This window comes from Fundulus heteroclitus, chromosome 12 (genome assembly GCF_011125445.2).
Source record: "Fundulus heteroclitus isolate FHET01 chromosome 12, MU-UCD_Fhet_4.1, whole genome shotgun sequence".
NCBI lineage: Eukaryota > Metazoa > Chordata > Actinopteri > Cyprinodontiformes > Fundulidae > Fundulus > Fundulus heteroclitus.
Window position 1 is genome coordinate 15,920,174 of NC_046372.1, and position 144,179 is coordinate 16,064,352.

The 144,179-nt window shown below is 40.4% G+C and overlaps 6 protein-coding genes across 8 annotated transcripts; 2 read left to right on the forward strand and 4 right to left on the reverse strand.

The window, feature by feature from the left end:
- Positions 1-3,657: 3,657 nt before the first annotated feature.
- On the reverse strand, positions 3,658-16,774 carry si:ch211-236k19.2 (LIM/homeobox protein Lhx6). 2 transcript variants are annotated; one of them, XM_021324521.2, is made up of 9 exons: positions 16,477-16,774; positions 15,758-15,892; positions 14,181-14,312; positions 13,831-13,952; positions 11,946-12,163; positions 10,067-10,167; positions 9,864-9,959; positions 8,341-8,512; positions 3,658-4,763 (listed from the first exon to the last, which is right to left on the reverse strand). In XM_021324521.2, exons 2-9 carry the CDS (start codon positions 15,758-15,760, stop codon positions 4,681-4,683), a joined length of 927 nt encoding a protein of 308 aa, XP_021180196.1. In that variant the 5' UTR covers positions 15,761-15,892; positions 16,477-16,774; the 3' UTR covers positions 3,658-4,680. The 2 variants fall into 2 exon arrangements, with proteins under 2 accessions (XP_021180196.1, XP_021180195.1); XM_021324520.2 differs by having other exon boundaries at positions 11,946-12,166; positions 16,477-16,773.
- An 11,013-nt stretch (positions 16,775-27,787) lies between these two features.
- On the forward strand, positions 27,788-50,578 carry ptgs1 (prostaglandin-endoperoxide synthase 1). Of its 2 annotated transcripts, none has more exons than XM_036144062.1 (11): positions 27,788-28,056; positions 28,150-28,233; positions 33,497-33,613; positions 33,780-33,920; positions 41,011-41,154; positions 41,230-41,411; positions 41,776-41,859; positions 44,116-44,362; positions 46,660-46,946; positions 48,841-48,988; positions 50,059-50,578. In XM_036144062.1, exons 1-11 carry the CDS (start codon positions 28,050-28,052, stop codon positions 50,397-50,399), a joined length of 1,782 nt encoding a protein of 593 aa, XP_035999955.1. In that variant the 5' UTR covers positions 27,788-28,049; the 3' UTR covers positions 50,400-50,578. The 2 variants fall into 2 exon arrangements, with proteins under 2 accessions (XP_035999955.1, XP_012733889.2); XM_012878435.3 differs by having other exon boundaries at positions 27,790-28,056; positions 28,156-28,233.
- A 7,444-nt stretch (positions 50,579-58,022) lies between these two features.
- LOC105937246 lies at positions 58,023-62,896 on the reverse strand. The gene is made up of 5 exons (XM_021324527.2): positions 62,385-62,896; positions 61,555-61,709; positions 60,463-60,532; positions 60,183-60,384; positions 58,023-58,955 (listed from the first exon to the last, which is right to left on the reverse strand). Exons 1-5 carry the CDS (start codon positions 62,894-62,896, stop codon positions 58,455-58,457), a joined length of 1,440 nt encoding a protein of 479 aa, XP_021180202.2. The 3' UTR covers positions 58,023-58,454.
- Positions 62,858-82,098, reverse strand: LOC118556111 (protein sax-3-like). Its single transcript, XM_036144063.1, has 16 exons — positions 81,802-82,098; positions 81,655-81,714; positions 80,912-81,570; positions 72,997-73,154; positions 71,732-71,883; positions 71,093-71,246; positions 70,813-71,005; positions 69,424-69,518; positions 69,114-69,300; positions 68,928-69,025; positions 68,675-68,828; positions 66,468-66,586; positions 66,152-66,313; positions 65,950-66,063; positions 65,070-65,148; positions 62,858-63,270 (listed from the first exon to the last, which is right to left on the reverse strand). Exons 4-15 carry the CDS (start codon positions 73,139-73,141, stop codon positions 65,129-65,131), a joined length of 1,593 nt encoding a protein of 530 aa, XP_035999956.1. The 5' UTR covers positions 73,142-73,154; positions 80,912-81,570; positions 81,655-81,714; positions 81,802-82,098; the 3' UTR covers positions 62,858-63,270; positions 65,070-65,128.
- Positions 82,099-86,987: 4,889 nt separating this feature from the next.
- pmpca (peptidase, mitochondrial processing subunit alpha) lies at positions 86,988-92,620 on the forward strand. The gene is made up of 11 exons (XM_012878493.3): positions 86,988-87,025; positions 87,115-87,197; positions 87,310-87,404; positions 87,478-87,578; positions 89,231-89,494; positions 89,566-89,658; positions 89,726-89,844; positions 89,924-90,014; positions 91,399-91,461; positions 91,547-91,691; positions 91,782-92,620. The coding sequence occupies exons 3-11, from the start codon at positions 87,320-87,322 to the stop codon at positions 91,949-91,951; spliced, it is 1,131 nt and encodes a 376-aa protein (XP_012733947.2). The 5' UTR covers positions 86,988-87,025; positions 87,115-87,197; positions 87,310-87,319; the 3' UTR covers positions 91,952-92,620.
- A 3,613-nt stretch (positions 92,621-96,233) lies between these two features.
- On the reverse strand, positions 96,234-106,759 carry inpp5e (inositol polyphosphate-5-phosphatase E). Its single transcript, XM_012878503.3, has 11 exons — positions 106,661-106,759; positions 104,324-105,138; positions 102,860-102,983; positions 102,671-102,768; positions 102,446-102,570; positions 100,332-100,451; positions 99,460-99,567; positions 99,161-99,322; positions 98,971-99,086; positions 98,762-98,898; positions 96,234-96,942 (listed from the first exon to the last, which is right to left on the reverse strand). The coding sequence occupies exons 2-11, from the start codon at positions 105,070-105,072 to the stop codon at positions 96,807-96,809; spliced, it is 1,875 nt and encodes a 624-aa protein (XP_012733957.2). The 5' UTR covers positions 105,073-105,138; positions 106,661-106,759; the 3' UTR covers positions 96,234-96,806.
- Positions 106,760-144,179: the final 37,420 nt, after the last annotated feature.

The window sequence follows — 144,179 nt, forward strand, 5'->3', positions numbered from 1 at the left end:
AGAGGGGCTAAGAAGCTTCTTAAAAAAGATTAACAGCCCAGCTGAGAGCAGATCACGTATAAATTTAGGTTTCATGATCTGTAGCAATTCATTAATGCGTCACATCCTTGTCCTTCGCTTCTTCACATTCTCAACCTACAGCAGATTACTACCAATTAAAAACAGTTAAATACACAACTAATGGGCTCTCAGTGACTTAAAAGAAGCGGGGAAATGGAAAAACAAAATCAAATTCAAACTAGACGTCTTTTCTTTTTTCTTTTTTTTACCTCTTATCTATAGCTCTGAAAGTGACGAGTCAGATAAATGTGCTGGGCCACATTGCCACAGGCTACTTTTTTTTTCCCGATCGTTCGTCCAATCTTTAAAAAAAAAAATGGGACTGGTGCAATGATATTGTCTCATTTAAGATGGAAACATTATACGACTGGAATCTGGCCCTTTGGATGCGATGTGATGTAGGAAAGAGCCGGTGAGATTCTCTCAGCCCTGAGGTAAAGACTATCCAAACAATTCACTTATATTGCTTTATTTACGCAGACGTAGACACAGGACAAGAGTGCATTTAAATGTTTTTGTTTTTTGGCGTCCATCTTTTGGAACTTTGATTGCAGCGGAGCGGTTTCCATCCGAGGCTTGTAGTCACACTCTCCGAGCATCTCGCTGGTCTTTACTTGTGTTATAAACTCTTTTGAAGTTCATCATCAGCAGTGAGGTATCATCCACTGCTGTGAAATGTCAGAGACAACTCATGATTCTTTTCCGTTCAGAGCTTGTCTGGAGTCTGAAAGGCAGAACTGACGTTGCTGTTGTTGTTGAGCGTTTTAACCTCACAGGCCCGTGAGCAATCAACCATCTAAAATAGAAAACCCCAGGTCTGAAGACAGCGTCGCCCTTGGGCCTGTGGATCTCCTGCAGAGGATGTTACGTTCTCTCTGATCAGTAAAACCAAACGATGGTCATCTCGTTCTACCGTCACGCTCTGAGGTGATTTTCCTGACCCACGCACGGAACCATGCGCAGAACGTAAAAAGCCGTTGGACGGCCGTGATGTGGATGAGCTGTGGAGATCTGCCACGGGGAGGCCTGCAGGAGGAATCCTGAGCTGGAGCGGTAACCCAACATCAAACAGGGCTGACCATCAGACGCGGCATAATTGTCCTGCAGCTCCTTAAGTCTCCAGCAGCCTGATGAGGGAAATTGCAGACAGGTGTGCGGTGTGCAGCAGGCCTGCGACGACGGCCTCCAGCAGGGATTCCACTGTGCAGGGAGAAAAAGACTCACACAGGATGGTAACGTCTCTTTTATCCGCGACAGACGCCGCGCCTCAGACTGGTTTCACTTCAGGTTCACAGACCAACATCACAAACCAGGAAGCAAACTTTTTAACAGAAGTGTCACGGATCACCATCGCTCCACTCTACCGAACTGGATGTTTAGTGCCGGGAGGGAAGGGTGCGGCCGCTCTGACCCAGGACAACCTGGCTGCAGGGGCCGATGGCAGCAGCTGATGACAACACCTCCCAGCTTTGGGGGAAATTCTGAGGGAAAGCCAGGAAGTTACACATTTTACACAGGAGGATCTTGCAGACTGGAAGCTCGGCCTTTCACTCGACCTCATGGCCCCCAACAGAAGACAGCTCTGAGTTGCCTTGCCTTCCTTTTGGAGGCAAACCTTTCCAGCCAAGTCCTCAACGTAACCGCCAGACCTCTGATCCGGGTTGGCCAAGGGCCGAAGATTCCCAGCATCACTGTCAGGCTCGACACCGGCTTTTTTTTTTTTAATGTCCCATTTTAGTTTTTCCATCGAGGCCACATGGCTTTCTTTGTTCCCAACTTCTCCCTGGATTTTATACTCAGAAAAGAACTTTACAAAGCAAAATTGCCTCTCAAGAAAAAAAGTCAAAGTGTCCACGAGCTTCCTCCTTGTTCCTTTCAGTCTCCACTCAGTTCACTTCTAACATTTATCTCCCTGCTTCTATTATTTAATCGTTTAAATTGAGCCATTATCACCCTCATCATCCTTTCAGACACGTTGCACGGCGCGTCTTCAGTTCGGTTAAATAATATATTCACGACATGCAAGCAGGGAGAAAAAAAAAAAAAACGCTGTAAAAGTAGAATATCCCTCATTTATATACGAGAGGATCTGAAATAAACTTGCATGTGGGGGGGAGGATGAGGAGGGGGGGGGGGTGATGAAGATGGCTCATACTGCAATCTTCCACAGAGGTTTTGTTGACTGTTGTGTGGGGAAGAGCTCATCAGCTTGAAGGAGAAAAATGTTAATACAGGGAGACGAGGAGCACTGTAGCGTATCTGCTCATTAGTCAGCCGACGCTGTAATCCTGCAATCAGGGGCCTATTCATTAGCATGGTGGGGTGTGTGTGTGTGTGTGTGTGTGTGGGGGGGGGGGGGGGTACGTTTCATCTGCAACCACTTGAAGCTGCCAGTCACAGACGCATGTTGGGATCACGAAACGGGGGCGGCTTAAAGGCTGAGGGATGCACACGCCTGGAGCGAGATGTGCCTGAATGCTCCCCCAGGCTCTCCTATCTGAGGTGGGGGTACATTTTTTACAGTGTGGTGCTGGCAGGTGGCCCAAAGCGTGTCAGCCTGATAATCATCTCTGCTCAGCAGGAAGACTTCTTTTGTTTCAGGGTTTTTACGAGGAGAGGAGCCGCTCCCCAGCGCAGGTTTCCTCCTGGATTGAACTGATTGAAAAGGGACTGATTTGAAGACGGTTCATTCAGCGCTGAAGCTCCAGCAATAATGGGAGCTCTTTTCATTTTCCTAATAGCATCCAGGCACTCTCACGCACCTGGTCCTGAGACGATTCGGGTGTCTTACCTCTCTGCGCATGAAGGAATCTCTGCAAATTAAGCTCTGACTTTCACAATATTCTATAAAAGAAACAGGAGCTGTTGACAACATTTGATCATATTTGTCATCTTAATTTTAGGGGAAATTTTTTTTTGAGCAAAACACAAAAAAAAGACAGAGATTCAACCATTTACAATGTTTCTAGTGTCTAAATTTGACTTTTTATCCTATTTTATGTTCCAGCTCAGAGTTTATTGAGGAGAGACAATCCAGCCTGCAGCCGACCGTATCGGAGAATTAGCAGAATGTGCATTTTTGGAGAGGGCTGGAGATCATAAAATATCCTCTTTTTCATCCTAAAGTTTGTGTCTAACAAAGGTTTTATAATAAGCAGATGAGTTAATTAGAAAAAATTGACATTACAAGTGGAAAAAGTTATCTGCCACACAATGCACCAAAAATCTTTGTTCTTTAAAAAAAAATAACCTTGAACAATTATTCCAGATAAATGTGGGAAAGCTAAGGATTGCTCCAGATTTCGGCTATCCCATTTGAACTTTGACATTTTACTTTATTTTATTTTTATTAACATTCTAAATGTCAAGGAACACAAGTTTTGTTTCGTGCTATTACCATTAATCTATAAAAAACATAAATAGATTTGAAAACCTCACTTGTTGCTACAGTGGTAATACCCTTGAGGACCCTGGGGGACCAAAGCAGCTATTAAGTTCACTTAAACCTTGCCCTGACTCTTAATTTCTAACCTTTCATTTCCCATGTCATTAATTTACCAAATAAATGATACTTAAACAAATCATAAGCTGATATAGTTATTTAAATAGGGCGCATTTATTGAAATTGCTCCCGTCTTTGCCCTTTTTTTCCCCAGGCTTTCAGAGGTAAAAGAGACATATTGCTTCATCTTGGAAAATAACAAACCAAATAATATCCTTTAACTCTTTACTTCTTCACATCCCAGCCTCTTAAGTGCTCTAGATCAATGCAACAGCGGTAGATAATACATCCTAAAGGAGCTCACGAAGGCCTGAAAGAAACCCAAATCGATGGACACACTTTAACTGAATTGTACTTCATCATTTTCACAGCAGGAATGGTCGTATTTCCCGTAAGTGGAGGGTTATAAAATTGGATAGTGAGGTTATTGCTCTCAATGACAGGTTTCTGCAGGAACTTGGCCTTTAGATTTATTCCCAGCAGGTTTTAAAAGGGGGTCCCTGGTACAATCTGACTCTATATTCCCCATGCTTTCTACATTACCTGCATCGCACATGATGCACAGGGAAAAAAAAAAAAAAACGCTCTCCTTATGTGGCTCCTCAAATAAAGCTGATGACAGATCTGATGTCATTTATTTACAATGTACAAACACTGAATTTTTTCCATGTAAAGACACGTTTAAAAGTGCTTCGAAAAAACAAGATGTTTAGGTCTGAATAAATAAGAGTTCCCATTTTCTGACAACGACACAACAACAAACAACATTAAAGCTGCAAAAAATGTGCTCGATGGGAAATAAAAAGCTGAGGTCTCTCTGCCGTACTGCTACAACGCTCCTCTGCTCTTGCCACAGCAAACCACGAATACGAACAGGAAGAAAGTGAATGTTTATGTCCTGGGGGGAAAAAAAGTCTTCTGTGCTTCATTTGGAATAAAGATAAAAAATAAAAAATAACTCCAATGTTTGCTTGAAGGCGTCGCCACAGTTCGGCTCAACAGTCTGACAACGAAATTAGAGGGTCCCCCCCTGCGCGCTCTGCCTGAGGATTTGCCGGCAGGAATAACATTTCACAACATCATCAGAGTGGCGACGGCGGACGAGTGGCTGCTGCAGGTCAGCGGCTGATGGGGAGCTGCGGCAGAGAGATGGACGGGTGAGTCAAGTGGCCCGGCGTGGCGAGGACTGAGAAGGGGTGAGCTGCAAAACGCAAGAAGAAACAAGATGAAGCGGTGCCTCTCAGCTGCCGTTTAGTCTGAAGGACGGTGCTCCTGGTGAGGCCCGAGGAGCACCTCCAGCGTCTAAAATCCACTTCAGAGACGCAGATACTCAGAGGCCATTTGTTGTTTTTTTTTTGTTTTTTTTCCCCCAGTGTCCTGTCTAGCAATGTGGCAATAAGAATTGATATCTTAATGCCAAATAGAGCTTGACAGATTTTGCTTTCACAAGTGGAGCAAACAGCTTTTGCCATAATGCTCCGCTTGATTTGTGCATGTAAATAGTTTTATTGTGATTCCTGCAGGGGGAATTTCAAATTATATGGACACTACAATGGGAAAGTAGGAGAGTAAAGGAAGAACAAGAAGAGAAAAAGAAAGAAAGAGAAGAGGTGAAAGAAGGAAGAGATAAAAGGGAGAGAATGATAAAACGTCCTCTGTCTGCTCCATTACCTGGAAAGAGACGCAAAAAGAACAGCACAACCAACAGACATAAAGCAACAGATACAATCGAGTAACACCTTGATACCATTGCTAAATTATATGTATTATTATTTAAGCTGACATGTGTAATGTGATACCTGAAAAAAGAAAGTGACTCAGAGGCCATTTGAAACTGAAGGTCTGTGACCCAGACGCAAAAAAAATAAAAAAATCACATATTTTCAACACACAACAGAATCACACCCTTTGTTATGATCAAAATGTGAACATAATATACCACTTCACAACAGAGCCTCTGTCTAGATCAGATAAATAATAAAAAATTATTTTCTAACATGTAGAAAGGATGGAAAGCTTCTCATTCGAGACAAAATCAAATTCATTCCAGTTAAGTCTCCAAAAACACAGATTTTTCCCAGATGTAATGTATGAAATCAGTAAATTAAAGATGATGCCTGTACAAATTCTCAGTCATCCTGATAATCACAACAGCAAACAGGCTTAAATCAGCCACCAGAATTGACAGAATTCTCCTGGATTGGTGTCGAAATGTTTTTAAAAAAAGAACTGAGCCAAGGTCCATTTGCCTCCGATTCAAACCTGTTTGCAATTTAAGATGATCTTATTGTCCTTATTCTGCTTAGGGCTCCTTAGAGCTTAAAAGACCACTCCTTAGTTGCTGAGACCCATCTCTTGCTTAGATAATATAATTTTTTTTAAATAAACTTTGATCTTCAATCAACTATGCATGCATCACTTGTTAAACTTTGTTTTTAAATTATGTCATTTAGGTTTAACCCCGTTTTCTTCTTCTCTTAAAAAAAAAACCTTGCTTTCACTTTACTGGCACCCCTGATAAAAAGCCTTAAAATAGATCTTTTTTTTTCTTATTTAATTTCAGCATCACAGTGTCTCACAGTCACTATAGATTTTGATGACTATTTAGTGAGCGAAAAAAATCCCTCATTTAGAAAAAAAATTGAGTTTTTTTTTTTGCAAAATCATCAGTATCGCAATTATTGGCACCAAGAACAATTCCTATTAAACAAAAGTAAGTGAAGCATTTTTGTGATTCACACTTTGCTTTGGGAGCAGAAAATGTAAACGTGTGGTCAACCACAAAGTGATGTTTAGGTCTGCGGGTTGAGCCGATGCGGCGTGCCGAGGAGGCCGAACTACCCGGTCAACACAGCCGTGAAGGCGAAGGAGAGGAACGACTTCAGGACTCTTCAGTCAGAATGAACAACGCAAGCTGAGGGATACGGGATCGAACCATTTAACGTTATCTACGTGGAATCCCAGCTTCTCCTGCAGATAGTTCACAGTTCTACACTGAAAACCAAGCCACTACAAAGACTACTGTGTGTCTTCCTCCGTAAAACCTTTAAACTGTGCCATGTGAGGCAAACAGCTTGCACATTTGAACATGTTATAGTGAGGTTTTATTGCAATATGGGTTCTTTTTCCTACTTTCCTCTCTGAAGCAGAGGGCAATGCTGGCTGTGTGCGATCTGTGGTACTGTGGGTATTCCACTGTGAGGACAAAAATGTTCCCAAGGGGACAATAAATGAGGCACGGAAGCCCATTTCTCTCAGCCACTATTCAAGATGGGAAAGACAAGTTAACAAGCCTTTCGAGATAGGCATGTGTGTATTTTCCGTTTGTCCATCTCTACAGATCAAAACGAGCGGAAATGGGTCAAACAAGGTTGGACAAGGCGCCAAGTTTGTGTTGCCACCACGCAGTGAGGAGGAGAGTAAGCGAGCTTAAAAAACATGATGATGACTTTTAGCATTTTTGGAAATGTCAGTTGTGTGCAGTGTGAGCATCTGCTGACATGAGATTCTGTCCAACTGGCTCGATATTACATTAGCAAGTAAAATACAAGTACATCACACATGTGAGTACAATTATCCTATTCCAAACAGTCCTAGGCAATATAAATGCACACAATAATGCTATAATGACAAAGTATTTGTTATGGCTCGGTGGAATATCTCCAAAGCTCACTATTAGAGCATTGCATTAGAAAAAGAGGCTTTAGGATCTCCACGTCTCTGCAGCAACAGTTTATTTTAATATACAGACATTTACCAGTGCTACCATTAACTGTGGAGGCCGCTGTATATTTTCCCCTTCAAATGAGAAGAAAGAATAAAAAGCCAGTTTTGGGATTATTGGGTACAAACATGCATCCTGGGCAACAGACTTTAAGATGATATATCATAAATGTTCATATATTAACAGATACTGTACACTATCAAATTTGAGTAATTTCAAAGCTTGTTGTTTTTCTCATCGGGCAAGTAATCACAATTTAATGCAAATGTAGAATTTAAATAAAATAGCAGGAGCTATCGGTTCACTAGGGCCATGCTTTCATAATTAAACTAAAGAGAAATTAAAATTTCATTAAAATAGACATTTAAAAAAGAAAATATCCACAATACATTTTAATTGTTGTTTCATCTATGCTCATCTTTCGATGTTTAAAGATGTTTTTATATCCCAATTATTGCAATCGATTTCGCAAGGATAATAGGCAAGTCAATAGAGGTATAAAAGTCTTAGATTTTAACCTAATTTGAAAAGAGAAATTATTTATGATTAGACAGTAACAAATCTTTAGTAAATACGCCATCATTTTTTTAAAAATAGCCTCATACATGTGTTTATATATATATATATATATATATATATATATATATATATATATATATATATATATATATATATATATATATATATATATAATATGTGTGTGTGTGTGTGTGTGTTTGTGATTAATGTGTTGTTCTACAGTTAATGTGCCACTATTTTTATTACAGGTTTGTTGTTAAAGCTGTATAATCCCACTATAACCAGGTTTCAAAGATGCAAAACATTCACTGACCATTTTTCTATAAACTGAAATAAATTTCAATTTATAGAAAAATCTAATAAATTATAAGGTAAGCTGTCATAATTGTAAAACCCACATAAACAAATATGAGCATTTCCCAGAAGAGCAGCACTTGCAAAGAATTTCTTATTAGGTTCAGGTTAAGAAATGATACAATTCTATCTGATTATAACGTAAAAATCCTTCTGATAACAATGAAAGTGTGACACCGACCGTCCAGGTATCCGTGCAGAGCGAGGAGGTGAGGTCGGTCTGGGCTGCTGAACGAGGAATAGTGGAGATCCTCTGGAAGTGACGGCGGCATCCTGGACAGCGGAGCGCTCTGAGGGAAGCTGCTCTGAGGCGGCTGCTTTTTGTGCCGGGCACGGCAGTTCTGAAACCAAACCTGGAGGAGGAAGCGGACAAAGTAAACACGGAGCAAACGTGACGGGAGCACAGCATCAAACTCTTTAAGCCAGGAACCAGGTTGGATTCTGGAGGTCATCTAAAGACTCGCTGGATTTAAAAGTTTTAAACTCATTCCACACTTCTCTAAAGGCTGCAGAAGTTCATTTTTTTATCATATTTGGATACTTCCTATCTAACATCTTAAGTGCTTATGAAAAATAAACATCTTTAAATACAATGAATGCAAAGGCAGAGAAAACAGTACAAGGATCTTTCTTGTTGGTGTAAAAAAAATGGCTTCAACTTCTACAGAAATAAAGCAGTAGAGCCATAAGTACATTGTTAAAAAAAAAATAAAGGAACACTTTAAAATCAAGCCAATTAAACTTGTGGAGTATTGATCTGGTCAGTTCAGTCATGGAGGAGGATGTTAATCAGTGTCGGCTGTCTGGATGTTAGAGACATTAACAACAGGGAGGCTAAAGCAGAGACAATTAGAAAAAAAAACAGGAAAGGTTTTGCCGTTGGAGCCCGCAGACATTTCTTATGTCTTTTTTTTTTTATACTGCTTTTTTTTTGCAGTTTTGCTTTTGATCAGGATCAAACCTGAGTCACTACTGGCACCATGAGGCGATACCTGGACCCTACCAGGGTTGCACAGGCAGTCCAACTCTATCAGGATAACACATTAATGTTTACCATAGCCAGAAGGTTTTCTGTGCCCCCCAGGTCAGTCCCAAGAGCACAGAAGGGTTTCCAAGAGACAAGCCAGTAAGTCTAGGAGAGCTGGACAAGGTCGTCGGAAGTCCTTAACCCTTCAGCAGAAGAACCTGCTTCTTTGTGCAAGAAGGATCAGGATGAGAACTACCAGAGTCCTACAAAGTGACCTCCAGCAGGATTGAATGTCTCCGACCAAACCGTTAGAAAGAGACTTCATGAGGGTGACCTGAGGACCCGACGTCCTCTAGTTGGCCCTGTGCTCAGTGCTCAGCACCGTGGAGCTCGGCTCTGGCGCCTTGTTGTTTCCACATGAGCTCAGGATCACCCCGGGCTCATGTGGCAGACGTCAAAAGGGTTCTGGTGAAGCTGCGGTGAACGTTAAGCTGCCTGCAACATTTTTCAGCACGACTGGTTTGGTGGTGGGTCGGCGTTAGGCTGGAGAGGCGTATCGATTTAAACAAATCACACAAAAACAGAAGACATGGCTAAATTATTGTATTACTCTAATTAAAACTGTCTTGCTTACTTAAAATCTTGTTATATATATATATATATATATATATAATTGTTACCACACAGTGTCTTTTGCTAATAAAGAAGATTCTCAGAGAAGTGATTTCAAAACCTGCCTGTATGACTCTTCTGCTCAGTCCCGTCATTTCTGCCAGTTTCTGCAGCGTCTGAGCATCGGGGTTGTTGTCCTGAGCAAACTGAGTCTGCATAACCTGCAGGGAAACCATCCGGCGACCATGAAATCCCCAAACTCCCTTAGCTGAGCAAATTGCGGCGATTAAAAACACGGTTTGGCACACCCGGGCGGCCGGGGACGCACCTGCAGCTGCTCGGCCGTGAACGAGGTCCGTGCCCTCTTGGCTGGTTTGGGTTGGCAGTCCTGATCCGAGGGCAGCGCTCCCTCCAGAGTCAGACCTGTGCCTGAAAAAACAAACCAGACTGCATGCTGGTCATCAAGCTATGTGACGGTTAGCAAACAGAAAGGAGAGGATGTTAAAGCAATGCGACAGCTGAATGTAAAAAAAGCTGTAAATTTGAAGGTTTGTCCAAACAATTTGGAGCACAGTTAAAGCATGGTGCTGCAAACAGTTTAAAGCATTAAGATCAGACTTCTTCCAGATACCAACAGAGTGGGTGGTGTGAAAAAATGCAGGAAAACAGCAGCTGGGCGCGTTCTTTAGATTCAGGTTTTGCTAAAAACCTCCCTTGATCCCTACGTTATGAAAGTACTGAAATGAGGCGCCAATAACAGAGAAGACGAATCGTTTGTGTGATTAATTGAATTTTGGTGTGAATTTGGACCAAGCCATGAATGCAAATGAAGCGGACTTGCTTGTGAAGGGGATTGAGACGGGATTTGTTGTAAATTTGACGCATTATGAATAAACGTACTTGGAATATTAGAGTGAAAAAGAACAGCTAAACAAAAAAAGAGCCTGAAAGAGCTCACAGAGAATAAAGCATGAAGCTGTTTCCTCAGGAAAATTCACCTGAGGTTGAACTCTAAAATACCTCTTTACTTTGGTTTAAATTATTCTTTTTTTTACCTCTGATGGCTAAATGTTCCGACCCTCACATGTGGTCATGAGTTATGCATCAAGACCCAAAGAATGACATCCAGGATACAAAGTGTTGAGGTTAGCTTCCGCCTTGGAGATAGAGGAGCTCGGTTATGCAGGGGGAGCTCAAAGCAGATGTTTCTCCACATTGAAAGGAGCCAATTTAGGTGGTTTGGACATCGGATCAGGACGCCTCCCTGAGCACGTCCAGAACTCGCTGGATAGACTATATATATCCCGTCTGTCCTGGGATGGCCATCCCCCAGAATAAACTGGAGGACGGGATGTCCGGGGTTCCCCTCTTGGACCTGTTGCCCCTGCGACCGGATATCGGATGAGCAGAAGACAACGGATGGATGGACAGAGGGTTTAATTGTTTTTGTTTTTAACCAAACAGGTAACGCAAAAAGGGTGATTAAAACTGATAAATTCCCTTATAGTCTGAGTAACTCAGTCAGAAATCCTGTTGTCTTTCTGTGTGTTACGCGTGAACTCTGAGCCGGTGTCTCACCAAGCGTTCATTATGACTACAGAATGACAATAGAGACGCTTCATTCTTGAATCTTTTGAAATCTATCCCAGTACAAGTTGACACATCCACGAGTCCATGTGCCTCTGTGGCCTAATTATCCACCGTAACAGTACCAACACTGGAAAAACAGAACTAGAAATACGTAAAATGTTCCTAAAATGAGTGTATTTGTCCATGATTTGAGCAGGTAAATAAGACTATTTGCCAATGGAATAAGATTTTTGCACTTAAAATAGGAACAATTCATCTCCATCATCTTATTTCAAGTGTAGAATGTCTAATTATCGTATTTTAGGGGTCAAAATACTCATTCCATTGGCAAATAATCCATTTTACCTACTCGAATCAAGGATAAATACACTAACTTTAAGAACATTTTACTTATTTTTAGATCCATATTTGTAGTGAATGAAAGATTATACTTTAAGCCTTAAGTTTATTTTAATCAATATGTAACATGTGAAGCTCTAAAGGACTACAAAAAAGGTTCTGTTTATCACAAAAGCTGCACAAACCTAACAGAGTTCGCATGTCTCATGTGCGCATCTAGATTCCCACCGTTTAGCATTTCGGCCTCCTCTGAGGCTCGTGTTCGGCCGTGACCTTACCGTTCTCTGCAGCCCTGCGGAGGTTCTCCAGCATGATGTCGTAGTGGCTGCGGCAGAGCACCCGGCCCTCCACCAGGCCGAACTCCTCCCCGGTCGACAGCTGCCTCTTGCAGGAGAAGCAGGCGAAGCAGGCCAGGTGATACACGCTGCCCCGGGCCCGCCGCACCCAGTCGCTGGCGTACACCTGCCGGCCACACTGGGCGCACTTGGTGCCGAACCTACTGTGAGTGAGGAGGACAAGAGTCAACACAGGGTTAAGCGATGTTGTTGTAGTGTTTGTTAAGGTGTTTGTAAAATGTTGCAGAGAGAGAGAGATATCTGGCTAGATGTAAGACAGAAAACCAAACTTAGACTTTGAACGTGTAGAAAGAGACATTCCCCTGAGGATTTCAGCCTTTGACTTGAGAATTTTTGGGTGTCTGCTTCTTTGTTGTAACATTATGGAGAAAAAAAACAAACATGAAAAGAATAAACCTTTCTCAAAGAAATAAGCAATATAAGTGGGTACGTCTATTTATATTGTATATTGTAGAGTTAAAGGAGCTAAAACACAGACAATATCACATTGTGTCAAATGAATAAAACACCAAAAGACAGACAGAGTTGAGCTCAGTAAGTTTGCTAAATCTGGGCAGATCCTTAAGCCGGCTAAAGGTTTGATGAATTTACTGCTTTATTATCGAGATTGGACTAAATAAGTAAATCTTTAATTTGTGTTTAGAGGGCCAAGATCAATTAGAATTGAAAACAGTCTGAAAAATTAACAAAGTCATGTTCAGTAATTTAGTTTGCTCAATTAATATTAAGTAATTATATTACTCTAAGCCAGGGGATCAAAACTCCAGAGACAAAATTAAAGATTAAATCTAACAGAAATGTTCACATGGCCTTCTTAATTTAGGATTGTTTTTAGAATAAAAAAAAATGTTGCCTTCATCAGTTTCATTTAAAAAAAATCCCATAAACTTTGTAAAGAACTTTGTTTTTTCAAAGCAGTTGTGGAACATTCGATTTTTTAATCAACTGTAGTTGGGTGGTGGGGGGGGGGTGCCTTTCTTTAAATATTTTAGGATAAAACAATTACTTTATGACAACTGTAATCAGTCTACATAAAATAGCCAGACCAAAACAAAAATAATTTCAGTAAATTAAAGACAATTTTCATTTTGTATTTTAACACTGTGCACAATTGATTAAAAAAAGTTTCAAAAGAAATTCAATTATTCATATTTCTGTGAGGTATTTTGTTTAAATTAACTTACATTTTAACATCGTGTTCCTTCTGATTTGTAGTACTATTGACTTTCTAATCTAGAACATGATGGAAGGAGCTACAGATTAGGGTGATGGCAAGGAGGTACTACAACCTCAAAGACTTGGAGCTCATCACAAACGTCACAAAATCATCAAAATACCAGTGGAAACTGGAAAAAAAGCCGGTCTGGAATTTTAAAGAGGTTTTAATAATTGTAACGTAATAATATGAAGACAAAAACAGACTTAAAATGTATACTCGTTTTACGTTGTTTCAATTTTTTAAGTTCGTATAGAAAACAAATTTCCCGGCTGAATAAGAATACTTTTATGCCATGAACAGGTTTGTGTTTAGCTGTGTCTCAGCCATTGTTAGTTTAATTAGTATGGCAAATCTTTATGGCATTGTAACCTTCGATAATTTAAAATGCATTTAATTTTTTTTTATTAAAATTTAAAAATATTTCAAAAAAATCACTGAAAACTACAGAACTTTTTAAATAAAATCAAACCAACTTAATTATATAAAAAAAGCACATTGAAAATAACTAAGGTTGGCCAAAGAGCTGTACATTAAACCCCAAAAGCGATAAACAATGAATTTGAGTATTAAGAACAACACCGCTCCTACCTGAAATAATCCAGTTTGCAGAAGATCTCTTTGTTTTTAACGTAGCAGCTGCTGTGTTGGCGCAGAGACGCTCTGCACACCGAGCACTCCAAACAGCCTAAATGCCAGTTCAGGTTGTTCACCTGCGGCATTAAAAACACACGGCGCATGCGCCAATTAACAAACCAGTCAAAACAAACGTCACAAATTCACATGACACTTTTATGTGAAAAGTTCTTACAGAGCGGAATAAAAAAAAAAACACATTGCAAAATGAATTAAAATCATCCAAATCAAGTTTAAGGGGAATGCCACAGCTGCAAATTAAAACAATATTTGGGGTTAAAAGGCTCTCTGAGGTGTTTCGTTACCTTCAGCAGGTAGCGGTCATGGATCTCCATCCCGCAGCTGGCGCACTGGTTCTTGGCCGCAGGAGGAGAGCAGAGGCAGGCGGCTTCCAACGGGCTGGAATCCCCGGACTCCTTCTTCACCTCCGGCTTAGACTGAGCCACAAAAAAAAAAAAAAAAAAAAAAAACATATTAAAAGAGCCGGCCAGACCGAATAGAGAGGGGAAGGAAAACGTGCATGGCTTAACAAAATACATTTATTTCTTAATAGCGAATGAGTGCCTGCATCCTTTCCGTGCGTGGACCGCGGATCTGGCCGACGTGCGTCCTCCACGCTGTTCCTTTCACATTAAACGGCCTCTCCGCCTTTCCTGCCTGCCGACTTACATCATTTTAAAAGCTGTGTGACACCGAACCAACTTTGTCCTCGTAAACTTATATTTAAATCTGTAGAAACCTTACAGCTGCACTATCACAATCGTTTAGTCTTTTCGTGCTATTTATTGTTGATTGTTTATTACATCGAGATTATCTTTTGATTTGCGTTGTTGGAAATGTCTGTTCCCGTTCCTTCCTGTGAATAAATGTGTTGATGCAGATAAAAACCTAATGACCATTTATTTAAAACGTATAAACCCGAGAGCTTTGCACATCTGTACATATATATATATATATATATATATATATATATATATATATATATATATATATATATATATATATATATATATATATATATACATACATACGGTAAATTGTTAATTGTCAATAACAGTAATCCACTTGCACTTTAATTTTAAAATTGAGCTTAAAGGCGCAGACGGAAACTTTTCAATTAACACCTAAATCATTTTTCAGAATTAAACTTGATTAAAATACCTACTACTGCTATACGGAATTGCTGTGATTTGTGTGCCAGTCCTGTTGTGCATCCGAGTACATTTATAAGCCTACAATAAAACAGTTTTATGACAGCTGAATAACAAGCAGATACAAATATTCCACCCAACCTAACACCCGCAACCTGTTTCATTAGTCGTTTTTCAGTCAATTAATATTTTTGTAAACTAAATTTCGTTTCATGAATTCATAAGATGATAAAAAAAAAACTGCTGAGAATATCGTAACTTTGCTGTGAAATCCCCTAACATTTAAGGGACGTTCTGTGCAACAACAAAGCTTTATGATATAAGATATCTGCACAAAATAGAAATTATTTATAGATAGAATAGATACTCAACTAAAATAGATAGGATTTTAGTAGAGTACACATCGTTCCGATATTTTTAAAAACATTTTCCCCCCAATTAGGCTGTTTTAAATGTCAGTTTTATGGTGCGAATCAGAAATGAATAATTCCTTTATAATTACATACAAATCATTATCATAACAAAATAAACTAAATGAAAGCACTTAGGTGATGAATGAACCAGTAATATTATTTTTCGCCTTCAACTGTTGGGTGTTCTGGGAACAGTTTGGGCGTTTTTACTCCATCTCTGATCACAGACGCTCGGACACTCGACCTCCTTTATATAAAGTTCGTTTAAATAGTGGCGACGGAAAGCAGCGGGAGCAGTCCCAGCTCTTTGTGACTCACCATTCTCGGGTCCTGCGCGCTGCCTATTCGGAGTGGAGACCCAGTTCGCTCTGCGCGTTACGCATCTCTGCTCCAAGTCGCGCTACAGCCAGCCGCTCCAAAACAACGCCTTACAGTATCTCCTGCATTTAAACCCTGGCAACAAAAGACATTTCGATGCAATTAGATATAAAAAAAAGGAGGAGGAGGAAAAAAAAGAAGAAAAACACTACATATGATCGATCGTTCCTCTTGTGCGTAACGGAAGGTTGCGTGTTGCAATCACATGCGGTGAAAAGAAAGGATGGCACTATATCTGCAATTAGCGGCGGATTGAAACGCTGCGCTTGATAAGAGGCAACCCGAGTGTCAATTTCATCTGTCAATCAGGAGGAGGCAGCCGCGCCACCAAGCTGAGGAAGGGGGGGAAAAAACGCGGAGCGTCCTAATTTCAATAGCTGTATAATCGAAAATCGAAAAATCTCCAAAGTGAAGAGGCTCAATTGGAGATCGCTCTATTCATAACAGACAATGTGCAGAAACGGGTGCTGATCTTGAGACATAAAGGAGCCTGATTGTCTCTTTTCTCGTGATGGACCCATTTAGGCACTCCATGGCTCCCCTCAGTGATTACAGCTGCATTCATAAAGTGCCAAAAATCTGCGTTTGGGGGGCAATCTGGACTCCGTGTTGTCCTTCACTTCTCGAAATTAACAGGAATGCAAGATTATGTTAATTACCGGCTTGGATGTAAACACTGGAGGCAGTGAAACAAGACGAGATGGTCTGCAAAAACTTCAGAGACAGAAAACCTCCGAAATGCGGCGTCAACATCATTCATGGGTGTAAAACAGTTTGTCCCAAAACAAACAACAAAAAACATGTCCAAATAAATCCGAAACGACGTGCTGTGCCGGTCCTTTCTGCTCTGAAGGAGCGCTGATCCAAGCAGAAGAACTTTGTGGGACTCCAGCTTTGGCTCCCAAACACACTCTGAGCTGATCTGATCTCCCGCCTGGATTCAGAGTTTACACCCAGTTACCAGAGGCAGGATGTGATGCTGCAGCCTCTTCCTCAGAGCTGAACTTATAACAAGCTGCACTCACTGGGCAACCTGGGCTGTTTCTAAACATCTGAAGCTCATTTACTGAGAACTAGGTGTAGGAGCTAGCTGAAGATTTTTTAGTTCTCCTTAAATGTGACCCCCGATCCACTTTTAATTAATCTGATACCTTGCTATAGCAATAAAAATACCAAATAATTTACCTTTAGGAGCTGATTCACATCGCAGAAAAATCCTGAAAATATTTTTGTCATGTGAGGGTTCAGGATCTAATAAAACAAAATACCAATTATGGTCATAGGTACTTAAATAGATGCTTTAGAGTTTTATCCATTTAGATTTGATCCTGTTCAGACATTACTCGTCTTATCTTGGTAAAAAGAAACTGCTCCCTCTCTCAGTTCTAGAGTTTTGTATTTCAGATCAGGAGATAATGATAATCTAAGTCTAATGCTGAATGTACAAAAAGGCAACAGATTCTTGGCATTATTTGCGAAACAAATGTGCCTGCAAAATGAAAACTCACTTTAAAAAGTAGACCTACTTAAAAAAAAAAAAGCAGACCTCATTGTTCAGTTTCTTGACAGTACCGGTATTAACTTTTTTTGTCTGACTTTGGAGAGATGCTGACCAACTCTTTTTTTTGCAGCTCTGCATTCTGTTGTTGATTTGCTGCTGTGATTTGGGTCATTTTCCTGCTGAGGATCCAGTTTTTTCCAAGATCAAGCTGTTTCACATTCGACCCAAGAATACTTTTGTTTCTCTTTTGTTTCCAGAGCAGTTCATGATTATAAAGAACTCAAAGACCTTTATCAAGCTTAACTGCTTTTCTCCAGGTTACTTTGAAGTATCCCCTAACTGACTTTGGGTTAAATGAACAGTATAAACCTTAAGGTTGTGGATTTCTGCATTTTCCAGACTTTTCAGGTTTTCTTGGTATGAAATGGTTGATGATTTACCTGCAAACGTTTCCCCCACATCGAGTGGTCAATAAAATCGACGGACGGACGGACTTTAATTATCATCGATCACCTAAAAAGCATCAGAAACAGCAGCATTACATCTTCTCACTCTCCTTGTATTGTACCTGTGATTCACTTCAGCAGCTTTGTGCACTGACTGTAATTACCCGACAGTGGAAGTGAACTGGTCCTGATGAAGGAGGACTCAGAGTGGAACGTGGCTATTTCGGCTCCATTACTGACGCACTTTAGTGGTATTACGAACACACCAATTTGCACCATTGTTGACTGGTTTTGACTATTTTCTGACTGTTGCAATGTGGATTCAGAGAGTGATATCTGAGGAACCCTTTAAGCCAGAAGCAACAATGAAATATTATTAAATATATGCCGTAAAGAGGAAGTAACTTGTTCTGTTAGCTCTTCATTTCTATTTCCCTTGCCTTATCTTCCTCCTTGAAGAGCATGGACTGCGGACCAACTATCTTTGGGTGAAGTTAAAATCTGTTAAAATCTGCAGATCTATAGCATCCTGCTGCTTATGTGTCAATGCCAGATAACCTGTCTCCTAACCAGTAGCTAAGTAAACTGCTTTAGGCCATCCATCCAATTCAATTTCAATTAAATTTAATTCACATAGCGCCCATTCACCACACTTCATCTCAAAGCACTTTACAAAGTCAAATACAATCATATCATAGAGACAGATTGGTCAAAAAGTTTCCTCTCTAAGGAAACCCAGCAGCTTGCACAGTCTTTGACAAGCAGCATTCACTCCTCCTGAAAGAGCGTAGAGCCACAAGAGACAGTCGTCTGCATTGTCGACAGCTTTGCAGCAATCCCTCATACTGAGCATGCATGAAGTGACAGTGGAGAGGAAAACTCCCCCTTTAACAGGGAGAAAAACCTCCAGCAGAACCAGAAACAGGCTCAGTGCAAACGCTCATCTGCCTCGACTGACTGCGGGTAAGAGAAGACAGAACAGAGACAGAAAAAACACAGAAGCACACATTGATCCAGGAGTACTTTCTATGTTATACGGTAATAAAGGATTATCTGCCTCCCCTGGATGATGTCACAGATAACAGAATGGCAGACCAGGTGAACCTATGATATTAAAAGAAAAAAAGACTAGGAGAAGATCAAGTAACATCAAGTTGGGGAGTGGTGACCTAGTGGGTAGAGCATTGTGCTTGTGTCCCAGAAGTTCTCGGTTCAGCTCCCACAGACTGCCACTCTGGGTCCTTGAGCAAGACCCTCAACCCCAGATTGCTCCCCTGGTGCCACACATGGCAGCCCCCCTGCTCCCCAAGGGGATGGGTTTAATGCAGAGAACAAATTTCATTGGAATGTATGTTGCAATGATAATAAAAAGATTATTAGTATGAAAAGTTGACATAACAACAATTCATTCAAAATTGGAGAACACCAGGTGAACTCAACAGAGTGAGAGAGATAGATCCATCCGTCCATGATCTTTTGATCCAGCAATGAGAATTTCTGTCTTGTCTGACTTTAAAAGCAGAAAAGTTACAGTCATCCAGTTTTTGTCAATTTAATTTATTTATATGGCCAGTTCACTACACGTCATCTAAAGCCACTTTACAAAGTCAATGCAATCAAACCATACAGACAGATCGGTTGAAAAAGTTATCCAAGGAAAACCAGCAGATTGCATCGAGTCATTGGCTCGCAGCATTCACTCCTACTGAAAGAGTTTGGTAGCGAGCGTGAACAGTCACCTGCATTGTGTTGTAGACTTTGCAACAATCTCCAATACTGAGCATGCATGTAACAACAGTGGAAGAGAAACCTCCCCTTTAACAGGGTTACAGGGGAGGTTTTTATGATCAAGGTTTGTATGTCTTTGCGACATGGTTGTTGTCTGCCTAACTAATTGGATTCATCAGGATTTACGGATAAATATAGCTGAGTATCATCAGCATAATGTGGAAAGGCCCCACATTAAGACTTTTAGTCTTCAAAGCATCTAACCGAGTTTTGGATCTCGACCTAAGGACCTTTACAGCAATTATTCCCGCTTTTCTCTTTCTGCCCCAACTCCCAAGAAATCTTTAAAAAAAAACGATGAGACTTGGAGGTCCTCAAACCAGGCACCCTCCTGTCCATCGACTCACCTTGATAGTCTGTCCATGAACATCACAAACAAATTAGTGACAAGGGGAATGTGAATTAACCTGGCCAGCCAGATTGATAATGTGTGGCATTCTAGTTCTGCATGTTATCAATCTGGGACTGCTCCATTTTATTCCTTTTGGGGAAAGGAGGAACCTTCAGCAGAACTCTCCAAGCTGATTGGGCGAACCAACAACTACTGCCCGCCTACTAACCGTTGGTTTTAGACAATCACAGTATCAAATTAAAACATAAGTAGCAGACATCACCAGAAACCATAAGAAGGAAATTAGGTAAAGGCACTTCTTGCTGTTCTACTATCAAAGATGAAATCGTGGATGTGGTAGCAGTAGCAGCTACGAGTGCGTCACCCTGCTCTGCCATGTTTATGTTGGTTCGGCTGTATTTTTGACCGATCTGTCTGTATGCTTTGATTGACTTGACTTTGTAAAGTGCCTTAAGATGACATTTGTGGTGAACTGTTGCTATATAAATAACATTTTATTTAAACTGAAAGGAGGCTGTACACCAATGTGTGTGTAATATTTGATTGGAAACAAATTGTCAGAGGTTACAGAATTTGTATGGAAAGGCTTTATTAGTTCATTCCTTTAGGTTTAGTTTATAATTTATTTCCTGTATTCTGTTCCCTGTGTATTATAGTTAATTATGTCAGATCTCCATTTGGTTTTAGTTTTCCTTGTGTCTTAGTTCCGCTCCTCCTTGTTAATTATTCTCCTTCCCTCAGCCTCCTTGTTTATTTCTGCCTCAGATACACTTTGTAACAGTCAGATCATTCACACCAGCCTCCAGTGTCATTCTCCCCACCCCCCTCAGTATTTAAGTTCCCAGTTAGCTAGTATTCCCTGCTGGATTCTTTCATTCTACTTCCATCTTCTCTGCTACCTTTTATCTCTGCCTGTGCCCTGTTTCCTGTGTCTCACTGTAAGTCTGTCATTTGTTATAATTAAATCTTTACCTTCAACATCCTGCTCCCGAGTTCCTGTCCTGCAAACAACCCACCAAACATGACACTCACCTTTCCTATAATATTTACAGTGTTCTGTTGACAGCATGACATGAGCTTGAATTTAATTCTTCGTGCATTATGTCGCAACAACAGGAATCGGGTAATTTTCTACTTGGCATGTTGGTTGAAGGAACATATTTGGAGAAAGCTGGAGTCCATGTTATTTTAGTTAGAGGTGAAAGTCAAAGAGCAGAATCTGAATTATTTTACAACTCAAGCAAAAGCTGATCCAAGCATGCAATTTTAAGATCTTCCAACCTTCTGTTTATAATAAATAAAAAATACAGTCAATGAAACATGGTGTATTTAAGGTGCATGTTATGTATGTTATAGATAAAAAGATTTTCCAAGAGCAATCACAGAGGAAACACAGAAAACTAAGAGCCTGTGAATGTTTGCCTGTGGGTGCATATCGGAGATGAATTTGAGATCTCAAGCCCCAACATCCAGCAGCGTCCAACATTCAACAGGCTGCAACCACCGAGATCAAACCCGTTTAGATTTACAGTCCTGCAGCCAAGCTTTCAACAAACAAAGGAAATGGCACATTACCCCATCGCTCTCTCTAAAAAGTTGTACTGAAAGGATAAAAAAAAAAAACCTCTCTCAAGTTATTCAACAAATGCAAGTTTATTTGAAGTACAGACAAGGAAAAATGAAGAGCTTTTTTTTTCTGGGCTTGCTCTCCATATGACAGCAATTTGGGAGTATTGTGTGTTTTGGCCCAGGCGTGTGGTCTATGATAGATGACAAGGGAGAAAATCACGAGCCGCTGGCTCAAACACAGACATGCAAATTGCTTTCAGCTGATTGCTGAATTCTGCTTGATATTTATCAAGTGTATTACAGCATGTCTTCGTTTGCAGACGGGAAGCAGCTGATCGATCCCCCCACAAGAGGGTGAACTGGGAGCTGAAGGTTTTCCTCCACCGGGTGAAAGTGTAAACCCCTCAAGTGGCCGGAGAACATTGAGAGATCTAATGTTTCCTTGAGCTAATTTGGCTTTAGCACAACAAAAGAGATGCAATCCAGATATCCAGGCACCCGACGATCCCACCGAACCAATCTTGTTTTTTTAATGTGTTCAGGCGTTTGTGGAGATTTTGCAAACTCTTTCATCGGACCTGGTTACAGGAAATATGTAGCAATGTTTGTAATTTGTCTCTGTCCACCTTGGGAATTGAGCACGCTTTTTCTTTTTTTTTTTTTGCAAACTACAGGAAGGTATCAGCCTCTACAGTGGCTAAATGCCACAACAGCTTATTGTGATCGGAGTGGAAAATGAATTACAGAACGTTAAATTCCACAGAAAAAAAAAAAAACTTTCTTTCTGAGATCAAAGGAGAAAAAATATACAAGAAAAAACAGATTTGCAGGAAACGTGTTTTGGCATCAGTTCACATAAGTGGGTTGGATCCGCTTCCACACAGCACACATGTGGCTGCTTGCCCTGTAGATGGCCCAATCGACTTACTGTGTTAAATCCAGCCAAGAGAGCAGAATAACATGCATTTTTGTTTTGTATTTTCCTGCTGAGTTATTACAGAAGTCATGTAAAGGAAATGAAAAATAAAAGCCAGAAAAAAAAACATCTGAACACATTTCCTCCTTTTTTTATGATTTTAAGAAAGAAAATGTTCCTCTTATATTTAAAGCTACTCTATTGGTCTGTGCATGCCTGTATGTAGCCAAGGTGGTTTTTGTCCTATAGCACCATGAAACCCAGATTTTATGAGGCTTGTGTCAGACTGATCCGACATCATTTTCTGATACTACTTCTTCTAAGGAGCAGGATTATTCCTCAAGGGTTGAGCGTCAAAGATTTATTTTAATTATCAAAGCCTATAAATGATCTAAAAGTAGCTCAGACATCCGAATACTTAATACACAAAGCTGACTGTAGTGTTTGTCGATCTTTTATGTTTGGATTCAGTTTAAGTGTCAAGCATGTAAACATTAACTATAAAACAGTTAAGTAGACCTTATCTAAAACAAGAACTTCTATAACTCCTCATACAATGCCTTAAGCTTTCTTCTTATCACAAATGCTGTATTGCCTAAAAACAACCCTTAGATATAAAATATAGACTATAGGTAGACTGCACAAATAGGAAAAAATAAAGAATTTTTCCCCTGCAGAAATTTACCTTATGTTCAAACTTGACAAAACGATTTTAAATAAAAATTAACACCATGTGTACACACACAAAAAAGAATACATACACATGCTGTTAAAACCCATTAAGTTTTACTTTTCTGTAAACCAAATCAGAAATAGGATAATAATAATAATAATAATAATAATAATAATAATAATAATAATAATAATAATAATAATAATAATAATAATAATAATAAAGGCTTATCTGTAGACATGAGACCATCTTTATCTCTACCTTTCTCAGTCTTCCTGGTTTTGTTCCTGGTTCATGTCAGTGAATCATATTAGTTTTGTTGTAAAGTTATTTTTTTAATTATTATTATTATTATAAGTATTTTCTATCATAATATTATTATATTATGATAGAAAATATTATTATTGTATTATTATTATAAGTATTGTCAGCTTTCACCTGGCTTCCGCTGTGGTTCTATAAGGTGTTAAAAGTCACTTGTTTCATTCATCTTGTGCCTGAAACAAGACGTTTTCCTTCGCAAACACCTCCTGTTGTGTGGTGACAGTCGTGGTTTTTGGTTTTGCATCATATTGCTCACAGTTTAGGGTGTCATTTCCTTAATATTAGAAATACACTTGAATTGTATTGTTTTGAAAACGAAATAGTAAAAAAAAACATCCAGAATAGGTGAGAATTTTATTAATATGAGCTGTACCACAATGGTTAAATGACTTAGATTATAAATCATCTTCTTGGCATTTGGAAAAAGATTCTTGCTTCACTAAATATTTTTGCATGATCAGTGGATCCAGTCTTCGAAAACGACCCAGCTCTTTTCTTCAGCCCTAGATTTGTTTGGATTCTCCGGCCAGAGTCAGAGATCAGCTTCTTACCTAATCTGGTAACAAGCTCCAGAAGGAAAATTACTTCCTTCCAACTCACCTGCAGTGACCCACAGCAATCAGGGCTAAACGGGTTCCTAATCATAAAAAAAAGAAAAAAAAAAAAATCCTGTAGGTCAGCAGACGCATAGGCCGACCCGGCCTCCTCCAACACCTCCTCCCTCGACAGCGCAGCTTTGAGAGCAAGTGTTTAAAGCTGTCACTTTAAATAGGCTCAGCGTTTGGATTATTTAAGCAGGACCCATGGTGTGTTTAGTTTGATGCCGGCTGCAATATCCTGCGGCTCGGTTGATCCCCACGACTCCAAATTTGGGGCAGCAGTCGGGTATGGTGTCAGGGAAAGGTGAATGGTGCTGGGAATCCACTCTGAGTGGGTTGGAAGGTGGGACAGGACATGGGAGTAGTGGAAAGCCTCCAAGGTTCTTTTAAAGTTTATTCTAAGACTGCACCAAAAAAAAAAAAAAAAAAAAAAAGATGAGAGCATTATTCAGCTGCTGAAGATGTTTGTTCTGTGGTGCATGCTTACAACCGTTGACATCTAGAGAAGCCACTCTAAAATCAAGGTGCTTGGGGGGGTTTCTTGTGTCAAGTCCTTCAGAGCTGATGGATATCTCCACATCTGCATCCAAAGCTTGTCAGCAACAGCTTCAGCAGTAGGACCACCTCAGCTGTCCATGCAACAGAACATTTCACGGCATCAACGTGCGTTTTTCTAACCATCGGTCCACTTGGTAGCAGCAGAACAAGGAGGAAAACACAAGAGACAAACATGTTTGTTGTATATGTGTTGCCGATAAAGTCCTGTGCACAACAATCTAGTTGTTTGTGGGGGCTTGGGGATCACAGGGTGTTTAAAGAAGACGCACTGCAAAAAGAGAACTAAAAATTAGAACAATTCTCTTGAAATGAATGTATTTGTCCTTGATTTGAACTGGTAAATAAGATTATTTGCCAATGGAATTTGTGTTTTTACCCCTAAAATAAGATAATTAGATATACTTCACTTGAAATAAGATGATGGAGATGAATTGTGCCTATTTTAAGTGCAAAAATCTTATTCCATTGGCAAATAATCTTATTTACCTGCTCAAATCAAGGAAAAAATATTTAATTTCAACAAATAATTTCTTATTTTGAGTTCTATTTTTGCAGTGCGTATGCCTGGATCTGACATGATTCATGTACGGAAACGAAGGACGCCTGGCGCACCTGCACGCCAGTAAATTATACTTACAGGTGTTTCTGGCTGCTGCAGGGAAGATCCGAAACATGCAGCCATCGTGTCCATGTCTAAGTTTGAAAATTCGGTCTTCGTTGTGAAGTTGTTTAATCTGTTGATTAGGTGGTTGACGTTGGTCGTGCAGCTTTGAGAACATTCTGAGTGCTCGGGTTGGACCGCCAGCTGACTCCAGAGGAGGTCTGGTCTCTCTCACCATCACCTGCAGCTTCAACCAGGTTTAACAAATGATGCTGGAGGGACTCGCCGCTGTGTAGCTCTGTCAGAAACTCCACCTGAGATAACACACGATGCCCGTACGTCTGTCCCAGCTCTGTCAGTCTGATTGGAGGGCTTTACAACTGAACAGGAAGTCTGCTAATCTGTAACCCGAGCCAGGGGAAGGAAGAAACCAGGAACCAGCCTCCAGTGCTTTCACCCGTCGTATTAATCACCAGAGCCGGGCCTAGCCTCATTTACAGAGGGGAGCATGGCTTAACTAAACATCTTCTCCATAAAATAAATGCTTCCAGGCCACTCCTGGGGTAGTTTTTTTTTCTTCTTCTTCTTTTCAGAGGCGCATCTGATTTCAATTACCAGGAATGCTGTAGGAGGCAGCGGGCCTGCGCCAACAACCCCATGGCAACGGGAAGAGGAGCCCCGAACCAAAAAGGAGGAGCTGGTGAGGCAGGATACTCTGATTTAATAATTAGTTCCTGATGCGTCTCATTCTGTTTCATATCTAAGAATGAGAGTAAAAATAAAGTCGGGTCTTTGAAAGTCTGCAAACTGCTTTTGTTTTCAAAAGTCAAAGTCCAAATCCTACAGTTCTGAAAAAGGCAAAAAAAAAAAACATTTCTGATATTGGATTTAACAGAAAACCAACCAGGTTGGTCTGGGGGCAGAACAGGGTTTACTGTGGGTCTGAAACATGCTTACAGCTCTCTAAGCACCACGTTAGAAGGATGCAAATTCTTCATAAATTCTCCTTCGTGTACTTTGGGGTCATTTTGAGGCAAAAGGACAAAAGGTGTTTGGCAATTGGGAAAACATTACAAGAGTTAAAGGTAGAGCAGACAATCATTCCTGGAAATGTAGTTAATACAAGTCCCTTTTTTAATAACTGCACATGTGCAAGACCATCCTATCCTACCCAAATACAATCTGGTCTTGTTTCATTCTACTGAGGCCTTTCTCTCCTTTTCATAAAAGAGAGACAGTTCACTTTTTGTGACTCTCACCCCTTTTCAAAGCACACAGTGAGAGCAGCGCAGCTACAATGAATGGCTAACGCCGAAGCTAACCGCTACGCTATCCGGATACATAAACACGAGAAGTGTGCATGCACAGCCAGCATGTGGAAGCTAACAAGGAGCGTGTAACGCACAATGGTGCATCATGAGGGCGTCACAATGATTGGTACGTGGGACAACCAATGGATAATGTGATCCTCCGGGAACTGGAGGGAGAGAGGGGGGCGTGGGCAGGACCAATTCATTTCATTGGGTCCGGATGGCAGGGATTGGTCGGACGTTTTACAGGCCTGCTGCTCTCACAGAGGTCTGATTTGTTTAGTTCCTTTTTCTGAATACATAATGTATTGATTACTCTCACAATGGAAAGACCATTTCGCCCAGAATAAGAAAAAGTGTTTCTGAACAGGATTACCAACTGTAGCTTTAAAGTCCCGCTTTAGTTTAGCTCTTCCTGAATCTGGTATTTAGCCATGGATAATTTGTCAAACTGATGATTTCCTGGTAAAAAGAAACAACCAGTTTTAGAAATCTATCAAAAGACCTGTGTTGTAAATAGGAATGTTATTGTTAAAAAAAATGTGAGTTTTTTAAAATTCAGCTCCACATCTTGCCTTTGAAATTGTTTTTTAACATCTACGAAATAGTTTATTTTTAAGGTTTTCACACAAGTTTTAACAGTTGTAGGAAGAAAGCTGCTTTTCTAACGTATTCTGCATTTTTGGGGGATTAAGAAGAGGCCACAACTCTCTGTATAGAGGATGGGAACCATTTTTCTAAAATGGAAGAAGCTTTCTACTGTATCTGGCTAGTGGGAGAGATTGTTGCAGCACACCAATTACTCTAAATAACCGTTAAACTATTTGATTTAAAGCATTTAATGACACCAATGAAGAAGATCAAACAGATTGAGTAAAAGCGTGATAAAACATGCCCATGGTCCGGTCAATATAAAAGGCTGAACAGAACAGAACAGAACAGAAGCTGATAAACTTTTTTACATACAGCCTCAGTTGGCTTCAAACTTCAATTTGCCTTTATGATAGCCCCCAGGCATTTATGATAATATACACCGTCAATGGTCTCAGCTTTGATTAAAATTACTTTGTGCATGAAGGTGTTAAATTACAATTTCTGAATAAAAATAAATAAATAAAATACGTATCCTGCATAAGCAGCCTCAGTTAGCCTCAACGTTTACAACACAAACTTCTGAAAGCTCACTTTGATGAGAGATGTTATGTAAATGCGCCAGTAGGGGGAGACAATGTTCTTTCATTTAGGCCTCCTGCTTCCAGCCAATGTTGCATGCTTGAATTAATAAATAAAAATACGTTGTGTTTTTTAACTTGCAAGCACTTTGGGTTTCGTCTGATTAAAGTGGATGCCAATTAGTTTTGATTCTCGGCCTCGTAGTAAAAGCATAAACTACTGAAACAGCAAAAAAAAAAAAAAAAAAGAAACAGCAAAATCTATAGAGGAAGTGGGAGGCGCAGTGTTACTGCGCAAAGTTGATATCTTAAAAACCAATAAGACTCTAATAGTCAGATGGAGGAAAGCAGTCTTCAGCTCTCTCTAAAAGCACCGGCTGTGACACATTTTCTTCAGACGACTCTAATTTCACCCAAACAACCATGAAAGGTGAGTGCTAAAGCTATAAAGTACATTATCTGGAAGAACTGTTACAGTTACATCAGAGAACCGTGTATTCATTAATACTTTCTCTGTAAATAGGTGCAGGGTTCAGCCTCTTCTCCATCTGGCTGGCTGTGATGCTGCCGAGGAGCTCTTCCTCAGGTGCTTCTGACTCAAGTCCTGGTGAGCGGTTTCTATTGCGAAAGTATTCACACCCCTCAACTTTTCTGATCTGAACAAAATAGTCTAAATTGGTAAAAAAAAAAAAAAAAAAAAAAAAAAAAAAAAAATTATATTATAATAAAAACCCTTCCATGTGTATCAAGCTTCTAAAAAGTTCTGGTCCAACCATTTATCTTCAGAAGTCACATAATTAGTGAAATAATGTTTCTTTGCCTCTCTCTTTCCCATTGAAGAAGATAAAAATCGATCCAGCAAAAGCAGGATATAGCGTCGCCATTATAGTTTGGTCAATATGAAAGTACGGTATGAGTGTTTCCTTAAACAGAACAGACACTGATGAGAACCTCTCACACACAGCTTTACGCTCATCTCCAGTGTGTCATAAATGGCAGTCCCCAGATATTTTTAAGAATGACCAAATCCAGGCGTCGGACCTTTGATTGAAACGACTTTGTGTATGCGTGGTGTCCACTGGGCAGACCACATCTTTGGTCTGCCCAGTGTTGAATTGGAGGTAAGAGTCTTCACACCCATGAATGAAGTCATCGATCACTGGGCCGTGGCTGCTTTCATTCTTTCGACGCAGACTGACCACAGAATCGTTAGCGTACGTTAAAGTAAATCTGCTGTCATGTCTGCTTTGACGCATATCTGCGTAAAGAACGAAGGGTGGCAGTGGCAGCACGACACCTGGAGGTGACCCAGTGTTGGACGCGTGTATTAGGTCCGAGAGGGTTGGATTGTGTGAAAATTTACAGATAACCATCCAAACAATCCAAATGTAAAAAAAATAATAAAATAAATAACAACCTAAATTAATGAGAATAAGGCCTGGATGTGAACTCATTGATCAGTTTTTTAAAACAGATTTATTAAAACTAAGGTCAGCAGTTGTCTTATTCTCCTGCAGCAAAGGCCTTGTGATATTATTGCTTTGTCTTCTTCTTGTTGTCTGACTCTTCTATTTGCATCGTGTGAGAAACAGCCGTGTCTCTCACACGGGTGACAGTGGTGTGACTTTGTTTGACGGGTGTCATGAGTTAATATAATTGGATGATGAATGACACGAGAAGGTCAAAGACCATGTGTTTTACTGTATGTCGTGAGGTGATGACAGGAATATTATCCTTCAAGATTTAGTGATAAACAGCAGAGTTCATTTAATCACTTACTGCTGGAAGATTAACATTGACCTGAAATGATGCTGTGGGACCCGCAGTGTTTTAAATGCAGTTCCTGTTTTATTAATCATTTCCTGGATGAGTCGCAGAGAAAGCTCCTGACCCCCACATGTCTTCTCCTTTTGCGTCTAATGGCTGTAACTGTGGTTGACTGGAGTCCAAAAGCCTTAGGAAGGATGTAACCCTTCCCAAAGTCAGATGTCAATGACTTTGTTTCTCATCTGTTCTCAGATTTTTTTAGGACAGGTTATTATATGGTGATTTTTGAGATTATTTAGCCTACTTCAAAATGCTTTTTTTTCTGTCATTTCTTGACATCTTGGTCTGATATCAAAATTTGTTAGATCTGAAACCTTTAAGAGAGGGGAAATAAAGAGCAAAATCAGACGAATATATAAGGATTCACACCCTTTAACTTTTTACCTATTTTGTTACATTCCGATGTGAAGTGTACAGGTTTTTTTTTTTATCTTATATTATCTCAGACCAGGATGTCAAGATGGATGGATGGATCAATTTGTAAGGTGTGTAGTTTGGCTCATCGCTATCCAATGTGTAAGATCGCTGACCTGCCTCAAGTTTTAAGACTAATTTTTAAACGGTTAGTCTCTGCAGCTTCCCCAGGGGTGATGGGTGCTTTTTGGCTGCTTGTCTGGTCTGCTGGTTCAGGTAGACCAGTGTTGTCCAAACCTTTTTGCTCCACAGGTCAAACTCACGCAGGTGAAGGTACTCATGGAAAACGATTTTTATTTTTTGTTTCCAATTACTAATGAACATTTTTTTTTACTATGAATTTCTTTATTTTCATTCGTGTTAAACGTAATCAAATGGGCAATATTTACATGAAGCAAAGTAGAAAGCCCCAATTAATTTATGTCCGAAAAAGGGTCTCAGACGTTTACCTTAGTAAAAGGAAGGTGTGCAGTTTCCCCCAAGTACTTTGGTCAAATGTTTTCTAATTTTTTTGGTCCAGAAACTAGTTTTGGTCTATTTCCAGTAACAAAAACATCAACTTCCTTGCTCTAAACTTTTGATTTATTCAGCCAGGTTTGAGTTATTGGTGTGCCCGAGTCTGTTTTTGAGTAAAAAGTAATTTTGTGTCCCTACTTACGATAGAAAATGAACGCAAAATACATGGCCAACACGAGGAACAAAACTTTGTGTTGTACCTTACATATTTCATTTAAGAAGATGTCAATTTCTCAGTTAAAATCTCATTCTGCTTCAGTTCTATTTGTTAATTTTGTACATATTTTTTTGTACTTATCTATTTTCCAAAGACTCGGTAATGGATTTTATTCTGCAGTATCAGATGAAACATGCTAAATACAAGCAGTGTGCAGGCCTCATTTTTCTGATTTTTAGTTGGAGAATATTCTGAGACCATGTGTAGTTTTTTCCGGTAAAAGATGAAGGGTTTGTCGTTGTAATGCGACAGAATGTGAAAAGGAGTGTGCCTTCTTTTGAAAGGAACAGTGGGGAGCTTAAGAGTAGCTTCTTATTTAAAACATTGCCACACATTTTATGATTTAAATGACATAAGAGCCGTAGCGTTTCTTTCATTCTAAAACTCTGTTTCATTAATGAGTTTAAAAATAAAGCAGACATGAAAAAGAAGAAGTCTGAAAGGCACAAATAATGCGTGACTAAAATCATTTGTCATGCAATCTGTAAGGCTCACCATTGTATAGTTCTGCAATATCGTTTTGCAAGTAACAATTGCCTCAAACCAGGCCCGTATTAAGACAATGTGGTGCCCCTGGGCACTATACCTCAAAGCCCCCCCCCCCCTTACCCGTGCTGTCCTCCGGTCAAAAACATCAGACATAATCAAGGGGATTTCTGTAATGTAATTTACTATTTACTAACTTACACAACTACATGTAGGCATATGAGCAGTGAGCAATATTCAAACATCAAAATTAACAGACAGCTTTTGATGTCTGTTAATTTTGGATTAATTTTCTGTAGCGTTAAAAAAGACGATACATTTGCACATACTTGTGGACCAGCTCAACTATGACAGATTGGGGAGGGGGAGTGATAGATCATGTAGCCTAATCTTGATTTATTTATCATTTATTATTATTGTGACATCAGTGTTCACAAAACGAATAATGCATGGTCTTTCAACAATTTCAAGTAAATAATATTACAATTTATGAAAAATATACTTTTAAAGCATGTGTCATGTGGTGCCCCCCCCATGGTTGGTGCCCCTGGGCACTGGCCCACTGGCCCTTATGGATAATCCGGCCCTGCCTCAAACCTTACAGAGCTTTGACGTTTTTAGGAGTAGGAATAGATGTACTGTCATTAAAATCCACACAACTGTAGAGTGCAACCAGAGTAGGACTGCAGCCAGACAGATTCATAGGTTACAGAAAGTGACACTCAACAAAGTATACCAAAGAAATGCTGTTAATGAGGTTATGTGACTGTATAATAGAAAGGTTTGGGCTGAGTGTGCAACAGCAGGAAAATGCATGACCTGCATAAATGACTGTAAAGTGAATTTTAAAGGCAAAACGTTGCGTATTTGTTTGCGTTCTGCTATTAGAAAATGACACTTTCTTGTTCACTGGGCTATCTAAGCAGCTAATAAGGAAAAAGAAACACCGAAGCAAAGTCACTTTATCGCACTTAACGTCTATTAACGAGGCCGGGCAGGAAGCCCCTGCACAGCAAGTGTTAAAGATATGTGGAAGTGGTGGGACTGTGGGAACATGAACCAAGTAGCATTTCAGGATAAGAACCTCAGAGACATTGCCAGCTGTGCACATACAGTGAGTTCCTGTAAAAATGACTGTGTTCTACCGAGAGGCGACAGCTTGAAGTTAAAATGTTTTAGTGGTTTTTGCCACGTGTGTTTAAAATTTTCAGCTACGATGGTGATAGAGCAGAACGATGCTGTGGTTTTGGCTGTAATTTGTATGTGTGTGTGTGCGTGTGTGTGTGTGTGTGTGTGTGTGTGTGTGTGTGTTTCTGTACTGTCAGAACTCGCTATCACTATCTCACTGAGTCACTGGACGGTCTGAAAGTCATGTCATGCAAGAAAGAGTAACTTGAAGCTTCTGAATGCAGAAGGGGAGGGCACTAGAGTAAAGAGGTGTGAATTTCGCCTTTTAGCAGCGTTGCATTGAGCAAATTCTAATAAAACTTTGACTTCTCTGCAAAAAAGTACTTCTAAATACCAAATTACTCTTTGTGACTTTATATATGAGAGCCCGACATGTCTCATTTTAGCATGGTTTGAGCTCTCAGATAGTTGGTTCAGGTGTCCTCATCTCTGTTTTATGTTTTTGGTCACTCTGCACACCTGATGAGACGTTTGCAGCACTGTTGCAAACAGCAGGAAGGTCCTGGGTTCGAATCCCAGCTGAAGGGTGTTTCTGCATGGAGCGACGTTCTCCTTGTGCAAGCACGGATTTTCTCTGGGGCATTTCTCCCACAGTCTATGGTTACTCTAATGTCCCCATAGGTATTAGTAGTGTGTGTGTGCATGTAGGTTTGTTTGTCTTGTGTTGCCCCGTGTAGGACTGCTGGTTTGTCCTGCGTGTACCCTGCCTCTCACCCAGTGACTTCTGGACATACGTAGGCACCAGCCTCCTTGTGATCCTGCAAGGTTAAGCGGGTATAGATAATGGATGGATGATGAAGTAGCTGTTATGTGCCCTTAAGTGGGCCTTTTGAGCCTTTTAGCCATCTATAAGATGTTAAAATGCATAAAAGGCCCTCTAAGATGATGCAAAACCATCTGCAAGGTGTTTCGCATCATGTATTCTTTCAGGTTTTGGGGCTAATATAACGTTCAGGAGAAATTTCTATTCTTGTTTCTGTTCTCCTCTCTTGCTACTGGATGTTCTTTGTGTTTTCTGTTGCGGATGCTGTGTTGACAGTGCTGTTTAGAAGTTTTGGTTTAGCGCCTTATGAGGTGTAAAAGCTAAAAGAGCCAAATACTGACTCAGTGACGATGTTGAAACTCAAATTGATCTGTTTGGTTTACATTGACAGGACATACCTTAGCATAATCAGTCAAAACTTTGCAAACTGTGCCTTGTTTTTTGTTGGTTTTTTTCCAGTGAATCCATGTTGCTACTACCCTTGTCAGAATAGAGGTGTGTGTGTGCGATTCGGTACCGACAACTACAACTGTGACTGCACACACACAGGTTTCTACGGAGAAAACTGCACCGTTCGTGAGTACATAACAGTTTGTGCATCTAAGAGCAGTTTGTGGTTTGGATGCTTCTGCTGAAACAGGTCTTAAGTTGTATCGTCTGCACATTACTTCTATTTCTGACGGTGCTTCTCTGAGTAAAAAGAGATGGTTTGCTCTTTGTTTGTTTGTTTTTTGCTGTACAGCGGAGTTCTGGACCCGGATCCGTTTGATGCTGAAGCCCAGTCCCTCTGTGATTCATTTTCTCCTGACTCACTTCCAGTGGTTCTGGAGCATTATAAACAACTCTTTTCTGCGAGACACCTTCATGAGAATAGTGCTGACTGGTAAGTTTAGCCATTTAAACCATTCCGTCTTTCAGCACACCTAAACTGGGACAGATAATGCACCTTTTTCCCGTCCTCTAATTCAGTTTATTTCCATTATGCTGACTAAGGACGATTATCTGGCAGAGACTAAAACTTGTCTTCTTCATTTGGGTTTCAAAAACGTGTTCTCCGTCCACAAAGTTTCAGACGTCATTATTTTTGGTTTGTTTTTTTAATGAGGGCTTTATTCAGCTTTAACTAAACACAACTCGTGTTATGTCTCTTGAGATTTTAAAGGAGATATGTCTTGTAAAACATAAGCTCAACAACACTCGAACTCACTCAAGCAACCTATGCAACAGATCTAAAGACCAAAACGGAAATTACTCAAAGGCCTGATTGGCAACAGGTTGCAGTTTTTCAGTTTGTCTTATGCAAACACAAACCTGTAAAATATTAGCTGTAAAAAAATACCTGCAAAAAATGTTAAATATTTTTTAACAATTTAACTATGTTGCTGCTGAGTTTATTCCGTTTGCATTTGCATGTTTTTTTACAAGTAGTTTCCTGTTTTACTTTGCTTAGTCTTTTGGATTGTCTTGTTACTGAAAAGTGCTATATAAACAAACTTGCCTTGCCTAGTCTGGCCCTTTTCTGCTCTTTGTTCTCTCTACTTCCTGCTTTCTTGCCGTTATCAAGCCTCCTGTTGGTTTTGAGCGTATCTCATGTCTTATTGTGGTTTTGCTATCAGAGGGGAGGGTATTCATGATTATGTGGCAGTGAGCTGTTTCAGTCCTGCTGCATGTTACAGTAAAGCCTCAACTATCCATGAAACTTCCTGCCTCATGTGTTACAGGTCGAATGAAGTTCTTATATCCTGAAATGCTACTTGGTTCATGCCAAACATGTCCTTAGTTTTGGTGTCCGAATAATATATAACACATCTTTTTTATGTTCATCCATTCAAAGAACGTTATCCTGGTCTTTGTCTGGGTTCTCTGGTAAACTCTAGTCTAGCCTTAATGTTTTCTCTTAGAGCGAAAAGGGTTCCACCGTGCACATCTCCAATGAATGTTAAACTTCTGCAACCACAGTAGCAACAGCATGATTTAGGTCCCCTGACAACAAATTAGGACAATCGGAGATGTCTTTTAGCATTTTACAGTCTGCTTTCGGAGTGAAGTTGCTCGGGTGACTAAACCGGGCATATAGGCAGTTGTTTTAATTAAATTTTCAATTCAATTTTATTTATATAGCACCAATTCATGAAACACGTCATCTCAAGGCACTTTACAAAGTCAAATCCAATCATATTATACAGATTGGTCAAAAATGTCCTACATAAGGGAACCCAGTTGATTGCTTCAAAGTCCTGACAAGCAGCATTCACTTCTGGAGAAGCGTAGAGCCACAGGGAGAGTCGTCTGCATTGTCCATGGCTTTGCAGAAATCCCTCATACTGAGCAAGCATGGAGCAACAGTGGAAAGAAAAACTCCCCATTAACGGGAAGGAAAACCTCCAGCAGAACCGGGCTCAGCATGAAAGGTCATCTGCCTCGACCGACTGGGAGTTACAGAAGACAGAGCAGAGACACAACAAGACAGACAAAAAGCACAGAAGCACACATTGATCCAGTAATCTGTTCTACATTAGATTGTAATAGCGGGTGATGTGTCTTCCCTGGATGATGTCACAGTTAACAGAACGTCAGACCAGGTGTACCTACTATGAACAAAAAAGAGAGAGCAACAGTAATTTCAATGCAATGCAATGCAAAACTAGCAAACAATAGACTGGAGAACAGTAAAAAGTGAGAAAAATAGGCCCAGATATCCTCCAGTAGCCTAAGCCTATAGCAGCATAACTATAGAGGTAGCTCAGGGTAACATGAGCCACTCTAACTATAAGCTTTGTCAAAAAGGAAAGTTTTAAGATTAGTCTTAAAAGTAGACAGGGTGTCTGCCCCATGGACCAAAACTGGAAGTTGGTTCCACAGGAGAGGAACCTGATAGCTAGAGGATCTGCCTTCCATTCTACTTTTAGAGACTCTAGGAACCACCAGCAGACCTGCAGTCTGAGAGCGAAGTGCTCTGTTAGGAACATACGGGGTAGCCAGAGCTCTGATATATGATGGAGCTTGATTATTAAGGGCTTTATACGTTAGAAGAAGAATTTTAAATTGTATTCTTGAATTAACAGAAAGCCAATGAAGGGAAGCTAAAATTGGAGAAATATGATCCCCTTTGTTGATTTTCATCAGAACTCTTGCTGCAGCATTTTGGATCAGCTGAAGACTTTGAACTGCATTTTGTGGACTTCCTGATAGTAAAGAATTACAATAGTCCAGCCTTGAAGTAACAAATGCATGGACCAGTTTTTCAGCATCACTCCTGGACAGAATGTTTCTAATTTTGGCGATATTCCTGAGTTGAAAAAAGGAAACTCTGGAAACCTGTTTAATATGGGATTTAAATGACATGTCTTGGTCAAAAATAACACCAAGATTTTTAACTTTATTACCAGAGGCCAAGTTAATGCCATCCAGATTAAGTGATTGATTAAGAAGTTTATTTTTTGAGGACTCTGGTCAAAAGATTACAACTTCTGTCTCGTCAGAATTTAAGTGCAGGAAATTTAAAGTCATTCAGCTTTTGATGTCATCAAGACATGACTGCAGTCGAAGTAATTGATTGGAATTATCAGGATTTATGGATAAATATAGCTGAGTGTTATCAGCATAACAGTGGAAATTAATCCCATGCTGTCATGGACTGAACCCTGTGGTACTCCACAGGTGACCCTAGAGTTTGAGGAAGATTTATTATTAACTTGAACAAACTGGAATCTGTCCGACAGATAAGATTTAAACCAGCCTAATGTTTTCCCCTTAATCCCTACAGTATGCTCAAGTCTTTCTAAGAGAATATTGTGATCAACTGTATCAAATGCAGCACTGAGATCTAACAGGACAAGTATAGACACAGGTCCATTATCTGAGGCCATGAGAATATCATTAGTGACCTTCACCAGAGCTGTTTCAATGCTATGATGAGCTCTGAAGCCTAACTGAAACTTCTCAAGTAGTTCATTACTTTGTAAATGTTCACAAAGTTGATTAGCAACTACTTGTTAAGATAAGAAAAGAAGATTATATATATAGGTCTGTAATTTACTAACTCATCTTGATTAAGAGATGGTTTCTTAAGTAAAGGTTTAATAACAGCTACTTTAAAAGCCTGTGGTACATATCCATTTACTAAGGATAGATTATTCATGTCTAAAATAGTGCCACTGATCAAAGGGAATACCTCCTTAAACAACTTGGTTGGGATTGGGTCTAACATACAGGTAGAAGGTTTAGATGAAGCTAGAATTTTAGATAGCTCAGAAAGCTCTACTGCTTCCAAACAGTTCAGACACTGTGCAGATTCTAAAGATTCCTCCAACGCTGCCTCATTTACTGAGGACGAGGTAATCATGTTTGGGAGGATGCCAATTATTTTGTTTTTAATGGAATCAATTTTATTTATGAAGAATCCTATAAAATCATTACTGCTAAGAGCTAAGGGAATGGATGGATCAATGGAGCTATGACTCTGTGTAAGTTTGGCAACTGTATCGAAGAGAAATCTAGGATTATTTTTGTTCTCCTAAATTAATGATGAAAAATATGCTGCTCTAACTCTGCAAAGGGTCTTGTTATACAACAATAGACTGTCCCTCCAGATTAGGTAGGATTCCTCTTGGTGTGTAGAGCAACATTTTTTTCTCCAATTTCCTAACATTGTGCTTCAAGGAACACAGCTCTGTATTAAACCAGGGAGTCAGCTTCCTGTGAATAATCACCTTCTTTTTCAAGGGAGCTACATTGTCTAATGCAGAACGCAATGACAAAGTCACACCGTTAACAAAGACATCTATTTATGAATGGAAAGAAACAACATTGCTGCTATCTGCTGGGTATTTCTGCAATACTGACGATATTAAGAGGGGGACAGACTCTTTAAAGTTTGATACAGCATTTTACGATAAAGATCTACTATAATGGAACCCTCTTTTGGGGTGGAGAACTCAGTTAGATTAAACTTAAATGTTATTAAAAAATGATCAGATAGGACAGGGTTGTGAGAGAATACTGTTAATTCTTCACAATCAATGCCTTAAGTCAGCACAAGGTCTAAAGTGTGGAGCCAAGAGTGGGTCGGTTTATGAACATTTTGAGCAAAACCAATTGAATCTAGGATAGTTTTAAAGGCTACACTAAGGTTATCACATTCTGTGTCAACATGAATGTTAAAATCACCCACTATAATAACCTTGTCAGTGTTTATCACCAAATCCGATAAGAAGTCTGACAACTGATCCAAAAACAGAGTAAGGGCCCGGTGGATGATACAAAACAACAAAGAGAAGAGGTTTTATTGCTTTGCAATTTGGATGAGGGAAACTGAAGGTTTAAATGTTCAAAAGAACTGTAGTTATTAATTGGCCTGGGACTAATTAATAAATCAGACTGAAAGATGGTTGCCACTCCTCCTCCTCTTCCCACAGATCTGGGAATGTGGAAATTTGAATAATTGGAGGGAGTTGACTGATTTATACTAACGTTGTCCTCTTGTAGGCAGGTTTCTGCGAGACAAAATAAATCAATCTGTTTATCAGAAATCAATTCATTAACTAACAAAGTCTTTGGAGGGAGAGACCTTATATTTAATAGACCACATTTAATTGTTTTATTTTTTGGTTCAAGGTGAGCCGTATTGATTTTCATTAGATTTTTATGATTTGTTCCTTTTAGATCAGTTTTTGATCTGTTAAGTTTTGGCCGTGGGAAAGACACCGTCTCAATAGGATAATGGATGGGTAACAGTACAGAAGCTGCAGAGAGGTGTGTTAAACTACGGCCCTCCAAAGCTGCAAAAACACTACATTTATTACAAGTACCATTATCACTAAAAATCTGACACAGAGATAGGGGGAGATAGGGGGAGACTTAGACAGAGACGGAGAAGCGGAGGAGAGAGTAAGGGGGGAAGCCATTGTGGAGCTAAAGCTAGGCTAACGCCCTTTTACCACGCTAAAAAAGCAAACCGTGTGAAACACGAGGAGTTCCCAAGGGCGATGTGCAGCTACAGAGAATATTTTTAAAAGTGCTTATGTGTTAGAAACAGATGTTACAGCAAAGAGATAAAAGATAAAAGCGAGAGAGTCTGGAGCAACAGACCGTAGTTCACACCGTGAAAACAGGAAGTGACACAATACGCCTTACCACAAACAGGAAGTTTTAAATGTGTTTAATATAGCAAACCTCGTTGAAAAGGCTGAGAAACAAAATCCTATAAATAGCCGGGCAAGTGTCCAGGTTTATTCTTTGCCAGAAATGGATTTTTAATAACATTAAGCAGAACGGTTTTAAAGATCTTTTTTTTCAGTTTTTAGCCTTTATTTATAACTCTGATTTTTCAGTATTGTTAAAATTTATATCAAATACCCAGATGTCCAAATATGTGGAAAAAAAACGTTTTTTTTTTGTTTTCAACCGAATGCAACTTTGGAGATCAAAGTCATCATTGAGGTGCGTGTTTTACCTGCCTAACCGCTGATGAAAGCGTGCTGACCTCTATATCGGCATCAACCTATATTCCTTCAGTGTTGATAAAACCATCTTAACCGTGAAAAGACTGAAGCAGAGAAGATGAATTTTTTTTTTTAAAAGAGCACGAGCTAAAATATTCAGAGCCAACTTTTGCAGCTGCATCATGCAGAGCATCCAGCTGAATCGTTGTGTAGTGCTGAGGTAGCACGTGTGGCACTGCAAGCATTTGCATCCTGACCATATAGCGACTCTACTGGAAAGTCAACACCACCATTAAACTGGTGTAATATAGAAGTAACTAATTCTAAAAAGCAACTGCCAGATAAGGAGAGATTGCTTATTAAACGCAGGGTACTCGTGGAGTCAGCAAACGTGTTTATTAGACATTTTGACTACTCACTGAACCTTTACACTGATAAGGTTGGCGTTTCAACAGGGCACCGATGTCTAATGCCCGTGGGGCTTTTTCTTTCTCTCCGCTTTACTGTGTTTTGAAAGTTGATGCTAAATGGGGATGTTATCCTCTGAAATCCGCTGCAAAACAGATCCATTTATTGACACAAAAAAATGCATTTTGATTCTTTACTTTAGGGCAGTAGGGCAGAAGGTTGGTTCAAATCCTGGCTTTGGTCTTTCTTTTTACAGTTTTCCTGTTCTCCCTCTGCATGCTTGTGTTCTCTCTGGGTACTCCCATCTTCCCCCTAATCCCCAAACTGGGGTCTGTAACTTCATTTCTCAACAGCCATTGTCCTGCAGCTTTTAGATGCATTCCTGGTCAAACACCCATTAATAAAAACAAATGTCTCTGTGTCAGCCACATGCAGAACTTGAACACACGCAAAAAAAGGTAATAAAAGAGATTTAGGTGTGTCGGACCAGGGACAAATTTAACTGTTGTAGGACGGTGGCTCTCAAGAACTGACCACTGTTCCAAAAACATGCATATAAGGATGATCAGTGAATTTCATGCCTGGTTGCTTTTTTGTGTTGTCCTGTGATCATGGAAAGCATGATGTACCTTGTTTTTCACACACTGAATGCAGTCGCTACCAACCGTGCAAGAATTAAGCAGGTGGCTGTAATGGCTTGATGGAAAAAAGGACACCAGTCTGATTAAAAGCCACGGCTCAGTGCCTACCTCACACTTAAAAAACGATAACAGGGGAGCTTAGCTAGCCTAACACTAGTCTGGTGTTCTTCAATACACAGTCTTTTGGTTTTGAAATTGTAAGACAGCTTTTTTTTTATAGTAATCTCAGTAATCTTACGAGGAACAGAGTAATGTTTCATCCTGTAAATCATCATGTTCTTGTCTTTACAACAAATTGCTTTCTTTCTTTTTATTCTGCTTTATTGGCCCGTTTTTTTTTTTTTTTCAGATGGCACAGTTGTCAATAATCTAAAGTATCAGCTCAGTTAATTTTCTCCTTCATGTTTTCAGAGTTTGTGTGACACGAATAAGGTCTGAAAACTCATATAAACTATAAACTGACCCCCTTTTCTTGTTACAGTCAGGAATGAACTCATTCCAAGCCCTCCAACCTACAACACGAAGTACGGCTACATCAACTGGGAGTCGTACAACAACCTCTCTTACTACACCCGTCTCCTCCCTCCTGTACCCGAAGACTGCCCTTTGCCAATGGGAACCAAAGGTGAGGCCTTAAAACAACTTCAGACCACTTAATTTCCTTGCTGGGAGATCTTAAACTTGAGTGTTTTTTCCTCAGGAAAACCCGTTCTTCCTGACATCAAAGAGATTAGTGAGAGGTATTTTAAAAGGACGGAGTTCAGGCCGGATCCTCAGGGAACCAATCTGATGTTTGCCTTCATGGCTCAACACTTCACCCACCAGTTCTTCAAGACAAGTCACAAAGTCGACGCAGGCTTCACCAAGGCTTTGGGACATGGGGTGAGATATAGCTGGTTAACCTTCTAGAGTTATCAGAAATTATATTATTCAGTGAGTACAATATGCAATTTAAGAATGGTAAAGATCAACCGTTTAAGGGGAGTTTGTCTTTCCACTGTGGCTTCATCCTTGCTGAGTATGAGGAATTGCTGCAAAGCCATCAGCAATGCAGATGACTGTCCACTGTGGCTCCGCGCTCCTTCAGGAGGAGTGAATGCTGCTTGTCAAGAATTTGACTTGGGAAAGTGCCTTGAAATGACATGTTACATGAATTGGCGCTATATAAATAACATTGAATTGATTTGAATTATGATCCACTTTTATTAAATTTTAAGGCCGGATCGATATGCTTTTACTTAACTAGGTGGATGCAAGCAACATATACGGAGAAGAACTTGAAAGACAGCACCAGCTTCGGCTTCATAAAGACGGAAAGCTAAAATATCAGGTAAGAATGGATAATGTCGGACAAGCTGTTGGTCCTGCATCTCTGATGGGAGTTTCTGTGTCATGATGGATGACTTTACATTTGCTCCTGCTACCGTCCCAGGAGGGGGGAGGGGGTACCTCAGGGCTCTATCCTTGCTCCTCTCCTGTTCTCTCTTTTAGAAAGTGTTGCATGTGCCATTTCACTCATATGCTGATGACTGTGAGGTCTATTTCCCTGTAAATCATTATGATGGTTCTGTTTAGCCTCTTTTTGATTGTCTCTGAGTCATCAGGGGATGAGTGGCATCGGATTTCCTTCGTTTTGATTTGAAAAAAAAAAGACAAAAGTCGTCCTTTCTAATTCCAGTGATTCCAACTGTATCCCTTCCTTTTACCGTTCCTCCAGCATCACTAATTTAGGTGGAAAAACGGACCTTAGCCTAAACCTGACTTACATGTCTTTTATCTGATGATGTCAAAAATCTAGTTCCTAGACTGTCTAGACTTCACCAAGAAACAGAGATCCATGCTTTCATCATCTCCTGAATCATAGTAACTCTCAGGCTTCCCTCTCATGCCACCAACTAGTACAAAATGTTGCTACGTGATTTTTTTAACCGGTACAAGGAGATGAGAGCTCATAACTCCGGTTCAAGCATTCCTTCACTGCCTTCCCCTTCAGCTTAGAAGGGATTTTAATAGTCTTGCCCCTCACTTGTCCAAACTGCTTTACACCTACAGGCCATCTCATGCTTTTAGATCAACTGTCCAGATACTTTTCATTGTCCCAAAGACATTTTCTAAATTCAGATAAGAGACAGAGCCTTTCAGGTTTAGCTCCTAAAACGTGGAATGAGCTGCCACCACATGTCAGGCAGCCCTTTGCTCAGTTGGTACGTTGATGTTGAAGGGCTTTAGAAATAAAGTGGTATGGTATCAAATCAAAAGGTTGAGGCTCTGGCAGGTTTGTCTGTCCAATCATATCTGGGCCGCTACATATTTTCCTCACAACCAACAGGAACCCTTGAGGAATCCTCAAAAGAGAATAGCTGTCAATATTAATTGTGACCGGTAATTATTTTAGCTATAATATCAGAGGTAACGGGTCGTTTTTATGGAGGGACTTGGATTCAGATCCTGGTTGCACCGGGAAGGGTATCTTGTAAATGTTTACTTATTTAAAATGAACAGAAAAGGATAAATTAAAAACAGGTGGCTCTAGAAAACGGCTGGCTAAACTAGGAGGTATTTAAGCTGGGGTAGTAACATGAACGTCAACCCGGCCGCTGATTATTAGCAGGTTACAGCTAAGGGGAAAGCAGAGAGGGGAGATATGCTGGAGAATGATGCAAAATGTTTACCCATGAAACAGGGAAACCAATTCAGATGATAAAAATACTGGGAAAACAATGACAGGATGGCACAAAAAATAAGAAGTATGCTGAGGTACAAAAAAACCTGAAAAACTCAAAGTTCTGAGGATCATGACACAGATAATGTTTTTTAAGGGGAAATAATGGCGTCTCATTTCTGCGTGAAACACTTCAAGTTTGTCATTATTAAAAACATCTAAAAATATAATGTCGGTGATAATGATCTGCATGTGAACTCAAAGTTTCTGTCCTTCAGCTGATGAAGCAACATTTCATGTTGCAATTATGTCTTTTTGGTTTAATTGTGTTGCTTATTTAATCTACTGAGAGAAAATTAACAAACTTTACAAGTGTACTACATCTGAGAATTCAGAAGAGTTATTTTATTGATAGTTTTTTTTAAGTATAAGAATTTAGTAGCTATTTGAGTAATGTTCCTATAGTGAATCCTAGAAAACACTTCATTGTATCGTACTTTTCTAGCCTGATAATTGCTTTTGTTCAACATAATTTTGAGGCACGCTGTTCATCACCCCCTTCTGGGGGCGTGTTAACTTGAGAAATGTGGTTAAAGGGTGTTAAATAAAGACATTCATTTCCTGTTACATGCTGACTTCTTAGAATGATATAGAACGATGTCAAGATAACAGTGACCGTGTTCGATAACAGAAACTCGTTCGCAGGCGGGAGCAAAAAACAGATTATCTTAAGTTTTAATTTAAGAGTGACTTCTTTATCTGAAAACCACTCCTAAGATTGTTTTTCTGATGAAATGCAAAATGTTAGTCAAACTTCGTGGTCTTCCCCAGGTCACAGCAAACCTAGCTTGATAAATAACGTGCTGATTATTCCTGCCAGAGAAACTGAAATGAAGGGAAAGCTTAATGTTTCACCCTCTCCAGCTGATTAATGGGGAGATGTACCCCCCGACGGTGTCCGAGGTCCCGGTGCACATGGTGTACCCCGAAGGTTTCCCTGCTGAGCAGCGTCTGGCCATCGGTCAGGAGGTGTTCGGGCTCGTGCCGGGCCTCACCGTGTATGCCACCATCTGGCTGCGGGAGCACAACAGAGTGTGTGACATCCTGAAGGGGGAGCATCCGACCTGGGATGATGAGCAGCTTTTCCAGACTGCCAGACTTATCATCATTGGTGAGTATGACTTCAAAAACATTCATTTTACGTTTTGATTACTGGTAAGTCCTTTCTTTCATTGTCTTATTGTCTTATTGTAAGGAAAATATGTTGTATTGTTATAAACTACCGCACCCGATCAGCGGTGGAACACCCTCGGTGGACCCAGCTCGTTTTACCCTTCGGGCGACCCCCCACTTTAAATATTGCTTTAGATGCAAGACGCTTGAAACAGAAAAGAATACTACAACTTATTTAATCCACTAAAGTCAGAGAAACGGTTATAGACACATCAGCGCTGATGGGCTCTTGATCGGCAAGACGATCAAGAGCCCATCAGGGCTATAAGGAAAAAAAACTGCTCCTCTAGCAGTTGCAAGACATTTGTTAAAACCTCCTAAACTCTTGATTTAGTCTCAAGAGTCTAATTCTTATTGAGATAGGATAATTCCCCATACCTCCTTGTTAATATTGAGGTGTTATGCCAAAATCTGTCCTGAAATATACAGTGCTGTGAAGAAAGTATTTATCGTGATCCCTCCTTTAATGTGCATTCATACATGTTAGATGAAATTTTTAAAAAAATAACAACGTAAAGTCTGCAAACCAATCAAAAACCGACAAGCATCTTGACAAAATATTTTGTTTTTTCAAAAATATGATGATTATTTTGAGCCTTTTTCAATTTCCCAACAACTCTAAATGATGTTAAGAGCTTTTGAATGAGCCATTGTTTTTGCTTTGCTGCTTTCTAACATGTAATTAATAATAATTTGTGCTGTCTAACAGTAAGCAGTAGACGTGCATATCAAATGACGATATGACAACCATTGCTACTGTTTAAAGCACAGAATTCATCATTCATGGCACGGCAGCTTCGCATAAAAAGCCGAAACAAAAACGTGCTAAATGCGTTGCAGTTCGTCATATTGGAATAAGCGGTGGTTGGATATTTCTCCAGCTCCATGCTATTACATATTTTGTTTAAAGACAAAGTAATAAGTGATTCTCTCTGTGGGCTTTCTATATGTAGAAACAAGGAAGTTGATCTAAAAGCAATGATTTTTTTTTTTTTCAGATTGTGAATTTACTCCACCTGATGGCTTCACTAAAACATTCTCACTTATCTATCTGTCACAAAGTTGGAATGCTTTGCATCATAATTCAACATAACGTATCGCTCTGAAATGTTCAGGGAGACTAGTGAATAGTGGACGCCTGCAGCAGATCATTTTCATGCTGTCTAGTGACCTCAAGGCCCGCAGGTGGAAAACTAAATGTTTTTGTCAATCATTGCTGGCCTCAAATTCAATGAAAGTTTGTTTTTAATCAGTTTAGTCTGGACCTGGATTTGTGTGGGGATAAACAGGGCCATTGATGAATGCCCACTACAGAATAATTGAGTTAAAAATGTGCTGAAAATGCAAATAAAGTTTAAATCAACAGTGTTAAAAAAGCATAATGCAGGATTTTAGTGTTTTAGTTCAGTTTCCAGGGACCTTAGACATCCTTTCACATTACCACTGGCGTGGTGCAGCAGAGGCCTCCAGGAAGGTCACAATGTACCCGAATATTAGCGTCTGCAGCTGAGCTCCTTAAACGTTTGATGCAAAGGGATTTGCAAAGTTTTCACGTTTTGCCTTAGCCTGGGTGCCATTCCGAACTTAGTCCCGCCCACAACGTTTTAGGTCGGGAAGTTCGGTCTGGCATTGCTCAATAGTAGCGCGAGTATGCTCGCCCAATATCTGGCGGGCCAATCAAATTGTCAGGGCGGGCTTTATACGATGATGGACAGATGATCAACAGTAACGTAATCAACCACGTCACCAAAGCGCGCTTGGGTTGAATTCGTTTACAACAACAATGGCTGCCACTGGAGAGTTGAGGCGTGTAGATTCTGCTATTAGGTCTGTTCTAGAAGATATCGACAGGTTCATGTGTTGAAGGACTCCTTGGATCCTTACATTCTTTTTGCAACACCGACAAAAATCGTTAACGCTCATCTTCTTATGCTAGGCTAACAGTTGAGTTCTGTTCCGTTGACAACAACGATGCGTCGCTTAACATACGTCACACACTCCGTTGCTCTTATTGGTTGTAGGTCTATCCAATTCAGGTCAGAGGAATTTTTTTTCCTGGTTCGTTCGAAACACGCCCCATAATCACAGCTCTATGGAGCAGTATCAGACTCAAATTCTGACTAGAATTGAGTATGACCATGTCAGGCTAGTTTTGCCCCATCATTAACCTGATCAGTATCTACTCGCCCTTTCGTTTGCTTCGGCACATAAACTAAAAGCCCTTTTAATTCCCAGGTGAGATCATCAACATCATAATAGAGGAGTACGTGCAGCACCTGAGCGGCTACTACCTGAAGCTCAAGTACGACCCCTCCCTGCTCTTCGGTGTGCGTTTCCAGTACACCAATCGCATCGCCCTGGAGTTCTGCTACCTCTACCACTGGCACCCTCTCATGCCGGACAGCTTCCTCATCGATGGAGATGAACTCCCGTACTCCCAGTTCTTATACAACACCTCCATCCTGATGCATTACGGCGTGGAGAAGCTGGTGGACGCTTTCTCTCGACAGCCTGCAGGACAGGTATGTGGCAGCAGGTCACCGTTTATGCGTTCGATCCCGCATGAAGCCGCCAAGCTTCAAAAGACAGTTGAGGGAAATATGTAGTAGGTAAATAGAAGAACTGAGGAGTTGCACTTCAAGTCATTTTGGTAATTCGCTTTTTTTGTCTTAAAAGCACATTTGGGGCTAAGCTTGAGGGGAAAAATGTCTATGCATCAAAATGTACTTACACCAATCATTAACCGCCATGGCTCTCGCAAGTTGACACACCCGTGTTAAAAATGCCAGGTATTTGTGATGTAAAGGTAAGTTATTTCAAAACTCATTTAGGGCATGATCCTCAAGATTCCAAATAAGGAGCGCTGCACTGCATAGGCATGAAATAAAAAAATGAAATCAAATTGCGGGTACAATAAGTTAGCGCGTTGCGGGTGATCTTCAAAGATTGCGTCCGCAATGTTTACGAAACCGATCTGGCCCGCCTTATTTAAATGAGTAAGTTGCGTGCGCTACTGATTTTCTCTTTATCGATTACGGATGACTGTCCTTACTGTGCCATAAATGCCGTGGATTCCTTTTAGCCTTTACCGTACTCATGACTTTGCATCAATGAGATCCTGCATAGATCCTTTGGGTTCTTCCTGCAGTCTCTCACTTTAGCTGAAGGATGCAAATAAGAAAATGACAAGGAAATGTTTTAGTGAGCTCTAATTGTGCTTAATCTGGTTCACAATAAAAGATGGCAGGGGAGTACCTAATAAGACTTGAATGCTGAAATAGAATCTAAAAATGAAATAAAACATGGGCATGCACATGCAAGCAGGTTATTGGAGTTACATTTTCACATTCCTCCTCCCAGCAGATTTTTTTTTTTAGTCAGTATATTTGAAGGGATATATGTGTCACTCTAAAGGCTCTAAAATTTTAATTGTCTCCTTTTTACAGCATGAAAACTTGGCCTTTTAACAGGTGTGCAGAATTTGAGGGCTTATGTATATTTGCATTATATTTCAGCAAGAGTCTTCTACCACTTACAGAAATTCATATTGATCAAATGCTGATTATGTTTTTGGTAAATTTTACTATTTATTTGTGTCGATAAACCCTTGGGAATTGGTTGGGGAGAGGAGTTATATCCACGCATCCTGGGTATGATTGTGACATTAAATTAGGGGCTTCAGCTGGTGGAAGAATTGGATGCACAAGACTGAATTCATTTTGGATTTTCTCTAATTAACACATGGTTAAAGTCATATATACAGGCTCAAATATGTACACAGACCTCCACTGTTATGACTGTACGTCCCCTATCATGTTGCACCTTCACCAACAAGCAGCAACAAGCTTCTGGCATCAATCTGGGAAGACTTTTGTCCACTCCCATTCATGCTGGGGAAGTTTCTTTGACACAAGAGATGGGGTCAGTGCTACTATGAACCGCTAGAATACCAGAGTTCCTCACCAGAGTAACGCCGCTAAATACGAATAAGAGTCATACACAGGAAGGGTGGAGGCCAAGTGTGAAGACCCTCCTCCAAAGTTTACACTTTCACGGTTGATTTGAATTTTTTTAGCTGCCCAAATGCCTCGTGGAGAAAACGTTTTGGCCAGACTATTCACTTGATGAGAGGTTCGTCTGGAGAAACCAAGGGAAGGCTTCTTGCAAACCTCTCATTGTAACACAGAAAGGCATATGTCAAAAGATTTTGTGATTTGTATGGACTAGAATTAGTCATTTTCAAATGATTTAAAATTCCAATTGATATTTCTATGGTTTGACGCAAACATTGCGGCTCAGTGGGCAGAGGAGCTGTCTGACTGGGTGCCACAACCCATCGAGCAAAAGGGGACAGTCTCCCTTCTTATTTGTTATTTAAAACAATTGTACATATTGATTTACTGTCTTGTCTTTCAGATAGGCGGCGGCCGCAACATTCACCAGGCGGTGCTCAGAGTGGCAGAAATGGTCATCAGAGATTCCAGGGCTGCACGCTTGCAACCTTTCAATCAATACAGAAAAAGGTTTAACCTTAAGCCCTACTCATCTTTTTATGAATTAACCGGTAAGCTGGTGAAAACCACACCCATATATATTTGTTTGCTATGTTTTACGCATACATACACAGCAAGCGGTGATTGCAGGTATCTCTATGAGTTTTTGCAGCATGCAACAGAGCCAGGCCTGTAGGATTATAGGCACTGTTATGCCTTTTTTTTTTTTTAACTGCTTTTATGGAGACCCAGGGACTCCAATATGCTTGTCTTGTTCCCACTGTCTTAAATGTACTAGTTATTGCTCTGGTTATAGGGTTAGGTTTGAGCAAAGAGCAATTTTCTTGTAAAAGTTTCCACACTCATTCAAAGCAGCAGACATCAAGCTCAGTTGAATGGCATTTTCTCTTGTCTTTCTAGTTTTGAACAGCAGCTGCAAATTTTTTTTATGAAAATAAGAAGTCCCTTTGTGTCACTCAGTCGTTATAGCCTAGAGCATAAGAATACTAATAAAAAATAATTAAATATTCATGGAGAATCCGAGCCTCAAGAAAAAATGATTATATAAAACATTATTGTTTATTTAAAGCAAATTATTATGAGTTCCAGTAATGTCGTCACCTGAGATTTTTGTAAAAGCGTATTTCTTGAATGTGTTCTTGTTTTCTCCACTTTTTTCAATTGTATTATTGTAATTATTATTATTAAACAATTATTTATACAGGTAATCTGATTGAGACATGAGTTCTCCCTTACAAGAGACCTAATATGTTTAAAATATTGCAATAGTTTTCACTTTTATCCTCCATCTGATAATAATTGAAGATCAATTCCTCCTACTTGAGGTGTCAGAAGATGAGCCCAACTGCAATGACATGCCATAGTGTCTGACGCTTGCATTTTTATTGTATTTACATCTATATACCTATATATATATATTTCATTTATATACATTTTTATTCTGCTGCCATCTGTTAGAATACATTATCCCACTGAATAAAGCCATATAAAATAAGGTGCACCACATATTGCAGTTTTTATGCCTACTCAGAGATTTCACCTATCGAGGCTACCAGCAACACTGATCAACGTGTCAGAAAATTAGAATTAAGTTTACTGTTGTTTCATTTTCTGCAAACAGGTGATGAAGAAATGGCTCGGGGTTTAGAGGAGCTCTATGGAGACATAGACGCCCTGGAGTTTTATCCCGGCCTCCTGCTGGAGAAAACCCGACCCAGCTCTATATTTGGAGAGAGCATGGTGGAGATGGGTGCCCCCTTCTCCCTAAAAGGCCTGCTTGGGAACCCCATCAACTCCCCTGAATACTGGAAGGCCAGCACCTTTGGGGGTGAGACGGGCTTCAACATCATCAAAACCTCCACTCTGAAGAAACTTGTCTGTCTGAACACCAAGTGGTGTCCGTACGTGGATTTCCATGTCCCGCGAAACGAGGAGGAGAGGAAGCCTTCCACTGAACTTTGATCAACAACCACCCTCTGAACAATAGAAACGGTATTCTAAAGGTGTTTATTCAGATTATTACTTTTCATTCAGTGGTATGCGGGTCATTAAGAAGATCTACCTCCCAAACATACAGATATCATATCAGATCTTGTATTGGATAAGTCAAATGATTTCCATTAAAGGCATTATTGGAAAGTTCTCATATTTGTATTTGTATTTTTCACCTTTTCCTAACTTAATGTGACTTTGTCTATTATACGGCACAATAAATGAGAATATTATTGAAATGTTAATTTATTTCAGTAGCTCAATTCAATAAATGAAACACGCTATATAGATAAATTACAAACCAATGCATGTTTTCAAGCCTTTATTTCAGGTAATTATGATGATTCACTTTGTGATTTGCCAAAACCATGGCCACACCTCACAATTCTACCCTCTCTGGGCGTTTGCCCTGACAAAGAGGGTGAATTGGACTGTACCACCAGCTCCTGCTGGAGAGGGGACATTTCTATTCACTTATGTTTAAGTAGTTGTTGTATTGAGTTAAATACTTGTATTTCACATTTAGTACTTTTAATTTTCTTTCTTCTATGGCATCCATCCATCCATCCGCTTATGCGGGGTTGGGTCGCGGGGGTAGCAGCTTCAGTAGGGAGGCCCAGACGTCCCTCTCCCCAGCCACTTGGGCCAGCTCCTCAGGAGGAATCCCAAGGCGTTCCCAGGCCAGCCGGGAGACATAGTCCCTCCAGCGTGTCCTGGGTCTTCCCCTGGGCCTCCTCCCGGTGGGACGTGCCCGGAACACCTCACCAGGGAGGCGTCCAGGAGGCATCCTGACCAGATGCCCGAGCCACCTCAACTGGCTCCTCTCGACGTGGAGGAGCAGCGGCTCTACTCTGAGTCCTCCCCGAATGACTGAGCTCCTCACCCTATCTCTAAGGGAGAGCCCAGACACACTACGGAGAAAACTCATGTCAGCCGCTTGTATCCGGGATCTCGTTCTTTCGGACCCAAAGTTCATGACTATAGATGAGGGTAGGAACGTAGATCGACCGGTAAATCAAGAGCTTCGCCTTTTGGCTCCTCTCTCTTTACCACAATGGACCGGTAAAGCGCCCGCTTCAAGCTGGCTCTTGTACGGTATCCTTTTAACAAACTTAACTGTACTCCGTACGTAGTTTGACTATGTACCAAACTGCCTTCACTTTTTGGGTCTTTCTCTGAGCGATGAAGAATGATGGTGTTTGTTCACTGCTGTCCTTTAAGACCTTCACAGAGCACCTACATCGGCATCGAGGAGGTTGACTTAATTTATTCATTAGGGGAGCTCTGGGAGCTGCTGGTTCCACTGGATTATATGTCAAACAGGTTCTTTATCAGGTGGAGATGCCAGTGCAAATGTATTACAATGAAATAAATGTAAAAAATAAAAGTCTTGCCACTAAAAGTCCTTTAAAATCCCTAAAAGTCCAGTATCTTGCGGAACCGGCTCACTGGCCTAAGTCCCTCAGCAGGCGTCTCTCCAGGGCCACAGTGCTGGACCCTTCTATCCCCCTGACATGACCGGTTCCACCTCCTGTTTGCTGCTCCTGCTATTGTTCACCAGACCTCCTTCCCTCCAGGTTAGAAGCTTTGTCTCTTCTCTTGCTCCTCATTTCCTCCTCTTAACTACCTCTCCTTGACTTCACTCCTTGGTGTTGCCACTCTGTCGTCTCCTGATTGGTTACTCGGGTCACCAGGTGCTCCTCATTCCTGGATGATCAACAGGGCATGTTGTGCTTGCACTTCAAATTAAAAGTGTGCATATAAAAACATAAACATGTAACAATTACACAGTACCAGAGATTTTACTTAAAGGTGTCGGCGTAAAGAAGACAAGATATAAATTCCAAAAAAAGTAAAAAACAAAGCAACTGGACTTGTTTTCCGTAGTTGAAGACGTTTCGCTTCCTCTTCAGGAATCTTTCTCAATTCAAAAAGTCTGGAGTAATGATGAGTACCAAGCTATATAATAGCTTATGTATAGCTTGGTACTCATCATTACTCCAGACTTTTTGAATTGAGAAAGATTCCTGAAGAGGAAGCGAAACATCTTCAACTACGGAAAACAAGTCCAGTTGCTTTGTTTTTTACTTTTTTTGGAATGACTATGACCTGGATTACTGAGAATCTTCACCGGCACAAGATATAAATGCACAACTTTTCCGATTTTTATTTGTAAAAAAGTATTCCTTCCATTTTTATAATATGCAGTGCAACAAAGTGTGTGGTTGTGATGTAAAAAGTGTGTCCAACATGGAATCTGTAGGATAACAGGTTCAGCTCAAAGTATATGCTTGAAATCATTAATAATGGTATGTTATGTATGAAACAAATGGCGGCTGTGTTCACATTTGTAAAATGTAATGCTAGCATATGACAGCGTTCCACCACCAATAGTGTCAGAAGCTTGTTTTCATACGTTTGTCCCATTTACAGCTTTGATGGTGATACCTATGAATGACAGTAAAGTAGAGTGAGTGATCTGTGGAGACTTGCTGTCACTCTAGAAGCCTAGCTGCGCTTCCTCTTATGAGACTTTGCACTGCTCTGTGGTTTTCTACGTTTTCTTTATGTCTTTCACATGTAAATTAGTGGTTAAAATTTCAGACTTTTGATGAGAGATCTGCACCCACACCAGAGCTCGTGCGTGACAGATGTTGAATTGCAGATAGATGAATCATCAAATTAAAAAAATGTAGTTGATCAGAACATTATAGTTTTCTTTAACTTTGCTAAAGTAAAAACTGTAAAGAGACGTGACAATATCACTCATAATTTACCATTCTTTGTTGGATCTTCTTTTCTCCCGTACTTTGGGTGTTAAAATGCATTACAAACCGATTTTAAATATTGAAACAACTGTTAATGGTAAATAACATTTTTACCTTTTGATCAAACAGGTAGACAGACTTTTATCATACGCAGCATAAACTTTATGATGAAAGCAGAAACCTGTTCACCTTGAGCCAATTTACTCTTTCATATGTGGCTATACTGACCTCTGCAGGCTGCATCTTCAGCGTTTGCATGTTTGCACCGATGGACTCTTCAGTCAGGATGGGATCATTTCTGCTGCTACAGGCCACAAAAGGAAACCTTTCTGACCTGCGTTGATCTTCTTTTTCTCTTTTTCACTCAATACTCACCAGTCACACCAGGCAAACAAGGCCAGAATAATTGAATAAATGAATATTTTTTTACTTATTTATCTATTTATTTCATTTTTTCTGAGGGTTGCTTGGAGCTGCAGAGGTTAGTGTGAAACTTAGAGTGAAAGTCCCAGCCTGGGCATGGAGTTTGCATGTTTTCTCATGCATTTGTTTGTTCTCTCCAGGGTTTCTGGCTTCCTCCAACAGTCCAAAAGATAAAAAAAAAAAAAAAAATGAAATTGCCCTTTTGTTTGAGTGTGCACATTCATGGTTGTCTATCCTGTGTTGCCCTGTAATGGACCGGTGACCTGTCAAGGGTAGACTCCGCCTCTCACACAACGACCGCTGGAGACAGGACCCCGACATTTGTTCATCTGTGTAAATGATTATAATCAGGTATGCATTCAGGCAGGAGATGAGTTATGGGGTGTTAAGAGGAACTTGTTTGGTGCAAAATGTGTCGCAACCTCAGAAAGAAAAAAAAAAGATTGTGAAGATGTTGGGTGAAGCTAGTAAAGAGATTGTTAACATCCTCTATTCAAACTATTCTCTGTACTGACATGGACTGAAAGGCCACTCATAGAGGATTGGTTGGCATCACAGTAAAACTCTTTTACTTTGGGTTTAGTGTCCTAAACAGATTTCGTATTTCTTCACTAATGCCTTTAAAGTGATTTCCTCACTTCTTTTCACTCTCAGGCACCCACACCAGCCCTTACATTCACAGCCGGAATGGTCCTCCCTGGAACCTCCCATTGTTAGTTTGTCCATTGTTTGCTGGTCCTCGCCTAAACACCTAAAACATTCAGTCAACACTCTGAGTGAAATGTCAGTGTTTATTGGCAGTGACCCTCCTTTGGTAAACAAAAACAGCTCAATAACAGTCGAATACCTTAGAAGAATAAGATGAAATAACCGTGAACAGTTTTCTTGGCTGTTTTTAAAACATATAAAGAGTTCACTTGAGCTATGTACAGATACACAATATAAATTAAAGTTAAACTAGGCAGTAACAAAACATGCACGTTTTCACCCATTTCTTTTTTCAATGAGCAGAAAATGTATGGCCAAGGTTCAGAGATGCGAAAACAGAAAACAAATCCACTTTTACAAAAACTATTCTTAATTCAATAATGTGTAATATTCCTCTGTTAAATCACCACCTCATTGTGATCCTGAGGACTATGTTGTCCAGCTTTAGCTCCTGTTAGGGTCTCCCATTGCAAATTGGGCTCAGGCGAGGAGTCAGGGCAAAAATTATTCACTCATTCAGATGATGTGGTTGATCACACAAAAAGAAGCAAACCTCACGCAGATGAGGAAGACCGAGGTACCCTCCTTAGGGTGGCTCACCAGCGAATGCTTGGTAGCTGAGCCATGCCAAGCCCAAGGCTCCAAAAAAAGCTAATAAAACCCCTCCACCGCCTGCAGAGAGAACATCAGGATCAGGTGCCACACAAGTTGTTTGGCAGGCGAGGGCAGGAGCCTTGGTGTGCTAATTCCGACAGGCATAATCTGGCTTTAGGAACATGGAACGGCCCCTCACTGGCAGGATTGTTGTGTGAAGTTGAGCAGTAACAGCTAGAAAGTGTTGGACTCATCTCTGAGCACAGCTTGAGCTTCGGACCAAGGGCTAGAATCTCTCCTACTCCAAAATCCATCAGTGAGAAAGGTGTCAGGCAGGGGTGGGTGTGTTCACAAGCCCCGGCTGAATGCCTTGATTGTATAGTTTTCTCCGGTGAACGAGAGGGTCGTCTCTTTGCGACTTTAGATTGCAAGAAAGTAAGTAAGTTCTGATCATTGACGGTGCTTCTGCACTAAACAGCAGGTCAGATTACCCTTTTTTGGAGCCTCTGGATGGTGTCCTGGAAGGGTTGTGATCTGGGGATTCAATGGCGCTCCTTGAGGACCTCAATGTCCACGCAGTCAATGACGAATTGTTCTGGTGAGGTGTAATTGGGGAAAAATGGCCTCCCCAATCTGAACCCAAACTGTGTTTTGTCATTTGACTTTGGTGTCTCGTACAGAAGTCCAATAACAAACACAACGGTTGAACACAACGGGGTTCCCAGGTGTACTTGGTACCAGGCCACTTTAGGCCAATGGTCATTGTTCAATTTTGTAATCGTGTTATCAGGCCTGCAGCATAATGTTTGCACACAGGTGACTAGAGGGACAGAGCTGTCAATCGATCACCACTTGGTAGCGATTCGGATCCAGCGGCAGTAGAGGCTGTTGGACAGACCTGCAAAACCCAAACAGGTTGTGAGCTGGGAACGTCTGGTGGATGAAGCTTATCTGCGTGATCAATTCCCATATCCAGAAAGTGGCGTGGCACACTGTAGTGTTCCCACTTTTTAAGAAAAGGGGACCAGAGAGTGTGTTTTTCGGTTATCGAAGGATTACACTTCTCGGCTTCCCTGGGAAAGCTCACTCTCTGGTTTTGGTTTTGGAGGCTCTGACTGATAGTCAAACCTCGGCAATGTGGCCTTCATCCTGGCTGTGGAACAGTGGACCAGATCTTTACCCTCACAGAATTGCAGAGAGTATACTTATCCCCAGTCTACATGTGTTGTGGGTCTGGACATGGCCCATGACTTTGTCCATTGAGGTACTTTGTGGGAGTTGAGAGTCAGCTCCTCCAAGTTCTAATCTGGAAAAAGGTGGACTGCCCTCTCTGGGTTGGGGATCAGTCTGTGCCTCAAGCAGACGACTTTAAATATCTTTGTGTCTTGTTCACAAGTGATGGTAGGATGTTACGGGGTAGGTGGTACAGGCATTTGATCAAGATACCCCATGGGCATCTACTTTTTGGAGGTCCCACTGGGAGGAGAACCCAGGGCAGAACCACAACTCTGTGGAGGGACTGTATATCCCATCTGGTCCGGGAAAAGATCTATATTGCCACAATCTGCAATCTAAATAATACCCAACAGCAAGATGTGTCCACAGCATCCCCGAAATGAATAATTTAGTACTTTGCCCTTGTACAACAATCATGCGTATTTGTGATTAGTAACAATAGAGTACAAAATATATAATACATCATATAAACATGTAAATATAACATGGGACAAAATGTTGCCTTTAAGCAAATCAAAAGTCATGCGCTTTCAAGACCTGCAGCGCAATTTACATTTAAAGATGTAGAACTAAACTTCTGTGAAATTAAAAGAGCAAATAAGATTTTAGATTGTTGAGAACAAATATTTGCCCCTTCGTAGTTTTCTCCGATATTGCATTTGTCTTGCGTTAGGTCAGTATATTGTTTAAATTGATAAGTAGTTTTCAATCTAAGGAAACCCAGTCAGTCACATCTAGTCTCTTACTTTGTAGCAGCTGCTCCTACTGAACAAGCACACTGCGATGATCAGGGATGGACCGACGCACTATCATCCTCACCATGTTTGACTGTCATTGCGATGTTCTTTTCTGAAACACTGAGTTTTTACATTAGATATGCCAGGATGAAAACCATGTTTGTTTTTTTTGCCATGTCTTTATATGTAAAGATGACAGTTTGATGAAAGACAAATCAAGAATTGTCAAATCTAAAAGAACTATTTACAGATGATGAATGGTATTTATAATTTATTCCTTTAATAAATAGAGAAAATCTTTACACAGGATCTAAGAAGCAATATCCTTCAGATGTGCCTGTGCAAATTCTCAGTTATCCGGGTCATCGCAACAGCAAACCGGCTTAAATCGGAGGACATTGGACTTTAGCTCCGTTCTTTCTGGAAACGTTTCAACACCTATCCAGGAGTCTCGGAGGCTATGTTCACACTGCAGCCTGACCCAATTCCGATTTTTTTGCCCATATGCAACCTGTATCCGATCTTTTTATGACAGTCTGAACAACACAGATCGGATTTTTTAAAATGTCACCCAGGCCACTTGGATATGTGGTCCTGAATCCGATACGTATCTGATCTTTTCAAATGCGACCTGTGTCTGTACGGCCGGGTCGCATTTATCCGACCTGTACGTCACCGATACTCGACAAACGTCACTATTCTGCGTCCTGCTATACAGAAGCGGGAAGAAAGACGACACCCATAGCGGACTACAATGAGAAGAGCAGTCAATGGAGAGAAAGCTCCGGTTAGAAAAGAAATTAATACCCGCAAAATGCGCGCCAGCATTATAATCCATGTTTACTTCCGCAAACACTGAGGACGCTTGCTACGTGTGACGTCATCGCGTCCTCGAGTGCGCATGCGGGACACTTCGGTTGAACGCATTCAGTTCACACAGGAGATCACATACAAGTCGCATATATTTGGAAATGTGAACGACCACGCAAAAAAAATCAGATTTCACAAAAAAATCGGAATTGAGCATTAAGACCTGCAGTGTGAGCTTAGTCTCTGTTAACGGTGGTGGGTCACACCTGAGCAACCTGTAGTCCATCCTTCAGATGGCCGTCGTGTGTCAAGTTTTCATCTGCGGATCACTGTTGGCGCTGAATTTGTATTTAAAATGGGTCGGAATGTGTTATCTTTGTGGGGTTGCTTTTACATTCTTCTGAAAATTGTACTTTTGGAATAGAAAACGAACGATAAAGCAGACAAAGTCCAAATCGAAACCTTGAAAAAAACCTCCAGAAAGCGTGATGGTCTCTTGAATCAAAACCCCTTTAAAAGACTAAAGAAAATATATGTGTGGTTATGAAATGCATTAAACAAGACTTTTGCACAATTTGGAACTAAGAGACCCAATCTCCCCACATGACATCAAATAAACATTCTTCCCATATGAATAGAAACACACATGAACATGCTGATTATTTACAGCTACGTAAACAATGAAATATACTTGCTCACATTTCATCTTTTCTTTTCACGGTGCCCATGCTCGAACTGTCCGTCTCAGGCTACTTGCTGTGATGCAGCCGGCCTGTTGATCGATCGTTGCTCTCTTCACCGCCGAATAACGGGGGACTGAACAACGGCGCAGTCACTGAGCTCGAGTTCGAAACCGGATTGATGTGCGTGCTGCTGCTGACCGCCGCTGGAGCCGAGGCAGCCGGATAGACCTGGACGTCGACGGCGATGGACGTGAGGCCCAGGGTGACGTGGTGCGAGACCAGCAGCGGAGGGCTGCCGTGCGAGATGCTGAGGCTGTGGTGGATGGGCGCGGCACACGACTCCGCGCGCCGCAGGGTCAGAGAGGAGCGGAGAGCCTCCTCGCGTCTGGAGGGTGGGGATCGAGAGGGTGACGGGGAATGAGAGGGGAAGGAGGATGGAGGGGGAAAGGCATCCTGGCATGGGCTGTGGTTCTCCCCAGGGATGCTTGACCAGTCCTCAGTGCACAGCAGCCGGCTGCTGGGATGAGACAAACTGCATCTCTTATCCTCCTCCAGGGACGAGTCAATCTGAAAAAGGAGTACGCTGGATGTTTAGAGATATCTTACACCGCTTACACAATAAGCAAGAGTTAAAGAAGCAGTGGCGGCTGGCCCATAGGGGGCGCTCGGGTGCTGCCCTCCCTAGATGTGGAGGGGAAAAGTCAAAATATATATAGATTTTAAAAGTATTATTAATGTCAGTTTTTACTTAATAGTACGTGGCTACATGTAATAAGAATTATTAAAACACTTCTACTAATTGACTCTACCAATTTACTCTCATTTAACAGTGCATTTCCACCAACAGAACGTATCATTTCTCTTCTTCTACACTTGTGGGGCTGTGACTCAAGGAGCCCCACAAGTGTAGCGAAATAACCAATCGTATACTGTTGCTAGGGAAGATTTATAAATATTTATAATGAATGGCTTTGGGGCTCCTGGAATCGTAGCCCTAGCTGCACAGTGATAGGTGCACTTTATGCGTGACGTCACGAGCTACATCCTCGCTACATGCGGGTAACGGTGGTCGGCAAAACAGTAGTTTTCGCTTACCAGCATGACAAAACGGGTAAATTAGAGCGTACTTTTAGTTTATTTTTGGAATCTAAACAATGCCTATGACTTGTTGTGCTCCCGGTTGCACACAGAGGCATTCCAAATCGTCGGATGTACGTTTCTTTCGTTTACCGAAGGACGAAGAAAGAAAAAAGAAATGGATAATTTCAATGAAAAGGATGCAGGCAGACAATCCCAATGGACTGTGGGAGCCATCATACCACGACATAATTTGCAGTCTACACTTCATCTCTGGTAAATACAACTTAATTTTGCACTAGTCAAGTGTTCTACTTAAATCATTATATAAATAAAAAAATTAGGATATATACTTAGGTCAAGACGTAAATGTTCGTTTCGTAATAATATACGTACATGTACAATGTATGTAAACTCTCTGGCATGAGTCTGTGAAAAGGATTAATAAGACAAAAACACCTAAATAATCCTTTGTGAACAATGTTTTTATTATTAATTAAATGCTTATTGTGGAATCGTAGTAATTTTCCAACTTTTAATTTAAATGCATGTACTGGATTAGGCAGGGAAATCTATTGGCCGGCCCCACCAAATTTTTCTTCGCCAGCCGCCACTGTAAAGAACATCCCAAATAATTAACTGGCCCATCTCCAAACCTCACCTGAACCTAATGCTGATCAGATTTGCAACATTCATTTCATATGTGTGATTTCAGACCTTCGTGTCAACAATGGGCTCAGGATGAGTCTCCACAGTCACAGAGTAGTGGTCCACAGTCGGTTGGGAGACCTCCTGAATCTCCTCAAAATTTGGTTCCATCTGAACGTTGACCAGACTGGGTCTCGGTGGTCGGGCGCGCGTGTCTGACGTGTTGGGGCTCTGCTCAATCACTGTCACACAGTCGTCATCCTCAAAGGCTCTGTACAACACACACAACGGCTGGTATTTACATTCAGCAAGATTGGTTTATCGTTGTGTTCTGTAGCGTTGTAGGCACCTGTTTTCATAAGTGTGTCCTGCAGCTTGACAATCAGCATTTCTTATTGGGACGCCAACATTCCTTTGAGCTGGAAAGGAAAATGCAAAATGGCATCAGGTAAAGAAACCTTTTTCCAAAGTTCAGTTGGAAGATAAGGTAATTTTACCAATTTGGTAAAAAAATAATGGTTGGAGGAAACCAGCAGTGTGATTTTATTGTATCAAATTAAAATGTGTTTACCAGTATGCAGAGTTCCTTAAAGCTGTTATTTGAATAAATAAATAAATAAATAAATAAATAAATAAAAATAATATAAAGCTGTTGTTTAAATAAAAGTGAAGATATATACATTCAGCTGAATAAGTGCTTTTGGCAAGTTTAATTAAGCCTACCTATCGAGTAAAATTTGGTAGATGTACAGTACCCTCTCGCATTGAAAAGGTTTATATACACATACATACATACACACATACATATATATATATATATATATATATATATATATATATATATATATATATATATATATATATATATATATATATATATATAAATATATATATATATATATATATATATATATATATATATATATATATATATATATATATATATAGTTTGCTTGTTTTTTTGTGAAAGTTTACTTCTCTGTGATCAGTAATTTATCTTCTTTAATCGACAACGGCCACAATGCAATTTGTTTTTTGGGGTGTTGTTGGTTTTTTGAATTATGAGAACAAAGTGATAATATTAGGCATACAAGAGTAATGAACATTACAGGAATAAACACAAGGGGAACACTGCGGTCTTACCTAAAAATTACTACTGTATTGTAATTTTATCACTTTATTTCCTAAAAAACAAACAACCCCCCCCCCCCCCCCATCTTCAAAAACAATATTCTCCTAAAAGAAAATGCCTTCTAATAACAAATCTACAGGCTAGTACATATAAATAAAACAGTTTGGTCTCTTGTCTCACACTGATCTTTTGATATCAATTATTTTAATGTGTAGTACAAATAAAGAAACAGGTCTTGTAGTTTCACCAGTCCTGGAGAAAGATCTTCATTTTTAGTTTGGATACTCAGAATTTTAAGTAGGTCCTGACCTGGTCGAACTGGAGGGGCAGGTTCGTTCTTCTGGACCACCGAGTAGAAGGTGACAGTCATGAAGATAAAAGCCAGGGAAATGCCCACTCCAACCACAACAGGGATGTCATGCTTCTCCAGCACAGGCAGCCATGACGGTGACTGTTGTGTCCCCCTGGCAGAGAATAAACATTGGATTTCTCAAACAGCAATTAGCTACAATTTAAACAACCCCGGCACTTATTAATCCTATGCTTACCGGTAGTCAAGCTTTCTTGTAATTTTAGAAAAACTTCTTGGATTAATAGCACTCTAGCCATTCTCTAAATCTTTCAAAGACTTTCTTTAAGCTTTGGCTGCTTTTACGTTTAAATTTCCCATTTAGATTTTGTCTTTTCTTTATTCCTGTTCATGACACCATAAATTGAAGTGTATTCACTGCAAAAAGGGAACTAAAAGAAAGTAAAATGTGCTTGAAATGAGTGTATATGTCCTTAATTTAGGGAAGTTTAAATAATCTGCCAATGGAATAAGATTTTTGCATTCAAAAATCATCTTATTTGAAGTACAGTATCTCTAATTATCTCGTTTTAGGGGCCAAAATACTCATTCCATTGTTAGATAAGCTTACTTAATTGCTCAAATCAAGGACAAATAAATCCTTTTAAGAAAATTTCTTTCGTGAAAAACGAAGTGAAAAGCTGGTCAGTTACTTAAATAAACATTTGTTAAAAGGTAGCTGAGCTGAAACCCCTTAAGAAAAGCTGGAGAACTATAGATCAAGATCATTAGTTTAATGGAAACGTCGGTTCTTTGGAAGTAAAAATTACTGTTTTTTTTTTTCACTTACATGGGATCATTGCTGGTCATTGGGGACTGGGAGGTGTTCCTCTTTTTCCAGTTGGTGAGCTCTGTGCGGTTGGCTGGCTGTTGTCTCTGCGTAGCGTTTATCTCGTTCACCCAGTAGACGTGACTGATGCTTTCAGGGTCTGATACCGGGTGGTGCTGTTCAGATGATCCAGGGCTTAGCGACGTTGCCAGGGGTTGACCGTCAAACGGGAACGGCCGAGGCTCGGTGACTGAAGGCGGCTCAGTTTGCGTGAAGGGGATCTCAAGATGAAACTTCGGGAGAAAACTCTTCGGCGTGACGGGTCGGTCAGGACCAACGGGAGATGTTTGCTGGAGAGATGGTGAATACTGCAAAATAGTTTGCTTGGTTGGAGAAATTTGTGACAATGCCTCTTTTTTGGAGAGGATATGTCTTTGGTGGAAAGAATGGGTTTTTAAATCATACGATTCAGCTTCTGAAGTAACGGTCTGTGTTGGCGCTGGTGTTCCCAAAGCCATCCAGTCGCCGAGCATTTTAGTTATTTGATTCCCTGGAGACTCATTGTTTACTTTCGACTGCTGAATTTGTGATGCTGTCTGTCTCTGAGCGGGCCGATAACGAAGGGTCAGACCAAAAACCTCGCTGGTAGCTACTGCTGTTACTGGTGGATGACTAGTCAAAATGAAATGTGGACCTTTTGTCGGTGGGAGTTGGGGGCTGAGATCCCCTGACAGGAAGTTTGGATGTGGAGGAGGCGGTAATATGGGGGGCTGCATTTGTGCAACAAACACCTGGGTCGGACGGATTGCTTCCTTCAAAATCTGACCAGGCCCTGATGGCGTCTTTCGCTCTGTCATGAGTTTTCTTGAAAAAACTGGTGATACGGTCGTGCTGTTGCAGCTGAAACCTGGAGATTTCCAGAAAAAAAAAAAAGATGGTTATTGTTCCTCCCCTGTTGACGTGGAGATGTAATTATTCAAGGAGGAAATATGATTCAATGAACTTGATTATTATTCAATCACCAGTTGTTGGTTTTTTAATCTAAAAAAAAGTTAGCACCACATTGTCAAAGGATCTTAAGTTGAATCAGCGGCCATTACTATATATGGTAGAAACCTTTTATTATTGGGCTTAGTGTCCCACTCCGAAGGGGGAAACAGTTTTTGATCGCTGGAGCAACAATGTGTTGCAAATAAGCGTGGATGCTTTCTATGTTGGAGAGATGTTCGAGTTTCGATGGACATTTGACAAGATTGAAAGAGAATAAATGGACCGAGTGTTCAACTGCCAATGGCGACTCAGACTTTAATTAACCAGGCAAGGTAACAACCATCACCTTTATTCTATTACCTCGGTGACGCACCTCTGTGGCTTAAAGCGTTGGCTAAGCCTCAACATATACGGGTTAGTTTTTATACACACGGTCTGCCTTAAAATAAATAATAATTACTGAGGCATACAGCATATTGAAAGAGTATGAGGTTATGGCATGTAAACCAAAACTTGTATGAATGTCAGAACCTGATTGTTACTAACATTAAGCAGCAAAGCTTGTTTTTAGTTTTATTCTCTTAGTTATTTTTTTTTATTCCCTTTATTAAATTGTTAAGGGTACCATGAGACTGGAGTCTTTTCTATCTGCTGTATTTTAATTCTTTGTCCTAAAAGTAAAGCTGTTCTAAGGAAACCAGATTTCCTCCTACTGAGGCTCTTTCATGAGGCAATAGGAAGGTTTTTTTTTTTTACTCCCTGCGCAGTTTAAGGTAAGCACCTTTATTCCTCTGATCGATTTGGAAACACCAGTTATTCCCATAAGAATATCTTTGAACACTGGAAGGAAAGCTACGTAGCAAAAACAAAATATGTATATATAAAAATCTATGAACTTCTTCCAAATTGACTGATTGATTTATAATTTGTGACATTTCCAATTTTTCTGCCTTCAGTTTAATCCCTGCTGCTGTGCAGCGAAGTTACTAAAGTCCTGTGCTATCCTCATCCTGTGTCTTGTAGCGTCCAGGGTTACGTATTGATTTTAGATTTTGTTTCATGTCCTGAGTTTTGGACTTATGTTTGTTTTAAGGTTTTTTTTAAAACGCTATACAAGGCTTTTGTATAAGGTATACGCCGCCTTGGGTGAGAAGCGACGCATACCATGTGCAGGTCACCGGTCCATCAAAGGGCAAAGAGACACACTGGAGACACCAAATTAACCTAATAGTTATGTTTTTGAACTGCAGGAGGAAGCCAGAGTACCCAGAGAGAACCCACGCATTCACAGGGAGAACATTTGAACCCTTTTACGGGACCTGTAACCGTCTAAATAGACACATTTCCCTGCTCAGAATCGAGCAAAAATGACTTTACCTGGTCCTACCTTAATGCACAATTTGTATTTGTATATAAGCCACCCTGAATATACATAGTCATCTCAAATCTCTGCTTTATTTCCTTTGTATTTTTATTTTTTACTTTTATTTAACTTTTTCTTTGATACACTGTATATATGTGTGGACCCACTGTCTATACCTTTTGCACCTTTTCCTCCTTTTGGCACCTTCTTTTGATCACTAAGCCGATGTGTGACAAGTAAATTTCTCCAATGTGAGATCAATAAAGCTTACCTTATCTTATCTTAAAGTTATTGTTGCCTACAAAGCTGGTGCACAGAGCTGTGAGAGTTTAACATTTTCTGTAAGTACATACATGTTGCTTTCTTCTTCTGCGCCAGCACATGCGGATGATGAGGCGGTTTAAGGTTCTGCTCAGCTGAAGATCTCCTCGTCTGGGAAACAAGATGATCTTCGCTTATATTTGTGCTCTTAAAACAATGAAATACAAACAACAGATGTCATAAGAGCAAGTTCATTTGAAGCTGAAACACCTTTAACCACAAATGTGTTATGTGCATATGGAAGGCCACAAAATATGTATATATATGAAAAAAAAGCTGCATGTTCTGATGATGAAGGAGGGAATGTCGCCACTTCATGAAAAGAAACAGCACCCGGACTGAGCAGACCAGACAAGCAGCTTGCACAATGGGTTTTCACAAAAGCCTGAAGAAAGATTTCACCACATCTTTACTCACAGCAGACAGATTCAGCCTTGTCTGCTCCCCTCTATCATCCGGACGATCTTCAGCTTAGCAACAGAAACGGCATGAAGGGGAATCAGAAAACAGAAACTCACGCAGGTTGGGTTGAAAAGCTTCCTTTTCTAAAAACTAGCTGATGGTGTGAGTCATTTTGCTTTCCTGCTGGAACGTCAGAATTACAATAAATCCCATTTTAACACAGTACATTGATGCAGTAACTCTGAAGTGAAACGCTCTCTCCATCTCATCAAACGGGTTTTCTATGGGATTTAGGTCTCAGTACAAAGATGGCCATGGAAGAAAGTCGATTCTGTGTCTGGTTAACCATTTCTGTGTTGATTTGACCATTGTTTCAATGTTGTGATGTCCAAACGCTCTTACTCAGTGTTGGGGAAAAACTACATTTTTGGAGGGATTGCTTTTCTGGCACTTTTAGTCATATATTTAACAGTAAACGTTTAGTGAGATGCATAGCCTTAGTTAACATACCTGTGATGGTGAGGATCGTCCGTCTCTGATGCCGTCCGGCTCTGTTCTCAGCAGTACAGGTATACTCTCCTGCGTCCGAGTACTGCACTCTGGAAATGCGCAGTGCTCCATCTTCTATACAAGTTGTGAACCAAACAGAGCTGGCATTGTGATGACATCTACGCTGAATGTGAAGATTTTCCTGTGCACGTTCAAATCTCACCATCAACATGTACGGTTCCGGTGCGGCCGATGGGAGACTGTGTTCCTGCTCTGGCCCAGCTGTATGTGATGGGTGGAATCCCAACTGCTCGGCAGGGCAGGACCACTGACGCTCCAAGGTTGCTGCTCGTCCTGCTCATATAGGTCACAATAATGGGACTCACTGGGGGGGTAGGCAATGAAAAGGACAAATGAACAAGAGATTACTTTATGTACAAAGGGAAGCATGTATGTATTATTATGTATTTAATGTATTACGGCATCATCATAAACATGGACTTGTCATTACAAATACAGAAGATAATTCTAAGTGCTACCGGCAACTCTCAGCAGGGCTGTGCTGTGGCTTTTTCCCAGGACGTTGGAGGCCTCACACACGTAGACCGCCTCATCATAGGTCCTGGCTGACTGGATGTGGAGAGTAGCATTTCTCTGTCTGAATAACAGGGATACAGTGTGTTAAATAAACATGCAAAATCAGATGTATTTACTTTTAACTTTGCTTTTGATGAGCCTGACTTTCGTCTTGTGTTTTAAATGGGTCAGTGAAATTTTACTTTGGACTTTTTTACCAACTTCCTGTCTAACCCTTATGGACAAAAACATGGCGTTCAGGATGCCACGTTTTTAGCCAATAGATCTTTTTAGGAATCACCTTCTTAGTGCCAAAACACTTTTTTCCTCATGTCAGACTGGGTTATATTTCATGTTTTAGTTTCATATAAAGGAATGAGAGCATTTTTCCTCCAAAGATTTGTTTCCACTCCATTAGCCTCTTCCGGCTAATTCTTGGTTATGTCTGCAATGTCACAATGTGGAGACGTTTGTGTCCTGAAAAGCTGCCACAGAAAACCCCAGTTTGGACTGACTTTATAAATTGTATAAATTATAAAGGAATCATTGTTTTTTTTTTCTCTTGCTAAAAAATCCAAGCTTTTTATTTTTCCTTGTCACTTATCGCACTTAGAAAGCTGTCGACTGGGGAGAAGTTTTGGAGATTTTTTTAAACCTGAATGAGGTATGAGGTTAAGGTGAGCGTTAAGTGGCTTAGTGAGTAAGAAACATTTTTAACTATTTTGTACTAGTTACAAACAAGGGATACAATAAGAGATTAGAGATTTCTAAAGAGCAATTATTTGGGGGGGCAAAAGTACAGTGAAATATAATGTAAAATGTACATAAGGAACCTTATCATTACTGGATACAGCATACATTAACCTGGCTAAATTGCCGTGGCCAAATTGTATCTAATAATCACATTAACAGTAATATTATTAATCACAATTCACCACTCAAAAAAACTGTACGTCACCAGACGTTAACTATCGCCATCTGAATCAGAACAACCACATTTCTGATCAGATAATTCAGCTATAGTTTAAGATTTGTTTGCTTTTTCTGTTTTACGCTCTCTTTCTCTGTCTGCTGTCACTCACTCTGCTTTTTCTCCTCTCTGTCTCAGAGGAGATCCGCTGCACGTCATGCTCGCCCCTTCTGTCAGCATTTTTAAACGGCAGCCTGTCGAGATTCAACCGAATTTCTGATTCCAGATATTCACTTTGTTGAGAAGTGGAAGTAAATTATCAGTGTGACATGCCTTTTGTTTTAGGAAGCTACTTGTAGGAGGTCAGTTAGTTGCACTTAATAGACAAAGTTCCTCCGTACTCCTGTGTGTGTCTGGTGCCACAGACCAAACTATTGTAAATGTACTGAACTAATTTAGCTTTTCCAGTCATACTGACAACTCACCGCACACTAGAGCCACATTCACCCAATCACACTCGCACACACACACACACACACACACACACACATATGTATATATATATATATATATAGATATATATAATATATATATATATATATATATATATATATATATATATTATATATGTATATATGTATATATATGTATATGTATATATATGTCTATATATATATGTATGTATGTATGTATATATATATATATATATATATATATATATATACATACATATATATATATATATATACATACATATACATATATATATATACATACACACCAATACGCAGCTCGGTAGCCAACTTGGGGTTAAGTGTCCTGCCCAGGAGCACGTCAGCACATGACAAGGGGAAATTGGAATCGAACACACAACCTTCCGATGACTACTCATCCCATCAAGCCACAGTCGCCCATTGTACCAATAATGGGGGGAGGCGAGATCCTTTTTTTCACAACCCCCTATTGATTTGTTGATGGTACAAATCTATGTTTTTCCCATTCCTGACCCCGCTTACACCCCCCCCCCCCCCCCAACCCCCCTCGATTTCCACCTATGGACACAAAGTGGGTAAAAAAACGGCCAAGGTCTAAATGTTAAAAAGTATAAAAGAGCTTTAAAGCTTGGATAAACAAGGAGATCAGGCTCTTTGTGAGTGTGTAATTAAAATAAATAGGCATTCCCTCATGACTATTTTGATAGTTTTACAGGTTAAAATGTTCTTGAACTATTTCATACAACGCACCGACACGTCAGCTTACCCCAGTGCAACCTTGCCTCCGGTTTGCTTCGAGTGGCCTCTCTTCACCCAGCTGATGGAGGGCAAAGGATGACCGGACACCTCACACTCCAGCACAGCTCGGCCTCCCACAGGAACCGTCAACACTGCCGGCCACAACCTCACCAGAGGAGGGGCTGTGGGGAGAGACGGAGAGAAAATAAAACTTTCATAAACCAAACTATTGTTTTACACCAGCATGGGGCAGCAGAAGCCGATTTGTGTCAAAAGCACACCGAGCACAGTTAGAGTGGCTTTTCTAGAGGTGAGGAATCTTTGGAGATGAGCGTTCGAAGCCCTGCAGAAGTAGCTGCCCCCATCGTGCTCCTGGATGCTGGAGAAAAGACATATTAAAATCACCTGTTATGCACAGTAATTTTAGTTCTCTTTCATTTATCCAATCATATGAGGAGAAGAGAGACCGGTGGAAGAAGAGGTCCCCGCTGGACAGCACCGTCATGTTGATGGTTGGGGAGAGAAGCCGGTTGTTTTTGAACCAGGAAACCGCAGCTTCTGGTCGACTGTAGGGAGGTCTGCAGCCGAGCGTGACGTTTTCTCCCCTCCTAACAGTCAGGCTTTTGGGCTGCTGCATAAAGCTCCAATGCATCTCTGGAAACACACAGTCGGACGCTCAAACATGTGACAGCATTTGCTTTTTGAATCGTTTCGGCACATTTCCAGGCACATAGAAGCTCAATGAAGACACGGGTCATGGTAGAGAGCAGGAAATACCGGCCAGAAGCAGGAAAGCAGCCTGCGACCTGATCGTCTCCTCCTGGTTTGATGCTTCACAGTAAAACGAGCCTTCGTCCTCCTTTGTCACATTTCTGATGAAACAGAAAGGAAACATTTGCTTTGACCCAAGTTCAAAGCATCAAATTGTGAAAATCAGCGCTCATAATATAAGATTCAGTAATATTGCTGTAATTGTCGCTGTGGGTTATTGTGTCGTTGCTACAAGAAAGCTGCCAACGGACAAAAAAACTAACTCTGAAGCTGAAATAAAATTAGTTATGATATTCATCTAAAGGCTGTGGGTTTGTAAATTGTAGCATTTTTGATGAAATACAATTTAACCGTTCATCAGGGTAAATGCGTAGATTTGGTCAGCTGCTTCTTAAAAACGGTTTACACACTAAAATCTCAAGCATTAATATCCTGCCCTATATTTTTCTGTTATTTTAATACATAAAGAAACATTACAATGTGTGAACATATATTGCTTTGGCACACGTTTACCATAAACTGATATATAAACAAATACATGTATCTTTTATTGCAATGATAGAATCTCACACAAAGAGATTTAGAGGAAAAACATTCAATTTAAATACATTTATCCATCTAGCGGAAAAATCCAAGTTTAACAAGATTTTTTGATGCTTTTTTTTATGATTTTCTTTCTAGTGTTATCAGTGAACAAACAGCATTATATATATATATATATATATATTTTTTTTTTTTTTTTTTTTTTTTTTTTTTTTTTGTGTCACATGTGAACCTTTAGGAACAGACTTTTTGGGGGAGTATTAAAGAGGTAAAATTAATAATTTGGGGGAAAAAACTCCTAGATCAATACAGTAAAAAAACAAACAAACACAAAAGTGATAATGTTATGAGAAAAACGTCATATTATGAGAATTAAGAGGGAACATTTCCAGAATAGTCACAGTTTGCAGAAATATTTCACTCCTGGAGTAATAGGGCCAGGTTAGATTATTTTAAATATTTTTATTCTTTAGGAGAATAAATTCAGGAGAATGAAGCTAAAGGGATACGAAAATAAACTTGTAATATTACAAAAACAAAAATACTACGAATACAAAGTATATTCAGAGACTAAAATCCCTCTGATGCTGTTTAAGTGACTGAGTATCAGCAGATTTGCCACATTTAACATGGCGGACGCTCTGACGCATCGCAGCATAGGCAGAACCCGCCCAATGACGCGTCTATGTATATAATGTCTATGGGTCCAACAACAACAACGGTCCTCCATGAATGTTTTTTTTTGGGTTGGGTTACAAAAAAGGATTTGTAGCTTGAAACATGTTCTGCGACGTTAAGGCCTGTCAGGACAGAAGAAGATGAATACCCCTGTGGCTCTGTGGAGTGTCTGACCTTAGTATGAGCAGCTGTCCATTGTTCAGGAGGCTGAATGAGCCCGAGGAGCTCGACAGGAGGTGGCCGTCTTTGAACCAGTGCACCATGGGAACAGGGAAGCCACGGACTGTGCATTGCATGGCGACCTCAGTTCCCATAGTGACCGTGATGTTGTCAGGGCCCTGGATGATCTTCAGACTCTGAGGAACCCCTACCGGACAGACGGTCTTTATCATAAATCCCCTCGTTTTTTTGCCTCGTAGCTGACGTAAATGTGTATAACAGAGGTTGTTCTCACCTTCCACAGTTAGTTTAGCTGGTTTGCTCTTCTTGCTGATGTTCAGCAAAGAGTTGTGTGCGACACAAATGTATATCCCATCATCCTCCAGTGTTACGTTGAAAAGGTGCAGCGTGCCTGAGGTTTTCTTCTGTTGACCGCCTCCATATTCCCCCTTAACAGGAAACAATGCAATCATAAATCTTGGCAAATTCATCTTTGAAATTATGCTTTTCTTAATGTGCCGTGTTCTCTGCTTCTTTTTTCAAGCTACCAAAACCTTCCATTTTAGGCTTTCTCCATATATAAGCCATTCAAAAGAAGCTGTAGGCTACGTCTTATAAGACATTTAAGACCTATTGAAAAAGAATCAGGGAAAACACACACAACCAAGCAGCTCTGTCTGTCGCTGACTTGTTTTTTTTTATAATAAAGAGTGATCCAGCACAGAATATGCATGTGAAGATACATGAGTGAAAAATCCTCAGGAAAACATAGAGCAGAAGAAGAACCTCCAGATGCAACAATAAAAGAACAGAACAAGTTAAAGCCAGTTAGAAAAGTTAGGTTCTGCAAGAAAAAAATGTGTTTCATGTATTTCTGAGAGATTAGGATTTTAAAACAAATTTAAAGATAATCCCCTGTTGACATCTGCCTCACCTGAAACTGTCTGCCTCTTGTGACCGTCTGTCCATCTTTGAGCCATGTGATGTTTGCAGCAGGAGAACTGTCTCCAGACACGCACTGCAAGAAAACCGCCTCTCCTTCTTTGACTTTCTGGTCCTGGGGACTGAAGAAAAAATCTACCAAACCTGAAAGTTAGCGCAGAGATATTTTAGAGATGCACTTTAGGTATGTTAAATCTCATTATTATGCTTCTACTGTGAAAAATTCTGAACATGGTCATCTCTAAATTGTGTGATTGCTACACAATTTAGCTGAAACAGAGATGAGACGTTTAACTGAAATTGAGTGCAGCACTTTGTTTCAGCTGCAGCTTTTTTAAAGCGCTTTATACGTAGAGTTGGTATGGTATGGTGAGAAATTGCAGCTGGTGAAAAGGATAAAAAATTAAGAAGATTTTGAAAGTGACTATTTGTGATAAACTCAGAGATAAAGCACCTAATTTCAGGCCAATACCTGAGGTAGAAAGCAAATAAAACTTAACAACAAAGGTCTATAAATTGAATGTTCCGTCGAAGTAACAGAACAAAGAACTTTATCGCTGTGTGAAATGCAAAAGCAAGGTGTAAACCAAACAAACAAAAATGCAAGAAGAAGCATTGGGCAGAAGACGAGCTAATGCTAACAATAAAACAAGAAATACACATTGATGGGTGGTTCAACTAAAGAGTTGACCATTTTTAATTAACAATGCATTTTCAGCTCTGTGTTGTGTTGGGTTATTACTGATGCTTTCTGCAACAACTAAAAGTTGTCTTTACAAATAAATGTACTTTGTTTTTCTAGAAATGTCAATAGTATATGACGCAACAGCGTCTTTTGCATAGTTCAATATTTAGGATGAATTTTATATCTTACTACATGCATTACATCATGGCTGCTGAAGAATTATTCAAACAGCTTTATGCTGCATATAAATATATATAAATACAACTAAAAGAAACAGAATTTAAAGTTAAAAGTGTTTTTGTTTTATGAAAAACTTCAAACTTTAAAGTTAAGAGCAGCCTTGATGTAATAAAGTTCCAAAACTTTATTATTGAAATATTTTAAAGGAAAAAAAAAAAAAAAACATATTTCAGTTAAACTTGTTAAGCAACAACCGCCTTCAGCGCTCCTCTGACCCAGAACCCAGGCTGGGATTGATGTAAAATAAAATAAAAAACAATCCCGTGCTTTCCTGCAGATTATTATTAAAGTCATACGGCCAATAATGTGAAAGCTAAACCAACAAGACTCACCCAGAGGAGAGCCGACTGCCGAGCCAAACAGAATGAGCGAGCAGAGCAGGGAAGTCATCTGTGGGAGGGAAGAGATGGAGACCCAGACCTGCATCCTACTGCAGAGCTCCATCAGAAGAAGGAAGAGAGCAACGTGCAGCTTCATCCATGATGTCCGCCTAGAATGTACACATAAAAGTGCATCTCCTTACATATGACCACTGGTGATGCTGCATGATGCTTCTCGTTATTCTGACAACTTACAGTCTAAAAAAAGATTCAACGCATGTCTGTAAAACATGCAGGTTCGATACTGCCGCCAGTAACTACACCATACGTGTCGATTTATCTCTTTAAATAAGCGAGACGGCTCTGAAACAGAGGTCTGGTTTTGATCCGCTACATGCTGAAAATGTATTCAGCAGATGGATTTAACATAATTCATTCCCCGCCTCTTGTTCTCTGGAGCCCTCCCTTGTCGCTTTGCTTCGTTCCTATTTTGGTTGTGAGTCTGTGTGGCACCACGGCGAGCTCAGCTTTGTCCTCTTTAGTCCCTTGAATGGGCACAGCCACTTTATAGAGCTCACACGGTGGCTCTCCACTCAATGAAAGTGACATGAAAAGAGGCTGCGCAGCTTTGTACTGTGAAGATCAGTTATTGGCCCCTGTGAGGACAGATACCCGTCTGATCGTGCATGCTTTCATGATCCTCAGTTCGGTCATCGAAGGGTCTGATCCCTCATTGTAGTCTGAAAGTGATACGAAATTGCGGTTTTGCGCTGATGAAGTCGCACAGAAAAAACTTGCAGATATTTGAGGCTCATTTATGGAGAACAAGGCACCGGGCGAGGAGGGGCAAATAAATTGCTCAACGTCAGTTTTGCAACAGTTGATCAGAGTAAGAACTAAATATTAGAGACTTAGACTTAGACAACTTTATTTGTCATTTTGTATGCACAGAGTGCGTACAGAACGAAATTTAGTTTGCATACAGCTTGAAAATTACAGTGAATTGCAGCAGATTACAGGGTAAAGTAAATTACAGGACACAATTACAGGATAAAGTGCAGCAGTGATTTAAAAGTACAACAATTGAAATGTAAACAGTGCAGAAGAAAGAGACAGTGTGCGATCACAGTGTACAGGTGAGTATTTCCTTAAAACCCTTTATATATGCAGAAATGATTTGTGCAAGAATGCATTATAGGGATGCAATGATGCAAAGGCTCATTTATGGAGAAAAAGGCACTTGTGCGTTGCATTATTTTTTTTTTCACATTCTGCTGAATTAGATCAACAAACTTTGGTTTATTGGAATGAAAGTTGGTGTTATAGACCAGTCCAAAGTAGTCCATAATGGTGAAGTGGAAGAACACGAGACATGGTTACCAAGCTGTTTACAAATTAAAAATAGAAACTACCTTTAAGAGCTACCTTTCGCTGCAATTGTAGCTGCAAGTTTATTAGTAAATGTCGTTACAGACTTTGCAAGTCTGCAGGCTGCAGTTATTCTTGCAAAATAGTCTTTTTGTAATATTCTGGTTTCTGTTCGGGTTTTATTTTTGAGTCATTTTACTCTGCTGCTTTAGGTTCTCTGGTTGCTTTGAGTCTTGTCTTGTCTAGGTTCTTGTTTACTGCTAGTTTATCCTGTTTTGTCATCAGTTTTAGTCTTAGCTTTATTTTCTGTTTTAGGTTTGTACTTCAGGGTTGTTTTGTTCTTTATTAGATCGTGTGTGTGTAGTTTGTTTCTGTCCACTTGTCTTGTCAGCTATTTATATTTGTCTGATCTGTTCTTGTTTTGAGCCTCAGCACTGATGTCTGGTCTAATTACTTATTCTGCACACCTGCCTAACTCCACCCCTGCTGCAATCACTTCTCACCGGTTTCACCTGCTTCCACCTCCATATAAACTGTTGAGACCAGACATCAGTGCCAGGTCGTCTGTTTGAGTATGGGTGAGTCTCCTGCTGCAAGTTTCTGTTCATTGGTTTAATTTTGGATTTTTGACCCCTTGTCCCCAGAGATCTGAGCCACCCTGGTTCTGTCTGTTCCTGCCTTGTCTGCCCAACTGGACTGTTTGTTTCTCTGCCCTTTTTGGATTTTGTTAATAAATATTATTTTACTGAACCTCTGCTGGTCTAGTTGAATTCTGGGTCCTCTGCTCTGATTCGTGACACTTTTATATTGCGATTTCTCCCAGTAATGTCCAGTTTTTAGCTGGATGCAACTACCAGACAGCTTTGAGCAGCTTCCCTGTGTCTACAGTACACTCTGTTCTACAGTAGTTGTGGTGTTTATAAACTAATGTGCAGCTCATTTTCCTCCTGTGTTTTCCATGTTGGCCAAAGATTTTACTTTTGGTCTCATCTAACCAGAGCATTTCCACATATATTAGCTAAGTTTTACAATCTGACCCTGCTTTAAACTTCTCCACCATCTATCCCTGACACGTCTGCTGTGTTCCTTGGTCTTAATGATGCTGTTTGTTCACTAACGCCCCTCTAGCAAACCTTACAGAGGAGCCGTGTCTGTATTCAGATAGACAGGAGAGTTCTAGGCAAGCAGGTACAGGGGTCAAACACAAATGTTCTCCACACTTTAAACTGTAAATGGTCTGAACTTATACAGCGTTTTTTTTTTTCAGTCATACTGACCCCCCAAAGCGCTGTACACTAGAGTCACATTCACCCAATCGCTCTCACTAAAACTAACACATTCATACGGCAATACGCAGCTCAGGGGTACATCGACATGTGACACAATCGAACCCACAACCTTCCGATTGCAAAACGACTACTCAACCCATCAAGCCACAGGTCACACATCTTTATACAGGTCTATTGCACGATAATCTAATAAATTAAAGTATGGGGACTAGATCATTACAAAATCTGAAAAGGTTTAAAGGGTGTGAATATCTTTGCAAAGAACTGCAAGTTTTTTATTATTTTTTTACTAAACTGTTTGATTCACAGGTTAATCAGCAAATTAATGAAAAGAACATTTTCATCATTGAGATTAAGACCTGACAAAGTGTATCATCCAGTTTGGTCAAATTAAAATAATTTAAGATTGTGTAACATACACATAATGCAGACTGTGCATTTATATTAGGGGCATCAGCTAATATCTGCTTTTCAGTACAACAACGCTTTGATCCACAGCAGATTATGAGGCTCCTCTTCCCAACACATGACAAAGCAAATCATTTTAATTTTAGACTGTGGATTTTTTTTAAATCAGCGTTGATCTCCCCTGCTGTTTAAATACAGCTGTATTTTGTTTGTTCTCACACAAAATCAGGAAATGTTGGAATTCCCCCACCACTGAGCTATATAATAGCTCAGTGTCCCCCACACAACACTCCGGACTAGCCTCGTGAGACCATCCTGATCTCGCGAGCTTTCAAGGTTTCACTCGCAGATCAGTCTGGCTACTCTCCGTTAAAGAAAATTTGGAGCCGTTCACCAAACGAACGTCCAATCAGCGTTGGCTTTGAGGCGGGTTGAGGTGTGACGCAAGGGGAAGCGCGTCAGTTCAGTCTAAACAACATGGCGGTTTCAGCCGATGAAACTAGCGTTAGCGTGGCTATTGAGCAAGTTTTATCGGAATTACAGAGTATTTCTTCACTGAAAGAAGAGCAAAACACTGCTCTGGAGGCTTTTCTCAGAGGAAAAGATGTCTTTGCTCTTCTCCCGACTGGTTTCGGGAAGAGCTTGTGGTTGTGTTTTCGTCGTCGCTGTTAGTACGTCATATGCTTCGTTGATCTGATTGGTTCATTTGGCCCGTCTATCACCAACATAGGCCAATCAGCTAACCAGTATTTTCGCCCCTTCCCAAAATTACTTCAATGGAAGGTTTCCAGATGGATATGCGGAGCAAATCCATCTGGCGGAGTCAGGTAACCTCCGGATAGCATCAGCATGATAAACTGTTCAGCTCGAATTTCTTCAAACCATTTCTACCCCAAACTGATTTTTTTTTCAGACAAAATCATGTAAAAGAAAACATTACTGTTGCAGCATTAATATTATTCGTCATGGCTAAGCTAAATTGCTCGGTGGGTTTCCTGTAGAGCCAGTGGTTGCTTGTATTGACACAATGATAACAGCCTGCCGATGTTTTTATTTGTTTGACTACCAAGGCACACAGCTGATCATTTACACTGTTTAGCATGTCATTAAAGAGGTTTCCATCCTGGCACCATCTTTGCATCCTCTTTCCTTGGCCATTGTGTTCACCTTGTAAAGGCATTCACACCCCCTGATCTTTTTTTCCCAACACAATTTCTAGTATTTCAACAACAAGGAAAGACCAACACAAAATATTTAATGTGTAAAACTTATTTGTACTTGTCTCTTTAACGCTGATATTCATAAGTGAAATGCCTTCGTTAATTTCGCGTTAATTCATTAGACTATTAACGGCGATATTTATTTTATCGCGCATTAACGCATGTTGCTCACATGCTTTCAGTCAGTGTCAGTCAGCAGGCGCGCTGACTGCAGCGCGCTGTCACGGAAGCACTCTCCCGCTCCCCCTCCCCTCTCGTACATGGCTCAGCGGCGCCAGCCAATCAGCACGCAGGCTCAGCCTGGCCCGCCCACTCAGCTCTCACACAAACTTAACAAATAAACAGCTGAGAGAGACCGCAGCAGCGGAAAAACACTAACAGGGGAAGTAGCACCGTTTGGCTTTATTTTAATACCGTAAATGAAATCAAGCTGTATGTTTTGTAAAAAGCCGGTTCATTTTAGTGGAAACACAACAAATTTATCTAAGCACGTGAAAAAACATGAAAACGTCGAGCCCCAGAAACGGCGAGAGGAGACGAAACTTCTCTCACTGCCCCGACAGACCCACAGACGTCTCTGACTGAGGCGTTTCAGTCCTCCAGGGAACATCCAGGTAGATCAGTGGATGGATGGATGGATGGATGGATGGATGAATGTTACTGGAGCCCACACATAACATGTAATTAAGACCTTGAAAGAACCCAGTACATATATTAAAAAGTGTTATTTAAGATAAGATAACATTAGCTAATCCTTTTTTATCCCACGACGGGGAAATTTATAGGATTAAAGCAACAGGCAGGTGCACACAACACAGACAAAATTACATAAGGATTGAAATATATAAGAGGTGGATTAGCGAAAAAACACTGAACATAACATTATTATTATTATTATTATATTATTATTATTATTATTATTATTATTATTTAATTGTAATAATAAAATAAAAACCACAAAACCCAAAAGGTCAACAGTTTCATGATACATCAAGCTTAGGGACTGGCTAATATACAGCAGGTCAAAAAAGGCCATATTTTGGCTGCAGTGCTTGCTGTTCTCTTATGAAGAAAAGATCAACTAGTGCACTAAATTCAATAGATGGTTGAAAATATCCAGTATAAAATAAGTGCTACAAATGTTACAACACTTTTGTTCATATGGCAGCAGAACATTAAAATAAAAGTGCTCTTTACACTACTTTTGAATTCATTCTTGGAGTTTGTAAATACAATGCGATTAATCGCGATTAATCGCGATTAATCAGGGCGATTAATCGCGATTAAATATTTTAATCGTTGCCCAGCCCTATTATATATATATATATATATATATATATAGATATATATATATATATATAGAGATATATACACACATATATATATAGAGAGATAGAGAGAGAGAGAGAGAGATAGAGAAAGAGAGATAGAGATATATATATAGTATACATATATATATACACCACATATATATAGATATCTTACATACATACCTAATATATAGAATATATTATATCTCTACTATATTCTATCAAATACTCCTATATCTCTATTCTACTCTCTATCCTATCTCTCATATATCTTCTCTCTTCTCTCTTATCTATATTTATTCTTTTTTTTCTCGTTTGATGCTCCTTTGCGCTTTACTCTTTACTTGTGTATCTTTTTAATTATTTTTTTGAATATTTAAGAAGAGCTCGCAGGGGTTGATTGTAAAACAACCATTTATTTGAAACTTCATATAATCTCAAGCATAAATTGAACCGATTATTTATCTGCAGCCATTGCCTTGTTTTTATTTATTTATTTATTTCATAAAGTTTGTGTTCAGGATGCACATTTAAATAATTTTATACCACCAACATGTATTCAGCAGAGATCTCCTTAGAGTCAAATTTGCTGGACAACTAAAAGACAGGACGCTCCAATAATTTAGATTTTTTTTTTTTTTATCATTCTCTGTGTTGCTGAATTTTCTGTGAGAATATATCTACTTACGTGTTTCTAGTTTCCATTCTGCCTGTAACGGTTGTAGGTGTGAACCCGAAATTCAGCCGAACACAGAATCACGTTTAAAAGCTTTATTGGAAATGTTCAATTCAGAGACAGACCAAGGAGTTGCTGACAGATGCAGGTGGAACACACAAGAACTGAAAACAACGCGGCGACAGAGCACAAGTGAGGCGATGCGACGATCTGGCAGTGAGTGGGGGAGCGAGGCACGTATATGAAGGCTGGGGAACAGGTGAGCAGAGTAGGAACTGCTTAGTGGCAGCAGGTGGAACTGGTCTGGGCCGATGACTGAGCGTCTTTGATAGCGGGAGGCTGAAACTTCAAGTCCAAAAAAAACAAAAACCTAAATGACGGCACTGATTTGATCTTCATTAGTCTCCTGGTTCTCCTCTCCTGATGCATCTGCTGCTGAGCTCCCAAAAATAATGGATAACCAGAAGCTACACACGTGTTCTGCGTGTCCTCTACGCCCTTCCAAAAACACCATCACATGATCACATGAACATGCACGATGCAACAATCGATGAGCAGAACGATGCCAAAAAGAAACAAAACTGTGATTCCACTCTATAGCAGCGAATGAAGAAGCAGAAAACATTGAGCAGAAAACTGGACCTGCTGTTATTTAATGACAATTTAAAATCTGAGCATTATAAATGCTTATAACAAATAAATTACATTTGATAAGATTTGAAAAGCTAATGAAATATTTTAGATGTTTACCTCCATTTAAGCAAGCAAACCTAAAAATTGATCCCTGAGGTTCGACTGCTTTTAACCTTAAAGCAGCTTTTACTTAGTTAACAAAATAAGAACTGCCTCATCCTTGCATGGAGGAAAAACATTAGATAGGCACTAATTATTGTCTATAAATCGAAAAGGAGATTAAAGTGATCTTAATTAATCAGTCAATAATCAATGGTTGTAATGTGTCCACAAAAATGTAGGTTAATGGGGGTTAATGTAGCATCAGCACTCATTCCATTCCTGAAGGGAATGTGGAACAGCTTCCAGAGGTGAGATCATTTGAATTCAACATGAACTCAGCTTCAGAAGAGACAAACCTGGTTAGAGAACTGCTTTCGTACTGAAAATCTTGGCCCCTTTTGATTCAAATTTCCATTTGAATCATTTTCATTTGTATAATTCTGCCATCGTTTCTATTGTGCTTTTGCTTTTTAGAGATGCACTGGGAATGTTTTGCAAGATCTGCTGACATCTAAAGATGATGTAAATTTGCACACTTCCAGAAAATGATGAAATGTTGAAAAAGATCAAATTCTAGCCTTGCGTATATAAACGTTTTGATGCTATATTATAGCAGAGGAACACAAGCAGAGCTGTCAATTCCCCGTCTTGTCTTTCACTCACATAGGCATGGCAGCAAACAGCACGCTACTACGGCCAGATGAAGTCTTTGCAAATGTAAATTGGCGGTCTGTTCAGCATAATCAAATGGAAATGAAAGGACAACTGTGCCGAATTACAATCTATTTCAATGAAGACGGACAGACAGGGTTGATGAAATGTTGCATTATGAGCACGAATGCACAATGTTAAAAGTTTGCTGTTTATTGTAAAGTTGTAAATCAAACTTGGATAAAAAAAACAACATAAATTTTCAACAACCTCCTTGCGTCTGTGTAGAGGCTGTCGATGATTGTCCGCTGAACAATTGTCAAGTCAGCAGTCCTCTTCGTGATAGCGTAGGATATAAAATGACAAATATAGACATATTTTATCAGTGTTATCCAAAATAAAAAAGAAACTGGATCTTGTTTTGTTTTTTGTTAGTTTTGAGGGGTGTAATGAATTTGTTATTGTAAGTTTCATTTTTGCAAAACTGCCATTTAAAAAAAAAGAAAATAAACATCACATGGTAATCAACCAAAGAAACCCCTCGTGTTTGGTGTCTGCCATTGCTTTTTAGTCTTATTAATGATGATACACAATCCTGCAGACATGAAGAAAGAACCCCACATTATTTTCTTACACAACACTCAAATTAGGTCTCGCAGATTTAAATAAATTCTAATTTCTATTGATAACAGTAAGTTTGCGGTTATTATAGCTCATGCAAATTGAATAAAATGCAATACAGGAATTATCTGGGATTTTTATATTAAGATGAATATCTGTCAATTAAAACCAGAACTGTGCAGCAAGAACGGAGACAACCGATGTGAGGAGGAGGAGGCCTGGAGAGATGAAGATGGGATGTGCAGTGTCATGGAGTTTAGTTAAACACAGAGCCTGCTCCAGCATTTGATGAGTCTCTGCATTGATGCCTGGAAGAAACAAGGTTTTAATGGCAGGCTGACATCTCAGTGAAGTAAAAATCGGTTTCAGAAAGACTCGTTTTCAGGGCTTACCATGTTGGGACCACTCCCTCCAGGCGTGCACATATTCAGGATCATATTCCCCCCGGGGAGCTATTTCAGAGCGACAAAACAAGCTCTGCTGAGAAGCTTTCTTCATTCAAATTTGTGCTGCTCGCTCGGCGACAACTCCATTCTTACCTTTGGAGTGCTCCGTTAGAAGGTGCTTCAGCTCTCTGAGGGCACGGGTGAGGTTCTCCAAGCGGTGCTGCAAGCGAAGGTTCTCTTCTTTGAGAGTATGGATTGTGTCCTGCAGCTCATACGCTGAGCCGCACCGCGAAAGCAGAAAGGTCCACCACACCACTGTGGCGACTTGTAGGATGGATAGCATCTTTTGGATCGCTTAATAGCTAAATGTTTGTCGGGTGGCTGGCCAGTGAGCTAATGGTGTAATCCTGCCGGTTCCATCTGCAGCTTCTTGTGCTTTAGAGTCATGTGGAAGTGTTTCAGATATTCAAGAGCTGGCCATCTTTTTTTTTTTGTCTCTGAGTCAGAATCGATTCACTGATGGCTTAATGATCCTGGCCCTCCAACCCACTTTACATGATCAATTGTTCCGTTTTGGTTCTCAAAGCCACCATTAGTGAGACAAAAATCCCAACGCATCAGTGTTTAATGGGTCTGCATTTTCACGTGAACTTAAAGCATGATGAAGTCATAAACCTATGACCAAGACATGTCATTTAAATCCCATATTAAACAGGTTTCCAGAGTTTCCTTTTTTCACCTCAGGAATATCGCCAAAATTAGAAACATTCTGTCCAGGAGTGATGCTGAAAAACTAGTCCATGCATTTGTTACTTCAAGGCTGGACTATTGTAATTCTTTACTATCAGGAAGTCCACAAAATGCAGCTCAGTCTTCAGCTGATCCAAAATGCTGCAGCAAGAGTTCTGATGAAAATCAACAAGAGGGATCATATTTCTCCAATTTTAGCTTCCCTTCATTGGCTTCCTGTTAAATCAAGAATAGAATTTAAAATTCTCCTTCTAACGTATAAAGCCCTTAATAATCAAGCTCCATCATATATCAGAGCTCTGATTACCCCGTATGTTCCTAACAGAGCACTTCGCTCTCAGACCGCAGGTCTGCTGGTGGTTCCTAGAGTCTCTAAAAGTAGAATGGGAGGCAGATCCTTTAGCTATCAGGCTCCTCTCCTGTGGAACCAACTCCCAGTTTTGGTCCGTGAGGCAGACACCCTGTCTACTTTTAAGACTAATCTTAAAACTTTCCTTTTTGACAAAGCTTATAGTTAGAGTGGCTCATACCCTGAGCTATCTCTATAGTTGTGCTGTGATAGGCCTAGGCTGCTGGAGGACATCAGGGTCTAATTTTCTCACTCTACTGATTTCTACTGTTCTTCAGTTTTGCATTGTATTGCATTGAAATGACTATCGTCATTTCAGCTTTTAACTTTTTGCTCTCTCTCTTTTTCTTCATAGTAGGTACACCTGGTCTGGCGTTCTGTTAACTGTGACATCATCCAGAGAAGACGGCTCACCCGCTACTACCATCTAATGTAAAACAGATTACTGGATCAATGTGTGCTTCTGTGCTTTTTGTTTCTCTTGTTGTGTCTCTGTTCTGTCTTCTGTAACCCCAGTCGGTCGAGGCAGATGACTGTTCATACTGAGCCCGGTTCTGCCGGAGGTTTTCCTTCCCGTTAATGGGGAGTTTTTCTTCCCACTGTCGCTTCATGCTTGCTCAGTATGAGGGATTGCAGCAAAGCCATGTACAATGCAGACGACTCTCCCTGTGGCTCTACGGTTCCCCAGGAGTGAATGCTGCTTGTCGGGACTTTGATGCAATCAACTGGTTTCCTTATATAGGACATTTTTGACCAATCTGTATAATCTGACCCAATCTGTATAATATGATTGAACTTGATTTTGTAAAGTGCCTTGAGATGACATGTTTCATGATTTGGCGCTATATAAATAAAAATGAATTGAAATGATCCTAGACTATACAACTTAGAGACACACACATACATGAATAAATACATACATAAATAAATTGAAAGAAATGTTAATACTGGATTTTTTACGGTAAGAAGGGGGTAAATATCTAAGTCAAGAGGAGATGATTACGGTCACGGTGCATCAACATTAAAATTTGAAGACAACACAGACTTAGATTTTAACGTCTTTCAACTGCACAATCACAACGTACATTTGAGCAAACCTTTGTCAAAAAAGTCCCAAGTAAAAACATAAGACAAAAGAGAAAAATAATAAATATAGAATTGTATTTGTCAGGAGGCAGAGAGAAGGTCCTCCGACCAAGGTGACAGAGTTGCTCGTCAACACCAGGACACAAACTAACGTATCAATGCCTTTAGGAAACACAAGGAGTCAACACATACAAGCTGGGTGGAGAAGAGATGGGACATTTAGGGAGTTTCAAGTACTTAGGGAGTAATCTCTCAAGGTATGTGAAATTCTAAGACCCAGCAGAAGCTCTTCTTTCCATGGACTTTCAAACAGAGGCTATGCAGAAAATCCTCTCTAAGCTCTACTAGTGCAGCATAAAAGTGTCCTCAGTTGTGGATGCATAGTGTCAATTTCCAACTGTGTCCAACAGATTCTCAAGACATATCATATGCAGCCCTCCATCCGCCCTGGATCACTTTACCTGATTGAGAAACAGCAGAAAACATTGGCTTCCCATTCTTTGCTCTCGTCACACGGTGGACCTGTATGTTTGTATATGTATGTGCACCCGTACATCACTCCCACCTCCAGCATGTCCATAATAACAACCATCATGGAAATAATAAGATTGCGTTTGGCTTTCATTACTGCATCATTGTGTTATTGTATAAGTAAGCACATGGTGAGCATTGTACAGTCCAGAATCAAATTCCTTGTATGTGTACACAATACCTGGCAAATATAGCTGATTTGGATTCTGGCTTGTCTACACACATCCTGAAGAAGGTCTTATTCACACCCTTCCTCTGGTAGGCTTACGTTTATTGGGTAAAAAAACAGAACAACGACAAAACAACTTCTTCCCCAGAGGCGTCAAAGCGCTAGCAGAAAACTGATCTGGACCAGCACCTTACATTCTAAATAAGGCATCTTTTCCAACGATTTAGTGTCACTGTTCATTGTCAACTTTTATGATTATTTATTTACAAATTTATTATGAATGAAGTTATAGGTTATAAATATTAATACGTCTTTTAATGCCAATTTACTCCATCCACTTCACTTGCAAAAAAGCGACGTTGAAACCATCGTGTTCCAAACAGCAAAAAAAAAATAAAAAAAATAATAAAAAAAGGAGGCGTGTCTGCCCCGGAAGTGGTGAAGGGAGTTCCTGACTGGATCCGGGTTGATTTCCGGTCAAAGACGAACAGGATGGCGACTCACATGTCGAGGTGCAGGACCTGGAGTCGGCTTGAGAGGTAACAGGTCTACGCATTCTCAAAGATGATACTTCATAGATGAGGCATTTAAACACGGGGGCGTAAAAACAGCGCCCCGCGCGCTTCACTGTCACGTGCAGGTTTTTAAACAGTTTCTTCTTAACGGCTGTCCGCCATGGGTTCCAAAGATTAGCAGCCAGTTAGCACCGAGCGCTAGCTGGCTGTTCCAATAATTGGTCAGTAAGCAGCAGATTCAACACTTTATAGAGTTCTAACGATAATAGGAGTATCTGTTTCCTGTTGCGTTAGACCGTATTTATCGATTGCTAGATATTTATTTATGGTATTGTTGCTGAATTGGTGTTTTGTTTGTTTGTTTGTTGTGATTTTTTTTTTTTTTTTTTTGCGTCAGCTGTGTGGAGATGGACGTGTTTTATTGTTACCGAAACCCGCAGAAACAGTTCAGAAGCTTTTATGAGTTCGTCGTTTCCAGGGTTCATTGTGTAGTTTGGGAGTGTTTCCCATGTCTGAATAAGAATTTATACATAATGTAAAATACTTTTTTTCATCGTCTCATTGTCTAAATGTTGCATAGTCTGTTATCCAGCCATCCAAACTCTTTTTTTTCCCCTCAGTAATTATTTAGCATGTATAAAACCAGCGTTGCTTTTGGGAGAAAATGCAGTAAAACAGTAATCTCTATGAGGATACATTTATTTCTTCTGACTACCTCAACTTTTTTTCATTTGCTAAAAGAACGTTTTTTTCTTTCTTGCAAGTATTGTCAAAAAGTATTAACATATCGCAAAGATTGGGTTTTTTCTTCAGTTTTCTTCACTTATCAGCAGCGGGATGATTACAAGAAAGTGGCACTTTCTTGTAAGAATTCTTACAAAAATATGACTTCTTGTAATTTTACTATTCTTATAATTTCCACACACAAAAAAATAAATCCCACTCGCCGAAATGGGGTTGCCAGTCTCTTGCACTGTTATTTTGGGTTTCTCTGGCTGACAAGTTTAGAATATTTGTATACAAGGTTATGATTAAAATAAATAATTCGCTCAGGTTTGTCTCAGAAATAAATACAGTTCCTGACATAAGATTTGTTTCTTTAGATGTTAAAACTGTTCATTCTCATGCCAAATGGTTTGATTTTTGCAGAGCTTGAGTCGAAACAGCATCTTTATTACCTATTTTTTTCTTTTTATGGAATAAATCAGTATAAAGGTCAACAATTGCAACGTCTCCACCCAATATTTCATATGTCGTGCGTTTTATATGGTGCTGGAAGTTGTCAGTTAGCAAATAAGTCACTAAACTGATGGATTAAAATGATCTCATGTGGTTTGGCTGCAAATTTTAGCTTGCAAGAAATGATCAGCAGTCACTTTTCCCGTCTACTTTGTAGTTTGGATTAGCTTTATTACAAAACTTGCGACCATAGGTTTTTTGCAGTCATTTAAGTCAGAGGTGTGGAACAATTGTGCAGTTCAAAAAAACTGATTAAAAGTATTTGTTTTGAAACCCTTCCTGCAACTGCAATTATTTAGTATGCAGGTGTTTGCGAACTCCAAGCTTGCCGCTAACGTTTGCTGCATTGCTGTCGTTTGAAGGTTTGGAATAGCCGCCTACAGAAAATACAGTAGTGGTGGAGGGTATCCGAATGTCCACCTCTCTACGCCGCTGCCTGGTATCCCAAAACCGGTGTTTGCATCTGTGGACGGCCAGGAAAAATATGAGACCAAGATCACAACTCTAGAAAATGGCCTCAAAGTTGCCTCTCAAAACAAGTTTGGTCAGTTCTGCACCGTCGGAGGTAGGTTGCATTTTTCTAGCGTTTAGAAGTCAAATATAGACACATATGTGTGAATTTAATGAAATGTTTTTTGTTTTTTGACCTGATTTCTAGTTTTAATAAATTCTGGATCTAGACATGAAGCAAAATATCCAAGTGGAATATCACACTTCTTAGAAAAACTTGCATTTTCTGTAAGTAAACAAAACAAAAAAGTAAAAAAAAAAAAAAAAGGGTTAAAGGGTTTTTAGGCTTGTAAAATAATCTTTTTGTTTTTTATAAGTCCACAGCACAGTATGGCAGTAAAGATGAAATCCTTCTCACACTGGAAAAGCACGGAGGCATATGTGACTGCCAAACATCCAGGTATTTAGCTGGAGTTCTCCCCGATTTTTGACAAAGCAAAAGGTTTTTGTGGCTCAACCTCCACTCTGTGAACGAGGCCGTTTACTCTGCCTGTCGCCATCTTCCCGTGCAGAGACACCACCATGTATGCAGTATCTGCTGAAGTCAAAGGTCTGGAAACGGTGGTCAGCCTTCTATCTGATGCTGTCCTTCAGCCTCGCCTGCTGGGTGAGTCCCTTTCACGCCACAGAGAAGGTTTCGGGAGAGAACCGCCTCCTAAACGGCTTCTGTCCACATGCAGACGAAGAGGTCGAGATGACCAGGATGGCCGTGCGCTTTGAGTTGGAGGACCTGAACATGAGGCCGGACCCCGAGCCGTTACTCACCGAGATGATCCACGCTGTGAGTGAGGACTCTCTGATCTTTACTGATGTATTGAAAGTTCCGGCTTTACAGGAACTGTGTAAGTTGGGAGCAGCATATTCTCACAAATGGAAATAAACGTGCAGTTCAATGGGTTGATGTAGATTGTAAAACTTCTAGGCTGTGGTTATTTAGAGTACCTGAAAAGAAAAGATCCATCCTTTCTGGAGTTTATTCCTTTTATTGAACCTGGAAGATCTTCATGCTGGATCTGCAGGAGACTTTAGAGGAAGGGATGAAATGTTCTCAAGAAATAAGCAAAGTCCCGTTTGATTCCCTTGATGCAAACACATTTTCCCCTGTTTGGAATTACTAGTTTTGTCTGCCACACATTCAGTAAAGTTCAAATGTTATTGAGTGCGTTTTAAACACTAGGAGTTCACTCTGCTGTTTGAGCAAGAATCAATGGGTGTTTGTAGAGAAATGGGTTGCTGCTGTGCAGCAGAACAAATGTGCTGCACATACCTTTAAAAGCCCCGAAGGAACACTAAATAAATAGTTCGCCACACAGCCTGTTGAATTTGTTTCATTTCCAGTGATTTATATAAATCTGCATCACCGGCTGACTTGTTTACTGTAGTTAATATCAGAGCAGCAGATGGAGCTGATCTTCACAAAATTGGACCGCGTCCGTGAAAAGCAACGCCTGCTACATCCGCGGTTACGCTGTTTTGCTCTGCTCTGAGTTCCTTGGAGCTTGAGGAAAGGAACTCGCGAGAGGAACGAGATAAAACGGGATATAAAGGAGCTGGAAACAAAACAAACTTTCTTTCATCCCTTTTAATAGCGTCCAAAAAGTTCTGTATCGGCTCCATGTTGCCACAGGATTTTACAAAATTTATGCCTTTCACGGTAAAATAAATATATTGAGCTAGATATTAAGATCTAGATCTGCTTCTTTGTTCGGTGAAAAAACAGTAGTTTGCATCCAATATTTAAATGAAACGGTCAATTTTATTGGGAATATTTAAAAGATGATTTAATTTGTAGTTGCCGATCTCTCGTTATCCTATTTTACTTTGACAAACCGGATGTCCCTACAGGGACGACTTGAACATTTGAAAGCCGTTTTCATCATGGAGATGTTTAGGGTTGGGTATCATCTAGGAAGAGCCGATTCAATACGATTCTGGATATAGCTCAGCTTGATTTGATTTGACTCCAATATCGATATTTGTTACTTTCAAATTAATGCTCAAAGTCACGAAATCAACAAAACAGCTAAATATTATATTTATGTTCAACTTATTGAACACTGATATATTAACAGGAAAATAAATTGCATTTGGTTCAGTGCATTTAACGTATCGCAGAAACCAAAAAATGTGCCCAAACGTCTGATTTTAGAGACGAAGGCGCTTCTAAATTCCTGTTGGCCGTTCCACAAATTTGTCTCACTTGCACTTCCTCGTTGTGAACAGTAACGGCATGCTATAATATCGCCCCCCAGGGGTTGGGAGGTATATCCATATTGAAAGCCAGAACATCGATATTAAATCGTTTTTAAAAACACAGATTATTACCTTTGTATTGATTTCTATGCACAGCCCTAGAGATGTTGGACTGTAAGGCTTCTTGGTGTCTGCCTCCACATAAAAAAAAATATTTTGTCGCCTTTGGTTCGTTTCCAGGCTGCCTACCGCGGGAACACGGTCGGACTTCCTCGCTTCTGTCCCGCAGACAACGTGGACAAGATAGACAAGAAAGTGCTTCACGGCTACCTGTGCAACTACTACTGTCCCGAGCGCATGGTGCTGGCAGGCGTGGGCGTCGAGCACGAGCAGCTGCTCGAATGTGCCCGCAAGTACCTGCTGGACGCCAAGCCGGTGTGGGGGGCGAGTTGCCCCGATAACGTGGACCTGTCTGTCGCGCAGTACACCGGCGGCATCGTTAAGGTATTTAATGAGCGTGGAGCTCCGCCTTTTTGTTTAGGCTGGATGGTAATGTTCCCTTTTTAATGCGTTAGATGGAGAAGGACATGTCTGACGTGAGCCTCGGCCCCACGCCCATCCCAGAACTCACCCACATCATGATCGGCCTGGAGAGCTGCTCCTTCCTGGTTGGTGTTAGCGGCACGTTGGGTTTAACCCTCTGCTGCACAGAGGCTTAACTACTTTACTCCACAGGAGGAGGATTTCATCCCATTCGCTGTGCTAAACATGATGATGGGAGGAGGGGGGTCCTTCTCTGCAGGAGGACCCGGCAAAGGCATGTTCACTCGCCTGTACCTGAACGTGCTCAACAGGTGAACGCCTCACAGACCGAGATTCTGGCTAAAACCCCGAAGCTTTGTTCTCACGCTTTGTCCTACATGTCCGCTGCAGGCATCACTGGATGTACAACGCCACCTCCTACCACCACAGCTACGAGGACAGCGGGCTGCTGTGTATCCATGCGAGCGCAGACCCCAGACAGGTTGGTGCCGCCGCTGTGAATGAAAGGCAGAGAAAAACGACATGGTTTAAATTATTTGAGCGCCATTGTTTCCTGAGTGTGATGAATGGACAACATGAAGTGTCCGTTACGTTTGAAAACAAGAATGGGACTAATTTTCACTTTACTATAGCCTAAATGTATTAAGACAGTCTGGTTAATATTTAGATGGATGTCCCCTAGTATGGTTTTTCATAGACTTGATGCCTTTTGTAGTCTAGCGATTTCCTAGCATAATTCAGGTTGAAGAATTACCATAATTTTAAGAGTTCATTTTAACCTGTTGGTTTCTATTAAAGCTGCACATTATCTGGAAAACATGCAATTGTTGAATATTGTGATGATGGATATGTTAGAAGTTACGACTGACCCAGATATTGCTTCTCTTGTTTTTATTTTCCCCACCCTCCGCGTGAGCTTCAGGGTCCATGCAGGGAAAAACAGGCAGAAACATTAGTGGCGTGTCAAATTTTCGCCCACAGCACCTAAAATCGTTGTTCAGTCTGTGTTTATAATTGTCTTTCTGGAGCTCTTCATTGTATCACAGCTTAAACTAGAGCCAAACAAAATCAGGACAGCATGGCACTGCGTTTATTATCGCTAAATACTAAAGATTGGCTCATTAATCAGATTTTCTGCTTAATTTGGCCTATTTTCTGAGTAATAGAAACACATGGAAAAATGCAAACAACCAAATCAATTCCCCTTCATAATAATAAAATAAAAAGGATAAATCTGCAGCTAAAGTTCTAACATCAATATGTTAAAAGCTCAGTTCTCTCTGGTGGGCTTAACATCAATGCAGTGCTGCTGCCTGCGCAGTGGAAATAGTCACAATCTAAAAAGTGCATAAAATTCCACGTAAGTATTGCATTCTGAATTTATTTTTACATAAAGCATAAATTTATTCAAATAAAACAGTACTTTGTAGTTTACTTATGGACCAAGTTGCTCTTGTTGTTTTTTAGTGCAAAACAGACAACAAATAAAAATGATTAAAATTAGCCAAAAAGGTAAACGGCTACTTTAAATTCCGACATAATCCTGTTGTTTAAGATGTTACTCGATGTATTTCTGCAACTTTTTTGTTGCACAAATTAACAAAAGGCTTCAAAGAAATCCACATAGAACCAAACTATCCCCTAAATGGACAGTTCTGATGTGTCTGCAGGTCCGTAGTGGAACCTGCTTAGTTATTTTAATTCTTCAGTGAAGATGCTCTGCCGTATCTTTAAACTGCAACCAGGTGCTTCGTTTTTATCCGTCCCTCATAGTTTGACTAGAGAAAAATGCAACAAACTACATATTCTAAATAGATTTAACGGATAAAAAATGGTCTCCTGTGTTCCTGTGTTGGGGTGTCCAGGTGCGGGAGATGGTGGAAATTATAACCAGGGAGTTCATTCAGATGGGCGGGAGCGCAGGAGAGGTAAGGATCCCGACAGACTGGCTTTCGTTCGTGTAACAGTGAAGGAAAAGCAAATCTTTAACATGTTTCCCTCTCCTTCAACCAGATGGAGCTGGAAAGAGCCAAAACTCAGCTGAAGTCCATGTTGATGATGAATCTGGAGTCCCGCCCTGTCATTTTTGAAGATGTTGGGCGCCAGGTTCTGGCCACAGGAAAGCGAAAGCTGCCTCACGAGCTCTGCGACCTCATAAGTGAGTTTCTTTTTTTATTTTTATTTTTATTTAAACAAATAAACACCGCGGGCTAACTCATCCTGTAACGGCTGATAAAATCGTTTCCAGGCAGCGTGACTGCCAGCGACATCAAGAGAGTGACCACCAAGATGCTGCGCAGCAAACCCGCCGTGGCGGCGCTCGGAGACCTGACGGAGCTGCCTACGTACGAGCACATCCAGGCGGCGCTGTCCAGCAAAGACGGCCGTCTGCCCCGCATCTACCGCCTCTTCCGATAGATCCCGCCGGGGTCGGCTCTGCTGTAAATAACTCCTCCTGGAACGCTACGCTAGCGATTCCTCCCCAACACAGAACTGGGCTCAGCCTGGAAATGGACCGACAACCTGGTTTCTGACGTGAGCGTCTGACAGAAGGAGAGAGGGCGGAGATTTTTAAAGGAACTCGTTTTGCTGCTCGGCGATCTTAGTCTGCACTCAGCTGGGGGAATCTATTTATTGTCCAACGGCAGGAAGCCATTAACTTCCACAGGTTTGGTTTGAAAAGGTCCGGTTTTCCCCACAAAAACGAAATAATCATGTCGGTTCCCCTCCGTCCGTTTCTGCTGCTGAGTGGACGCCACGCCCGTGACGCCTCACGGTGAGCGCCGTCTGGTAAAGAGAGGGAGAGCGTTTGACTTTTTATCGTCCCGTCAGCTCCTCTGCTGCAAGGCGAGAGAACTAAAACCATATAAGGCTCAAGTATTTAAACTCATTTTAGGAAACCTTTAATGACAAAAGAGACACGATGGACGTTTATATTAATAAAATTACTGGAAATTTAGTTTTGTGGTTATTTTAATTGTGTTTGAAACGTTTTATTTGTGCATTCTACGTGGATTGACAGAGAAATTGGATATTTTCTTGTTTTATTGCTGTGTTAAGACAATTAAATACAATGGGTCAATTCTGCGACTGGTTTGGCATGAAATCCATTTTAAGTCTGATGCGACTCACTTCGCAAAAGTCTTCACACCCCTTTTTATTTTTTTACCCATTATATTGCTTCACAGCTTAAAACCCTGATTGGATTCTGTGTGACAGACCAACACAAAGCTTTCTCTGCTCCACCATGCTTTATTCTTGGTAGCTCCTGTGAACATTTAATTGAACTTGGGTCTGGACTTTGACTGGACCACTCTTAACACATGAATACGCTTCAATCCAAACCTCAGGCTGTAAATTTGGGTTGTCCTGCTGGAGGGAGAACCTCCATCCCAGCTTCAAGGCTTTTGCAGCGTCTAACAGGTTTTCTTCCTGGATTAAACTCCACCTTCCTGACAACTGTGGACAGGTTCTGTCCCCTGGCTGAAGAAAAGTACTGCACGATGCTGCCGCTTCCATTTTACGCCACATCCATAAAGATCCAGATTTGTGCAGCGCATGAATAATAGTTGTTCTGTTCATAGGTTCTACCTGAGCTGTTTTCTCCTGCAGCTCCTCCATAGTTACCATGGGCTTCTTGGCTGCTTCTCTTCCGGTCAAGTCGGCTAAGGTGGAGAGCTTGTCTGGTGGGTTTGCAGTTCTGCCGTAGTCCATAAGTTTTCCCTCTTATGATCATAGAGCAGTTTTCCCTTTTAGGTTAATGGTTTGAGCGGTGTTCTATGGGTGGTTAAAAGTTTAAGATGTTTAATAACCTTTAGAATTCTCCACACCTTATTTTTTTTAATACTTTGTTTTTCTTTGAGTAGCAGAGATAATGGAAAGAAACGAACAATCTGGGGTGTTAAACAGGAGAATATTACAAATAAACATTATAGATGCTGAGGCTGTTATAGTGAGAGGTTGTCACCCTTTTTTTTTTTTTTTTTTTTTTTTTTAATAAAGTACATGTCTCAGTTTTCTCCAAACCACCTCAACCTTCTCTTTTTGTGCTCTGAGGTTAAAAGTCAAGCGCTCCACAGTTCAGATTTTATCAACAATGGCCATCCACTGACTAATATGGGGGGTCCCTGCTAAGCCATCGTTTAGTTATGGCTTTTTTACTCACAGTCATTATTTTTTTATATAATTTATCAGCTTTTGATATATTTGGGTAAATATTCTACAAATAGAAAGCTAAACGGGTAAATTCAGTATCTTAGCCTAAACCATGTTTAACAGTATGATGAACACCCTCCCAGAAAGTCCTAAGAACAGGGCACCCCAAAAAATATGTGAGTGATGGCTGTTTTGGGGTAATAAAGTACCTAACATTATTTTTTTTCCAAGATAATGGCTCCACATTCTTTGTAATGGTAATTTGTGTTTCGATGATAGTGTCTCACTGCTCAGGTGTTATATTAAGTTCAAGCTCTTTCTCCCATTTCTCCTTAATATAATGTGTAGAATTCCCTTTTAATTCAACTAGATTCCAGTATAGTTCTGCCAATTATTTTCCAGACCAGTTTTGATTTGTTAGCCTCAATAAACATCTGTGTAGGGGGAGATATATTCCCTAAAGGAAGAATTTTAAAATTCTTCACGTAAAAATGACGGAGCTGGAGATATCTGTAGACGCCTGTCGATTTAAACAGACATTGTGTTAAAGTCAATAAGTTTATGTTTGTGTAACAGGAGACGCAGCGATTCCTTGTCTTTGTAACTCCTGTCAGCTTCATAGTCTGGGTCACATACTGGCCACATTAATACACAGATTTCTTTTTGGAGATTAAATTGTCTAACCAAACATTAATTGAAAAGTTAACCCACTGATTCTGTATATTTCATTGTTTAATGGCTACTACATTACTTAAGCTCTGTAATGGTTTATTCAGCAAGAATAACTCCATCCCCTTCTACTTTTCTATATAATCAGTAGTACACCAAAGTAATACTGATTAACAACACAGTTGCTGATAGTTATAATAACCCCTTATTGTCCTAGAAAGAAACCAACACAGAACACAAGTTACTTTTCTGCAGGACAGGAGAGCCAGATGAAGAATGATACTCCTTTGAAAGTCTGATCTAAACTCTGTTGGGACATCTCTGTCTTCTGCCTTTATTATCGGACTTCAAAGAAGGGAATTTACATGTAGGTTTGTATACAAAGAGGGGTGCAGGTTTATTGCAGGTGGTGATCAGTCGCCTGCAACCGCACAGCTGGATAAGGCAGAACGGTCCACCCTGTTTGAAGTTAAAGGCAGCAGAACATTCCTGCAGGACAACTCTTGAAACAGATCAAATTCCTATAACTTAATGAAAATAAAATATTTACATTTTTCTAACAGTTGCCTTTATACTGAGACGAAATTTCATATAGATGAGCTCTGCTTACAGATTATTCATCCATTGACTTCCTCTTCTCTAAGATTGGGCCACTGTTTATTCCCTGGTTCTTTTGGTCATGATCCGACATTAAACTTAATTACTGGAGCAGGAGACATAGCCAAAACAAAAACTTGGAAACATCTTCTTCCCTAGAGTTGTGAGGGCACTGATGGGAGACCGCAGTCACCCCACTGTTACTAACCCATCATACGTTACAATCACCTTAATGTTACTGCCTACTGCACACTATCACCTCAGAATATCTACATGCACATTGCTGTAAATGAAGCCTCAAACCATCATTGTTCAATAAGCTCCCTACTACCTCATTATCTATTTGTTACTCTCCTGAACAGTAAAAAAAAAAAAAACACTAACCCTTGTTTATTGCCAGTTTGTCAGTTTTTGCCTTTATTATGTGTAATGTGAACCGAAGTGGCCAACGAGAAATTTTGCCGTGGTGACAATTTAAAATACTCTCTCATTCTCTCTCAGTAGACAACACAGCAGCTCCTTTCTTTCACTTGGTCAATACCCCATGATCCACACTGCAAAAAGAGAACTAAAAATAAGTAAAATTTTCTTGAAATTAATGTAGTTCTCCTGGATTTGAGCAGGTAAATAAGATTATCTGCCAATGGAATGAGTATTTTTACCCCTAAAATAAGATAATTAGATATACTGCACTTGAAATTAGATGGTTGAGATGAATTGTTCCTATTTTAAGTGTACAAATCTTATTCCATTGGCAAATAATCTTATTTACCTGCCCAAATCAAAGAAAAATACTCTAATTTCAGGAAATATTTTCTTATTTTTAGCTCTACTTTTGCAGTACAACAATCGTTTACCATCTGCTAAATAATTACAAACATGGGATAAAACCTCGTGTCCTAAAAGTCCAGCTTTGCTCACTGATTGAAATTAAGTAAACGTGTTATTTATTTTTCCCCATACGTTTATTACAGGATGTTGTTACACATTAGATTACATAAAAAGTTGCAAATTAAGACGGGTCGTGTTGACATGATACAACGACCCACAGGCACTTTTTTTTTTTTTTTTTAATATATGAGCAGAAAGCTTTTTAAGCTCAGAATGCGAGTTCATAGCTGTGCTACATACAGTACATCCAAGGTTTACAGTATAGATGAGGTTAGATGGAAGGTAAGGCATTAAGTCCGTGTTCTGATGAGAACTGCGTGGCCTAAACGGCGGCGATGGTAACAGGCGTCCCATAATTGAAGCGTTCCAACAGTTTTTTTTGTTTTTTTTTTGTTTTGTTTTTTATAGAGGCGAGATCCCTGAAGAAAAATTTAATAAAACTTATCATATAAATAACAGAATTTCCCTGAAATGGAAACAAGTCGTACCCTCGTTTCTCTTAGTCACGCTCTGTAGACTTCGCCAGCCTCAACAGGAATGGCCTGACCAAGACAAAAAAAAAAGTACAATAAACAAACATTTTCACAACAGTTCGGTTCGGTCCGTGATGACTCGCAAGGCGTTTGATCGTTAAATCGTTAAAAATGGAATATTACGGTTCAGGATGCTGCAGATACAAAAGAAATTAGGATGCAGAGTTTGTACGGTTAAAGCAGTCCACGTCTGAGCATGCGACTGCAGCGTAAGCCACAACGGTTACTCACTTTATCTGTCCCAGACATGTTTGAGTAAAGAAGGCTAAATAAATAAAAGGCCAGCCTGCTGATGTCTGCAAACCTCTTATCCGTCTGACCTTAAGGTCCCCGCGCTCAGCAGCAGCCGTGAGCCCGACAGCACGTTAAGACAACGCTGGTTTTTCACTTTGGTCCGGTCCCAGCTGGGGAGAGTTCATCGATGGTGTTCAGGAGATGGCGCAGATGGTGCTGCTACTTTGGCTGGATATGGCCTCCCTCCTCTTCATCTCTCTGGCGGTCATCCTCCTCTTGATGCCCTCCAAGTACAAACTGCGGTCGAACAGTCCTCCACACAGAGGAATACTGACCAACACACAAGCAAATGTTAAGGGGGATGAGCGATTGCTGAATGGCTGCTTTTAAAACGTGTGAAGACGACTAGGAGGGGGGGAAAAAAACATTTAAATCAGGTTTTTCTTATTTTATTTTTTTTGTAGGAACAAATCTGTATAAACAAATTCCAAAAACTACAACATTCAGATAATCTGCAATGTCTCCATTGTGGGGGAATGCCATTGTGGCAGTCAATTAAGCCGGGCTTAATTGCCTGCCTGACCTTTGGTTCTGGCTCTGGGTTTAACACATTATAACCCTGCATTACAAGTTTTATTAGTATCTTTTTTAAATTGTCAAACATTTAAAACCAGTAAATGTAAACTAGATAGATAGATAAGATAATTACTTTACTGATCCCCAATAAGGGAAATTCATCTGCCCGATAGCGTAGATAAAAACATAAAATAGGATAAAAACATTAAAAAAATGAGTTAAAGAACTGAATAATATCCATACTATTTCATATGTTATAAATATTAATATGTCAAGAGAAAAAAAAACGTTCACATAGATGATTAAAAAAAGTATCACAAATAAATACAGATTTTTTTTTGCCGTAGCATTAACTGGCAATGAAAAAAAATGTGAAGACAAAGCTAATCTAAACGTTTAATTTGAGTACACTGAGTTAGCATCCAGTGGCTTTTGCAGCGACTGGCTCAGCCCACGTCCTACTGTGTGGTTTTCATTTCTTTGTGTGGCGTACTTCCACCAACACGTCTCCAATGTGTCCAGGTTCGTTTCTTCAGAATCAATCTTTAAAAGAGGAACAACTCCAAAGTCGCCCCGTCAACAAATCTACAGTATTCAGATAAACCCAGCGTTATTCATCCCCCTGACAGAGCTCCCTGTAACGTAATCGCTTAATTTTAGCATGTTCCTTCTGACTGGAAGTAATATTAATCCGATTCTTGACTTGAGCCTGATTTTAGATTCTAGGTAACGATTAGGGTGATGGCAAAGAGGCCTTCCATCATGACAGATCACCAAAGATAAAAGGTCAAAAATGCAAGTGGAACACTGCAAAAACGGATCTAAAAATAAGTAAAATGTTCTTAAAATTTGAGTTTTTGTCCTTGATTTGAGCAGGTAAATGATATTATCTGCCAATGGAATGAGTATTTTGACCCCTAAAATAAGATAATTAGACACCCTGCACTTGAAATAAGACGATGGAGATGAGTTGTTCCTATTTTAAGTGCAAAAACCTTATTCCATTGGCAGATAATCTTATTTAGCTGTTCAAATCAAGGACAGATACACTAATTTTAAGAAAATGTAACTTATTTTAGTTCCATTTTTGCAGTGAAAAAGGCTAAGATACGTATAGTATGACAGCTTCGAAGCTAATAAAGAGTTGTTGATTGATTATAGAAAATAGCTTAAGACATGACATTTTTTATTAGATTTTAATAAAAATATTCTTGGTTAAGGAACATGAGCAAGCACAGAATCTGACAGATATGCACACATAAACACAAACGTACGTTTTAAACACTGCATAAAGGGAACTACAAGTAAGTACAATTTTCTTGAAATTAGTGTATCTTTCCTTGATTTGAGCAGCTAAATAAGACTATTGGCCAATTGAATGAGTATTTTTACTCCAGAAATAAGATAATTAGATATCCTGCACTTGAAATAGGATGATGGAGATGAATTGTTCTTCTTTTAAGTGCCAAAATCTTATTTCATTGGCAAATAGTCTTATTTACCTGCACAAATCATTCACTTCAAGTAAAATTTTCTTACTCCTGGTTCCCTTTTTTGCAGCGAATGGACTCACTTGTCTCTTCCCGGCCTGAGTTTTACTTGAAAGACGGCGACGACGGGTCTGTGGTCTGAACTCTTTATGCTGGAGCAGCTGTCGTACTTCAGCACCCGGATGTCGTTGGCCTGCCTGCTCCTGAACAGAACCCGGTCCTGAGGAGACAAACCGACGCGCATGAAGACCCGGGACGGACCCAAGCTGAGGACAGCTCGGCGTCTTCTTACCGTGTACGAAGGCGTCCTCTGCTTAGAGGTGGTGTCGTAGTCATCGCAGCCGATGTCAAACTTGTACGTCGGGAGGAAGCGTACCGGCGCCTCTTGGAAACCTTTGAAGATGGAACCTGCAAGGAACCGGGCGGCTCGTTCAGAGAGTCGAGCAGGCGACCACGTTCTCAGCTCAACGTCACACACGTACCGTCCTTCATCTGCTCGGAGAGCTGGTCGTGCTCCAACAGAGGACTCATGTCGCCGCCTGCGGCCCGCTTCATTATGGCTTCAACGTCAGCCCGGGGTTTGCTGAGCCGGAAATTAAAATCACCAAACCAGAAGACCTGATCAAACCTGGTGGTGACGTCAGCTGCGATTAAACACAAACACGCCACAACGAGGTCACAATGAGAGACGCTGGTCCGCTTCCGTGCTTTAAAGCTGATCCATGACCATAACTGCAATATTTATTCATTTTTTTGTGTTTTAGTCGCTCTAAAGTCTTACATGGTGAGGAGCGATAAGGGTTGGTGTCTGGAAGGCTTTTGGGAAGAGCCAAAGCCTCGATGATCTTGTTGTAATCCAGTACTCTCTCGTAAACTTTGCTGTCTCCAGCTGAAAGAAGTAGAGATAAAGAGGATTTAAAAAACACAAAATAGTTTAGACCCAATTGAATGTTACACATTAAAAACATTAAAAAATAATGATTGTGAGCACAGATTTATACAATGGGCAACAAAATTAACTTTAACGTGTAGAGCTTTGAAGAAAGAAGGGGTACTCAGACGTTTTCATGAATTTTCCAATTTAATGTGGGGAATAAACATGAAATCTTTAGATATTCAGCACCACGCTGCAAAAAAGGGAACTAAAAGTAAGTAATGTTTTGTAAAAATGAGTGTATTTGTTCTTGATTTGAGCTGGAAACTAAGATCATCTGCCAATTGAATGAGTATCTTGACTCCTAAAAGAAGATAATTAGATATATTGTTCTTGAAATAAAACGATGGAGATGAGTTGTTCCTATTTTAAGAGCAAAAATCTTATTCCACTGGCAGATCATTTAAACTTACCTGTTCAAATCAAGGACAAATACACTCCTTTCTAGAAAACTTTACTTACTTTTAGTTCCCTTTTTTGCAGTTCAACAGAATATTATAATAAAGATGTGAGAAGAATCTTCTCTAGTGAGGAGAACTAAATATTCAATTCCCTCAAGTATATAAAATAATTAAAGAATTAGATTTGATAGACAGTGAGATTGGTTCTTTAATATAACTGAACATGGCTTAATACTGCAGCACGAATATGCCTCATTATACCCTCCTCATGATGGAGAGACGTTACCCACCCTGATCCTGTTTCTCCCCCCTACTCACATGTAAAGTGGGACGTTATGAAGAGGAAGGAAGTTCCAAAAAAGGTAAAGGTGACCCCCACAGCGCCTTTAGTCTTGATCTGTGAAATGATTCGGGTCGTGACTGTGGCATGTTCCACCTCTGTAGGGAGCATAAAAAGAAAAAACTTTTAAAAAACAAAAAACAATATGAGAAGCTTCCAGTTAAAAGGCAACATTAATGGAAAATAGCTACACGTGCATAATATCCTGAAATCTTTCACATGGCTTCTGTAGCTTACCATAAATTACATGCAAGTATTTTTAATGTTAATAAATCATGTCAATCAGAATAAATAAACCTAAACGCTTACATACTTAATAACTGAAGAAAGTTAAGCAACTGTTTCAACAGCTCTGGCATGTCCCTCTGGTGGTTTTGGCCTTTGTCTTTAACTCTCTCTTACAGTATATCCGAAAAGGCTTAATAAATGCTACTAACGGATGGTTTTAATCAAAGTTCCCAAAACTTTCAGCACGCATACACTCACCAAGGAAAGAGGAGTTGCTAGAAACGAAAGGTGAGCGACAGAAGAAACGGCGATCGAACAAATGCACAAATAAGGAATACCTCTAAAAGTAAACGTGATAGAAAATCCAGATGTGTTTTGGATTGTCTAAAAGTACCATTATTGAAACCATTATAATGAAAGTGGGTTATCAAAGGTGAAAACATTTTATTTCACTACATTAATGACAGGTTTGTTGTGCGAACTTAAAACACAAACTTGAAATTAGTCATTTTCTTGTATGCAATAAAAAAAATAAAATAAAAAACGGCATCAAAACTAATCTCTGACAGTCTCTAGCATTTAGGATCCCCACATGAAGCCTTACTCTATTCACCTGGACCAGGGGTCTGCAACCTGTGGCTCCAGAGCCACATGTGGCTCTTTACACTTCAGCTGTGGCTCAAAAAACTTAAACCAAAATAACCAAAAAAACAGGGGGGGGGTGAATTGGTCAATGTTTCCAAATGTAAAGGTAATTTAAAATTGCTAGCTTTAGGATACTGAGCCCTCTAGGGGACATTGGACATTTTTTTATTTTTGTGTTCCCTCGCAAAAGTTTTTGCGTTACCTTGCAAAGTGCATGTTTCCGAAAAGTGCATGCCTGCCGAGATATGCATCCCCTGTAGCGCCTCGCTCTGTAAAACTGAATATCGACGAGGAAAACTGATTCAAATTTGACCAACGCAGTTACTTGTTCTTAAAATAATGATACCAAAACGTTTTAATATACCTCTTGTGGGAAAAAAAACTGTGCTTATTTGGCAGATTCCTTTACAAAATTACGGGAGTTATGAACAACATTAAATCCAAAGATTTTATCGGAGGTACGGCTGATTTATTTGTTGTGGTCTCTTGTCATTCACACCCGACGTGAGTTTTGAAACGGCAAAGCTTTGCCTTTAGCGCAAGATCAAACGTGCATCTACACAGCACAGCGTTCACAGACCAGTGTGACGCATTCACGAGCGTCAGAAAACTATGGTGCATTCAGGACCATGGGACATTTCAAATTTATCTCGGCAGGCATGCACTGTTCGGAAACATGCACTTTGCCAGGGAACGCAAAAGTATTGTGAGGTAACGCAAAAAAATAATAAAAATCCCCATGTCCCCTAGAGGGCTCCGTATTAGGATGCATTTAGTTCTGCAAAATATCCAGAAAGAAAGAAACTATTGGTGTATAGAATATTTTACTATAGATAAATTAAGTATCTTTTTGTCAGTAGGTTGCAAACGACTTGCTTTTTCATCATTTTGATGCCATTTGCTTTAAAAATCAAAATGTCCAGGTGAAGAAAACGCATTAAACCTAAACATAAAAATACAGTTGGTTAAATAATAACGGTTGATATTTAATTTAAAACAAAAATGTAAACAAATTTCCTATATTATACTGTAAAAACAAGCTCTTGTTTCAAAGAGATGTGCAACTTTTTGTGGCTCTAAACAAAATTGGTTCAGCTGAACCGAGGGCAAAAAAACGTTGGGTTGGGAAGGTTGCTAACCCCTGGACCACACACACACACACACACACACACACACACACACACACACAAAGCCAGTAGAGCAATATGAGAGGACAGACCTGAGCAGAACCACATGAGGTCTCTCCTAATAAATACAGTAAGGTAGAGAACGCCGTGTGACGCAGCGTATAGCATGACATAGTGAGGTCCCAGAGTTTCCTGCAGACACGTCTCCCACTCCCTTCTGCAAGCAACCACATGCGCACAGATTTACAGTAGAAAATGAAGAACATGACTTATTTCCAGGCGTAATCAGCCATAGAAAACCCCTAAGTGGGACATACCTGTCAGGGCAGCCCTCCTGGACCCCGACCACATAAAAATCTTGTGCAAATTCAGAGTCCGTGGGAAGAAGGAGATCGTCCAGGTTGGCTGGGAGGAACTGGGAAGGACAGAGCGTTGGTCGCCACCTGGTTAGCCGGCTGCGTCTGGTGGGTGGGTGGGTGGGCGGGACGGCGCGGGCTCCCTCCTACCTTCTCTCCCTGCATGTTCCACGTCACCACGTAGACGCCCACTCTTCTGTCGGGGAAGTGGCGGTCCAGCTCCTCGGCCCCCAGCAAGGCCCCGCTTCCCAGCACGCTGCCCTCCAGGAAACTCCTGGGAGAAAGCAACACCAGAAAAGCCTTTTCAGTGTCTCCCAGGCAGCCAAAAAATCATTAAAAGCCTTATTTGACGTAAAGAAAAAAAAAAAGAAACTTCAGCTTCTCTCTAGTAGTTGCAGACGAGAGATAAACTGTACGACCCCATGCAGGCTGAGCAAGCATCTCCTTCATGCTAATCCCCTCTCACACTGCAGCTCTGCCCACAGAGGATGTCAGCGCAAAGTACATCCACAGCCTAAGCTTCTGGTCTTTTCCGATGTTTCTTCTTTAACCGCGTTGGAAGAAATATCCAAGGTGAATTAAAAGACGCTAGCAGGGCTTTGAACAGCATCCATTCACTCATTAAGGTGCAATATCGCCGACGTATAACTACCAGAACCAGAGACAGCGTTGCTTCATTTTCAGGATTAGTAATTTCATAAAAAGGACGAAGAACGCCACAGTTGCTGAAGTTTGCCGTTTTCACAGCCTGAACAGACGCAGCTTTTTGTGGTACCCCAGTCGCCTTGGCTGCGCGCTGCCATGAACGCTGAGGACCATCAAACCATTAACTAATGTTTCCTGCTCAAAGGGCAGCGAATCATCAAAGCCCCTAGCCGTCACTGCCAATTCAACCCGGTTCGATTTATTCACGTACGGAGCCGCAGATGTCGCCTGAAGGTGCTTTGCTTTGAGGATAGACTCGGGTCCAGCTGCAGCCACCTCAGCTCTGGCTCAGGTCAGTTTCAGTCCGCCCACTAGCTGATTCAGATGAACACGTTTACGCCTTAGCTCCATTCGAATCATATATTACTGTAATTTACTGCAATTTCCTGTGATTTTTCAAGCTGTATGCAAACGTAATTTCGTTCTGTACGCACTCTGTGCATACAAAATGACAAATAAAGTTGCCTAAGTCAGATCACGGTGCCATCGAAGTCAGTCGATCGTGTGATGCCAATTTGGTAGGAAGCCATCTGGGGAACCCGGCCGCCCGAACAGAATCGCAGACTCTGCGGCAGCACCTGGTCCTCCCTCTTCATTCACTTCACTCTTCCACGCCTGAAGAGCAGAGGAAGGGGTCATGCGTCTCCCAAACAAGCTCCAGATGTGTTGAAGCTCTTTCCAGAAAGCAGAACTGGTTGTAAAGACAGATTTAATGGCTATAAGGTCTAATAACTAAAGTTCCTACACTATTGTTTTCCAGTGATGCTGTCATAATCTAGACCACTGACAGCTAAGGGCATCTAACAGCACTCTTACACTGGAAGTAAGAAGCTACATGCAGGACGCTTAATACCCGACCTGAAGATAATCTGAGCCCAGCACTTACATGGTGTCCTAAATCCACTTTACCTGTTCCTTACATCCTGGGGTCTGATGGGGCTTAGGACACTGTAGACGGACCTCATGGAGTTCACGGAGGCGCTGTCCGACCCCATGTTCTCCAGAAGCCGGCTGTCGCTCAGGTTCCTGTGGAGTCTCTCGCCACCCTTCTCTCCCGCCGGCACGCCATAATCCAAACAATCCCTGTCAATCCTATTAGCGGCCCTTAAAGTGGCCGACGCAAAGTCCTTGTCCAGGGCTGGCAGCGGCCCCGTGGGCTGCACGGGGGACAGCCGCGCCCCGGCGGATCTCCCCCGCCCGTCTTCCGGGACGCTCTGCTGGCTGCGCGGCCTCCTCCTGAGCTCCGACAGCCGGCTCTTCCTGTCCTGGAAGACGGGGGATCCCACCGTGAACGCAGGGAGGCGTGCCGCGCCGGAGTCCCGCTCGCTCCTCGGCGACGCTCTGTCCTCCCTGAGAGAGTCCGTGGAGGAGCCCGTCTCTGCTCGGTCGCTCAGGCTCTCCTGGCTGCTTCTCAGCCTCCAGGTCCTCGCGGTCTCCTCCGCCGACACGCTTTTACCAAAAGGCGAGCGCCTGGGGAGGGAGGGTGGGTGAGGCAGGTACACGGGGATCTCCCCGTCTGCGTGTCCTGCATCGCTGTTCTTCTTGGCAGATCTTACGCCGGCTAAGGGGGTTTTGGGGGTCTGGCTTTCGCCGTGGTCTCCTTTACCGGGCGCTTCACCGGGGCGGTTGAGAGTACAGTCCTCTCCATTCTCAGTCATCCTTCCTTCATGTCTCGAACAAGCTTCGGTGAGCGGGATAGACCGTTGTCATGGCTGTCGGAACACCTACAAAACACACAACAGAAATGGGTTCAGTAAAACAAGCAGGCGAGCGTCTTCTCTGGAGGAGCTGCAGAGATTCACAGCTCAGGTGGGAGAATCTATTGGCAGGACAACTGTTTTGTCTTTATGGAAAAGTGCTGAAATAAAACAGGCGATCTAGTCAGGGGAGACGGAAGTTGGCACTCTGCACGGCGGCAAACTAACTTTGCTCGTCACCATTCCCCACTGTGAACCCCCGGAGGTAACGGTGACGCTTTTCTTCAGCAGGTAGTAGCTGGAGGGGGAATCCTGGGAGGAAAATATGTCAGAGGCTGCAAAAGAGTTGACAGTGGGCTGAGAATTCACCTTCCAACTGGATAATAAAGCCGAACATGCATCTAGAGCTGCGTTAGAAAGGTTTAGATCACTGGGTCTCCAACCCGAGAGCAACTTTCGTGTGCATCAACGCTCAAACACATCCGAATGAAACGCCTGAATGACCTCCTCAGCATAACGATCCATTCATGCAACGATTTACTTTATTCAACATACAAGGATGAAAATGCCAACGTGCGCATCCTACACATAGAGTGGCTTTCTTTTTAAGATTTCCTCTTGACTTTGGGGTATGTTGTTATTTAGCAAACCCAAAATCTTACATCTCACATAGAACCAAGCGCTTTTCATGCATTTAATTTGCATGTCTTAGAAGTAGGGTTGCCAACTCCTTGGAAAATAAACAAGGGACACTTCTTGGCCAGGCGTCATCCTTCACCCTACTGTGTTGGTTCTTTTTTTGCCCTTTCTTCTGCGTATTAAGTCATTTTGTAAACAAATGACACAAATCTTGATTTAATTAGACCAATACTTTTGTTTCTAAATATGGATCCATTCCTTTTTTCAAACGACATTAGGCAACCCTACTTAACATAAAGTGTTAGTTTGTTCAGATTTTTCTCCTTTGGATTCATTCGGGGTGATAATATGTGACCAGCCTGCTCCTCTTATAGATAACTGTCTACATTGTTCTAACACAACTCTCTTTCCCAACAAAACAAAACAAAAAAAATCATTAATTAATTAAAAAAAAACACTTTAAAAGTTTAGCACTTCCTTCGTTGAATATCCATAAAATGTTGTGGTCATGTTGTGTTGTGATCATCGTTACAAATCCCACAATTAAGGGATTAAAACTCAGATTAGTTAAATCAGTGCCATCAGACAATAGCAAACACTGTAATCCATCGTACTTTACGGGAAAAAAACTATTTTTAACATGAACGTTTTTGACTATTTGACGCTTTTACTTTCTAACCGGAAAGTCACACAATCAAACCGACCGATTTTTATTTTATTTTATTTACTACTTTATGCTCGATGAGTGGCAATTCTGCTGTAGTTAGAAAAGCTAAAATGCTAACGAAATAGCAACAATATACTGTAGCTCGCTAAATAACGTTCCGATATATTTTTTCCCCCATCCTGATTAACTCACAGGTTACCGATTGGCTGTGTCAAATCGAAAACATGGTAATGGGATTTTTACCTTCGGTGAACAGCCAACGTCAGAGCATCAATTTTAAAATTAGCTCCGTGACTTCCCTAGCAACGTTTAACAACACGGATTCTGTTGCCAAGAAGACAGAAGAGCACAGATTTGAGGTGCGTCACAGCGCCCCCGTCAGCCAGGAGGCTAGATTACAACCATTCCAGCGCTGCCCCGGGCTGTTTTTGGATGATGGATAAATAAATAAATAAATAAATAAATAAATAAATAAATAAATAAATAAATAAATAAATAAATAAATAAATAAATAAAAGACAACGTTAATTTATTTATTTTATATTTATATTTATTTTTTACCTGAATAGACAACCATCAAATGCCAAAAGCAATGGACAAAAACCACGATAACTTTAAAATATGTAAAAATAATCCAGGCTGTTCATAGCATCAGAACTGCATAATTGACTTAAACCCAAAGCTCAGTTGCAGTGTAGTGCATGTTATTTGAATTAAATTCAAGTAATAATTACTTTCTGAATTATGTCTGTTTCTAAATTGATAAAGGGGTTGGTCAGCTACAATGTTATGACTTGTGATTTGTAATGTAGTTTAATGTTACATTAAACTACATTAATGTGCACAGACAGTGAGTCTCATAATCAGTTTAATATTGTGAAAAAGTATGTCCAAAGTTTGAATTCACAAGAAAATGTTGGATAGCTGCACAATTAAGGTTTTTTTAGCCGCCACCTAATTGATTGTAGAATTGTATTTCTTATCAACCACACAGAGCTAAATTTTCTAAAAAATGTAATTAAGAAAAACAAAAGAAAACATAAATAACACTGTTGCTAGCTCAGGAAGCTTGGACAAAAAGGGGCAGTCAAGTATAAAAGGAAGGAGTTGAGGCAGGTAGTAGAGTCTGATGCAAAAGCAAGAACAACGACAGTTCCAACAACAGAAAAAGACTACGGACAACAAAGTTGACCTCTACTGGGATGAACCTAATGAGCAGGGTAAGTCTAAGTTTCTTTAATGCAGTTTTTCAATGATCACTCATAAAAAAAATCTAAAGTTCAACAGCCAAAATGCAGAGGACATCTACAAAGAGCTTCAACCAACTTCCATTTCTGGTTTATGTAAAGTGAAACTTGAGCTAACCATAGTCTCTGCCTTCCAGGATTGTTCCTATTAGAGCATCTGCAGGGCGGAGAGAGGCTGCTTTATGGTCTGCATGGGCATCCAGCAGTTCACGAGGAGGGGCAAGTATACCTACTACCCGAGCATGAGCGACTACGTCAGGTCCTGCCGTAATCCCACAATCACATTATGCATCGCTGTTAATAACATCTGTGGAACGCTCCTGGTTTAACCCACTTCTTATGCTTGCCCCACCGAACACAGGAACGTACGAGATGAATAACGTATGAGACGGAAAACTTTGAGGGTCAGATGTAAGAACTGCTACAACATCAGGTACTGATATCACATGTTCAACTGTATTGTAATAGACAACCACTGGCAGATGTATGAGCAGACCCATTACCGAGGCAGGATGATGCACAAAAAGACCTGCAAGTACAGGAGCTTCCTGAACATGAGGTTTATGAGCTGTTTTACGCTGCTTTTCTGGGTGCAGTGTAGGTAAAAGTATCAATTACACTCCCTTTTTTGCCATTCCTCTGTTTTAGCAAACCTCTCTAAAATGTCCCCTAAGCAGCTTTAAGATAGTGTTCAGAAAAAAGTAAACACACAATATATGGAATTTCTGAATAAAAGTGGATCCAACCAGTAAGACTGTTGTTGCGGTTCAGTTCAGTTCATTGAAATTCATCAAATCAAATTTACAAGAAATGCTATCCCACAAGAGAAGGTAAGTAATTAACAGGTATAAATTCAGTCCATTTTTCTCCAGTTCAAACATCCACTTTTAAACCTACATTCAAATTTGTTCAGTTCAACTAAACTCCTTCAAAATAAATTAACTTTCCGATTAAGTACAATTACGATCACAAAAAAACAAAAAAAAACTATTGATTGAATAAAACAAAATCTCTAAGAATATCTGAAGAAGTCCTCAGCTCGGTTCACTGTCAAAATACTCTGTCCACAAGAAGCCGCTTTGAAACCTGCATTATGTTATATGGCCACTAGGGGGAGCCCCATCAAAGGCATTGTGATTGGAAAGAACCGAGAGTGGAAAATTCCTCTTTTATCATGAGTTATTACCTCTTTGTCTTCATACCCTATCGCCTCTCAGGTTGGTTGTAATACCTTGTCTATTGTTTATTGTTCAGTCTGTGATTTGTGGTCCCTCTTCTCTCAGGCAGGTTTGTTTAGTGGTGCATATAAATCCCCACAGTGACATAGACAGTGTCAGCTTTATTGTTTAGACAATGTCCAATTAAAAAATCTGAAGTAAAAACTTCGAAACAGTTTGAAAAACATTTGATCACATCACATTATCGTACATTTAGTCTTAATGAAGTTGTATTTTATTAATACTGATAGCCATGTATCTTCTTCTTCTTGAAGCTAAAAAAGCTTTTATAAATTGTAACTGATTGGTTTGTGCTATGTATCTAGTATAAATTAAATAAATTAGATTAAATTAATTAGATTAAATTAAATTAATGCCGCAGCCTTTGAGTGTGTGTACTGTGACCTCAGTCCTGTGGTTTCAATAGTCTCTTCCTGGGTATCAAGAATTCAAATCAAATCATCAGGAGATGTCAAACACGACTTTGGTACATGGCACAGCTTCTATTCATTTTTTTTTCTTTATTTAGTTAAATTAATCAGATTTATCAGGAGTCAGACTTCCTTGTAATTTTCTTGTAATCTTTTCGAGGAGCCTTGAGAAATAGCTTTTAAGTTTGTCAGACTGTTGGGCTTTGTCTGTTTTCCACTCATTTACAGTCCAGGCCTTGTATGTATGTTGCAAAGCTGTTAAAGTGGACAAGTGGAAAGCAAAAGAACTCTGAGACCTATCTTAAAGTCATGTCTTTCAAAGGTAGGGACACAGTTTATGCTGCACGAGTCCAGAAAAGAGCCAGAGATATTGCTACAGGTCCCATTCACCCGGGGCAATGCGCTGTTTGTCCCTCTTCCATCAGGTAAACAATTCAGGAACCTTAAATCAAAAACTAACAGCTTCTTTGCCAAAGCTGTGAGGGCGATCGCTCCCTGCTGAGAATCAACAAACGTCCAGCCCGGCTCATGGTCCGTCACGTTACAAACACACCACTGGTTCCACGGGTTCTTGATCCGATGAGAATTATCTATATTGTATATTCGCATACTTCAATTTCTCAGGAAATGTCTGTTTGGACATCGGTGCAAATTGCACAGTTCTGTAACTTAACGGCCTAAATTTATTGCACAGCATTGCAGACCTTCATCTGATTTTGTTGACTCAAAATTAGTTTATTAGCTGTTAAGAACTATTTGCACGCTTTAAACCTCTCAGGGAGTGTTGCTGGTCAACTGATCTGACAAAAAAAAAAGGTTTGGAAAAATGATTTTTTTTTTTGTTGTGTCTGCGTTTTATGTGTATTCATGTGCATTGTGATCTGTGTCTCACTCATCAACAATTTCACTACGGTAACATATAATGACAATAAAGATTCTTGATTCTCTTAAACAAAGATGTGCGGGTCTCATGATCTTTCATGATCTTAGCATCTTAGTGTTGGCTCTCAGGGTGAACTTGTTTCCAATACACCGCAATGACTGAATTATAATTAATTTGAGACCTCTTTAAATGCCTTGCCAGATTTATAGGCTGCTAATTTTGTCTTTCTAAAGGTTTCAGGTGGATATTTCTATCATACCATGGTATTCACTCTCACTTCAACAGTCAGGAGCACACTTAACTTGCACAAGTCACTGTCGCTTTACTTGGATTTATATATATATATATATATATATATATATATATATATATATATATATATATATATATATATATATATATATATATATACATATACATATATATACACGTGTGTGTGTGTATATATATATATATATACACGTGTGTGTGTGTGTGTATATATATATATATATTGAGTTATATATGTATATATCATATTACCTTGTGTGGAATGTTGTAAATATATATATATATATATGTCTGTGTATATCTGGAGCATGTAACAAATGTAATTTCCCTCTGGGATTATTAAAGTATGTCTGATTCTGATTCTGATTAACTAAAGCCTCCATTAAAATGAATGATGTTCTAATGTTGGGCATCTGATATGACATGTTTGTGTCACTTTTGCCATTTTAAGTGGGAATTTATGCAGTGTCCTATCTTATTCCTCACCAGGAATTTGTCATATATTACAGAAAACATCAATGGTCTTTCTTTAAGTAATAATTATTTATATTAATTGAACATCTCAGTTTTGTTCCAATCTATATGAGATGATGTCCAGATATGTTGGAAAACCACAGGTTTAGTCAGAGTAGTTTTATTTGCATACAGGGGAATGTTAATTCACAGAAACAAAAACATGTAAAGAGTTTTACTGTCAGGTCCATTAATCTCCAGAATGACGCTTAGTTTTCTTGCCAAGGAGCGCCGCTGCTGCTGCCTTAATAAAACAGCCCAACACTGAGCTGGAGAAGATTTAGTCTGAATCTGAAAGGAAACAACACTGTTATGTCTGCAGGCTTTTAATATAAACGTCCAGTTTACAGACTAAATAGTGTTATAGATTACCCAGTGTCCTCAGTTCCTAACAGTGCCACTCTGTTGTTGGAGGTATAAATATTACTGTTGGACCACCTGAGTTTGTTTCTGTGTGTTTCCTTCAGTGGTGCTCTCAGTAGGAACACGAGCATGAGTTGAAATCAGTGTGCAAACACCCTGGAACAGTTGTACAAAAGGAAGTAAACTCAAAGTGCCTTTAATAAGATATCTTTACATTTGTGTCACAAAGGTAGGCAGGAAGCAGGTATTCTGATAAACATACAGATTCATCCAAACACAGAGCTCTCCACATGCGGCGCCGGCGCAGAAGTTGCATAAACTCAGATCAAAAAGTTTTTAAACATCCTGCCTTTTAATTCGAGTGCATTAACTCAGCGCTGAAATAATCCCCTAATATCACGGAGTAGTACCCCTAACAATGTGTATTTTACTTTAAGTTGAGCTGAATGTCCAGTAGTTTCTAAGTAGTAATCCACGACTTCTTGTCTCCCTGGGGTATAAATATGCTATAAGCCTATTTTTTAGCCACTCTTCAAAATGGGAAAAACAAGACAACGTGTCATCTGAGAACGGCAGATGATTGTTAGCCTCAGTAAGTTAGAAGAAGCTCCTAATACAAATGTAAAGTTTAATACATGTACGTTTCTTAAAGGGGACACGCCATGCTTTTCAGATCTTCCTTTTTGTTCCAGTGAAACTAAAGAAGTCAAGTTAAGGATTTACTTATCTTATATTTTTTTTGTTAATGTAATGTTATTATTCTCCTATGTAATATTTCCAGCTGTAATATTTTCCTGTTCATGTACAGTACTTTGAATCATCTTGTTACTAAAAAAAGGGCTATATAAATAAACTTGCCTAGCCTTTTCACATTGAAATCATTCAGCTGTGGTCTATTTAAAATGGAAGTGTAATGCTTTGGTCTGAATTCCTTGTTAATTCACCCCTACGTACCTCCTGTTTGCCCCTGTTCGGAAGTACGCCTGAGAGCAACTCATTTTACTGCTGTCTCTTTAAATCTATAGGAGGCCCTTCACACCCCGCCCCGAGTGTTGTGCTCCACCCCGTTCGGCCATTTTTGTAGTGTGCTGGGGAAATGAACGACTGAACATTTTGACTCATCTACTCGTAGCTTTGGCATCCTTCAGCTTGGACTACAAAATCACTCTGTGAAAGAAAAATGGTGAATTTGCAAAAATGGTAGGCTTGAAGTCCATGACTTGGTTTAGCAGCTCTGCAGCAAATACTGTGACGTAATTGTTAAAAAAAAAAAAAAAAACACTTGAAAAATATGAGCTAAAACGATTATAATGATATGTACGGAGCACATCGAAATACTACATTCACATTTTCTGCACTGCTTGAGACTCCTAAGCACGCAACAAAATGTATTTAAGGGCTAAAAATGTGGATTTTGAATGATATGTCCCCTGTAAGAACACTGTGTGGAGTTTGCTAAACTCTCATGGCATTTTCATTGGAACTGTAAGCTTTTGTCAGATGAGACTTAGGTTCAGAAAACACTCGTTTGGAAAAGCAACTCATGTCCTACTTTAAGTAGAGGATATGTTGGAGGATCCGTGATGTTGTGGGCACTCCTTGCTGGAGTAAATGGCATCGTGAACTCTTTCAAAAGAGTTTAACCCAGGAGTATATTTATAAAAAGAGATGAACTAATCGCTACAGAAATAGTTAATCACACACAAAATCAACCTTCTTCCATAGTCATCTTAGTACCTTCCTAAATCCTGTCAAAAAAAAAACAACAAGACAAGCTGAATGGTATTTCCATGCTTATACTGTTGCCACACAATTTGATTTAAACGAATGGGTCAGGTTGACCAGAAATTGATGGAAACTAAAAGGAGAGGGGATTTGTCTAAAACAAGCAGAACAGTGACCTGAGATCTTTGGACATTTATAACCTGTCTGCATCTTGGGCTTCACAGTTTCATCTCGCAACACAAGGCTCAAACCATCTTAAACAAGTTCTTCAAAGAGCCGTCACAGTTCCGAGTGCGTTTTTTTTTTTTTTTTGTAAAATGGAAAATGCTGAAAAAAAGATCTGAGTGTAAATCCCTTCATATCTCATATTGTTTTCACGCCTCAAAGGGGGATTTCATAAGCGCAAACCTTCTCTAACGTTCCTTCTCAATCTTTCTCTTCTCTCCTCTTCCTCCAGAGAGCAGCCAATCCAAGCGGCCGAGCGGGGGAATCGATGCGCCGATACAAGATTCAGCCTAATGAGGATCAGAAACATCTTAATAAAGACCCATAATCCGCCACTTAATCCCTCATTACAGAATCATCTGCATTTTCTGCTCCCGCTCCATCGCAGCCGCAGTGACGGCGCACTCGGGCCCATTGTTCTGCCTCGCCTCATCTCTCACCCAGGGCTACGACTCCCTTTGTCTCCCCGCGGTGTCAGTTATATTTGATCCGCTCTCATTAGACTTTCAGACGAGATGAGCAGAAGGGCCTGAAAAATAGTGCTTTTGTGTGCACTTCTATCCTATCTCTTGTCTGGAATGGAAAGCGAGACATATGTTTAATGAGGAGGGGATGGACTGGGACCTGCCGTGCCGTCCGACGGCGAGATAAGGGAGCGCATTGTGGAGAAGGTGCTGTGACCGATTACTGTTAAAGGACGCGCTTCCCCGACGTCCTGCGCCGCTAATTATGACGACTTATTACTCTGAAGTGGGACGGATAGATTAATGTTTAAAGATTTCACACCATCGGTGTTTGGTTTTGCACAGCAGCACGATAAAAGTTTTGCTCAACTTTACAAAAGTTGCCACCTTCTCTGAAAGTGGGCGACAAGGCCTGCCTCCGAGGTCAAGCCCTGACTCAAATTTGCAGCCCTGCTTCTCATTTGCCATCTGAGGTGAAAGCACAGACGTTATTTCTATCCGGACAGCAGTGCGGCGATGAATGCCTATTCCAGAGGTTTTGTGAAGAATCTAGTTTTACATTGCATTGCATGTTGTCATTTCAGCTTTTAACTTTTTTTTTCTCTCTCTCTCTTTTTTCTTCATAGTAGGTGCCAGTGTTGTAGTACTCGAGTCCGAGTCATTAGCTAAATTTAGAGACTCGTGACTTGACTTGGACTTGAGCACTGATGACTCGAACTTGGACTCGGACTCCTACATTCAGATCATTCTGACTCGGAAATTGAGAAAAAGACTCGACTTTTTTTTTTATATCATTAGGCTATAATTTTAATATGTCATTAGAATATTATTTGGTGTATGATTTTAATATCTAAATTATTAGTGCAATGTGGTGGAGTGTGGATTTTTTTTTTTTTAGTTTAAAAACATGTAGGCTATGCTTACTTTAGTGCGGAACTTGGACTCGACTTGGATCAATAGTGACTCGAGTCGGACTTGACTCGGATTCGACTCAGATTTTTTTTTAATGACTTGGACTTGACTCGGACTTGAACACTGGAGACTCGAACCTGGACTCGGACTCGAGGCATAGTGACTTGACTACAACACTGGTAGGTACACCTGGTCTGACGTTCTGTTAACTGTGACATCATCCAGAGAGGACGAATCCCCCGCTATTACCATCTAATGTAGAACAGATTACTGGATCAATGTGTGCTTCTGTGCTTTTTTGTCTGTCTTGTTGTGTCTCTGCTGGAGGTTTTTCCTTCCCGTTAATGGAGGGTTTTTCTTTCCACTGTCGCTTCATGCTTGCTCAGTATGAGGGATTGCTGCAAAGCCATGGACAATGCAGACGACTCTCCCTGTGGCTCTACGCTTCTCCAGGAGTGAATGCTGCTTGTCGGGACTTTGATGCAATCAACTGGTTTCCTTATATAGGACATTTTTGACCAATCTGTATAATCTGACCCAATCTGTATAATATGATTGAACTTGACTTTGTAAAGTGCCTCGAGATGACATGTTTTATGAATTGGCGCTATATAAATAAAATTGAATTGAATTGAATTAAATCTGGACCACATTTCATCACCTCAGATGTGTTCCATCCAGAAGAGCCACGTGTATAACAGACAAGATGCCGACCGAGATGGGTTAGAACAGAATAACGTGAAGAGGAGGGAGATAAATCTCTTTTTCCTGTAGGTGAAGCTGAGAGACGATCCATGATCCGGAGGGTTGGATAATTAGCCCCATAAAATGTATGGAGACGGCTGACTTTTTTTATCCCGTTCTACCCCTGCTTCGTTATTACTTGATGCGCTGAGGTGAGTGGGAGGTGGAGGGAGATGAAACAAAACAAATAAAACTCATTAAAGGTGCGCGAGTGGATACAAATCCCCCCTCTGCAGTGTGCTTAGGCGGTGCAGAGGCATCATTAGCTGCGGTGAAAGGAGCCATCGTTATTCTGCCTGGATATGAAAACAGATCAAAGCCTACTATAGTTCACTGTCTTTTAACCTGAGGCGGGATTCTCAAAATCAGAGCTCTCTGTTTGGCAGGTTTTTTTTTTTTTTTCTTTCCATTTTTTTTTTCTTTCTGCTTGATTTTGGTCTGTGGAGTTCAAGAAAATCACTCTACACAGAAAAGGCAAATCTTTAGATTAGGACAATTTAAAAAATCCTCCAATGATGCACCTCCTGCGGCACAATCGGGCTGCAAAGAGTTTAGGTATAACTTTTGAAGTTACAGCATAGATGAAAGATCCTCCTAGAGGTAAAGCTAGTTACATCATTGCTACTGTGAAATGAATTCATACACTGAAATATCTAATCTGAACAGTAGAGATCACATTAACCGCCTCACTTCTTGGCACTTTAGGATTAGGATGTGCAAAAAAGCATTTAAGTTATATGTCAGACAGACAAATTTAGAAAAAGTTTACCTTTAATATGAGCTTGAAAAACTCACGTCAAGAATGTTTTTATCTGAATCACCAGTGCCACACGTTCCTCCTCCTTATATCTACAAAAGAAATGTAATTTAACCATTCCTTTGTCTATCCTTTGCAATTTTAAGTCAATCAGAGACTAATTTTAACTGGATTTCCTGGGTTGCAAACTTAACAGGACACAGAGGCGCCGCTCCGCTCTCTCGTAGCGACTCTTTAATACGCTTTACGTTTATGTTGCACACAGTGAGGAGAATAATAAGAGAAACTCCAAAGCTCACTGTTAGAGCACCGCAGAAAGGAGCGGTCTCCTGGGTCGCTAACCCTCTATAAGAGCCATGAAACACCATCTACATTCTAAACAGCTGTTTGGGAGGCATACAGGAAAAAAAGTCTTATTTGACCCACAATCTCAAAAATTAGACAAAATGTTGTTATAATTAGACCAAATTATACATTTTAAATGTTATTTTTGGCAACAAGCACTCCAGATGGGTTTGGCGTGAAACAAAGGAGCATGAACTGAAAAGGCAACTCGTGGCCGCCATGTTAACTATGGTGGAAGATTTGTGATGCTGTGGGTCTGTTTTTCCTCCAGATGTTGTGTTTTCATTATTTTCCTGTTGCTTATGGTTGTTTCTTCACCAGTTCACTCCTTTAGGTGTAGTTTCTCATGTTCCCTGTGTATATTAATATATTTCTCCGGAATCACTCTTGGTTTTGCCTTTGGTTTTTGGGTTTCCTTTAGTCTTAGCTCAGCTGCTTTGAGTTAGTAAGTCTCCTTCCCTCAGCATCCCTGCTTACCCTCTGCCTCAGATGCATTTTATTATCCTCTGATTGTTCAGATCATGTATTTAATTATTCTCTGACTATTCACACCAGCTTCAAATGTCATTCTCCTCACCTCCCTCAGTATTCGAGTTCCCGATTGGCCGTTGTTCCCGAGCTAGATCCGTTCCTTCTACTTCCACATTGTCCGCTACTCCCTGCATCTCTGCCTGTACCCCGTGTTCCGGTGCCGTTTGTTATCTTTAAATCTTCATAATCGACACGCTGCTACCAAGTTCCAGTCTGCAAACAAACCTGACAATAGGAGGGAGAGCTCACAGCATCACTCAGGCAAGCAAAGACAATAATACAGCCTTAAGCAGTGATTTTGTGAAACCCATTTATTTTTTTCAGCCTTGAGGGCCAGAACCTTCTACTGACGTTAATTGGGACATATCATTGTTTGTAAGTTTATAAAAAAAGAAAACAGTATGTCATCTCAGTCCTTCAACACATTAAGATCTAAATACATCCCTCTACTGAATTATTTACTTCACATTTGCAGGCGTGAGTCGTTGGGTCATTCTCCAACGACCCTGCAGATCTGGTACATCAGATAACAGTAAAATGCTCTATAGGCATGATGGCCTCAGCGCTCCCTGATAATCTCCTTTGTGCAAATCACTTGAGCTCAGAAAGGCTGTTTACACTGTAACAGAGGCAGGTGCAGCAGTTTTGTCCTCAGGGCGGCTCAGAGCCGTAGCTGTTATCAAACAGTGACACTGAGGGGAAACATGTGCTAACAAATTTGCTCGTCTGTAATTACACATGATAGCATCTCCAGCTAACAGACAGCTGACACACGTTAAAGGCCTCAGGCCCCCCCTGCCCTGCCTGAGCAACAGGCTGATTGAAGCACCACATGCCCCCCCCCCAAACAAAAAGACAAATTAAATTAATTAGGGTGATTTTAAAAGGAAGTAAGGATACATTTATATGTTGAAACCTGATGTTTGCACACACTGTATGAGACCCGACGAGTTTGTTTTCTCACTGTCTGACATTAAATCAGATGTTTCCTGTTTTTTGTTGGATTAGAATTACCCAGATTATTTCAAATTTAGAGGTTTACACACAGGTTTTAAAGCATTGTCTTGTTAACTGTGCGACTTGTGTCAAATGTTTTGATTATTTGAATTCTGCTTGATTCCTCCTGACTCAACCGGAGAAACGTTGAGTGTAAATTTGTGTAAACGTAAATTTGAAAACATGAATCTATTTTTTTATGCTGCTTTTGGAGTCATGCCTTCTTCCTTGCTGAGTGGCCTTTCAGCCCTCGTTAGAACAGGAGTAGTTCCACTTTGGATAATGACGTCCTCTTGCCAGCTATCGCCAGCGTCTTCACAAGGTCTTTTGCTTTTATTTTGAGCTTAATGTGCACGTTTCACATCAGCGTACGTTAATCCTTCTGACAAAGAGCCTGTCTTCTTCCTGGTGGTATGGTGGCTGGGTTTATTCCTTTGGCTCCTGTTTGTACTTCCACATACTTGCTTGAAAAGATAATCGTGCCATCTTCAGGCGTGTGGAAATTGTACCCAAGGATGAACCAGACTTGCGGAGGTTCACAGTTCTCTTCCTGAAGTCTGTACTGATTTTTCTTTTTCTTCCATGTTAGACAAGGAAGCAGAGCCTTTAATTGTGTTGTGTCTATTATCAATTAACTCAAATGTTATTACACTTATCGCTCAACTGTAAATGCCTTAGAAGTCAGGTTGACTTTTATAATTTAACTAACTCTGAATAAGGTTTTCTTTTGTTTATTTTGTGGGTTTATTTTTCTGTATAGCTCTTAAACCTGGTTTGAATTGTGCTGTTGTGTACATTTTTAGTTTGTCTCTTTTAGTCCTGTTATTTTCCTGTACATTTTTAGATTTTATCTATTTTGTCTCAGCATCTTTTTTGTTTGTATTTTAGCTTGTATTTTAGCACTTTGTGCGCCATAAGGGTTGTGCTATATAAATAAACTTTGATTCATTGAACTAAGACAAACCTTTTAAAACAAATAAGTAAATTATTACTTGTAGTCTTAACTAAGCCGCTCATTTTTTTAGTACCAATTTAATTTGTAAAAAGATTTGGCAGACTATATGAAACAAAGTCTATGTTGCAGAAAAGAGGAACCCAATTCTGAAGTGTGTTATTTCAGCTAAAATAGGTGGTGCGGGATAATAAGAGCATGGTCAAATCAGCATAAATAATGTGCAATGTATGTTAACAGAACTTTCAAAAAAAAGTAAAAAACAAAGCAACTGGACTTGTTTTTCGTACATGAAGACGCTTCGCTTCCTCTCCAGGAAGCTTTCTCAATTCAAAAAGTCTGGAGAAATGTGGAGTACCAAGCTTTATACTACTGCCCAAACAAATGCCTTGTAATGGCCTTGTACTTGAATTTGCATGTTATCTAAGCCATTACAAGGACTTTGCTAGGCAGTAGTATAAAGCTTGGTACTCCACATTTCTCCAGACTTTTTGAATTGAGAAAGCTTCCTGGAGAGGAAGCGAAACGTCTTCAACTACCAAAAACAAGTCCAGTTGTTTTGTTTTTTTACTTTTTTTGGAATGACCATGACCTGGATGACAATTTGTGCCTTTGGGTCACCCTTAATTTAGACTCTGCTTATTGGAAGTTTCTGCTGCAGTCCCACCTTAACTCTAACTCAAAGCACCATCTCCTCCGCCCTTCTCAGCCTTTGCTCCTGACGCCTCAGCGCTTTAGGAGGAATGTCAGCATGTGCGTTTGTTGGTTGTCCGCATGTTTGCTCCCGCTGGAGAGAAACAAACACTGCAGTCCGCCCATGTCGTAACTCCAGATGCCCAGGAAGTGGCGAACGGAGACTGCATTCTGCAGTGATGGGACAGAGCTGATACCATTGTGTCGCGTACCAACACGTGCACGCCGTGCACTAGAGGTCGCTGGGGTCAAGTGGTGACCTCTGATGTGACCTTTTGAAGGCAACAGGCGCAGAGTCGATAATTAAAACGAGGAACATGTTTTAAAGGATAATGTTATTTCTGGAAACTGATTTGGCACTTTCCTGTTTTTCACTTTGATCGGTTCGTGTCGATATAATTATTAAAGTCAATAAATCATGAAAGAATCAGTATCTTTATAAACACCAAAGGTTAGCATAAAAGTCTGTCTTATTACTGACCTGCTATTCCCTGAGAATCTATTTACAGATTCACACCAGTTCTTTTTTCTATCTTTTTTCATGTTTCAACACTTTTTTTTAATGGTCAGCTCTTAAAATTTCAAACTTTTTTTTTTTTTTTTACAGAAGTTTTGTTTCCCCAAACTTAAATGATCATTTCTGACACGTACACAGTACTTCCTAGAACTAATGAGGTACTTTCCAGAACATTTCTGACACTAGCAAACCGCAAGACACTTTCTCAGACCGTCAGGCTACGTTCTGGAGGTTTTCTGGGTACTTTCCTCAAATTTATGGATATTTTATGGTAATCCCAAGGTGCAGGATCCTGGTTTTATAATGTGTTGATGCGTGACCTGATCGGATAGGATAGGATAACCACATTTACTGGCAAAAATAATTTATGTATCCAGCAACTTCCAGGAATAGTACAATCTATTTTATGTTTTCCTACCGAATATAAATACAATTAAAAAAATGTAAGTATTGGTATATATATATTTTGTGTTTCCTGGTCATTTAAAAAGTTATTTGTTATTTCAAAATTAGATGGTGGAGTTTCTGTTCTATTTTCATTCACTGTTTGGTCAGATCTTGATCTGCTTGCCAACAACCTAATCTGAGTTCAGTAGTGTAGTTTAGAACTGCTTTAGAACTAATTTAGAGCTGATGTGGGTCAAATATGATCCGCAAATTACCAAAAAGTACTGAATTAAACATCTGGAAAGCATTCATTTCTTCATATGAATGATTGAATATGAATTATGAATGATTTTTGTTTCCATACTCAACCATGAGACCTAACGCAACTTAAACCCAAATTATAAAGCAAAACAAGCTAGAATTTTTCGAAAGAAATAATCAGCCTTTTTATTCTAACACCACATTAAACCAGTCGAAAACATAATTAAACTGTTTCCCAAACTGAGTCTGACTTATTGAAAACTGTTATTATTCTTTCAATAATTGAGGTTTTGTTCTGGGCCTGCGTCTCCAATTGGCTTAACTCAAGTGAGGAGCTAAATTACTGGAGGGAATTCTTTATGCCATGGGAGTCTGCTTCAGCGGATTGACCTCTGACCTTTGCCACATTAGCCTCTGTTAGTTGAGGAGAAACTTTAAAGAACGGTATGTTTGTTAACTGGGTTTAAAAATGCCTAATCGGATTAGCTGGACCTATCATCTTCTTTATTACGTGATTAAAATGCACCTTTTACACATGAAATTTCAAGGTCAAGCATACATTGCACGTAATTCATTTACTGCATATAAATAAACTTTAAAGTTGCCCTCTAACCACTGACAGCAGACCTTTGACTTTAGGGAGCTTGTTTAATTTCTCTGTGGAATGTTGCAGCCAAAACGAGAAATCCTCAGCAACGCTTTTTTGTCTGCAAACCTCAGGCAGTTGCGCCGTGAAGGAAATTTACGGGTCCTGCTCGACCCTCAGTGACTTCTGACCTGAGCAGACCCTTTAATATGACCAGCAGATACAATCCATATGGGAATTTAAAAAGAGAAGCCACTTAGAGGGATTTAATTACAGCTCCACCCATGCCTGTGTGAGTAGAGAATACAAAACCTAATGAGCATCTTGTTCATCCAATCAGATTATCCCGAGCTTTGTTTTAACTATTATATCTTGTATGCATTATAAACTGATCTGAACCTGGGTCTCTTCCCTCGTTAACACTTTATAGCATTATCAGTCTCTGGTGTGGCTCTTGTTATTGACACAGCTGCTCCCATGGGTGTTAACCACCATGCCCAAGATGCACCTTCCTGCTGCCCAGCTCACAAAATAAGATAGTACAGCTGCTGGAAGATAACTCCCAACTTTCTTTGACTTGCAAAGGAAAATCTCACAAGTTTTAGGATAAAACTTTTGTCTGCTTTAAGTTAAAAAAACAACTTTTTTTCAGCAGCAGCTGTGCATTTGCATTTATTTTACAGATTATTTATCCTTTCCACTGGCTAAATTAACTTTACTGTCAATGAATTTACAAACATTTATTGAGCAAAAACATTCTGGAATAATTTGAGTAAAACTAAATTGTAATAAATTCTATTTGATGACATAAGTGATCATCTATAGCCTATATTGCACCAATACTGATTAATTAATACTCTTGTTTCTAACATATGTGCCTTATCTTGTGTCCAATCTTGTCTTTTGGATGCAAACTGAAGCTGAAGTTAATTTATCCTTAAACACATGAAACAAGAAGTGAAAGTTTAAAAAGCATAATATTTTTCTTGGATAACTTTTTTTTGGAAGCTTTCAACAAACAAACAAACAAACAAACAAAAAAGCAAAACAATTTAAGCATCACTCGGTTTTCTCTGCTTTTCTACCATAACTGACTAATTACCTGTTTTTGGCCCTGCATTTACTGTATTCTTCAAACCAAAACAACACTTTATCTCTGCCTTGGAAAAACATACAAATACACTTTAAAAAAAACTATTCCACATTTCTCCCATTGGTCATGTATTTTTTACACAAAATGTCTAAAATCTAGGGAAGTTTCCTGTGCACACAAGGCCAAAATAAAGGATCAATCCATTCTTTGTCACATACAGAGGCATGGTAATGGGTGTTTGTTAGTACTGGTTTACAGTTCAGTAAAAAAGTATTTGCCTTCCTAATCCTAACCATGTTTCGCTACTGAAACCCAAATGTGGCAGAGCATCAGGTCACAGGTCTGACGGAGAGACATTTGGATCCAGCAGTCCCACACCATGACACCACCACCGCTGCCTTTGACTTTCAGTATATGTTCTTTTTCTGAAATGCTGCCTTAATTGTATGTCAGATGAAATGAGAAATAACTTGCACCTTTGACTTTTCAGGCCACAGGACATTTCCCAAAAGTCTTGAGGACAATCAAGATGCTTTTGGTAAATATGAGACAGCTTTTGTGTTTGTTTTGTCCAGCAATGGCTTATTGGACACCATTTCCCCCCCCCCAGTCTTTTTCTAAGTGGTGCATCTTGGAATCAGACCCTACCTGAGGCGAGAAAGCCCTGCGGTGCTTTAAATGATGCTGTTGTATTTTTGACCTCCTATATGAGCCACCTATGTACTTTTGGAATAACTTTTAATGTTGGCCACTCCTGGGATGATTCAGCACTGGTCTATGTTTTTGACTCACTGTGATTTACTTCAAGTCTGAACGCCTTAGAATTAGATTGGTAACTCTTTCCAGACTGATAGGTTGTGTTTTATCTGTTGTTGAGGATCTTTAGCTCTGGGCATGATGTGTTGCTTTTTAGATAATCTGCTTCACATTGTCAGGTAGGTTTAATTGGGTGATTTTATTTGCTCTATTTCACGCGGGGTAAATCTAGTTTGGACAGTTTTTTATACCATTACAAATGAAAGCTTTTGATGGTTTCCAGCACTTGTGTCAAAAAAAGAAAGAAAAAGAAAAGAAGAAGTCCGCCAGCAGGGAAATCCTTTGTCAAGGCACTTTAGGTTAATGGAGGCCAAAAAAGAAAAGATTAGTCCTACAGTTCATGACCATTTGAGCCACAGTTAGTGGTTAGTTATATACTGATAAATCAACATTTTATAATAAATGATTTTGAGAACAGTCTTTTTATATATATATGTTTTTATAGTTTTTCCTCACTATCATAAACCCAAACTTTTAGTGAAAATCGGTGCCACTGCTAAGTCTAAAAGTCAACATATACCTAGAATGGCCAGAAGGAGGCAGTAGAGTCATTACTCACTCTCTTCTGATTTGATTTTTTATGTTTTGTTTGTTTTTTCTCAGATCTGAACATTAGAGACAAAACAACCTGATGACTAAACCCTGATGTCACAGTGTCAGCAGCGACGGGGAAGCTCTGCCGCTCTGTAGGACAGAGAGGAAGGCACCCTGCTGAGGAAAACCACCCTCTGCCTGACCCGTTCACCTCCGGCTCAAGCTACACTCATTTATTCAGCCTGGTGTGACTTTACCCAGAGACAATGGTATCAGATAGTCGCTCCACGGGGACAAGTGCTCTGAGCTCTATATTTAACCGCTGTGTTTGTGCTCCAGACGAGTATAGAGTCGTCTGTATTGTCATGCGGAGGTCAGAAGGCTGGGGGATGAGAGGACATCCTTCTTGCAGCGTGTAACAGGTGCTGCAGGAACGGTGTTTCCCCCACGGGGGCCAAACACCGGGGGCCAAACAGGGAAGCGCTCTCTGTGGTCGGCAGTTCACACGATTGTAAAAATGTCCAACCGATGCGCTCTTTCTTTCTCCTGTGCGTTGTGACATTTGGAAAATGTCGAATACTGACACAGAAAAACGCTAATTCACAGTTGCACATGCATCTGGAGTTCATGAAAACAGGTATTTTAGTCTTTTGGACAACTGGTTCGGACAAACCAGTCGGACAAAAGCGCCGTTATTAGCTCTAAAATCCGGTGTTTTTAAATCTAAAGTATACAGCTCCCTGTTATAGTCAGGTTTTGTAGACTGTGCCCTAATATGACCATCAAAAAGGTAGTTTTTTCACCCAGGTGATTTGGTCATTTGTTTTGGATCGCCGACATGTTCGGTGTCTGGCAGAGAGCACCAAAATTTCATTTTAATCAACGTTTCCCGGCCTTTATAGGAGAGACAGCATCACACTTCTCCTGTGACTACTTTTTATTTGAATTTAGCAGTCTTACCGACATAAAAAGAACAACATGAAAAACAACGTACACCGTAAGCCCTGCTTTTTGTCTCACAGGTCAGTTTCCCCCAGTGCCGGTGTGATGAATATTAGTTTAACATGTCGATTTATGAATGGTCTTTATGTGGCCTTCCAGTTCAGAGTCATCACACTCGTAGCTTGTAAAAGGCAAAAACTAACCAGCTTCCTTCTCTTTGCAGATCCTAAAAAAGCCATCAGGAAAGAGTAGTAAGCAGAGCCATGTCGCGTTCAATCAAGCGAGAACCTCATTCTAAAGAATCTGACGCTCTGTACATTGCCGCATACAATGGAGGAGAGCGCGCGTATCTGTGTCACATTTAACACAATCATCAGAAATATTTGACCAAATGGAGAAGTTTTACTGGAGTGATATAGGTTCTAAATTGTTGCTGTTTGTATTGTAGTAATTGAAACCTGGTGTGAATAGTTTGCATTAGTGCCAATAGGCATGAGTTATTCCCTTCATCATCAGAGAATCCTGTTTGCAGATCAGTTTTCCTTGCTTGTGAAATACTTCACCCGTTTAACTTTATGATGGTACAACAGAGAAAAGCTTTTTCCTCACATACATCCCAGCTACTACGTATATCAGAACTAAAAGTCTCCTTCCGTCAGTTCCCTGTGTTTGGATCCAACAGAACACCAACAATGAGAATCATGACCACTTCCAAAATACTGATTTTGTTTGAGCTGACTAAAGGCTCTCTGTAGTGTCTTCCTCTGTAACTCCAACCGTTTGCATATCTTCCATCACTGATCTATGAACGCTCTCATTGGTTTTCCTTTTTTCTTCCTCCTTGGCAGCTTTACGTTCAACTTCCTTTGTTCAATGTATCCCTTCTGCCTGTGTGTACAACTTTATCTGCTCACTGCTCAACCTGAGCCATTCCTCTGACTTTCTCATTTCTATTCATGTCCTATTCCAACTTGCTTTTATTCTGTTTTATTTTCCTACATTTTAATCACGTAAAGCACTTTGCATTGTTTTTGTACTGAAATGTGCTGTACAAATAAATTTGCCTTGCCTTGTTGTTCCCTTACAATGACAAATTTAACATGAAAACATAAGTGGACGCCATTAAATAAGAAGAAGTTAGTCCTTTTTTTTCTCCCTTTGGTGAGTTACTTTCAAATAAACAGTGAAATACCAGAAAATTCCCACAAATATGAACATGTCTTTTTTTGAAAATCAAGAAAAAAAAAAATCACACCCATTTCCTCGAAGGACAGCAGCTCTCCTGATCTGAAACGGTCCGTTTTACAGGAAGCGTATCTCAGAGGATCTGAGATCATTTCCTGTTTGTTGTTCCCGACGCAATCACGCTAAAAGGCTCCGCGGTTTGTTTCCATATACAATCCAGGAAGCTATTCCCTAATTTGTTATGCCTCCGTCACCTCGTTTTCCTTTTTTTTTTTTTGCCCCCTCTCTAATTCCCAGTGACAACACGGCACAAAGACAGCCCATGCTTATCAGTGTGGGACTTTAAACACGGTTATTTGCAGATGATCAGAGGCCTCAAAGGAAGACGCCCGCTGCTGTTCAGACCCTGAGATGTAGTCCCTCGGCGAAGCGTCAGAGGCCTCGCTCCTGCTGCCATGTTTGATGGGTGTCGACAGCCACTTAACAAGACTTCAAAGAGGAATGTTGCAGATGTGCGACTGCTCACAGGCTCCTAATCTGTTCAGAGGAGAGGGCATCCAGTCCGGATCTGTTTCATCCAGCCGCACGGAGGCAGGGCTTTTTTCCGAGAGTCCTGCTGTAATGCGGCGCATTAGTGAGATAAAGGCCTCTCCTCACAGCTGTCTCATGCTGACAGACTCTTGGAAAAAGTGATCCCTTTCCTCTCTGCCGCCGTATCTCCTCTACAGGTCTCTGCCTCACATTTTCCTGAGCTCGGTCTTCACTTTTTACCCCGAAAAGTCTTTAATCATCTGCCTCCTTGAGGTTTTGGGTTCATAACACAGTTCACCCCGCTGCAAAGCCTCGGCAAATTTTCAAGAGTTTCTCAGACACGAGAGTTATCAAAGATGTGAGTCGGTTTGGCTGCTGAGGACTTTCATTTTGACTTAAAATAAAAGAGGAAGAACTTTTTATTTTTATTTTAAATGTGAACCCATCTTTGTTCCTCAATCATACCACATGGAAAATCAGAGCTGCCACCCTGACCAAAGAAAAACAGACATATTATGTTACAAAGTGATTTTTTTTATTGTTTTGATAAATATTCTCAAGTTATTAGAATGTATTGCAGTGACATGAAAAAGCTTTTTGTAATCTTGCGATCAATAGACCTGAATAGAATAGTCTTTCATTTGTCCTTGAGGTGAAATTTCCAGTACGACAGGAATACACTGCAAAAACGGATCTAAAAATAAGCAAAATGTCCTTAAACATAGTGTTTTTGTCCTTGATTTGAGCAGGTAAATAAGATCATCTGCCAACGGAATGAGAATTTTGACCCGTAAATTAAGATAATTAGACATCCTGCACTTGAAATAAGATGATGGAGATAAATTGTTCCTATTTTAAGTGCCAAAATCTTATTCTACTGGCAGATCATCTTTTTTACCTGCTCAAATCAAGGACATATACACTCATTTTCAGAAAATTTTACTTATTTATAGTTTGGTTTTTGCAGTGTAGGGCAAAACAAAAGCACACAAACATCTGTCCATATAAAAAAAGCACAGTTATGTCAAAACAAAAATAACAACAGTTAAAACAATAATTTAAATAGGAGCATGTACATTGATGTTGGTATAAAATGTATCTGTACAAACCCGTCTTTTTACACTGTGCTAAATAAGCTTTCAATAATGACACGGAATATTGTAGTGATGTGTAAAAACATTTCCCAGCTTGTTTGCTCAAACATGGAATTTGACTTCAGTTTCAAGCGCTCACTTCGTAACGAAATTAACTATGAATATATAACCTTCATGTTCGTATGTACAGCCATTTTTAAATAAATATGAAGAAAAGGATAAACGAAGGACAGGTTGTTAGTGTACACATATGTGAGGTGTTCGTTGTGTTCATCAGATTGATAGCCCGGGCTAAGAAATTGTCTCTGTGGCGCAGACCTGAAGGTAAACCTCTAACATCTTTGTGTCCAGGATGTGTGGGGTCTGCAGGGATGTTCGCTGCCATTTTCTGTACTCTAGACCTGTACAAGTCCTGGATGGAGGCGAGGTCAGCCCCAAATGGTCCTCTCTACAGCCCTAATTATTGATTGTAGTTTGGACTTGTACTATGTTGTGGCTGAGCCATACCATACAGTGATGGATGAACACAGGACAGACTGCACTGCAAAAATGGAACTAAAAGTAAGTAAAATCTTCTTGAAATGTGTGTATTTTTACTTGATTTGAGCAGGTCAAGAAGACCATTTGCGAGTGGAATAAGATTTTTGCACATGAAATAAGAACAATTCATCTCCATCATCTTATTTCAATAGCAGGATATCTGATTATTTTATTTTAGGGGTCAAAATACTCATTCCATTGGCAAATAGTCTTATTTAGCTGCTCAAATCAAAGAAAAATACATCAATTTCAATAACATTTTACTTACTTTTAGTTCCCTTTTTGCAGTGTGAATGAAGGCCATGTAGAAGATGACCAGCTGCTCCTGTGGAAGGTTGTACTTCTTGAGTTGCTGCAAGAAGTCCGGTCTCCACTGGGCCTTCTTCTGAACAGTGTCTATTTGTGTGGGCCAGCTAAGGTCCTGAAAAGGGTGGCTCCTAGAAACTGCAGTGTAGTTATTTGTGTACAGCGACAAGAAGGGGTGGACGAGAACACAGCCCTGGGGCGTGGCAGTGCTGATGAAGATGGTCGCTTGTCTCGCACTGCAAAAAGGAAACTAAGAGTAAGTAAAATTTATAAATAAGACTATTTGCCTATGGAATAAGACTTTTGCACTTAAATTAGGAGCATTTCATCTCCATCATCTTGTCTTAAGTGCAGAATATCTAATTATCTTATTTTAGGGGTAAAAATACTCACTCCATTGGCAAATAGTCTTATTTACCTGCTTAAATCAAGGAAAAATACATCAATTTCAAGAACATTTTACTTACTTTTAGTTCCCTTTATGCAGTGCGCCTGCTGCTGCGGGTCAGTCAGAAAGCTTATGATCCACTGTCAGGTGGAGGGCTCATAGACTCAAGGATCTATATTGTCACCAAGTGTTAGCATGGTGAGGTTTTTTTTTTCAGACACACACCGGCTCAGGATGTACACAGACAACATGACACACAGACACAACGTCACTATAAAGCTCAACTGGGTGGTGAACCCATGACTCGCCAGCGAAAAACCATTAACTTAACCACCAGACCTAAAGGAATCAGATAGTATCAAAAGTCAAGCTGAAGTCCAAAGACATGATCCTGGCGGACATTCCTGGGTGGTCCCAAGTTGCCTGCATCGTCTGCCGAACTGTTTGTCCAGTAAGCAAGTTGCTGGGGTTTCCAGAAGCGGGTCTCTGATGTCCTCAAAATACTTCAACACCAGTCACTGTAAGAATGCTGGAACCACAAACGTCAGGGCAAAAGTTCTGATGTAATTTTATCCTGTGATGGTGCGTTTCTTTGGGACTGGGATGATGGTGGAGCGTTTGGAATCGTGTGAGGTTCCCTCATACTTCAAAGACTTACTGATCTGAGTGAAGATGGGGGGCAACCTGGTCAGGGGTGCTGTCAGACAAAAGTGGGAAACCATGAGGTACTGGAGATTTCCTGGTCTTTGGATCCTGTTCTCCCTCAGGGATCTTTAATGGATGTAGGAGGTCCGTTGGAGAAGGGAAGGGATTGTAGGTTTGTTGGTGGGGGACTTTTGGTCGAGCAATACAGGTGTGTGTGTGTGTGTGTGTGTTCTTGCAATTGCAGCTGAGCGAGGACTACGTCACATAGTGGGGTCATTGTGATTGGTTGACGTTCAGAAGTTCAGATTTTCCATCTCTAGCATCTGCTGCTTCAAAACAGGCTGCAGGAAATCTCGATGCTCATAGAGGCGCGTCCGCCGTAGAGTTCGCGTGTAAACCAGATGCCCCTAACTCTCAAAACGCGTTCAGTGTGAACACACCATAAGGTGTCAATTAGGTTTAGGTTAGGGTTAGGTTTATACGGATAAAGGTTAGGGTCAGGGTCAGGCCATAGAAAGGCTTGAAAATGAGTGGAAGTCAATGGAAGTCAAGGCACGGTCCTCACTATGTAACTTAAACAAGGATGTGTGCACACGTCGTTCAAAGTGGAAAGACATCAGCAATGAGCCTAGAGAAAGTATTTTTGCTGCCCATCAGTTTGGGAAGAATCAAAACCGTTTTCCAAAAGAGTTAAGGTTACATAATTCTACAGTGAGAAACAATATTCACCACTGGAAAATATTCAGGAAAGTTCCCGAGCTTCCCAGGACTGGACATCCCGGCAAATTAACCCCGAGGTCAGAAGATGCTCAGAGAAAATGTAACCAATCCAAGAACTACATCCCAGACTGGACAGGCAGGAACAATGTTAAATAATAACGTCTATGAGAAAAAAAATTGCCATTTCACACCTCAGTTAGTCAAATTTCCTCAGCTTCTTGGCCTTGCTTATCTCAAAGTTGCTTTCATTCTGTTGATTTGACTCACTTGGTCCTGGTTCCACCAGCCACCTGTCCTGTGTTTATAAGCCTTTTATTTTTGTTGATTCCTTCTCAGATCGTCCTGTTTTCTGTATATTCTTCACGTGTTCCTCAATGGCCCGCTTCAGTTTCCTCTGCTGCGAACAAGTTTGCTCCTTTTTGCCAGTAAATCAACTTTAACATGACACTGCCATCATCCTGTCTGTACTTGGTTCAGACAGTTTGGTGGAGGGCTGATTATCTGGGCTTGTTTTGCAGCCACAGAGCCTGTGTACCTTGAGGAGAAATAATTGATTGTTAACTAATCAGTTTACCAAAGTGAGCCAGATTCAAATGTGAGGCTAACACTCTAGCAATGGAAGATTGATTTAAAGCTGGGTAATCAACAAACAATGATGGAACGATTTTCAGAGCAATAAAGACAGCAACTTCCTCAAGTCATGGTTGCAAAAGGTATATATACGTATATATATATATATATATATATATATATATATATATATATATATATATATATATATATATAATTTTTCTACCGGATTTTGGAGCATTCTGCATTGTTTCGCTGTGAGATGCTAACAGCCGGTAGCTGCTTCCTTGTTTTATCCCCTGGGGTTGTACTTCCTCTGTCATTGAAAATAAACCTGTAACGCTCTATTTATTCACAAATTGTGAAAAACAGCGCATAAAATGCCTAACATAATAACTAATATACTTGCAGGACCTGACAATCTTTCATATTTTTTTTGTAAACAACCAGAGTCAGCTTAAAAAAAAGTGAAATAACGTGGCTGCGCACCTTTAAAATATACGTACTCCTTAAAATCAAAACGTACCCCTTAGGGCACATTTAAATGCATTTTATAACTGTTCAAAGTGCTGTACCTTATATCTAAAAGCATTATAGTACGCAACAACAAACAGAAGAAGCAACAAGAAAAGCAAGACTTAATTATTGAAGACATTCAAACAAGTAAGACTCCCGGCTAATCTGTGAGTCTTCGAGCATAAAGTGACGGATTAGAGACCATCTTTATTCAGGCGCACAAACTGGAACATGGAGCGGCGACATCCAGGCCGGAGAGGAAGGGAGGCAGAGATGAAGGGAAGGAGGTTGGGCCCCAGACTTCACATCTGCCACCACCACTCCTCAGGGACCTCCAGGGCATGGGAACCATGCTCATCCCCACCCCCAGTGCTCTTACTGGTCCCTACACGGGCCTGGGACCCCACCACTCCCACTTGTTTTCCTGACTCTGCATCTTACGTTCCTGCTGTGGATCAGCAATATTCTCCACGCGTCAGCTTTTCCCTCCGGCTTATCGCCTTCCTTATCAAACGTCTGCAAAGTCAGAGCTTTGCATATAAGTGCCAGCATGTTTTATCGTTTGTAACTATTCTTAGTAAACGAAAGTTCTCCCTTTGACATTACAAATTAAATGATAAATCTGGGCTCATTTTAACGCTATGAAATCTGTCATCACTATTTGAAAGCCAGAGGTTAGGGGCTAAAAGCACAAACCAGAAGATAAAGAGACTGAAAACAAAAAGATCTCACTCAGGATGGGACTTGAGGGAGGAAAAAAAAAGTGTCACAGCGTTTCTCATTATTTCCACTCCTCCCAGTACCACTGTGGCTGTTTGTGTCATGGAAAATAAAGTACAGTTTGTTTTTTTTAATTCTTGGAAAATTGTCTACTTTGAGAAAACAGCAGTATTTGACTCCATGGGAATGAAAATATGAATTTTGTCCAAGGGTTCTTTCCAGGAAAGAGTCGCAGGCGAACAAGAATGTGAGACTGAAAAATAGAAGTTGAAGTAAAACATGAAGGTGACCCAAAAAAAAAAAGATTAGATATTGATTTAACCCTTTAATGCCCATGATGGTGTCCTTGAACCCTGTCAGTAAAAATAAGCTCCTTCCTCTGCTGACCTAAGGTTGTTAAAAACCGTGAAAACATCTTTTCTGTGTTGATTTGTAGGTTCTGAATCCTTTTTTTTTCTTTTCTGAAAGATGTTTTTCATTTTTTCTTGTAAAAATGTCAGACTTCATCATACCATACATTCTAACAAGGCTCCCATTCCCTTTGCAAGACAAACAGGCCCGCCGCATCACACATCCTCAACTATACTAACGGTGGGCTTGAGGTGCTTTTTCCACATGTTCCCCCCTTTTTGTCCCACAGCAGACCCACATGAAGTGTTTGCAGCCAAAGAGCCAAATCACAAGTCCTGTACGTCCTCAGAAACTTTTTGAGATTTGCTCTCTTGCTTGAGGCGGCAAAAGCATGAACAGGGTTCTTTCAGGTCAGGGCATTTCATACTTCACCACCAACCCGAGCATGAAACTCCTGGGCGGTCCTCGCAGGCTTTCTCCTACCACAGCTGTGCAGCCTTCAGGCCACATGCAGCCCCAAGAAAGCTTCGGTGGGGCCCACATCTAAAGTTTGAGAATAGTACAGATCTGGCCTTGCAGAACAGAGGCAGTCAAACCAAAGATCTTTTATTTATTTATTTTTTTTTTAATCAGGGTAAGATTTTCCCTAATGTGTGATTTATGCTGACGCAGATAAAATAAGATTTCTTTTTATGCTTGAAAGAAAGCCAAATTCTGTTGTATTCTACTGTTAAAATGGAAAGCGGCAGGTAAATAATACAGTATTTGTGTGGCATTAACCACTTCTTTGCTTTTGTTTTGATCTCATAATAGTACGACAATAATCCCGAGAACCCTTTTATTAAACTTTGCTAAATGCAGCAACAGAGACTGGCCCGTGTTACGTTACTTCTGCCCAGAATATTGTTTCTAGAACAAGGAAGTACAAAACAACCAACCTTAAAATAGTCATGAAACTTCTATGTTTTTGTTTTTAAAAGACTAAATTGAGGTGGAAAATCCAACTACTATGTTAATTTTATCACAGTATTGTTTCTCCTGATGCATCTCAATAATATGGGCAAAAAAGAAAAAGAAAACTGAGTAGGTCCTCTGGATGGGTTGTTCTTAGTTGAACCATTTTGTCTCTTCTCCAAGAGACTTCTTCAGTCTGAAGAATCATTGATTACCTCAATCTTTTCAGCAGTATCTTTGCAAAGTGGCTCAATGACTTGATTGATCAAAACCTGTCAACACGATTCAAACAGACCACATTCCAGCAGGTAATGGATTTCACAGAGAAGGCACGCTGTTTTTAATGTTTTATTTTGTTTCTACATTTTATTCCTACTTGCTTTTATTCTGTTTTATTTTCCTATATTTTAATCATGTAAAGCACTTTGCATTCTCTCTGTACTGAATTTGTGCTATACAAATAAATGTGCCTTGCCTTAACACAGCAAATCAAGTCCGAGACCGGACAACAAAAAAGGTTTACTGTTCACTGACAACTCTTCTAACCCTTCTCAAGTCTAAGAGGAACTCACAGAAGGTTGGACTAACCACCAGAGCACCAGCACACGCCACAGAGAACTTTGCATTTACACCGGGAAGAATCCCTCTGCTGGAGATGATCACAGATTCAGCAACAAAATCCCAGAGTTTCGGAACTAAGTCGGAGATTACATCATCTCCAAGTGATTGCTCAGAGGGAAAAAACATGGACCCTCGCACTAATGTCCTAAAAACAGCCGACCTGAGTCCCAGAATGCATTTCACCATCACATTTTATTGCAAAATCCTCGTCCCTTTTAAGCCATGCTGATCTGTTCAGCTGAAACATGAAACGTTAAACAATAGGTGGCAATTCTTTATTGCTCTTTTAGCCACTGCTGTTAAAACAAAAACATTAACGCTGTTTTATGCAGTGTTTTTTCCAGATAAACAGCGCTGAAACATTCTGTCTTATGAACACTGAAAAGTAGCACATGTCCAGCTGACTAAATGGTACATAATGCTGCTAAAATCAGTCAAAGTACGAGGTTTTACTCAATGTTTCTGCGAGTAGCAGCCATCTCGAATGCAGAAGTCGGGTATGGCCGTGTTGAACTGACTTCCTGACTCATAATTCCAACTTTAGGGCCAGTTCCACTTGAAATTTCCGGTTTGGATGTCGGAAATTCCGACTTCCAACTACAAGTGGGACGCAGCGACAGTTGTAATTGCTTAAAAAAATCAGTCAATTCTTGGTCGATGAGTAAATGTGGGAAAGTTTAGATAACTCGTCATTTTCTTAAAGGGTTTACATTGTCTCACTTTAATGGCATGTATGTTGTCTTTCACATTTTGAAGAGCGGTGTAGAGAAATGAGCTTTTCTGACTCATGTTCACCGTTGCATGCCATTTGCCTCTGAACTTGGAACTAACAAATCGCAGATTATGTCAGATTATGTTGAGCGCCAGTTTCAGTCTTGTTGGACAGTAGGAAAAAACATGGACCCTCACATAAAAGCCTTTATTAAATGCATAAATAGAGCCAACCTGACTCCCAGAATAAGTTTGAAAATCACATTTTATTGCAAAATCTTTGTCTTTTGTTAAGTCGTGCTGAACTGTTCAACCGAATATGAAATGTTCAACAGCAATAGGTGGCAATCCTTCACCGCTTATCAATAACACTCATCTACACAGCATTTTGCGGATATAAACAGCGCTGGTCTTATGAGCACTAAAAAGCAGTACCTGTACAACTGGCTAAATGTTACATAAATAACAGAGAACTGCTGAAAACTGTTAAAAAATGAAGTTTGGCACATGAATGTGGAGGTCGGCCATGATCCTGTTGCCCCGGCTTTTTGACTCAGAATTTCAACCTCAGGGGCTGTTCCAATTGAAATTTCCGACTCCCGGCTACCGAGGACAAATTTCTAAATAAATGTTTCTAAAAGAATTTGATCATTTTAAAGAGCTTATTCTTTTGGGTAATTCATTTTTTTTCTACTTTGTAATTTGCAAAGGAAAGACACATAACCTTGTTTCCTCTCACCACAGTAAACACTATATCTTTCCAAAACTGTATATATGTTGGTTTTTATACTCTGTTGCTTTCATGCTTGCTATACATGTGCTCTGTCTCGGTTACAGTAGGATTACAAGGTTCCCCGTGCGCTCTGTTTTAGTGCCTCATACAAAATAGGCATTTGTGCTGCATTGTTTAATTTTCTTCGCAGTTTTGAAAGTCAAGGTTACCACGCCACATTATCTCGTCCCCCCCCCCCCCAGTTGCGTGCCTGGAGTAATAGAGCACTTAGATCCCTGCCAGCTGCTAACAATGGCACGCTGTGTGTGTAAAGACCTATGTCACGGCTGTGAGCGTGCACACATGCATGCGCTGCAGCTGTCGGCAGCATGCGCGATGCGCGGCCTCCAGTCAGCGGCCACAAAACAGCAGCCGGCTGCTTGTGGGGCTCGCGGGCTTGCAGGGGAAGCCACCTCATTATGTTCACAGCTAACTGGAGCGGTGGTCTGCGGCGATATACAGTTTTTATTGGTTGCTTTGACCTGTTTGAAGAAACTGGCAACCTCTCAGTTTCCAGCATCACCATCTCTGCAGAGCAAAAGACACCTCTTGCTAATGAGTTAACCCATTTTCATTGGTTTGACTCATTTTCCCGCCCTTTTGCAAAACAGTTAACGCAGATGTCATTCATGCAGTCCAAACTCCATTGCTTTAGCTATGGTAGCAAAACAGAAACCATATGTTCCAAGCTCTTAGAAACTTTTTGATCAGAATGAAATCACTGAAGCACCTGATTGACACCTCTTTACACAATTTTTCAATTTGCAGTCAGTTTGCAGGCTTTACGTAAAAGGTGTATGTTGTGTGTTGTTCTTTGCAAGCATGGATGGTCTAAGGCAGATGAGAGTCAGAGTAAGAGGTAGATGGGTCAGGGGAAGAAGATTATGAGGAAGAGGAGTCCGTGAACAAGGTGGCAGTGTAGCTGGAAGGGCAGAAGTTACAGATGAAATTTGGGCAACTATGATTGATCATGTGATAAATCATGGCCATTCACTTAGAGGGGCGGGACAAAGAGTCCAACCTGTTCTCAATAGAAACACGGTTGCATCCATGGTAAGAGTTTTTCGATGGGAGAGCAGGTATTGCTGCTATACAGTAAATACATCTCTATCTATTCCTATAGAGGAATTATTCAGTGCATGGAGATGGAAGGTATATGATCACTGCCCCTATGAGCAAATGTCCTTGCTCAATGCAATGTCTGCTGCTGCCCATGATATAGATGCAGAGGCATGTCAAGGATGGATCAGGCATGAAAGAAGATTTTTCCCTAGGTGCAAGGGAAAATATTGAATATGACGTAGATGAGGCCATGTGGCCTATTCGTCAGGACAGAATAGACTAGAAGGAACAAACAGCCCTAGTATTTTCTGTTGGAATCTTTCATGTTTTGGAATATTTCATTTGTTTATCTGGAAAAAAAAGAATGAAGAATCAATAAAAATTGCATCACAACATATTTGCTTCTGGATTAATTTTTTGCAAAAAGGCAAATTTGACTACAAATGACACTGCCATGTAAGCTGCGTACAGTCTTTGGCTACAATGAACCAGCAATGCTCCACTGATTCACATTGAGTGTAATGTTTTGTATTTTGTTGCCCCTTGTGTAACAAATGATTGGAAGGGCTCCAACATTTGTGTGCAAGTTGTGTTGTTTGAGGGCAAATTTTGCTTTTGGTTCATATTTTAAATGTTTTGGCAGAGTTGGAGCCTTTTGCAAACAAAATTTGCAATTTTGACCATTGGTGCCACTGTTTAGGTCTCTGCGTTAACTGTTTTGAAAAATGTGGGTTTTGAGTTGACTGCTGCGTCAAAGCAATCTATAAAAACTGTAATTAGAACAAATAGCCTCCGGACTTCAAACTTTTGGCAAAAAAATATCTATTGTGAATGAAGCAGCCCCGATATGTTTAGCGCAAGGCGACAATTTCTTGTTTTTTTTTTCCTTAGAAAAGCAAAACACGAAGAATGGAAGCAGCGAGATATCATCGGGCAGAGAGCAGAAAAGATGAGATGGGGATGTTTCCAGGTTGTGGTTGTGATGATGGTCGTGTGATTTCAGCTCTATTACCATCTAATGTAGAACAGATTACTGGATCAATGTGTGCTTCTGTGCTTGTTTGTCTCTCTTGTTGTGTCTCTGCTCTGTCTTCTGTAACCCCCAGTCGGTCGAGGCAGATGACCGTTCATACTGAGCCTGGTTCTGCTGGAGGTTTTTCGTTAATGGGGAGTTTTTCTTCCCACTGTCGCTTCATGCTTGCTCAGTATGAGGGATTGCTGCAAAGCCATTGACAATGCAGACGACTCTCCCTGTGGCTCTATGCTCCTTCAGGAGGAGTGAATGCTGCGGGTGTATTAGTTTTGACACGTCAAAAACAGTAAATCTGAGTTAAACACTGGCCGCAGCAAACAACGATGCATTCGCACCTGATTATCTTTTGACACCATGTGACAGGAAAACTCTGCCAGACTCAGACAAGTGCTACCCGTGACAAAACGCACTTGTGGCATGTGGCGAAATTCCTGTTTATCCCCCAGACAGCATCACAGATCTGCTTAGAGGAACTGGAGCATCTGTCAGCTATGTCGTATGCGTTTGATGTTGAATTTGTTGTGGGTTCTAGCAGGAAACAGGATACCTTTATGAAATATCAGCTGTTTCTTCCTGGCAAGCACTGGAAGACGTCGGGGATTGCAGCTTTGTGCTGAGGGGATGACCTTAGCTTGTTCGCTCAGTAGAAGACAACTCCAACATCTCTCGTTTGCTCAGGTCTGGGTCTCAGCTTCTGTGATTTACTGAGGGTGCGTTCACACCAGGAAAGGTCATTGGCCCGCTTGTTTGGTCCGGACCAAAAACAGATTTATTTATTTATTTTTCTCCGTTTGGGGTGGTTTGCGTTGACATTGTAATCTTTGCAAGTGAACCATAACTTGTAAACAAAGCCACTCGTGTGATGATCGTCGCTCCCGTTGGACAAAAATGGCTCAGGAGGGACGTAGCGCAGACATGGAAAAGGAGGAAAACTATGATGGAACTATGACCGCTGATAATACAGCAGCTAAATCAAGTCAAGAGCAGCTCTTTCGATATAAGTTTCGAGACACTAGTTAAGTCCAAAGACACGGGTCCAATCAAGACTGCTTCCTATTCACACCAGAATCTGTTTGGAAGCGGGCTGCAACCACTTCAACAAGTGGGTCTCTGCCCAATAGGTTTTTTTTTTTGGACCAGGTTTCACACGAGTGAGAAAACAAGAAAAAACAAAAAAAGTGAGAAAACAGGGGTGGAGGAGGCAGCAAACTCTGAAGGCAGGTGTATGAATACACTTTAAGTTTCCATGAATAATAATAAGGCAGTTACTATGCCCTCCATGATGCCATAAATTAAAATGTTAATTTTAGTGAAACTTTATCATTTGACCACTTTATTCAAAACAGAAACAATTTGTCTACGAAGCGTTACAAAACTGTTTCAAAGAGTTTGGGACTCCAGTGAACCACGTTGAGAGCCGTGGACCAATGGTGAAGCTTCATGAGCGGCTGCCTTACCAACATTACCCCTAAAGCACATCAACAGTTCATTCAGGATGTCACAAAAGACCCTGGAACAACATCTAAAGCACAGGTGTAACCTCCAGTCTTTGAGGCCTGGTGTTTTGCAACCTATAGATGCATTTTTGCTTAAAAAAAAACCCTGTGTCAAATAATTACGTCATTGGCAGGACTATGAAGAACTTACTTTCATGCAGAGGAGGCAATTTGTCAATTTCATTCCCCTCTACCAACCCAAATAAATAAAAAGTTACATAAATTCTGGAGGAACATATTCTGCAGCCTGACAAGACAAAGGTGGTTCTATTAGGAAGATCTGCGTCACTTTATGTCTTTACTGTGATTGATGGAATCATGAATCGGAAAAGCTGAAGGAGGATGTTTGGCCATCCAATTACGGCCTGGAAGCCCAACAGCACTTGTGTTAAGCAGTACCCTTGGTTCAAAAAAGCTCAAATTAAGGTTTTTGGGGTGGCTTAATGAAGGTTTGGACTCAAGTATTGTTAAGATGCTGTAGCATGACCTTAAACAGAAAAGAGTCGACCAAAATTCCTCCTCATTGATCTAAAACACTAATCGCAAATTACTAAAAATGGCCGATGGCAGTTGTAGGGATAGGAGGCCAGTACCTTTTTCACATGGGACAAAGTTTGGTTTGGATGTTTTTGTTCTCCTGAAAAAATAAAAAAAAAATAAAAAAGATTTGAAATCTTTGCTTTGTATTTATTCGGATTATCTTTGTTAAATGTTAATATTTGTTCAATGATATGAAGCATGTAGTTGTGACAACACAGCAGAAACAGGAGACATCTGTAAAGGAAGTTAATCATTTTTTCCCCCCACAGCCGTGTACATCCAGTGTTGTACACTCTGAGCCTCACAAAAAATAATAAAAACCCTATTGTACAAGCTGTAGCATTAAGAAATAAGTCTCTGAATCCAAGGGGGAGGGACGACCAATCCAACGAGTCGGTCTATCCAGTGACACGGAGAAGGGGTTTGGGGTTCCTTACATTCCTGTCATGGCAGCCATTGCTGGCGCTCAGTCCGAGGCAGACACATGACATGCTGACAGATATTAAGCCCAGTCTGAGCGTGAATATATCTGACGTGACATAAATCACCGAGAGCTCCCAGTGGAGAAAGTTTAGCAGCGGGGCTCACTATATCCTGTCTGCACTGTAACACTGAGCTGCCATTGAGGACGCGCCTGCCAGTTGTGTTTTTGGAGATGATAAACATGCATAATTTGAAAGCAAAGACAGCCCCTTTATTTTATCACTGCATATGGAGGATCAATGTTTGGTTAAGTTGTTTGTTAAATAGAAACCCCTTAGTATGGTTTACTTTATTTTGTTTTTCCTCATTTTCTGGTCAGTTAAAGCCAATATTATCTTAATAAATCATGTAATCAAATGTGCTGTTGTTATTTGCTATTAGAACCTCCTCACCTCGTTTCAAGTGGAGACTTTTTTAGGATTGTTTGTCATTCTGTGCTTTGGCTATCATCACTTTTTGTTTGCATGATTTTTCTTTTTTCTTTTTTTGATATCCTGCCCTGTATTTGGTGAGTTATTACTCACCTCAAGCGTTTCCTTTGTTCTGAGTCAGCTCGTCCCAAAATACATATCCAACATACTTCTTTTCATTTTCCTGTCTTTTCTTCAGTTTCCTTTTTTTAGATATTAATCTTGTGTTTAGGTTCATTTAAATTTACTTCTCGTAAAGAGCAGCTGTTTAGAAACATCGGAAAACGTACGTAAAAGTGATTTTCTTTTGTTTGTTTTTTAATGGCCAACAGGTTTATTGTATAAATGAATTAACTTTATATAAATACAGCCTTCTGCAAACATCCCCAGAAGCTGTACGCTCGCTGAGTTATTGCTTTGTTGTTCACAGTTCTGCAGTGAACTCAACCTCGGCTTCCTCCTGAAAGGCACCAGGCTGTCACTTGGGAACAAACATGATACTTTCCGGAGATTTAATTTTTTATTTTTTTACTCTGGAGCACAATCAAGCTTGAAACCTGCCTTATCACTACAGGAACCATGACCTCAGTCAGGTCGTGAACACACGAGGAGCTGGACCAACATCAGCCAGCTAATATACACACAAACTCTCCCCCCACAGCTCTTTAGGCCTATTGTTTGACGTCTCTCAATGTAAAACATACCGATAAACATTGAGCTGCCACTCCTGCGCTGGTAGTTATTTTCAACTGGTTCCAATCCTATTAAAGCTATAGTTGGTAATCCTGTTCAGAAACACTTCTGTCCTGACAGTAGTCAATACATTATGTATTCAGAGAAAAAGGAGGTTTAAAAATCTGATATCTGTGAGAGCTGCAGGCCTGTAGAAACTCTGACCAATCCCTGTCGTTTGGATCTAATGGCAGGGATTGGTCAGAGGCCTGGTCCTGTTATTTATCTGAATTAACAATGTATTTCAATCAACAAATGTTCTCTACTAGGCTAGTGAAATGTTCTGGAAAAAATTAGGACTCAAATTGGTAACCTAAGAAGCTAGAAGGTGCTGTAAGCAGATGATGGACCGTGTGGCCATTAGCTTGAAGGGTTTATCTTTTTTTTTTTTTTTTAGTGTCTTGTCTGGCAATGTGGCAATAAGAGTTGTTGTCTTAATGCCAAAAAGAGCCCGACAGATTTTACTTTCACAAGTGGAGCTTTGCTGCTTTTGCCATAGAGCTCCGCTTGATTTATATGTGCAAGAAGTTTTATTAGAATTTATGCTGGAACTATTTCATATTCAGTGGACACTGATGAGCATGGGAGGTAGAAGAGGAAAAAAAGAAGAGAAACAGATGAGACAATATGCTCAAAAGGGAGAAAATGTGAAAGAGAAAGAGGAGAGGAAAAGAAGAGAGCAATATAACATCCTCTGAGTCTGCTTCTACACCTGCAAATAGAGATAGAAAAAGAAAATCATAACCAGCCGATAAAAGTATTACAGGTACAAACATCCAACGCCTTGATACCATCACTGAAGAATATACAGTATTAATTATTACGCAATGTATAAAGTGACAGCTAAAGATAATTATAGGGGTTCTCTGTATAGAAGTGAATCTGTAAGTACCTGAATCCATGCACCTGTTGGTGTTTGGGAGAGTGCACTTGTGTATGTAAGGTTAATCCATGAGAAAAATTCTCAATAGTGGATGTGAGGAGCCAAAGACCAGTCCCCCAGAGCACTGAGGCAGAACCTGAATCCTAAATACCTGAAGGAACCCCCCACCCCCAACAAGCAAAGGTGTCTAAGAAGGGCCAACAAAGGGAAAGCTGCCTCCCCCACCCCAGCGAAGAGCAGAGATAGGCCACAGGAACCCCCCCCCCCTCCAACAGCCACAAGGCCAAAGCCGTGGGGATGAACCCATGGACTCCACCGGCAGCCGGTTATACTCGAGTAGATCCAGCCAAGGGCGCCCCAGGGACCCGAGGCCCAGGGGTGCCCTTGCCCCCCAGCGGGGCAACCGACAGAGCCACGGGGCCCCAGGCCCCGCAAAGCAGCCACCAGGAACGAGCCAGTGCCCGCCCGAGCATCCAGCCCCAGACACCGAGGACCACCAACACACCAGCGGGCCAAGGCACCAGCCAACGGAGGGCAGCAGGACGGGCCGCTTGTTGTTACAAGCGCCACAAAAAAGGTTGTTGCAGCCCAACAGAGTGCAAATGTGTTGTGCTCATATAAGCAAGACCCTTAACCCCCAATTGCTCCCCAGGCGCCCCACAGTGGCAGCCCACTGCTCCCCAAGGGGATGGGTTAAGATGCAGAAGTGAATTTCTCCATTGTGAGATCAATAAAGTTCAATTATTAATATAATTATAAGCCTCTCATTTTTGGGAACCATAAAATAAAAATAAGTTGCAATATGCATTCTCAAACATATTATATAAGGATAAGCATACTGATTTCTGGAAAACTAATCTTTAAACCTTAGGAGACAAGATGTTTTTGGTTTTTTTTATTAATTATTCTTTATCATTAGGACTCCTTCTTTGGTTATGGATTGTGCATAAATTTTTGTTTTGTATAGGCTTCTGTTTAGTTTAAATCTTATTAAAAAAAAACACAGACGTGTACACACCGGGGTTTGTTTGTTTACACATAACGTCTGTACGCTGTGAGCGCCGTAAACCAAGTCAAATTCCTTGACTGTGCACAAAACCATGGTCAATAAAGCTGACTCTGGTTCTGAAATGAACTAAACCAATAAATGAGAGAAATCCAGGCATGGTCCTCCCTCCGTTCTGCACACTCAAGGAACAGAGAGCTCAAATGATAAATTCAAATATACAACATACTAAGACTTAAAGAAAAAAAAAGCAGTGAATGTTCTCATAAATTGAAACAGAAAGGTAAAATATGTTGAGAAAACCAACAAGCTCAGTAATCCCTGCGCTGAGCTGAGCTGAGGCAGATGGGAGCTTGGCCGCTGTTCAATCGCTAATGAGCAGCAGTGGCTCTGACCCCGTCTCCTCTGCTCAATAACACCCTCACAGCCCGAAACCTCGGCCCCGTCCTCGCCTCACTCCGGCCAGCTCTCGGCAATTAGGGAAAGGGCCAAACAGAGCGGCGATGAAAGGCCGGGAGCCTGAGCGGCCCCTCCGCCGGCGTCGGTTCGACTGTCTCCGAGCCAGGGCCCGGGTTGTTTTTCGGCCGGGGCCACAGTGAGAGCCTTTCTATTCAGAGGAGAGCAGACGCAGAAGGAGGAGATGACCAGTTCGCCCACATCAGGAGGTCAGCCACCCTGCAGAGGTCCTCTCTGTTATCCAGGCCTGTTTGTTGTCAGAGGCGAGCGCAACCAACATTACACTAAGTGGGGACTTTTCTGACCGTCAGGCAGTGGCGCCTCCAGAAATCTTTCGTAGGGGTGGCCCGATGGGGCCCATTTAAAAGCTTGGGGTGGCATACTGAAACTAAAAGCCATGATTTCAGGATTTTATTCTATTGTTGTAGTAAACCTGCCTGTAGAAAACAATTTGAAAGACTTAAAGGTATACTATGCAACCGGGGTTGATTTTCCAGCGAGGCTCCTCCCAGAGGGCGAAAGTAAAAGTGCACTGTCATAAAGATGCTCAGCTGTTCTGGTTTCTCCATCAAGCCAGGCGTGGTTGTTTTGAGCTTAGCAGACAGGCGAACGCAACGAAAAGTGGAAAAAACG

Excerpts from the sequence above, each read along its gene's own strand:
- si:ch211-236k19.2 (XM_021324520.2), bottom strand. Across the intron at positions 13,953-14,180 it reads ATGACCGCTACCTGCTGAAG|GTGAACAACCTGAACTGGCA; the intron begins GTAACGAAACAC and ends TTAATGCCGCAG. Across the intron at positions 10,168-11,945 it reads CCGCAGGGCTGCAGAGAACG|GCACAGGTCTGACTCTGGAG; the intron begins GTAAGGTCACGG and ends TTGTTTTTTCAG.
- pmpca (XM_012878493.3), top strand. The coding sequence starts at position 87,320 with ATGTATGCAGTATCTGCTGAAGTCAAAGGTCTGGAAACGGTGGTCAGC. Across the intron at positions 89,495-89,565 it reads ACACCGGCGGCATCGTTAAG|ATGGAGAAGGACATGTCTGA; the intron begins GTATTTAATGAG and ends TTAATGCGTTAG. Across the intron at positions 91,692-91,781 it reads CGAGCTCTGCGACCTCATAA|GCAGCGTGACTGCCAGCGAC; the intron begins GTGAGTTTCTTT and ends AATCGTTTCCAG.
- LOC105937246 (XM_021324527.2), bottom strand. The coding sequence starts at position 62,896 with ATGCTCGGCGACTGGATGGCTTTGGGAACACCAGCGCCAACACAGACC. Across the intron at positions 61,710-62,384 it reads ATGACCAGCAATGATCCCAT|GGGGACACAACAGTCACCGT; the intron begins GTAAGTGAAAAA and ends ATTCTCTGCCAG. Across the intron at positions 58,956-60,182 it reads AGCCCATTGTTGACACGAAG|ATTGACTCGTCCCTGGAGGA; the intron begins GTCTGAAATCAC and ends CTCCTTTTTCAG.
- LOC118556111 (XM_036144063.1), bottom strand. The coding sequence starts at position 73,141 with ATGAAGCTGCACGTTGCTCTCTTCCTTCTTCTGATGGAGCTCTGCAGT. Across the intron at positions 71,247-71,731 it reads CAAGAGGCAGACAGTTTCAG|GGGGAATATGGAGGCGGTCA; the intron begins GTGAGGCAGATG and ends TTTCCTGTTAAG. Across the intron at positions 66,314-66,467 it reads AGCCCTGCTGAGAGTTGCCG|TGAGTCCCATTATTGTGACC; the intron begins GTAGCACTTAGA and ends CTACCCCCCCAG.
- ptgs1 (XM_036144062.1), top strand. Across the intron at positions 28,234-33,496 it reads TGCTTCTGACTCAAGTCCTG|TGAATCCATGTTGCTACTAC; the intron begins GTGAGCGGTTTC and ends GTTTTTTTCCAG. Across the intron at positions 48,989-50,058 it reads ATCTTTTTATGAATTAACCG|GTGATGAAGAAATGGCTCGG; the intron begins GTAAGCTGGTGA and ends TTCTGCAAACAG.
- inpp5e (XM_012878503.3), bottom strand. The coding sequence starts at position 105,072 with ATGACTGAGAATGGAGAGGACTGTACTCTCAACCGCCCCGGTGAAGCG. Across the intron at positions 102,571-102,670 it reads CAGGAGGGCTGCCCTGACAG|AAGGGAGTGGGAGACGTGTC; the intron begins GTATGTCCCACT and ends GGTTGCTTGCAG. Across the intron at positions 98,899-98,970 it reads AGAGGACGCCTTCGTACACG|GACCGGGTTCTGTTCAGGAG; the intron begins GTAAGAAGACGC and ends TTGTCTCCTCAG.